At 39.0% G+C, this 123,762-nt stretch overlaps 3 protein-coding genes across 4 annotated transcripts; 1 reads left to right on the forward strand and 2 right to left on the reverse strand.

Moving 5' to 3' along the window:
* Nucleotides 1–23,509: 23,509 nt before the first annotated feature.
* Nucleotides 23,510–42,379, reverse strand: cth.L (cystathionine gamma-lyase L homeolog). 2 transcript variants are annotated; one of them, XM_018256847.2, is made up of 13 exons: nt 42,358–42,379; nt 39,761–39,829; nt 35,281–35,362; nt 34,531–34,626; nt 32,571–32,680; nt 31,300–31,431; nt 30,586–30,643; nt 30,064–30,141; nt 28,861–29,013; nt 28,011–28,132; nt 27,125–27,177; nt 25,302–25,440; nt 23,510–24,777 (listed from the first exon to the last, which is right to left on the reverse strand). In XM_018256847.2, exons 3-13 carry the CDS (start codon nt 35,318–35,320, stop codon nt 24,751–24,753), a joined length of 1,008 nt encoding a protein of 335 aa, XP_018112336.1. In that variant the 5' UTR covers nt 35,321–35,362; nt 39,761–39,829; nt 42,358–42,379; the 3' UTR covers nt 23,510–24,750.
* An 11,546-nt stretch (nt 42,380–53,925) lies between these two features.
* On the forward strand, nt 53,926–78,953 carry ankrd13c.L (ankyrin repeat domain 13C L homeolog). Its single transcript, NM_001091382.1, is given in 13 exon segments — nt 53,926–54,493; nt 65,547–65,588; nt 66,555–66,659; nt 68,478–68,563; nt 68,902–68,947; nt 70,891–70,957; nt 72,053–72,197; nt 74,455–74,586; nt 75,084–75,245; nt 75,827–75,906; nt 76,514–76,612; nt 77,523–77,623; nt 77,720–78,953. Coding segments are annotated over 13 exon segments (1,533 nt in total). The 5' UTR covers nt 53,926–54,156; the 3' UTR covers nt 77,851–78,953.
* A 7,185-nt stretch (nt 78,954–86,138) lies between these two features.
* Nucleotides 86,139–119,578, reverse strand: srsf11.L (serine/arginine-rich splicing factor 11 L homeolog). The gene is made up of 12 exons (XM_018258199.2): nt 119,223–119,578; nt 112,503–112,636; nt 104,987–105,096; nt 101,618–101,710; nt 101,085–101,134; nt 100,572–100,699; nt 96,683–96,767; nt 96,189–96,320; nt 95,745–95,834; nt 95,258–95,353; nt 87,380–87,518; nt 86,139–87,289 (listed from the first exon to the last, which is right to left on the reverse strand). Exons 1-12 carry the CDS (start codon nt 119,342–119,344, stop codon nt 87,083–87,085), a joined length of 1,386 nt encoding a protein of 461 aa, XP_018113688.1. The 5' UTR covers nt 119,345–119,578; the 3' UTR covers nt 86,139–87,082.
* Nucleotides 119,579–123,762: the final 4,184 nt, after the last annotated feature.

Genomic DNA, 123,762 nt, shown 5'->3' on the forward strand with positions numbered 1-123,762 from the left:
CTGCCCCAAGTCATGTGACTTGTGCTCTGATAAATTTCAATCACTCTTTACTGCTGTACTGCAAGTTGGAGTGATATCACCCCCTCCCTTTCCCCCCCCAGCAGCCAAACAAAAGAACAATGGGAAGGTAACCAGATAACAGCTCCCTAACACAAGATAACAGCTGCCTGGTAGATCTAAGAACAACACTCAATAGTAAAAACCCATGTCCCACTGAGACACATTCAGTTACATTGAGAAGGAAAAACAGCAGCCTGCCAGAAAGCATTTCTCTCCTAAAGTGCAGGCACAAGTCACATGACCAGGGGCAGCTGGGAAATTGACAAAATGTCTAGCCCCATGTCAGATTTCAAAATTGAATATAAAAAAATCTGTGTGCTCTTTTGAGAAATGGATTTCAGTGCAGAATACTGCTGGAGCAGCACTATTAACTGATTCATTTTGAAAAAAGTTTTTTTTCCCAAGACAGTATCCCTTTAAAATATACTTATTAAATGTTTTACTCAATCACCACCCTGATTAGGTATTGGTACCTGCTCCAGAATGCAACATATCATAATGGCTGTTCGCACATTCCATATAGTGTCATGGAACAGATAGAGACCCCTGTTTGCATTTAATTGATGACCTATGCTGGGAAAATTCTACAACATTCCTCCTACATAAAGGAGGCCATAAGGAATTTAAAGAAATATATTCCCAATGGAACATGTACCTTTCCTCTTGTGCAGGGATCAAAGGAACACCAAAAAAATAATATGTTCTATCTGCTTTTAAATATAATGTACTGTATGGTTACCCTGCACTGGTAAAAAAATGTGCTACTGCTACAAGCATGGGACCGATTGTTCAGAATGATTTGACCTGGGGCTTTCTAGATAAGGGTATTTCCATAATTTGGATCTCCAAACCTTAAGTCTATTAAACAAATCATTTAAACATCAACTAAAACCAATAATATTGTTTTGCCTCCAATAAGGATTAATTATATCAATGTCAAGATCAAGTAGAATGTACTGTTTTATTATAACAGAGAAAAGGAAACCATTTAAAAATAATTAAGAATTTGATTAAAATGTAGTGTATGGGAGATGGAATTTCCATAATTCAGAGCTTTCCCGAATTCCAGATAAATGATTCAATACTGGTACAGTTTATATAAATAAGATTATGTGTAGTCATGGGGCAGTGATGCAAGTTGAATATGGCATGAAACATTTCCATGGCATGATTACACAGCAGATAAACAATGGGGGGACTAGGGGAAGACCACATACACACCTGCCTAGGCACATTGCTCTGGGGGCACAGTTCAGAGTGCTAACGCGAGTTACTAATGGGAAGGGCGTGTTCAAGTGACACACAGGAGCATGGGGATGGGATTGAATGATCAGGGAGGTGTAGCAGCAGGGAGTGGGGAGCTTTCAGGTGCAAGCAGAGAGCAGGCAGGTTGGATGGTCACCAAGCTAAGTACTTTTGACTTTGGTGCCAATGCCACTTGACTCAACTCTGCATAACAGACAGACTTTGTAGAACGCAATGAGTTTAGTTCTAACACAGTACTCATTTGTTGCAAAGAAATATTTGTAGGCACTGAATTAATACATCCTAAATGCAAATAAAATCTGTTTTATATTGTTACTGGTCCTTTAAAGTGACTGTGTAGAGTGCTGAAAAGCATGCAACAGATTATTTACAAATCACAATTTTACCTGGTGATTCAAGTGGGAACAACTACTGAATGACTATTCCATAAAAGAACATATAAAACCACTTATATGCACTTCTCCTTCAATGTGCAAATTCCTTTTAATAAAATCCTCCTTTTGGAACAAAAACACACACTTATCAATGTATTATTTGTTTATTGTAATGGAATTGTTTAGTACAGCTAAGTGTATAGTTATCCAACAGATGCTAAGCAATGTTCTAATTTGTGATTCATTTTGCGCAGCTTTGCAGTATTTCCAGGAATATGGATTTTTTTCAGAGAGAAAATGAAGCCGTGTTGAAGATTTTTCATTACGTTTCTTTTTAGCAAAGCATTGTAATTGTCACATAGGAAATAATCAGTAATAATTGTTCTACAGCAAAGCATCTACTGTTATTGTATTGTAGAGGCAATCAAACAGTACACAGTTTTTCTTCTGAGACAGCAGGAACATTCTCCGTAATTGCATTTGTTGAATATATTTCATTGATCAGACAAGATTAAAAAAAGAAAAAAGTACAGCACTGTATTTTGATAGAATGGTCATTGCCCAGAATTCACTTGCAGCATGGCAGTATACATATATTGTAATATTGTGAACATGATCATATATCACTGGTCCGTTTCTGTAGTACAGATAAACACATGTAACCCTTTATTGACCCAGAACTAGGTTCTAGCTAGTGTAGACCATTAGTAACATTAGACCCTTTCTCTCAGCTGGGCCCTTACGATGTTGTGTGGAGTAAGCGAGTGGTGCTGTAGAACTACACCTCTCAGGATTCAGGGACCCAAGGAACAATTAACAGATGTCAGAAGTACTCACAAAGTGCAAGGTTGTTATGGAGGCTGAATAGTTACAGCAATATTTATTATAATCAGTATAGATGGCCATGAATGTGGAGATGGTCTGGTAGACTTAAAGGGGTTGTTCACCTTTAAACTAACTTTTAGTATAATGTAGAGAGTCATATTCTGAGACAACTTGCAATAGGTTTTCATTTTTTATTACATGTGGTTTTTGAGTTATCCAGCTTTTAATTCAGCAGCTCTCCAGTTTGCAGTTACAGCCAACCAGTTGCTAGGGTTCAAATTACCCTAGCAACCATGCATTGAGAAACTGGAATATGAATAGGAGAGGGTCTGAATAGGAAGGTGAGTAATAAAAAGAAGCATTAACAAATGTGTAGCCTCACAGAGCATTTGCTTTTTAGATGGGGTCAGTGACCCCCATTTGAAAGCTGGAAAGTCCACATCGCGACGTGATCCGATGTGACATGCTGAGAGGAAATGCAGGCGACCAGTCAGAGGAACCTTATATAATGTAAGTTTTAGAAACATCGCAGCTACAAACTACATGACTGTCGGATGCGAATGCTGCATGCTGTGTCTTCTTCCAGCAGTCGTGTTGTGTGTAGTTTGTAGCTGCAATGTTTCTATAACTTTCATATATTCGGTGCCACTGACTTATCTACTTTTCCTTTCGCGTGTCGCATCGGATCCGATTCTAAAATTTTACTTAAATGGTGAACCACCTCTTTAAGATATACATTTATGGAATACAGGCTAGTGGTCTGGATCTCATTCAGCAGAAACTGTTGGGAATAGTCTTTACCCGAATTTCTATCCAAACTTTAAGGGCAGTAATACCTTGGGAAAGCTACCTTAATCTATCAATGCCAAGTTGGAGTTTAGTGCTGCTCTTTCTAAATAATTCAGCCTAATTTAACACGGCCATACATGGGCATATGTAAGATGCGCACATGTGCATCACGATGCGTTCAGATTACCTTTTTGTATTCTCAAACTTTGAGGAAGTGGTTGTTCTTTTTCTCTTGCTGTCCCGCCAGTCTAACCCATGAGAGCTATTGGGACAAGTTATGGATTAAAGCAGGGGTGTAACTATAGAGGAAGCAGACCCTGCGGCTGCAGGGGGGCCCAGGAAGTATTCTGGCCCCATGAGGACCTAATTCATATACCATTTTAATAAATATTGTTAAAACTGGTCAACCTCTTAGCATTTTGGGGGCCTTAAAAATTATTTGCTGTCGGGCCCAGTAATATTTAGTTAAGACACTGGATAAAAGCACTGTGGCAGATATGATATCAGCTTCTAGTGTTTGAAATAAAAACATGCATAGATTACAGTAACGCATAAAATAATGAAGTATTTCCTGGGCAGAATGCCAGTAACCACGATGCTGCTTTATAATTGCAAGGATTTTCCATAAATTTTAGCAAAACGGGGATCCTTTACCACTCACCAAAGTCTAAAGGACAAGTAGGGGGTTCATATTGAGTCTGTATGTGTATTTATTTAAACTTTCATTTATATATAAAAATAGAAAGAAAATAGTTGAAAGATTGAAATATAAATTCCATATGTAGAAAAAAAATGCAATTTCAAAATGAAAAATTGCCATTAAAAGTCAAATTTACAGTATACAAGGCTTCTGTGATAAATAATAGTATAATAAATCAGTTTTCTAAAAGTGATCCACTAACTATCACAATATTATATTATTTTTTTTTTGGAGTGCCCCTAGGCATTTTGCATAACAAAAAATTAAAGCAAAATCATCCTATATGACCGCCCAGTCTAGCAATAATAGTAAACTTTTCCCCCTCTATTTAACCTCAACCATAGTCTTGCACTTTCCCAACCTATCCTAATTCAAGTGCAATCCTGCCATCTCCCTTCTCTCCTGATCTTTCCCTCTCTGTTCTAAATCAGTTACAAACTATCCCTGCCCCAACTTATCCAGCATCCTACTCTCCCAATGGCAATCTACAAGAAATGTGCAAAAGTGCACCTAAAAACTGCACATGTAAACTGTGTTCTAAAATGTCATGGAAACCTAGATTGATGAACAATAATCAATGTGTTGCTCATGGAAACCATGCCTTGGAAATGTCATCCATTTACATGTAATAGATGCTTCCTGCAAGACAAAAAGAGTGTATGTGCAGTTCTCTGAAACACTCAGCTCAGTCCTCAAAAAAAATATGGTCTAGGGGACATTTATTTATTCTCATCAGTAAGTATGAGAATGAGGCATTTACAGTATTCACACACATATTCGCTCCTGGAAGTTGTCAGGAAAGCAGCTTCTACCCTACAGTCCCTCTTCACTGAGGTCCTTGACTGGAGGCAACACACAGAGCCTCTGGGAAGCTACTCCCTTACTTCAAATCCTCATTGGAGCTTCAGCTGCTCTTTCTCTCTCACCTCTCTGCCTTTCTCTCCTAGAGAGACTATAACAAGTCTGCCCTAGTGTAACTATTCCTCATTCATGGGGTTTCCTGGTCCCCGACTTCTTCTCCAAAGCACATGGGCCTTTGTGGGCCTAGCTGTACCCAAGCTCCCCTGGGCACACCCAGCTGGATCACCATCCACAGGCCAAAGAGGAAGTGGCCACTCCCTACACACACTATATAGCAGTGTAGCAGGGGAGTGTCATTCTCTCCTGGCAGATCACTCTAAGAAAAAGGAGGGGGCCTTAAAGCTGCAGGGCAGATTAACCCGTAGGGGCCCCTACATTAAAATGTGTCACCCCCATGAAATTGGGCCCTGGAGATGATGAACTGATGGTTTAAAATATTTCTGTATCCAATTAAAGGGGTGGTACACATTTAAGTTAAATTTTAGTAGGTTATAGAATGGCCAATTCTAAGTAGCTTTTTAACTGGTCTTCATTATTTATTTTTAGTAGTTGTTTCATTATTTGCCTTCTTTTAAAGCTGGGGGTCACTGACCCATCTAAAAAAACAAAAGCTCTGTAAGACTACAAATGTATTGATTTTGCTACTTTTTAATTAATCATCTCTGTATTCAGGCCCTCTCCTATTGATATTCCAGTCTCTTATTCAAATATTATGTATGGTTGCTAGAGTAATTTGGACCCTAACAACCAGACTACAGAAATAACACAAATAAAAAATGAAACTCAATTACAAATTGTCTCCGAATATCACTCTCTACATCATACTAAAAATTAATTCAAAGGTAACAACCCCTTCAAGAACCCTACTTCTGGCCAGTCCCTTTTAGAAACACCTACAAAATATTAATATATATATACATATATATATATATATATATATATATATATATATATATATACACATATATCTTGAAAAAATATATATTTTTGCATGAAATGTGCAATCACAAAGTCTGTATGTTTATATATATATATATATATATATATATATATATATATATATATATATATATATATATATATATATATATATATATAATTTGCAAAAATGCTGTTGCACTCTAGGGACTTTTGCAGTAAAAAAACTTTATTAGAATCGATGTTTCGACACTCAATGGGGTCTTTATTAAGATATGCAACAGCATTTTTGCAAATTCTATATAATACTTTTGTTAGCACTAGGGCATTATCCCCTTCTAGGTGTGTGCAGCAGCCTTACGGACTATATATATATATATATATATATATATATATATATATATATATATATATATATATATATATAATATATATATATATATATATATATATATATATATATATATATATATATATATATATACACATATATACACATATATATACACACATACACACACACACATATATATGTGTGTGTGTGTGTGTGTGTGTATATATATATATATATATATATATATATATATATATATATATATATTATATTTTTTAAGATACAATGGCCATCAGCAAAACCAAACAAATATTTCAACCTAGATCCTCCTTCATTTAAATCTATTTGCAAAGATTGCTTTATTATATTCCATATTTTGAAACTAATGTTTATAAATATTTATGAAAATCATCATAGATTTAATTTACAGCTGTAAAATGAACACTTTTTAACACATTTGATTTTTGTATTTGTGGCTTGTAATTGTTAGCTGTAAATCCATTAACTGCTAAAGCATTAAGGTGAAGACTGAATACAGAAGGGATGATATATTTTTAACATTATTTGAAATCCCATTTTAACACTCGAGTAGTAAAGTCTTTATAGCCGTATTTCAAGCAGCAGGCATGGCAACTGAAAAGATTTCCCCTGATATCAGTTTAGCATATATATGTTGAAATTATAGAATCAGCAGGGTCCTCTGGTGGCAGAGGCAGAGACTTGGCTGGGTCTAATAAGGTGAAACTGCACTGTCCGAACCTGCTGGCCCCTATTTTTACTCAACCTACATTACCTGCAACCCTACCCACAACAGGGCAGTGGTAAAACCTTTGGTAGAAATGTGCTATTGTGCAACTTAATGGCACAAGATAAAATTAACCTATAAAATCTTGTTGTTCTGCTACCACAGAGGTGCCATAATTACCAATGACTTTAGAGCTGGGAACCTGTACAGCAAAGGCCCAGCAGTGTCCACAAACATTCCATTAGAATTAGATCAACTTTCTGAGAGCATCCTGTTATTGAGATTTAAAAGAAATGGCTTGGTAATTTAGTGGAATAACAAAGAGACATTTCCTTTCATAACTGTAACGTTGCTAGTAAATGAAAACTAATTGCTAATTGGCTGCTACAGTTGTGGCAGTGGGGAAAATTGACCTCAATATTGATAAAGGGGCCACATTGGAGACATGCAATGCAGAACTGACAAGTTATTATAGATATACTGAGGCCTAGAGAAGCAGAAGCTGGAGAAGCAGGAGACTATTATGAAGAGTTTTTGCTATTTTTGTGCCTCTCCCAGCAACAGTTTTAGTTGCTACAGGAACCTGCCTAAGGCTTATCACCTGCTATGTTTTTCACAGTATAAACATCATGAACAAATTCAGTTTGTATACTAGATATCAAAAAAACAAAGCAAATAGGTAAACCAGCCAAGCTAGTTGTCAATCTTCTGAGCAATAGTGGTGGACTCCGTGCTTGGTGGTAAAGAATGCTTAGTTGCAGCACTTAATTAGAATACAGGACCCACTAGTCCTTATGTAGAGTGAGAAAATAGGTGCGATTCTAAGACTTGAGGGATCCTTAAAAGAAAAAGGGTGTCAATAGTGTGCTACTTTTTAAGAAACTGCCCATGATCTAGGTCAGCCTACTCACATTTAGTAGGAGCGATAAACAGCGATTAAGATTAATAGGTTCTGTGGTTCCTGGGTACTGACAGGACCTGTTGGCGGATAAGCTGTAATAGTTAAGTATTGCCACGATTTCCCACCGATAGCCAGCATACAAATTGTACTTACCGGATGAAGATCGTAATGTGCATGTCAGAGGGCATACTGGATCCTTTCCGCAGGCGGTCTCTCTGAAACAGTGTCACCTTTTTTACTGAATCTGAATTAAAATGTTCTTTAAGAGGCCAAAGAATCACTGCTCAAACCACCTTGAGAGTTTTGAGTAGTTAAAACCATGCTCAATGATCTTACTTATAACAATGCCATGAGTGAGTGAGAGGCAGGGGTGACCCTCTGGCTGCTGCCACCTGAGGCAGCAGCTCTGATTCCGCCCCTCTTCCGATACGCACTTAAAACTTCAGCATCAAAGCAGGTCCGCATCGCTAGCTCAATGACCGCTCTCTGCACTAGCGGAGCTGAATTTCTGGCTTAAAAAATGTAAATTCGTCTCTTAAAGTTACAAGATGCACCTTTTTGCCACCCCTCGTAACTGGCTGTTCACTGCTGCCTGAGGCAAGGTTCTCGCATGCTCCTGGTGCACAAAGTTAGGGAAATTAACAAGCAGAAAATGAGGTTGGCCTGTAATATAAGCTGATACTACAAGGCTGATTATTAAATTCTGGTGCTAGTTGCACTGGTTTCTGTGCTTCCATGTAGTAATTATCTTTAATAATTACTAATCAGCCATATATTCTGACATTAAGGTTCAATGTGTACTGTATATTGTGAGTGGATCCCTAAGCTCAGTAAGTGACAGCAGCACAGAGCATGTGCAGTGAATCAGCAGAAAAGAAGATGGGGAGCCTTGGAGGGACAGATCTTTACTGCTGTAGGCTGTGGTTGCCTTTGGTAGGTACAGAAGACCAAAACATAATGTACAACATTTCTAGCCTTCTTTTGTTAAGATTTAGTTCTCCTTTAAGGGGGGTATGATGCCTATGTATAAATATATAAGGGGTTTGTACAATAATCTCTAGAATGCTTTATTTACCAATAGGACCTTCTAGCTGACAAGAAGGCACCCATTCTGATTAGAAAAAAGAAGATTCTGTCTAAATATTTGGAAGTATCAAATATAAGTAATTCAAAAAACAACTGGACTTGCTGAGTAATTATTAAAGACGTTTCACTACTCATCCGAGCAGCTTCTAGTGTGGGAAGTTCTTGGCATGTAAACTCTTCCACTAATCCAATCACAACAGTACATTGTAACTCTTCAGAGAGGTGACATCTGAAATTCACAGTGGTGAAGGCCTACTTATATTAGATATACCATGACCTGGATGAATGAAAATCTTCATAGTCAAATATTTGGAAGGTGTTTTTAACAGCGAGAGCTGTGAAGATGTGGAATTCTTTCCATTAATCTGTCACATTGGCTGATACATAAGATGAAAAGAGTGTATACAGGGTTGTGAAAGATAGCTCATACAACAAGCTGATCCAGGGACTAGTCCGATTGTCATCTTGGAGTCAGGAAGGATTTTTTCCCCCTCTGAAACAAATTGGAGAGACTTCAAATGGGGCTTTTTGCCTTCCCCTGGATTAACTATTATATATGAACTTGAAAGTTTGATCTTGAGGGATGTGTGTCTTTTTTTTTTTCAACCAAACTTACTATGTCACTAGAAAATCATGCAAACATTAAACCAAATAGGCTGGTTTTGTTTCCAATAAGAAATATTTGTATCAAGTACAATGTACAGTTCTAATTCTACTAGATAATGTATATCATCACCTAGATAAATGAGATTCTTCATAGACATATTGCTACTCATTTTGGAGAGACTACCCTGAAATTGGTACAGGAATATGAGAGGACGGCCAGAAAATGTGCAGGTTACAGAAACCATCTAGATTTTAACCTAAAATGCAGATATCAGGAATCACACCATGCACTCTATGCCAAATCGATCCTGCAGAAAGCCCATAAACAACTTTTAAATGAACGGGTGAGACAGACCAACTCTCAATTGAGGTCCTGAATCATAAGCTTGAGCATGTAAAGCAGAGTCTGTCAGCAAAACTACCAGCTACAGCTTTACAAGGAAAAGGTTATAGCCTGCCTGAAAAAGCTTGAGACGGATTAATGGAATTGTATGACTCAGATTGTCCATTAATGAATTCTGATATATTTAGAAGGTTGGTTCATCCTTAAAGGAATTGTTCAGTATAAAAATAAAAACTGGGTAAATAGATAGGCTGTGCAAAATAAAAAAAATTCTAATAGTTCGTTTGGCAAAAATGTAATGTATAAAGGCTGGAGTGACTGGATGTGTAACATAATAGCCAGAACACTATTTCCTGCTTTGCAGCTCTCTTGGTTTCCACTGATTGGTTACCAGGCAGTAACCAATCAGTGATGTGAGGGGGGGCACATGGGTCATAACTGTTTGCTTTTGAATCTGACCTGCATGCTAAGGATCAGTTGCAAATTTACTGAACAGTTATGTCCCATGTGTCCAAACCTAATAGTTGCTGACTAACTCAGAGTTAGAGAGCTAAAAAACAGGAAGTAGTGTTCTGGCTATTATGTTAGACATATAGTTTATACAGGAGCAGTGACCAGCTCCATGTTGTAGCTCCCACCCTTCCCAACTATAGTCAGGTGATCCCACTGGTGTCTAATAAAAGGGCAGCCAAGTATGGAGGTTTACTTTGAAAGCAGCAAGTTAAGTTGCAGGTAAAACCAAGTCCCTTTGTAAAATGTATAATGAAGCAATAGAATTCTTAATGAATCAGATAAAATTGAGCATAGGACTGGCCAGATATGGGATGACTTTGACGTAGTTGACCAGCTTAAATATATTGCAATATATGGACAAACAATCCCTGTTTTGTTTAAAGGGTAAGGCATTTTTTAGTAGCAGTATGCACAAAATGTCGCTGTCTTAAATATATTGATAATGGGTTGAGTGCAGAGGACTCTTGTATTTGACTATATGTATTTTGTGGTCACACCCTCATTGCACCCCCGCCTAATGGTTTTAAAAAATAGTGGTGAGCACAACTTTCCCTTGTTTGTTATATTATGTTAGACATCCAATCACTCCAGTCTTTATACATTACATTTTTGCCAAACTAACTATATTATAAACATTTTTTTTTGTACAACCTATTTTCCAAGTTTTTATTTTTACACTATGTTCCTTTAAGTTAACTTTAATTAGTTATGGAATGCCCTATTCTTAACACATTTGCAATTGGTCGTTTAAATAGTTTTTGAATTCTATGCCTTCCTCTTCTGCCTCTTTTCAGCTTTCCATGGAGGGGTCACTAACCCCGGCAGCCAAAAAACCCCCACCTCTGCTAAAAACTCAGTGCCAAAGCAGCACTGGTTGATTGTGCTTTAACTAATTCTGGAGAGTGATGGAAAGACAAGAGCCAGAAGTCCATCATCCACCTTCCATTTGGCAGTATCTTTTTCTTATTACGCAGACTACTAGAGTCAATGCCAACCTGAAGGATGTCTCTAACGGAGCCTTCCCCAATAGCAGAGTCCGTAGAGCACATGCACCCCAGTCTGGGAGGTCCACAAGATCATGGGTTTGATTCCTGCCTCTGCTGAAAACTCAGTGCCAAAGCAGCACTGGCTGATTGTGCTTTAACTAACTCTGGAGAGTGATGGAAAGATAGGTGCCAGAAGTCCATCATCCGCCTTCCATTTGGCTGTACCTTTTTTGTAAAGGAGTTGTCCTTCAAAGCTACCCAGGTACCTACTTCAGGCCAGGGGTTCCCCATCTAAAATTTTGCCAATACCTAATTGCCTATTTTCCCCCATACAGAACCCTTTTTGGGGTTTGCCTAGCATCAGTCTCAAGATGACCTTAGCAAATTGCTTAATGAGGATAGTGTTTTGTACAAAAATTTTTACGCGTTTATGTAGCCAGAGGAAAATGCAGCTTTGGCGCTTTACCCACGTGGTTGTAGGTTCGATTCCCACCTCTGCTGAAAACTCAGTGCCAAAGCAGCACTGGTTGATTGTGCTTTAACTAACTGGAGAGTAATGGAAAGATTTGTGCCAGATGTTCATCATTCACATTCCATTTAGCTGTGCCTTTTACTTAATACGCAGACTAATAGAGTTAATACCAACCAGAGGTACAGCTCTAAAAGAGCCTTCCCCAATAGCAGAGTCAGTAGAGTGCATGCCCCAGATCTGGGAGGCCCACAAGGTCATGGGTTCAATTCCCACCTCTGCTGAAAACTCAGTGCCAAAGCAGCGCTGGTTGATTGTGCTTTAACTAACTCCGGAGAGTGATGGAAAGACAACTGTTGAAAGTCCATTATCCGCCTTCCATTTGGCTGTACCTTTTTTGTAACGGGGTTGTTCTTCAAAGCTACCCAGTTACCTTCTTCAGGCCAGGGGATCCCCATCTAAAATTTGTGAAGCTGATTACGTGTTAGTGTAGTCTGAGGAAAATGCAGCTTTGGCGCTTTACCAAATCTTATGTTACAGTCACTCGATAATGTTGCCTGAGGAAGTTGCGACCTATGCCTTTGTATTCAACAGACACTTAGCAAAAAGGCCTGGAATTAGAGGCAGGCAATGGGCCACACCACCTAGTCTTGCTGGGAGCAGTTCTGGATGACTGTAATAACTGATTGTCCCCTTGTGACTCTGCATTGACTGGCAGTGCTGGAAGTCCATTTTCTGCCTAATAGAGTCAATACCAGCCTGAGGTACTTAACTAGAAGAGCCTTCCACAATAGCAGAATCGGTAGAGCAAATGCCCCCAATCTGAGAGGCCCACAAGGTCATGGGTTCTTTTCCCACCTCTGCTGAAAACTCAGTGCCAAAGCAGCACTGGTTGATTGTGCTTTAACTAACTCTGGAGAGTAATGGAAAGTCTTGTGCTGGATGTCCATCATCCACCTTCCATTTGGCTGCACCTTTTACTTAATATGCAGACTAATAGAGTTAATACCAACCAGAGGTACATCTCTAATAGAGTCTTCCCCAATAGAAGAGTCAGTAGAGTGCATGCCCCAGATCTGGGAGGCCCACAAGGTCATGGGATCGATTCCTAACTCTGCTGAAAACTCAGTGCCAAAGCAGCACTGGTTGATTGTGCTTTAATTAACTCTGGAGAGTGATGGAAAGACAACTGTTGAAAGTCCATTATCCGCCTTCCATTTTGCTGTACCTTTTTGTAAAGGGTTGTTCTTCAGAGCTACCCAGGTAACTTCTTCAGGCCAGGGGTTCCCCATCTAACATTTGTGAAGCTGATTACGTGTTAATGTAACCTGAGGAAAATGCAGATTTGGCGCTTTACCAAATCCTAGGTTTCTGTTACTCTATAATGTTGACTGAGGAAGTTGCGACCTATGCCTTTGTATTCAACAGACACTTAGCAAAAAGGACTGGAATTAGAGGCAGGCAATGGGCCACACCACCTAGTCTTGCTGGGAGCAGTTCCGGATGACTGTAATAACTGATTGTCCCCTTGTGACTCTGCATTGACTGGCAGTGCTGGAAGTCCATTTTCTGCCTAATAGAGTCAATACCAGCCTGAGGTACATATCTATAAGAGCCTTCCCCAATAGCAGAATCGGTAGAGCAAATGCCCCCGATCTAAGAGGCCCACAAGGTCATGGGTTCAATTCCCACCTCTGCTGAAAACTCAGTGCCAAAGCAGCACTGGTTGATTGTGCATTAATTAACTCCAGAGAGTGATGGAAAGACAAGTGTTGAAATTCCATTATCCACTTTCCATTTGGCTGTACATTTTTGTAAAGGGTTGTTCTTCAGAGTTACCCAGGTAACTTCTTCAGGCTAGGGGTTCCCCAACTAACATTTGTGAAGCTGATTACGTGTTAATGTAACCTGAGGAAAATGCAGATTTGGCGCTTTACCAAATCCTAGGTTTCTGTTACTCTATAATGTTGACTGAGGAAGTTGCAACCTATGCCTTTGTATTCAACAGGCATGTAGCAAAGAGGCCTGGAACTAGAGGCAGGCAATGGGCCACATGGCCTAGTCTTGCTGGGCTAGGAACAAAGCAGGATCCCGCACACCCAACAGATAACAGCAATATGCCTGGTGCTCACTGGCAGAGGTTCGGCAGCCCCACAACAGAGTACAGCAAAGGAATTCCAACGGCACACAGGGTCCTGTGTGCCGTTGGAATTCCTTTGCTCTAGTCTTGCTGGGAGCAGTTCCAGATGACTGTAATAACTGATTGTCCCCTAGTGACTCTGCATTGACTGGCAGTGCTGGAAGTCCATTTTCTGCCACATAGAGTCAATACCAACCTGAGGTACATATCTAAAAGAGCCTTCCCCAATAGCAGAATCGGTAGAGCAAATGCCTCAAATCTGGGAGACCCACAAGGTCATGGGTTCGATTCCCACCTCTGCTGAAAACATAAAATCCTAGGTTTCTGTCACTCTATAATGTTGCCTGAGGAAGTTGCGACCTATGCCTTTGTATTCAACAGGCATGTAGCAAAGAGGCCTGGAATTAGAGGCAGGCAATGGCCACACGGCCTACTCTTGCCGGGAGCAGTTCCAGATGACTGTAATAACTGATTGTCCCCTTGTGACTCTGCATTGACAGGCAGTGGTGGAAGTCCATTTTCTGCCTAATAGAGTCAATACCAACCATAGGTACAAAAAGAGGTATCTAAAAGAGCCTTCCCCAATAGCAGAATCGGTAGAGCAAATGCCCCCGATCTTGGAGGCCCAAGAGGTCCTGGGTTCGATTCCCACCTCTGCTGAAAACTCAGTGCCAAAGCAGCACTGGTTGATTGTGCTTTAACTAACTCTGGAGAGTAATGGAAAGACTTGTGCTGGATGTCCATCATCCACCTTCCATTTGGCTGTACCCTTTACTTAATATGCAGTCTAATAGAGTCAATACCAACCAGAGGTACATCCCTAAAAGAGGCTTCCCCAATAGCAGAGTCAGTAGAGCGCATGCCCCAGCTCTGGGAGGCCCACAAGGTCATGGGTTCGATTCCACCTCTTCTGAAAACTCAATGCCAAAGCAGCACTGGTTGATTGTGCTTTAATTAACTCCAGAGAGTGATGGAAAGACAAGTGTTGAAAGTCCATTATCCGCCTTCCATTTGGCTGTACCTTTTTGTAAAGGGTTGTTCTTCAGAGCTACCCAGGTAACTTCTTCAGGCCAGGGGTTCCCCATCTAAAATTTGTAAAGCTGATTACGTGTTAATGTAACCTGAGGAAAATGCAGATTTGGCGCTTTACCAAATCCTATGTTTCTGTCACTCTATAATGTTGCCTGAGGAAGTTTAGACCTATCCCTTTGTATTCGACAGGCATGTAGCAAAAAGGCCTGGAACTAGAGGCAGGCAATGGACCACATGGCCTAGTCATGCTGGGAGCAGTTCCGGGTGACTGTAATAACTGATTGTCCCCTAGAGACTCTGCATTGACTGGCAGTGCTGGAAGTCCATTTTCTGCATAATAGAGTCAATACTAGCCTGAGGTACATATCATCATCATCATTTATTTATATAGCGCTGTCAAGATACGCAGTGCTTTACTGCAGTTATAGCAAACAGGGAATAAATGGTGGATAACAGACAAGGATTACAGAGTAAGATAGGGTTTACAAACTAAAAGGTTAGGGTACAATTGAGACATTAGGATTGTATAAACACTTTGTCATTTTTGATACAGCAATGATTAATTAAGGTACATCGAATAGGCCTCTTTAAACAGATGGGTCTTTAAGGAGTGCTTGAAAGTTTGGAAGGAAGAAGAAAGTCTGACAGCTTGTGGCAGAGAGTTCCAGAGAAAAGCAGAAGCCCGAGAGAAGTCTTGTAGACGAGAATGGGCAGAAGTGACCAGAGGAGAAGTGAGGCGCAGATCAGAAGCAGGGCGTAGGTTTCGTGAAGGAGTGTATTTGGAGATTAGAGATGAAATATAGGGAGGGGTTTCATTATTAAGGGCCTTGAATGTGAGTGTAAGTAATTTGAATTTGATTCCAGAAGAGATTGGGAGCCAGTGAAGGGACATACATATGGGAGCAGCTGATGTTGAGCGGCGAGCTAGATGAATGAGTCTAGCGGCCGCGTTTAGAACAGATTGGAGTTGTGAAAGGTGACTTGTTGGAATACCTGTGAGGAGTAAGTTGCAGTAATCAAGGCGGGAGATGATGAGAGACTGAATCAGGGTCGTATTCGAGCAATGTTGCGCAGTTGAATACGGCAAGATTTTGCAAGTGTTTGAATGTGTGGTGAAAAAGACAGTTGAGAGTCTAAGATGACTCCTAGGCAGCGTGCCTGTGTGGTGGAATGAAAGGTGGTGTTGTTTACGGTGAGTGATATCTGAGGGACAGGGGAAGATCTTGGAGGAAATATAATGAGTTCTGTTTTAGAAAGGTTCAGTTTCAGGTGGCGCTGTGACATCCAGGAGGAAACAGCAGAGAGACAGTCTGTGACTTGGGAAAGGACAGAATTAGAAAGATCAGGAGTAGACAAGTAGAGTTGGGTGTCATCAGGATAAAGGTGATACTGAAGTCCAAATGACTGAATGAGTTTTCCTAGTGAAGTTGTATAGAGCGAGAACAGCAGGGGGCCAAGAACAGAGCCTTGAGGAACTCCAACAGAGAGTGGGAAAGTAGTAGAAGTAGAGTTAGAGAAGGAAACTTTAAAGGAACGATCAGACAGATAAGATGTAAACCATGAAAGAGCAGTGTCCCGAATGCCAGATGAGTGTAGAATGTCAAGGAGGAGTGTGTGGTCAACTGTGTCAAAGGCTGCAGAGAGATCTAGAAGGATTAGAATGGAATAATGACCTTTAGACTTTGCCAATAGAAGATCATTGGTTACTTTGGTGAGTGCAGTTTCAGTAGAGTGTGATGGGCGGAAGCCAGATTGCAAGGGGTCGAGGAGGGAGTTGTGAGTGAGATGCTGGATCAGGCGTTTGTAAACCAGCCTTTCTAGTAATTTGGATGCGAATGGAAGAAGGGAGGCCAGTCGATAGTAAGTGGGAGAGCTGGGATCAAGGGAAGGTTTTTTGAGGATAGGAGTGATTAGTGCTTGTTTGTATAATGATGGAAAGGTACCAGTAGAGAGTGAAAGATTGAATAGGTGGGTAAGTGCGGGAGAGAGTGTATCAGAGATTGGGTGGAGAAGGCGAGAGGGTATGGGGTCAAGGGAGCAGGTGGTGGGTTTTGAGCTGCCTAGAAGTTTGCTAACTTCATCTAGAGTTGCAGGGGTGAAGGAGTGCAAAGTAGATGTGAGTGGACTGCACGTTGGTCTGAGATTGTTGTCGGACGGTATGCTCAGCCTAATGAGATCGATTTTTTTCATTAAAGAAATGAGCAAGGTCTTGGGCGGTAACATTAATAGGTGGAGGAGGTGGGCATAGGAGTGAGTTAAATGTGGCAAACAGCTGCTGTGGTTTGGAGGACATAGTAGATATTAGATAAGAGAAGTATTGTTCTTTGGCTAATGATAGAGCTCGGTTATAGCAGGAGAGCATGAATTTGAAGTGGATGAAGTCAGGATCAGTTTGTGACTTTCTCCACCGTCGCTCAGCTGATCTACTACATCTTCTGAGGTACCGTGTTACACTAGTGTGCCAGGGTTGGGGTTTAGCTGGCCGGCTGTGACGGGTGGTAGAAGGTGCAAGGGAGTCAAGTGCTGTTGAAAGGGCATCATTGTAGAGAGAAGCTGCCATATTGGGACAGGAGAGAGTATTAATATGAGATATGGATTGTGCTGATACTGTTGATAATTGTTGTGGTTCAAAGGCATTAAGGTTTCTGTACGTGTGGGTAGAGAGAGATGGTTGTGAAGGTGCAAGCAGTATCTGAAAGGAGAGTAGATGATGGTCAGACAGAGGTTAGGGAGAGTTAATTAAGTTGGATGGGCAGCATGAGCATGACCCTCGATGTGGGTAGGTGAGTCGGTCCACTGAGAGAGACCAAATGAAGCTGTTAGAGAGAGAAGTTTAGAGGTGGCAGCAGAAGCAGAGTTGTCAATGGGGATGTTGAAGTCCCCTAAAATGAGAGCAGGTGTCTCACTGGAGAGAAAGTATGGAAGCCAGGCAGCAAAGTGATCCAAGAAGGTGGAGTAGGGACCTGGGGGTCGATATATGACAGCAACACGCAGAGAGATTGGAGAAAACAAACGTATGCTGTGGACTTCAAAAGAAGTGAAGGAGAGAGAAGTCGGTGTAGTTAGATTTTGAAACCTACATTTGGGGGAGAGAAGAAATCCCACCCCACCGCCATGATGGCCATCCGGTCTAGGAGTGTAAGTGAGAAGCCTCCATAGCAGAGGGCAGCAGGTGAAGCAGTGTCAGTGTGAGAGAGCCATGTTTCAGTGATTGCAAGAAGGTGAAGGGATTTAGCTATAAAGAGGTCATGGACTGCTGTTAGTTTATTGCAGATTGACCGTGCATTCCAGAGGGCACATGAGAAAGGCAGGGAGGGTGCTGGTTTTATGTGAATTAGGTTTGCAATATTAGAAGTGCGTAAAGTCTGAGAGACTGGAAAAGACCTTGTTGAATGCCTGAGAGTAGGAATAAGTGAGGGTACAAATGAGTGAGTTGGACCAGGGTTTGGGGAGATATCCCCAGCTGCAAGTAACAGTAATAATGAGAGTGAGACAAGGTGTGACCTAGATTTGACAGTGCGAGCAGTGTATTGTTTGATGGGATGAGAGGGGAGAGAAGATTATCAATGTAAGTGGCTGCTTCTGTAAGAGTGTTAAACATTGAAGCATGGACAACAGCACCTGTATCTAAGTATTGAAACTTATTTACAAAAGCTCTCACCATTTCTTCAGGCACTTGATCTTCTTTAATACCCATAACCAGCCTGTATGCTTGCTCAAATATACCCATAAACACAAAAGGGTCATCATCTATGGAGGTCTTAAGATCATTAAGCAGTGCAGTGTTAAAAAACTCTTCTCCATTAATTATATAATTAAGCTGCAAAAGCCTCTCCCTTCTAGAGCCATATATTAGATTCCCATCTATATCAATCTCTGACTGGTATTGATAACCTACTGGAAATCTGTATTGGCACCCAAAGTTTAAACACTTTGTTCTTTTGTTCCTCACTTAAATCATATTTCTCTATATGAGACTCAAATAAATCAGACATCATGAGGACATTTAACTTGGGGTTGAAATGTGGAATCTTTTCCACAATTTTAAACAACTGTTTATTCATTTTTAATTGCAGTTTTGCCCTGTCATAGTCTAATTCTGGATTATTGAGATCCGGAACAAACATCAATCAATCTGGAAAATGAAATATCTTTTTTCTCTACCAACATATTAGCATTCATACATTGAGTATACAGATCTCACCATATCTCTGCATCTGACATAACACTATGAGGGATATCAAACTTGAATTTACTCTTATTAGCCAAATTATCAAGAAAATCCATACTCACTGGAAAGCAGAATCTTTCTCACTGCGCCCGCAATTATGTCAACGCCTGTAATACTTACACAAAACACTTCTAGGTTCTTTTACTCATATGGACATCTGGAAGCTTTAGTTCAGCTACACCCTTCTGTCCCACTTTGAAGCTAACAGAATGTGTATATGTCTAGTGCCCAGGTCTATAATATGACTAGGCTCGTCATTTGTAGAAACTACCGTCTTTTTAAATAATTTGTATAAGTTCTATGGTCAACAAAAACCAAGGTGATATTTAAGTATATTTAATGTGTTAAAATGTGTTACAGAAGATACATACAAATTATCAGATATTTAGCCAATCAAATGCTCTATTGATAGCCTACCAAAATAATACAAAGATGTATGTATGTATCAATATGTTGTATAAAAGTTTTGTGTATGTCTTGAGTGTCTGTGTGTGTGTCCAGTGTGAGAGAGAGCAAACTGCTCTTTGTCCAGGGATATATTCAAAAACCTGTGAGATACACCTCCCCCAGCTAACCCATAAGACATTCCATATGTTTCCTGAAACCTGATCCCTCCAGACTTAAGGAACAAGTCATGAGTACACAAATGAAATATATTCAAACGTAATCAATACTGAAGTACAACATATTTTCCAATACCCAATATTTTACAACTGTTCCACAAGGTCGTGGGTTTGATTCCAACCTCTTCTGAAAACTCAGTGCCAAAGTTGCACTGGTTGATTGTGCTTCAACTAACTCTGCAGAGTGATGGAAAGACAAGTGCTGGAAGTCGATCATCCGCCTTCCATTTGGTTGTATCTTTTTCTTATTACGCAGACTAATAGAGTCAATACCAACATAAGGTACGCATTTAAAGAAGCCTTCCCCAATAGCAGAGTCTGTAGAGCGCATGCCCCACTGGTATGGGAGGTCCACAAGGTTCGATTCCCACCTCTGCTTAAAACTCAGTGCCAAAGCAGCACTGTTTGTGCTTTAACTCTGGAGAGTGATGGAAAGACAAGTGCCGGAAGTCCATCATCCACCTTCCATTTGGCTGTAACTTTTTCTTACAGGGGCTGGCCTTCAAAGCTACCCAGGTATCTACTTCAGGCCATGGGTTTCCCATCTAACATTTTGCCCTTACCTTTGCATCAACTTTGGTCTTTTTTTCACCATACAGAACTCTTTTTGGGGTTTGCCTAGCCGCAGTTGTCCTTCAAAGCTACCCAGGTATCTACTTCAGGCCAGGGGTTCCCCATCTAGAATTTTGCTTTTGCCTTTGCATCAACTTGGATCTTTTTTTCCCCATACAGAACCACAAGTTTGTGGGTTTGATTCCCACCTCTGCTGAAAACTCAATGCCAAAGCAGCACTGGTTGTGCTTTAACTAACTCTGGAGAGTGATGGAAAGACAAGTGCCAGAAGTCCATCATCCACCTTCCATTTGGCAGTACCTTTTTCTTAAAGGGGCTGTCCTTGAAAGCTACCCAGATATCTACTTCAGTTTTTCAGCATGATTCGGTTTCGACCGAATCCTTCGGCCAGGCCGAACCCGAATTTGCAGGATTCGGCCGAATCCAAAATAGTGGATTTGGTGCATCCCTACTTTAAATGCAAGAAGTTAACTTCCTTTATTATAATTAGAAGCAAAACCTATATCTCATTTCAATCATCTTTCCTAAAAAAAAAAAAACATTCTATGTATCCCTTTGAAGTATTACAGATTAACAGAACTGGCTCCCCATCGATCTTCCATTATTGGAGGTATTAAGCTCCTTCCAAAATAATTGTCGCATAGAATCAATCGAATGACAACTAAAAAAAAAAAAATATCTCTCATCCTGCTCCAAGAATTTCTTCAGCCTCACAAACTATACAACAGTCAATCACTGTATAATTTGATCAGCAATGAACATGCATTAAAGGGATGTGTGCCAATATTTTCAGATGTATTTTATATTTAGAAGTCACAATGACAAACATTATTTATTGGCCAAGGCTTTCCTCTTTTAAAAAAGCATATCATGATATGGATATACTACTACTTTTTTAAAATGTATTAACATGAGTAATGGTTTTAGAACAAATCATATACGGGTTTACAGGCAGTTTATTATGCTCCAGCCGCTTCTCGGTTTAATTGATTTGCAGAAAATATGCATGCCTCAATATTATTACAGCATAAATGTTTTTAGAATTATGAATTGAGATTTATAAGGAACATTTTTTATTTAAAGCCAGCAGCAAAACCACTTTCTGAATGAGCAGTCACCAGAATATATTACTAATCTTCTTCAACCTTAAATACAAGTTGTTCATGGTCAGGAACAAGATTACAACGATGATTTATAAAGAATTCATTTACAACCCTTTATATTCAACATGTTTTTTCCACCGCTTATAAAACCTTTTAGGTTCTCGGAATCATTTCCAGGCACTTTATTTATATATTACACTGCAAAATAAGGAAAAATTATTGTGACGAAACTTGCCCAATATACAAGTATACATGTAGCCCATCCAAGTTAAACACTACTGGGGATTTGCACCTCTGCATGTCTTATTCCGTGTCAGTTCTGTTCTTGCACACACCTTCACCACATTAGTGATTTCAGAACACCATTGTAGTCAAACTAAAAAACAAACAAAATATATGTATCCCTTTGAAGTATCCCAAAATAAAAAAAAAATCACTGCTTCACATTGCCACATTAATACATTTGCATAGATGGGGGTGGACCAGCACCCCATAGATGGGGGTGGATCAGCGTGCAGTACCCTTAAACTAGATATAATAATTGAACCAATGCTATTCAAAATGAAATCTTTTTTGTACTGAATTGGAATTGGTTTAACTTGCTCCAAGAATTCCCTTACAGCTTCAGAATCCTATAGAATGGGCAATCACTGCAATTAAAGGAGAAGGAAACCCCCTGGGCGCAAAACCCCTCCCCCGCTTCCCCTCCCTCCTCCCCCCTGGCCTACCTGTCCCGCTGGGCAAATGCCCCTAACTTGTTACTTACCCTTCTGCGCAGGTCCAGTTTACGAAGTTGACAGACGCCATCTTCTTCCTGCTTTGACCGGCGCATGCGCAGTAAGAGCATTTTGTACGGATCTACTGCACATGCGCCAAAAGTCACGAAGTGAAATTGGAAAACGTTGTGACTTTTGGCGCATGCGCAGTAGATCCGTACCGGCGAAATGCTCCTACTGTGCATGCGCCAAAACGCCGGCCAAAGCAGGAAGAAGATTGCGTGGAAGAAGATGGCGTCTTGTAAACTCCGTGGACTGGACCTGCGCAGAGGGGGTAAGTAACAAGTTAGGGGCATTTGCCCAGCGGGACAGGTAGGCCAGGGGGGAGGGTTTTTGCGCCCAGGGGATTTCCTTCTCCTTTAACATCTTCCTTTAACAAATGCATGCCAATATTTTCAGGTGTAGTTTATATTTTGACGCAAAGATACTTCTGAAATGGGGTTTATTGGAGTGACTGCTGATGACACCTTTAACAAATGCATGCCAATATTTTCAGGTGTAGTTTATATTTTGACGGCACAATGAAAAGCATAGTATTCATTGTCGAAGACTTTCCTCTTATAAAAGCATAACATAATATGGATGTACCAATATTTGTCTATCCTTATAGGATAGGACACAGATTCTGCTTTCAATAGCAATTATAATTACAAGTTGCCATTAAAATTCTGTAATAACATGTAATCAAGAGTTATATACAATGGTGGTTTCTTTCATTAGGCAAAATCAGAAAATTAGATTTGTGGAAATACAGCTACTCAAAATATAAGCATTTGAGCAGACATATATTTCAGTTTACCAACTCAAGACGGCAAATGTACTCATAAATAATGGTACAATGACTTTTAGAACAATATCCGCACATCCTTGATATTATAGAGGCGCAGAGGGCACTGACATCAAACATACATTAAACACAGTCAGAAAGGTAAAGTATTTCAGGTTTCTTATACAGTAGCTTGCAGGAAAAGCAATTTCCCATAAGCAATAAATCACCCTAATGTATATACACACGCACTGTATATAATTTTCTTTTTTAAATACCATTTTAAATTTTCAAGGCAGACTGTTATATAGTATTACAAACTATACCATCAAAGTCATGACCTAAGGATAGTCTCTTGAAAACAGCGTTCATACATTTTTTTCTATATCTGCCTTCATTTTTAAGATCTGCTTGGGCCAGCTTAATTGTATCACCATTTAAGATACGATTAATCAAAAAAAAAAAAAAAAAGGCAAAACTATACAGAGGAAAAAAAAGGATTATTATTTATTAGTGAGCACAATCGATTAGAAAGAACTAGTGTTATTTTAATTTCATAGGATATAGAACTGGGAAAAAAACAAGACACTTATGCGAGGCACGTGGCCATTTTGTATCCATTTTTTATTAGGGGAATGGCACATGATAAGATCTGTTAATTGATGTAAATTAATTCAGCGGTCACCCTGCAGAGGCAATCATAATGGCTAGTCTGTTGTACCATTACCTATGCAAAGCAACCTGCTGTGCTTCTCATTGCTGTCAGTTGGAAGGAGGTAGATATAAACTGCAACATTTAAAACGTGCAGGGTGCTATAGCCCTTAAAATTTGTTCCTGCAGTTTTGGTCACTCTGCTTTAAACACAAGCCTAGAAACTAGTTTCATAAAGTTCCCAGTAAAGGGAATTAAATGTACGATCAGAAATGCACTAACAACAGAAATTCCCTTTAACCCATAATAGCGGTCACCTTTGTGTTCATTTACAATGTATTAGTTAATCTAGATCCAAGCATATTTAACCCAAAAGAAATAAATATAACATTGTTGGCATTATCTTGTACAAAAAAAAAAATGCACCAAAACAGGTGGTCATAAAGAATTATCCATCAGTCTATATAAATGTCCGATGTATGCAGGTGCACACTGGGAGCCTTTGAAAGTTAAAAATCATTTAATTTATTAATTAATTTTAAAAGAACAGGCCCTATTCTTTTATAATGAATTAATAAATGCACCTGCTTACATTGGACATTTATTACTACAGCTTTTCACAGGCAGCACCTGGGTCATTCTGCAATGATTTGCGGAAGACTTTTATAGGGGTTCTTTTACGACCATCTGTTTTGGTGTATCAGAAAACATTCATGCTAGTTAATTTCACCCTGTTGCACACCAACCTATACTTTCACCTCTAGAGGCATTATAGGTGTGGGAGGTGCAATCAATTAAAAACTTTTCTAGGAGTTGAATAATTTTTATCTTCACTTTATACATGCGCACCTCTGAATTTAAAACCGAAAACATTTATGACAATGATCAAAGCATAAATGAATGCTATTAAAATTGCTGATTTACTATAAAATTCTATTAAATTCCCAAATTTTCTGTTTTCATCTTAAAATGATAACCGTGAGAAGAAAGATGTTGAATCATAATTATAAAGAGAGAAGAAAGATGTTGAATCATAATTATAAAGAAGAAATGGAGTTTCACTGATCCGCTGTTCGCTTTAGTTATGATTTTTAATATCAGGATGCTGAAAAGACAAAAAAGTAGATACATTTCTTTTAGTTTTGATAAACCCCGAATGTATCAAAATCAAGTTATGCTATCTGTCTTAAAAATGGCCAAAGACTTTGGGAGGAAACCGCACTGGATATTGTACCTATGCAAAGTAATGGCCAGGTTTTTTCCTATATTGGTTTTCTTTTACTATTACATTCTGATGTGTTGTCCAACCAACAGGATTATCCTGTAAAAACTAATAAAGATGTAAGGGGGTGGATGAGACAGTTCTTGCCATGCCAAGTCTGCTAGCAGTAGAGGCTTGCAAAAGAAAATGGCATTTTGGTCAACTACCCAATTTTAATGCATATCTGCTTCATGCACACCTAGACATCTGTGAATAAACATGTCGTCATGGATGCAAAGCAGTAATAGCGCGCCATATCAATAACTAATGACATGAACACTAAACTGAATATGTAGAAAAGCATTGGAGTTGCTATTCATTATACATTTAAGTAAGTCCAAAATGGAGGTGTACTAAATAATACTTACTGCACTCCCTAAGGCTTGATCTAAGTCTTCAATAAGATCTTCCACATCTTCTAAGCCAACAGAAAGGCGGATTAAAGTATCACTTATATTCAGTGCTGCTCTCTCCTCTTCTGGAACTGAAGCATGAGTCATGATAGCCCTAAATAGGTGAGAGTAGGGGAACAGTTAGTCAGAAGGAATGTACAATAGAAATACGATAAAATGTGAAATCAACTAAAGTCTTTGGTCAAATCTATATTCAACAGAAAGCAGCAATCTGTTGGTTCCATGTACATAGGAAAAAAATCAGATCTACTATTTAAACTTCTATTTGTGAACCAATAAATGATTTTCTTTTATTTGTAATATTGCTGTGTAGGCATCCATCTCAGGTTACTGTGCCTGATCCTGAGCTTTTAGAAAGAGCCAGTATTTGACAATGGAACAGTTTTCAGATATTCTATTTTTATTGCTTAGTGTGACTGGAGGAGTTGTGGTAGGGCCTGGGTGTTGTGATCTACCACTAATTGGGGCATGGGAGCATTTTTTTACCATCAAAATATCCTTTCTAAATAATTTCATAAGAAAATATATCTTAGATGTGCCCATTGCTCCACCTGCACATCACACAACAAGCCCATTAATCACTCACAGAAGGACTCAGAAAACTCTGAAGAATGCAGCAAATTAACTTCCGGATTAAACCGGAAGCCAGGAAGTCGCCATATTGCCTTTTCAAACAGTGGTAATGTATTTTATTAAAAAACACTTATCACTCTGCAATTTTTTAATGATACATATCCTAATTAAAGTATTTAGAAGTTATACTGTATAATTAAAGTAAAAAAAAAAAAAAAATTGTGTTACTGTCCCTTAAAGCACTGCGGGTGCCAGGGAGCTGTTGCAGTGGAGCAGTAAAGTGTGACTGAACCTGTACTTTAGAAGTGCACCTGGCACCTAAGAACATGTCTAGCACCATGTCAGATTTAAAAATGAATATAAAAAGAAAAAAACATCTTCTTTGCTCTTTTGAAAAATGTATTTCAGTGCAAAAGTATGCTGGAGCAGCATTATTCACCGATGCATTTTGTAAAAACGGTTTCCAGTGATAGAATCTCTTTAAAAGGTTGCATTTTGCCATCAAAGCAACTTTAGTTCTTCTGGTAGTGATGTAAACCTGTTTTGGCATATGTAATAGTTCCACCAGAAAAAAAAAAACAATTGGTGCTAGTTCTGCATAAAGGTTAACAGCTCATGAATAAAACAATATGAATTAAAAACAAAATTACCCAATCCATAACGGATTAGTACAGTTACACAGGTTAAACATAAGTATATTGCTACAAGTCATGGCCATGTGGTGGCCTTACGATACTGCAGCCCTACTGTGTACTTTTGCCAGTTAAGCAAAAACCCCACCTACTTTTAACACTACACACTTACTTTTAGAAGCTAGTTAATTTTTCACCTTGCAATTTAAACTATGTTGGTTTCTAGAGAGGTATTTTGAATATTCAGTATTGTACTGCTATAGTTTTCTGATCTGTTGGAAACATGTATATGATAATAAATAACGTACCCCCCAAATAAGAGGATAATATAAGTTACTACAAGGTCCCATGACCTGTATAAAACACTGATTTTGGCCTCGTGCCTTCATATGGTCATGTCATAGGAGTGTGAAAATAGAGCTATAGTTAAGAGGTAAATATTACAGCTTTCTGTACTTAAAAATAGTTTTAAAATTATAATTATTAATGGTTGAACTCTCATTTTGACAATTTTATAAATATGTCCCTAAAAATTCCTATGAAAGATAAGGTTTCTCTAAGAAGCAGACTTACGGATGCTCAGCCAAACTTTCATATCCTCCAAGACTCTCAGCCAATGCAAAAACCTTTAAAAAAATGTATAATAAATATTAAATACTTTAGACTTTAAGTTATTATTATTATTATTATTATAATACAGAGAAAATAAAAATGCTGCTTTACTTATTTTTCTCTAAATAAGCAACATATTCTCTTAAACCAACACTGCAGTAAAATCACAGTCGTAAAATGAATGGTGTAATTACAGGTGTGTAAAATATAAGAAATATAAGTATTTGCTAATGTGCCATTAATTTAACTGATCACAAGTCAACTAGATCTGAGAAAAGATGTGCAGGATGCCAAACAGACAGACTATCCATGCATGCAGAAGCACAAACTGCTGACAAAACAGAACTTTCCAAAACAAACATTTGCTATAAATGACAAAAGGCTAAAGCAGGCTATAGACATGCAGATATGATCGTACGAATCTCAGTTTCGTACGATTTTCAAGCTGTGTGTGGAGTGTCCCGACATTTTCCGTGCCATGGTGATCGTTTGTTCAGACGATTGGACAAGTTAGAAAATTTCTGTCTGCTACCGATAATATCTCTGCATGTATTGTCAATCTGACAATATCAGTGGGAGACTGTCACAAGCTTTTGTCGTACATAATTCTCGTACGATTGCTGTCAGGGCAGAACATTGTCTAACCTGTTCTTTTACTACTTTATTTGATCTGAATGGTTAGTAGGTCGGGAGATGGCACCAAACGATAGTTTGTCCGAGTTTAAGGACACAGAATTAGTAGAACAGAAATGCAAAAAGTAGTGACACTAAGCTGAATAGTATTTGGTCCTTTCAACCCACTTAATGAAAACCTTAGAATCTTCAAGCTATGATAGAAAATACCAACCTTTATGCTCTTAAGAAATGTCTTTGCATGTTCAAGAGTTCCTTTAATATAAAATGTAATCATGCCAGACACACCAGTGCACTGTCGTTTAGTGAGTTCATATTGTGGGTGAGATGGCAGTCCTAAAATAAAATAGCCAAATGAAAATATTTCTCAAAATACATGCTCATGTCTACAACTAGGCCTGCAAAAAAATAAAAAATACTGTCGTACCTAGAATGCTAAAATGTATCAATTTTTTTTGGACCCAAAATAATTAATTGATTTGTTTTTGTGGATGCTGCACCATTTTTAAAAAAACATTCTTGGTGCCTCCAAGGTGTATCTAGAAGCATTTCTTAAAAATGAGGTGGAATACGGTCACTCTGTTTTCAAGAAAAGTGGTTTAACCTGAAACCCACAGTTTTGTCAGGTTTGAGCCAAGAAAGTGAGCACTGGGTGCAAGTTTGGGTGGGTCATACTTCAAACATGGCCCCTCCCCATTGGTGATGTAATCACTGATCTCTACTTTATATTGGCTGATCACACCTATGGGAGCTGAGCAAGGTGTCCATTATCAAGTCGGCTAGGACTTTGGGCTGTTTTTTGGGTGTAGGTTTTTAACCCATTCATCACTCAAAAAGGAAAATAAATTAATAAAAGCCTCTGTTTCCAATTGTATGTATATACAAAAACACAATACAACTGAGTGCTCCTAAAAGTTTTGATCATTTTATCTCTGCCCCTTAAAAAAAAAAAAAAAATACCAGATCTGTTAATCATTAATTTAGCAATAGTAATACAGTATATACTGTATATATACAGGGTAGTATATAACCCTGCATCACACACTCAGGAATTTGAAACTTACCCGGGTATAAGACTTTATCTACACGAGGATCTGCTTCCAAAAACTTTGCTACAGTTAAAGCATTCTGAAAGTGTTGCTGCATCCGCAGATGCAGGGTCTTCAAACCCCGATTGCAAAGGTAACAATCAAAAGGTGATGGAATGGCTCCTAATGCTGAAAAATAAAAATATGTATAATTGTAAAACAAAAAGCAACACACTGTGCAGTTATTGCAATAAGCCTTCAGTAGCTCTATACTGAATGACGCATCATATTTTAAGTGTACGCTAAGAACTCTGCTAGATAGCCTTATACTATACAGAGGGCCAATGGTCTACAAGATTGTTATTTACCCTGTACAGTTTACCCAGGGGCTCCACTAACTTTTTTTCTATGTCATCATTTTATTAGGATCTGTTCCCACATTCAGGGATCGTAACCAAAGCTTTGCCAACTACATGAAAAAAGTGGACAGAACTGCCCTTGAAGTCAGTTGGACATTAAATAATAAACAGATGTAGACATTAGCAAATAAAATTGGTTCTCTATAATCAATGTGTCTTTATTTAAATTAAAAAGAACATTTAAAGGAATAGTTTAGCGTGAAAATAAAAACTGTGTAAATAGATAGGCTGTGCAAAATAAAAAATGTTTCTAATATAGTTAGATAGCCAAAAATGTAATGTATAAAGGCTGGAGTGACTGGATGTCAAACATAATAGCCAGAACATTACTTCCTGCTTTTCAGCTATATAACTCTGAGCTAGTCAGCAACTTGAATAGGGGCCACATGGTACATATCTGTTCAGTGAGTTTGCAATTGATCCTCAGCATTCAGCTCAGATTCAAAAGCAACAGATATGACCCATGTGGCCCCCCTTCAAGTCTCTGATTGGTTACTGCCTGGTAACCAGTCATTGGAAACCAAGAGAGTTGAAAAGCAGGAAGTTGGGCTATGTTCTGTTATGTTAGACACCCAGTCACTCCAGTCTTTATACATTTCATTTTTGGCTAACTATATTAGAAACATTTTTTTATTTTGCACAGCCTATTTACCCACTTTTTATTTTTACACTGAATAATTCCTTTAAATGAATGTAATCAAAATTATGTTTTACAGTAGTTTCTGTCGATTAAACGATAAAGAAAATATTAGGGACTTCATTTGCCCTGTATTAAGCTTTTGAATTGAAATAAAAGATTCCTGAACAGTTTCGCACTTACAATTCTGAAGAAATTTTAGCTTTTCATACAGCTTGTCACAATTTACAGACACCAACCCCATGACGACATCGCTATGGCCTAAAAAAAAAAAAGTGATTAATTCTCCTTTCTAGCCCATATCAAATGTTTGCTTCACAGTAGTTCGTTGAGCTGCACTACAGTGCACATCTGTAGAATTTAAAAGAGGTAGTTTAGCCTCCTTTTCAACTTTAGTTCAATGAAAATAGCTTGTGCTGAACATAGTTTTTGATTATTATAAGGAGAATAGAAGCGTAAATTAGACTATAAAGGATGTATTTTGAGATAACTTTTATTTAATAAATAGCTCTTTTATAAGTTATTCATATTAAAGCACATAATGTCCATTAATTAATTTCACCACAAAATATAATGTTACTCATTTACTATGGTCCGAATGAACAAACCCTTGTGATAAGAACTCCCACATATCGTATTAATAATTTTTTTTAATAAAAAAAAAAAAAAAACACAAGGCTTAACTACAAACATATTGTTCCTTACCATTCATGTATTTGGTTGCAGAATACATACAGATGTCTGCTCCTAGAGCCAAGGGACGCTAAAAACAAACAAATACACTGATGAAGTCCTGCAAATATTCATCAGAACTTATTATTAGATTAGCCTGAACACTTACAGCTCTAGAACAATGACTACAAGACACTAATCTTGTCAAGTCAGGCTCTGCACATAACCTCAGAGTGTTTACCAATGTAACACTTGCTATGAACTGTAGTAGAAATGATTTACAAAATGAAGTAGCATAGACTGACTGTGGTGCTATCACATAAAATGAAACTTGTAGGTTGATTTAGAAAAGTAACTCACCAAACATGGCCTTTTCTAGTATTCAGGGGGCACATGTGTACATTATATCCAACTGTGTTATGTGGCACAGTGAGAAAGATGTATACATTGGAGATGCTTTATAGTATATAAACAGAATTGTGAAATAAGCATTGTTATTAGATGGTTTGTGGCTCTGCATAAACAGGAAGGGTAAGTCTTTGTGGCTCAAATTACATTTTATTTACTGCATTTTTTAATGCCAAACCTTCTACTTGTCACAAAAGATTTGACAGCCTGCTTCTCCCCATTATACACATGGAGATACTAAGCAAATAGACTAGATACTGCATTCAAAGGAATAATTCAGGTTTCATTAAAAAAAAAAAAAAAAAGCACCGCCAAATTCAATGAAAAGTATTTTCCTACCTGGAAATAGGCAGACAGGAATGTGTTATCCACTGCTAGAATAATATCTTTATGTTTGTGAACAATATCCGCACAGCCCTTGATATCGATCACTGTTAAAGTTGGATTTGTTGGGGTTTCTATCCATACAAGCTACAACAAAAACATTTCAAAAGAAAAAAAAAATATTTAACAATTGAAGTTTCTAATATAGTTATTTAGCCAATAATGTAATGTATAAAAAGACAGGAGTGACTGGATGTCTAACATAATAGCCAGAATACAACTTCCTGCTTCACAGCTCTCTAACTCTTAGACAGCGACTTGAATGGGAGCCACATGGGACATAACTGTTCAGTGAGTTAGCAATTGATCCTTAGCATGCAGGTCACATTCAAAAGCAAACTGTTATGACCCATATGAGAGCTCCAGGGCAGGAAGTAGTATTCTGGCTATTAGGTTAGACATCTTTTTACTCCAGTCTTTACAAACAACATTTGCTTTTTGCCAACTATAGTGAAAACATTTTCTATTTTGCACAGCCTATTTATCCAGTTTCAATTTTTACACTAAACAATTCCTTTAAAGACTCCAAAACAAATTGTATAATGACAAATAGAGTGGAACAAATTGGAAACATGTTCTGAGAAACTAAAACATGTATTCAAAGACACTACAATTTGTAGGGTTGCTACCTTATTCCTTTTAAAAGGAAAAGGTTGTGCAAAAACTGGTTGCTACACAGTAATCAAGGCAAGCTGCATCTTACGTTATAATTTTAAGTGCACCCTTTTAATGTTAGCGTTTGTTGGCAACTCTTAAAATTCTGTGTGGTTTCCTTTTTGTATAAACAGCTCAAAGCGAAAAGATCTCCACCTTTATGAGTAATGACAGCCAGGACACCCCCTAGTAACTTTCACAGCACCGTCAAAGTGCTCAAAAATACCTTTTAATTCAGAACAAATGGAGATCACCACATATGAAACATATGTCGAAAAAAATGCCTTCTTCCTATTTTCCAGTGATCATGAAATGTAAAAATCACAGGAAAATGTGAAGAAGGTATTTACCTTACACTATCATTGCCCTAAATATGTAGCTGCAGGAGTCAGCCAGTGAGAATGTGCAACTTATAAAAACTTAAGGTTTCAAAAAAATTAATAAGAAATATGAAAAACGATTTTGAACTAAATTTGAATTAACATATTCAAATATAACACTTGGATTCTGTTAAATAATGTTTTGGCATATAAATAAATGTAAGTTTTGATATAATCCAACGTTATTTTTACCTTGGTGTCTGTAGTGATAGCAGCTTCCAAGCTTTTTAGGTCTGAACAATCAACAAAAGCCACTTTGAATCCCATTTCAGATGCAACCCTTCTAAAATATCTGTTAGTGCCTGTGGCATAAACAAACGACTATTTATTGGCTTTACTCACATTACTTTGAAAATAACAACATACCATTCTTAGAAGGCATAGAACATCTTGGGTTAAAAACAAAAAATATAAGAAAATTATATATTATATTATATATATATATATATATATATATATATATATATATATATATATATATATATATATATATATATATATATATATATATATATATTAGTGAAAAAGGATTGCGGCACTTACAGTGTTTTAGTGAAAAAACACAAAATGTTTTATTATTAAGCCTCAACGTTTCGATCCGACACAGGGATCTTCGTCAGGAGCAAAAACAAACAAACATGGCTCCTGACAAAGATCCCTGTGTGGGATCGAAACGTTGAGGCTTAATAATAAAACATTTTTTGTTTTTTCACTAAAACCGTGCCGCAATCCTTTTTCACTGCTTATTTCCCATGCTGGCACCCAGGTATTAATTTTGTCTACGGAGTGCACCATTCCTTTGGTTATATATATATATATATATATATATATATATATATATATATATATATATATATATATATATATATATATATATATATATATATATATATATATATATATATATATATATATATATATACATACACATACACATACACATACACATACACTATTTTGGATTCGGCCGAACCCCCGAATCCTTTGCGAAAGATGAGTTTGAATACCAAACCAAATCATAATTTGCACATGTACTTGTTTTATGACAAAAAAAAAAAAAAGTCACACGATTTAGGATTCCGATTCGGCCTGGCCGAAGGATTCCGCCGAATGCGAATCCTGCTGAAAAAGGCAGAATCCCGAACCGAATCCTGGATTCGGTGCATCCCTACCAAAAACGTGGTTACATTTTTGACTAATAAGCCTAAAGGGAAAACTCCAGACAATGTTTTGTGCATTTTCCCAGTTTCTGCATAAACAGCCATGGAACCTCTCGGTTTAAAGGAGAACTAAAGCTTAACTAAAGAAGTATGCTAGAAGTGTTGTACATTATGTTTTGGGCTTCTGTACCAGGGAAAGGCAACCATAGCCCTTTAGCAGGTTTCCAAAATGCCCCTGTAACTCTCCATCTTCTCTTCTGCCGATTCACTGTACATGCTCTGTGCTTCTGTCAGTTACTGAGCTTAGGGACTGACTCAAAATATACAGTTCACATAGAATATAAATGTCACAATATAAGGCTGATTAGTAATCAATAGAGATAATTACTACATGGCAGCTCAGAAATCAGTGCAACTAGCATCAGAATGTAATAATCAGCCCTGTAGCATCATCTTATATTACAGACCAACCTAATTTGCAACACCCCTAAGCTTAGCTTCTCAACAGCTGCTCAGAGCCCACTGAGCATGTAAGTGTTGCTGACACTTTCCAGGATGGGGACCCCCTGGGACAAGTTTGAAGTTTTGGATCATTGCTGCTATTGAGAAGCTTAAATTCTAGGCTGGTGCAATTAAGTTCAGTATATAAAATATGGAATTTTTAGGGTTTAGTTCTCCTTCAAATAGCAGCTGCCATATTAAGTTTGGTGTGACATAACTTCCCTGCATGCGTCTCTCTCCTCAGATTACTGCTGGGAGGGTAAGAAATGAGGTTTGAGGATGAGAGGTTTGAGCTCAGAAAAGGCAATCTGATTCCCGAAGCCCATATGTAAACAAGAGAAGCAAAGGAATGCAATGTTTCTTTGCAGAGGATTCTGAAGAAGACCTGCAGCACTGTGAGTGTAACTGGGTATATTTACATACAACTTTTTGGTAACGCCTACATGGTTTTAACCTTTCCTTCTTATTTAAGGGTGATTGGATTTCATTACCTCCATATACATCTTTAGTACAGATTATTTGGTCTCCACATTTCAGAAGATGGGTGATATTCAGTGTTGCAGCCAAACCAGACGCATAGGATAAACCTTTGAGTGAAACAATTCAAGAACATGTATATTTACTTTTGCAATAATGAACCAGTTAATACAGGCAATAAAATCAACCACTCTTTAATACATTTTTAATGTATTAAATGCATATAAACATAAAGGCACGTTAGAGGTACTGTTGACAAGCAAAACACTTTTTTATCATGTATCCTATGAATTCAGTGAAAACATTAGCATTGCCACAGAACCCGAAGCTCAGGAGTGTTTGGAAAATAGAAGGATACTGGTACTGTACAGCCTTCAGAGCATGTATACACTCATGGTGCCTAAACTGCAGAGATGAGAGTTGTTGCAAAAGTAAGTGTTCTGTATGCATGTACTGGTACTATGAATGGGTAAAAAAAAGCAGGGCTCATTTACTTACAGTAACGAACTCTGCAATATTCTACCACAATTGGTTTTTTCCCACAATTTTCCCCACAATTCTAGCATCATTGTGCTTACCACAGAAGCTGCGCCTAACACAACTGCGGATGATGCATTAAGATAAGCACAACTGTGTCTGCACTTTGCCGTTAAATCAGATTTTGGAATACTTTATAAATCTGGTCGAAGAATTAGTATGAAATGTTACAAAATCAAACAAAATAAGTTGGGTATGAATGGAGTAGTAAAGTTTAATTAACTTACAATATTTGGCACCATCCAAAGCAGCAACTGCTTTCTCCATAGAATTCCTTGTTGGATTTCCACTGCGACTATAATCATATCCCTGTTATTTAAAAAAAAAAAAAAAAAAAAAAAAAACATTTCAAATTGGTGTGTCTACTTAGCATAACCGGAAATACATCATGCAGACTTGCAAAGCCCTAACTAGAATTCCAACTCAAAACAAAGGTATTCTAGAATAGTTAAAAGGGTGGGTACACCTTTGAGATAAATTTTAGTATGATATAGAGAGTGATATTCGGAGACAATTTGCAATAGATTTTCATTTTTTATTATCTGTGGTTTTTGAGTTATTTAGCTTTTATTCAACAGCTCTTCAATTTGAATTTTACGGAATCTGGTGTCTAGGGTCCAAATTACACTAGCAAAGTACACTGAGTTGAATAAGAGACTGGAATATGAATAGGAGAGGAGATGAATAGAATGATCAGGAATATCAAGTAGCAATAGCAATACATTTGTAGCCTTACAAAGCATTTGTTTTTTAAAAAGTTGAAAGTTGCAAAGAGTCAGAAGAAAACTGCAAATAACTATAAAACTATACAAAATAAATAATGAAAAATTGCTTAGCATTGACCATTCTATAACATACTAAAAGTTGCCTGAAAGGTGAACCACCCCTTTAAGCGTTCAGTATTAGAACTGGTATTCAAAGGCTCCAAACTTGCCTCTCGACTCTTACTGAAGTTATGGTGTAGGGTGACTGACAGAAGGCCTCTGTGAAGAATCTGTGAACCGAGTGGCAAGTAAAGCACCTGTCACCAAAACATTTGCTATAGCAAGCGGGGTAAGGCAATTTCAGGAGTTTTGACATCTGTTTTCTGTCTGAGCACAGCGGCATTAAACACTCCCAATGTGCCGTATGTTTGGAAGGCATTTCCTTGTATTCCTCTCTCAAACACAATTTTTAACTATGTGTTTTTATTGTCTGGCTTTGCTATAGGAAGTCACTGGTAAATGTTTACTTTCAAATCTTTAACATATATAATGACTGATAAAAAAATGCAATTTAATTATACATAATGAACTTTTAATAATTGTTTTTTTTTTATGACAGGAAAATCAAATAACCCATATACCCTACAGCAATTTAAATGAAAGGTGAAATGTACTTTCCAATTTCCATGGTTTCCAGATTGTCTGTAAGTTACCATCCCATTTAAACTGTAAGCCCTACGGGGTAGGGTCCTTCATCCTTTTGTCTTCTTGACACTGAGCACTTAATCGGTAGTGTAATTATATTTTATATTTATGTGAATTGTATTTCTAATAATGCACTTGTTCCTTATTATTGCAGCGAACCTTTGTTTGTTACTACTTATTTATTGTTTTGCTGTACAGTGCTTTGCCCTCAAGGAGCGCTATACAAATAAAAATATACAGACAAATACATAAAGTGGAATTTCTGCCCCTTGGGGGAGCCAGTGACCATGTAATATATCCACTGTGTAACTGCTCATAATTACAGTGACTAAGCAAATCCCTGGGCTGAGCGGCTGCTAGATCATTGCATCACATGCCTTACTGTAGCACCTGGTTGGCAGTCAGGGGTATTGGAAACATCTGGCACCCAGTGAAACACTACAGGGGGCTCGTCCTACTGTTCAGGCTTCCCATGTGTATATTATGATCACAATTTTTTACACTGATTTATTACTAAGGACTTTCTGTAGGACTGTCCAAGAGGCGGGCACAAATGAAAGGAGCTTTTCTTAGGAACTGACAATCTAAAAAATGAGGCACGTGCGGTAGGTACTTCCCTGCCCTAGAACTTTCTATTAGTAATTATGGCTCACTCGTCAATAGACAGACAGACAGAAGTCTTTTCGTTACTGTAGCACTCCAATTCAACACACACATAATAACACCCTGATTATTAGCTGCCCAGCCGTAGCCAGTCAGACCTACCGCATGTTCGCCGGGTCCGAACTGTTTGAACGTTGTGGAAAGGCTTATGGGGGGTACGACTGCCATAGACTTCCATTGTTCCGGCTCCTGGCCCACGTGTATCGCCTCAGTGGCAAAGTGTTTAAACCCCTGCTGGAAGCCGTCCATTGAGCCGCAGACAAGCGTGCGAGTAGATCAGCTTGTTGTGCACCGGCAACTCACTGTTACAGAATCTTTTACTGCATTGTTGTGCTCAAGCTCCACCCCCTGATTTGCTATTGGCTAGCGCCAGAGGCGTTGTCAGTAGCGCAGAAGCGTGGTGCAGGCCTCTTTAAGGTCAACCGGAATAATCCGGCCGCTGATTGCACCATTCGCTTACATTGAAATTGTCTGGGGGGCTGCTAATCGCCTGCTTTTGTGGATTTCAATCAGCACGAGGCTTGTCCGTGTGTTTTCAGAAGAGTAATTTGTACGAGTCGTTAAGCCTGAGTATTCCAATCGCTAAAGAAGGTTGCATCATACGAGTTGTTGTGGCTATGAATTTATCAGCCCATTGCTGAGCTATCCTATTTGCGTCACTGTATCCCTTCTACACCATTTATTAGTGGCTGTTTGATATATAAATCTACAATATAGTTCCTTTAATCATTTGTGCATCCCATACATTTAAGGGGACCTAATGCATAAGAATCAAGCAAGTGCCACTAGGTTTTATTTTTAATGGTAGAAGCAATGTGCTGGTAAAAAAAAAAAAAAGAACATTTGTGATTTTTCCTTTACTGGTCAGCTCTATGTCATACTAGGGTTGCCACCTGTTCCGTTTTAAAAACCGTCAAAACTGCCTGCAGTGCCCAGTTTGGAATCCCTAAGGTTTACGTGTAGGGTTGCCACCTGGCCGGTAAAAGTAATGGTTGGTCCCGATGTTATTAATAGGGAAAAAAGATTAATATATAGGAAGGCTGGGTTTTTTTTCCCAGAAAAGGTGGCAACCCTGTTTACGTGGCTATTGGCCAAACGCCACATCATAGCTCTGCCCACCTCCACGCAGCTTTGAAACCCAAACGATGGTTACCACCTGTGTGGTATTTTAACTGTCCTAAAATGGTAAAACACTTTCTAAGGTGGGGCAGGTATAAGAAATTTAGACTCCACTCTGGAAATGTTAGACCAATGTTACAGCAATGAAGGGGTAATCTGAAACCGCTTCACTCTGTCCTTGACGGGCGAAACAGTACTGATCACTAAAGGGAGGCATGAATCTGCAGGTTAACTGTGTTTACTGAATAAGGTCCGCTATACAAGTGTCATAAATTACAGTAGCAAGGCCAAATCCCCAAATGGTAGGGTAACCGTTCCAAACAAGGCATTGTGAATCACAGAATGTAACCCCTTTTCCAGATAAAGCCCAAGCAGACGGATACCTCCACAGGTGAACATAGAAAGAAATCCCTGGTGCAAAACCTGCTTCTATTTCTGCAAAGGAAACATGGACTTGACCAAAAGTAGGGAAGAGAAAAGTACAAATAACCAGAGTAAGAATAAGGAATAGAGGCAAGGATCATATTTATTATGTTGTGTAAAACTAAGGGGCCGATTCACTAAGCTCGAGTGAAGGATTCGAATGAAAAATACTTCGAATTTCGAAGTATTTTTTGGGTACTTCAACCATCGAATGGGCTACTTCGACCTTCGACTTCGATTCGAACAAAAAATCGTTCGACTATTCGACCATTCGATAGTCAAAGTACTTTCCCTTTAAAAAAAACTTCGACCCCCTACTTCGGCAGATAAAACCTACCGAAGTCAATGTTAGCCTATGGGGAAGGTCCCCATAGGCTTGCTAAACTTTTTTTGATCGAAGGATTTTCCTTCGATCGTTGGATTAAAATCCTTCGAATCGTTCGATTCGAAGGATTTAATCGTTCGATCGAACGAAAAATCGATCGATCGAACGAACGTTTAGCGCTAAATCCTTCGACTTCGATATTCGAAGTCGAAGGATTTCAATTTGAGGGTCGAATTTCGAAGTATTTTTTACTTCGAAATTCGACCCTTAGTGAATCTGTCCCTAAATGTGGCAAATAAACTGTGTAAAAGCTGTGTAAAATAAATGGCTAATTTATCAGGGTGTGTTTTACTTTACACCATGTGAACTCCAGATTTGCTGCTATTTTACACTGCTTTCAACAGAAGTCACTAAGAAAAAATGTCAAAATTGTACGCTGTACTTTACATGGCGTAACTTGGTGATGTGTGGTGTATCTCGCTGTTGTTTTTTTACACCACATAATAAATATGCCTGAGTGTGAAACATCATGACACTCCCACCTAGGGTTGCCACCTGGCCGGTATTTTACCGGCCTGGCCGGTAAAAATGATGCTTGATGCCAATGTTATTAATAGGAAAAAACTGCAAGAATATAGGAAGGCCGGTATTTTTTTTTTACAGAAAAGGTGGCAACCCTACTCCCACCTGGAGGGAGGGAACTAATAACTCCACTGAAAGAGAGTGGACAGTAAAACAGAGTATAAAAGTCTTGATCCCACTACTTACCAGAAAACTTGTATTAAATGTGTGCCTCCTGAAAGAACACTATTGGAAATAGCTCAAGTAATGGAGAACCTGCAAGAGAAGACATAAAAGGAAAAAACAGTTAATAACAAAAGTAAAACAAAATTCACCAAAAATAGTGTAAAACCTGTGTAAAATAAATGGTGTGAATATCAAGGTTTGTTTTATTTTACGCCATGCAAATGCCAGATTTACCGCCGTTATTTTACACTGCTTTAGACCATTGTAAGTAAGTTCCAGTGGAAATTGTCGAAAGAAAGAGCGCATCATTTTTACACAGAACCTTGTTTGGAATCAGAATGAAAGGCCTACCTGGGAATAACATAGCATAGAAGACAGGGCAGAGAGTCATACAGCCAGTAAGTCCTGCATTCTCATGCTGAATTGCACCCTAAACACAAATCCTGCAGTGTGCTCAGTTGGATATGCACCACACCTTATATTGTAAATGAATTGTTTGCAGAGACTGACTCACAGAGAAAAAGCATATGATACATACCCTGTGAGGTGTCCAGGAGTATGAAGCAGCTTAGACCAAGCTTCACTCAAGTGCTAAAACTGGTTCTTGTTACCATATCCCCAGCCAAAACAGTTTGGATAGTGTTAAAGGATCTGTATGCCATATAGAAGGGGCACCCTAACAAAAATACATGCAGATTTTCCTAGCATTTGCAGGAATACAGTCCATTTGAACCTATGAGTATGTGACCTGGTCAGGAAAAACGTAGATTGAGTTTAGGACCTATTATCTATTTGGCATGCTCTAAAATGAGCATTCCAAACTAAAGAATCAAATCTAGGAAGGGGAATATAAGCTATCCACCTATAGCTTTTGAAGGGAAAAGACCCCTACTATCTATAACGCAATGCCATAGGCAGTCATGGTATAATCAGGACGTTCCTAAAAGCAAACACTAAAATCTTTGTTAAAAAAAAAAATACATATATTCTTTGTAAGACAGCTTTTTTGTTAGCACACCACCCTGAAAGTAACCTATAGCCTGCCAAACAACTAGCAGGGCAGTCCTCTAGCAGCAAGTGGCATAGACCCTAAAAACTTATGGTATGTTATAATTGCATGCCTTGTGTCAAATACCATTGTCAACAATAAGGCTTACAACCATATAAGTAAATACCTTATTGTTATAAGGAGAAAGCTGTAAGGCTAAGCCATTAAGAATGAAGGCAGTTTTTTCCCACATGTATCAGTGTCAATATAAAGAACCTTATTATTTAGGCTCTAATTCACTCTCCTGCCATATGGATAAACCATGGCTTATCGATAAAACATAGTAAGCTGCTGTGCACTTCAAGTTTTAAGGTAAGTTCTACATGTTTTTTTTTTTACGTGGGGGGGGCTGACAAACAATGTTTTTTTTTTTAAATTGTCTGGGGGTCCCTGCCCACCAATGTTTTTTTTTACTATTATTGGGGGCCCTGACCAGCAATGGCTTTTTCAACTTGTAGGGGGGACCCTGGCCACCAATGGTTTTAATTAACTTGTAGGGGGGAACCTGGCCATCAATGTTTTTTCTTTACTATTATTGGGGGCCCTGACCACCAATGGCTTTTGTTCTTGTTTTTTGTTGTCTTGTTTTGAACCATTATGGGGGCCCTGACTACCAATGATTTTTTTTTAACTTGTAGGTCTCCACCTTGGTCACCATTTTTTTTTTAACTTGGGGGGCTAACTACCGTTGGGTTTTTGAACTTGTAGAGGGGTTCCTGCCCACCATTTGTTTTAACTTATAGGGGGGGGGACACCAATGGATTTTTACCAAACATGTTTGTATGGATTTTACTGTGGTGTGGGAGGCAGGTGGGGCCTAGAAAATTTTAGCCCTGTGATTTCTGATGGCATATATATACATTTAAGCCAGAATTGGCCATTGCTCTCAGACTAGTGTATGCTACATATAAGCAGTTTGGCTGTTAGTCTTGGCCTCTGTACTGAAACAAGCGTATAATTCCTATATGGAGCATAACTGCTGCATTTAAACACATGCATGATACAAATATATGACTATACAAAGTAATCAATGATTTTAATTTGATCAATGATGTGTGTTACAAATACTTACACACCTAGAAGTTGCATAAACTAATATGACCCAAAATGGAATAACCATAACCACAGTTTGGATTTGCAAACACAAATCACACTCCAAAACACAAAACCACTGAGATGTCTTAGCATACACATTCAGTTTGGTTGTTACATTAACTAGCACCAGAACTAAAACAATAATTAATGGGAACATTTGGCTTGTTTGCAACTTAGGCAGCCCCAGAACCACAAAAATATTTTACCACTTTCATTTACATTGTACAAGTCTGAGAACACTCTGCTAAAGAGCCAAATGCTATACATTCTATCAGGCTGAAAATCCCAGGCTAGCCAGTATCCCAATACATACACTTGCTGATGAACAGTTATTAAAGATTGCAAAACACCAGCTCCCTAACTTCTTAAACTAGCCAAACTCTGGAGGAGAAAAATATACTTAAACAGTGTTTAGTTTAAAGCAATCTAGTCTGAACTGTGATCAACAGAGAAGAAGTATAACTCAGAATCTTACCTGATACTCCTAGAGCTTGATTCTAAACTGCTATGGGTAGGAGAGGGGAGGGGACTCAACCTGCCCATTACCTACAGCTGTATAGTAATAACTATACACTTGTAGCCTTACAGAGCATTTGTCTTTTAGATGGATTCAGTGACTTCCCATTTGGAATCTGGAAAGACTCCATATAATAAATAATGAAGTCCAATTGAAAAATTGCTGAAAATACTTAGGGGCAGATTTATCAAAGGTAGAAGTGATGGTTCGAAGTTAAAAACTTTGAATTTCTAAGTAAATATTTGGGTACTTCGACCATCGAATAGTCCAACTTCGATTCGAAGTTTAAAAAAACTTTGAAATTCGAATATCGAAATTTATCATGTACTGTCTCTTTAAAACTTCGACTTCAACCATTCGCCAACTAAAAGCTGCCAAAGTGCTGTTTTAGCCTATGGGGGACCTCCTAGAACCCGTATGGAGGCAATTGAGGGAGTTTGGGAATACGGACCACTTCGACTCCCAAAAACCTTCGACCTCTATTCGGTTGGTCTTTTTGAACCCGAAGTTCAAAGTTTTTATAACTTTGACCTTTGATAAATCTGCCCCTTAAAGTTCTCTTCCAGGTGAACCACCCCTTTAAGGTAACATTTAATATGATGTAGAGTGACATTTTGAGACAATTTGTAATTGGTTTTCATTTTTTATTATTTGTGGTTTTTGAGTTATTCAGCTTTTTACTCAGCAGCTCTCCAGAAAATCTTGTTGTTTGTATATTTCTCTTGGTATTTGGGGCTTTGGTGAACAAGAGATAGCGTACTATACAAGGTAGTAAGTATCAGGATGTTTTTGACTGGAGCTCAATGTTGAAAATTGACATATCATGCAGCTTACTATAATGACAGCAGGCATTGTCGTAGCAGTAATATTTGGGCACATTAGTGAAATGATCTGCCACTTGGACTATACTGCTGCCTGTGTACTGAAGGTGTTAGCAATAGACAAGTACTGGCACATAGTGATGCACTGCTCTCGCATACTTTTTTAGGGCTGAAGATATCAATAGATGTACTGATTTGCCCAAGTATTACTGCTACGGCCATTCGATTCCTTGTTTAAATGAGTTAAATGATGTTAATGGTTCAAAGAATGTCAGGCTGAATGGACATTTTCACCTCACCAAATCTGGCCCTCGTTGCAAAAAGTTTGGACACCCTTGTGCTAAACTCATTAGCTTATTGATTTAATTATAGGAATGGGAAGCCAAACCTGGTTAGGATGAGAAGGACTAAAATCAGCCAAAAAGCCCTTCACAAGCAATTACATGTAAAGTGAAGCCTGAAATCAGAAGGTATTTACTTGTCTCATGCATGTCTCCGACCCATGATGCCTTATGGGAGAATTAAAACTTTTATTTTTGGTATCTAGGCAGTGCTGTGTGTATGGCATGAGACTACTAAATACCTTGCATGTAATTGCTTGTGAAGGGCTTTTTGGCTCATTTTAGTCCTTCTCATCCTAACCAGTTTCGGTTTCCCATTTTGCTACTCTCCAAGTCTTACCTCCTCAGAAGCCATGTTCCAATATCTTGCACTGATGAGATCTAACAAGATTGAAACAGGCTGTCTGCAAGTTTGGATATAAGGCTCTGAACTATTAGGCTGTATCTGTGCTATAAAACCAGCGGTCCTGGATGCATATGAGGGACATAACGGAGTGATTTGCATGTCTCTGCCCATGATTCCTTATGGGAGAATTAAAACTCTCATTTTTTGTATTTAGACAGTGTGGTGTGTATGGCATGAGGCAAGTAAATACCTTCTGATTTCAGGCTTCACTTTGCATTTGATTTAATTATATTCTGCCTGTTTGTACTCATGTGCCTTCAGAACTATGTATTATTGCAGTCAAGCTTCATTTCATTTTCTTTTAAAAGCAATATGCTGCATTTTTTTGTACTTGACATCCAATCAAAGGACAATAGAACAGAGGGATGTGTTTGGAATTGGAACTCATAAAAACTCACATATTTGCCTTTAAAAGAAAAAGGTTTCAAAATGCAATATCTGTGCAAATAAACAAAATTGTGTAAGAGAACCCAAGTTCTAATTTAGAAAAAGCTTTATTAAAAAAAGTGAAAAAAGTGATCAAACAGAGAGACCAGTGTTCAACTACCTGTCCCATTAGTCCACAATGCAATTATAGCTTTACAGACACAAAAAACGAATTCAATAATCAATAGAATAACTTAACACACTGCACACACACTGCATAAAACATTTATATACTGCAATTATATACTGATTAAAAAAGCAAACTTTTATCCAACAAGTCTAACAGGGGAATGTAATAAAAGTCGCAAAGAGCAAAACAATTCGCACCAATAAGAATAAAAATCCATATCTCGCAATGTAATATTGTTCCTTAAACTGTTATTGCATTGCGAATTTTAATTGCGCATTGCGAATTTTAATTGCGCACTCATAAGAAGTGCTTGAAGGTGTCGTAATCTTTTGGAGCAAACGTAACGACTTTTTCAGTAAGAAGTTTTATTACATTGACTGCGCATTGGCGCAAACTATAAAATTCGCAAGTGGTCTTTCACTGTCGGAAGTGGTCGCTAAACAGTTTCCGGGCTCGCAAAAGCTATATTAAATTCGCACAAAGCAAAATTTGTTCGCGCAAAGGCATAACTTTTCGCATTGCGAATAGTTTTTCCGTTAGCGATTTTTATTACATTCCCCCGTAAGTCTTTTAGGCTCATATAGTGGTTTTAAAGGACCCTTTTGATTTCCAACATTGGATCTGTGACCCACTTAACTTTTAGACCTGTAACAAACTTTTATGAATATATATTATTTAAACTCTTCCCACAGTCTTTGGAAATTTGTCTTGGTGACTCAGTTGTCATTAGCCTTACGTATGTACTGCTCTAAAATATATGCTTTGCTTTTCTAACTTAGGTGTCTGTTCAAATATAATTGCTGATTGGTTGCTATTAGGGTTCCAACCTGACCGGTAAAAATTATGCTTGAGTTTTACCACTTCGAAATTCGACCCTTAGTAAATGTGGCCTTAAGTGTGCACACATTACTGAAGACTACAATTCAGTCGACGTGTCAGAAAGTTTAAACCTCTTTATTTCCCTGGGAGTTTTTAGTAAAAAGGTTAATGATAACAAATCTGATTATATATTAAGTAACCTAGTAGGAATCAAAGGTCTTTGCATATGACTTGGATTAGCTATTTACAAACATAAATGGGAATGGGATAGCATGATAGGCCATGTGCATTTTTTTACTATATATACTAAATTCAGAATGAATTTAGTATTTATACTAAGGCATTGTTCTAAGAGCTCTGTTTGCAAAAATGTTTGCTGAGCTGTGCAGCCTCAGTGTCATAGGAGCAACTCTTTAACCTTTCTACACTGTGAGGAGGGTCCTTTGTTTGATCATGCCTCCCAATATTTGAAAAATGGAAAGAGGTACACAAAACTTTGGTCACACCCAATTTCTAGCCCCCCCTCCAAATACCATGCCCAGTTACCAAAAACACAACCTTTTTTGAATGATTGGAATTGCAGCATTAGGAGAGAAGAAGCAATATATGCCCAAGCATATTAAAAAACACTATGTCCTCCACATTTAATGACATATTATGGCTCCAGCACTACTATGGCCCCCAAGTATTTCATTACACACAGAGGCAACACTGCCTCAAGCACTGCACTAATATTAGAAACAGCTCTCCACAGGTCGCTTGTCTCCAGGCAGTTTCAGAAGCACTTTATATAATCTGGGAAGTGCCTTCTCCCGAGAAAAAACTCAAATATTCTCCAGTTTCATTGACCAATAACATGATTCTAGCATCTTCTACTGAAAGAGGAAACCTTGATAATAACCAAAGACACCCAAAGATTATGTTTTCCACAAATTCTGGATATCTCTTTAATTAGTCTCCCTATTACTTTATCAAATTTGAAGTCTGATGAGAATACAAGTTTTTACATCTTGTGAGTTTAACACGTGGCAAGGAACACTAATCCACTAATAACAATGTACCCACTACTTTCAGTCTATACACAAAATTCTTGTTTTTAATAATAAAGCCATCTCTCTTTTGGTAAATGCTGAAATCCTGAGTGGACAACCAGTAAGTAGAAGAATCTATCAGCTATTTTTGTGCAAAATACCTGTTACATACTTGCTTGTAGCACAGGAAGCACTAAACTGGAACTTTCATTATGTGCTGGCTGGTTGATTTTGTAATTGTTTTATTGAAATGTTATTTTAGAAACAGTACAAACATCCCTTGGTGGAATGTAATAACAATTTTAAACAGAAAATTTATTATTACATTTAGAACAAAAATGTATAATTAAAATTAAAATTACTTTCAGTTTGCAATAAGATTTAAGCGCTTATGTTAAAAATAAAAAGCTGGAACAACCCAAATGAATGCTCTCCTTCTGAATTTGCCATTATTAATGCAAGCAAAATGTTCTTAACAATGACAAACAGATTAAAATAGTTGTAAATTGTTTTGACTGACTTGAGTCATTTAATAGTCCAAATACATTAAAATGACTCACAACAAAACCACCACATTTGTGAACTGGAATAAGGTTTTGGGGATTTTGATGTTCCTTTAATGACAATATAACTCAAATAATAGTTTTACTCCAAAGCAGTTGACAATTGAGTTACCCAAATCATAAGATAACTAAACTAGTTCTGGGGTAACAATTTACTGTGTGAATGCTACATTTAGCAATTTTTATATTTTGCTAAAAATATTGATGCCAATGGCTATTTTTTTTCTTGTATGAAAAATTAGTGCATGGCTTTAGATTTATTATAACGATCAGCTAGGAACATGTAAACAGGACACACTGTCCTAAAGCCAGACAAGAGGGGCAATCCTGGACTGTTTGCCAAATACTCTGTAGACAGATATGAATTAAGCTGTTCTTTTGTCAGGGAAATAAACAAATTCTGGGAACAGTGGTGCCAATGTCAGTGGGGGGTGGGGTGATGGACTGTGTAGTAGATTCCAATGAGTAATTTCCATTCAAAATCCTAGCTGGGACTGCAGTCCAACAACAACCATGCAGTTTCAAAAAATACTGCCTTTCACAACCTGCCATAAAAAGGTATATTAACATATTTCATATATAATAATAAAATTTAATTGGAGCTATGATTTATTTACTAAAATATATTCAATGCTCCTTATCTAAAGCTGAACTTATCCTAACATTTAACAGCATCAAACAGGCATTGTCATAATAATAATTAAAGACAACTGGGGAATGTACAAACATGGGTACAGGTTACCAGGTTTTTTTCACAATACATTGATTTTTCTCAGCACTTCAGTGTTTTTGAATATGGTGGTAAATTTTGCACCCACAGCAACACCAGAGCTTTCAACCTCCCAATTTTTTTCGAGAGTTACCCAAATTTGGCCCTCTCCCCCAGTCTCCCATCACCCTACCGCATTCTCCCGAATATTAGGCATATCCCCGATTTTTTCTGCACCTTCACTTTAAATGAATGGGTTGTCAAATGTTAGGATCCCCCAAGTGATTATATTTACTTACTTGACACCCTGAGCTGGTGCTCCTATCAGCAGAAAAATGCACCAGCCCGGGGATCTGCCAGCAAGCACCATGGAGCAATCCTCTTCTTTGCTTGTTTTTTCTTCTTGCGGCTGCGCATGCACAGTAGAGTGAAAAGCTGAACTTTAACAAAAAAAAGCCGGCTATTTCGTTCTACTGTGCATGCGTCTGCCCCAGAAAATTTGAAGAAAGAAGAAGATGGAAGAGGATTGCTCTGTGGTGCTCGCTGCTAGAACACCGGGCCGGTGCATTATTCTGCTGATAGGAGCAATGGCCCAGGGTGTCAGGTAAGTTAAAACAGTCACTTGGGGGTGCCTAACATTTGGCACCTCAAGTGGAAAATTACTTTCCTTCTCTTTTAAAATCTGGCTGCGTATGGGCAGTAAGTATCCAGATGTCTTTTGGAGAAAGTGTGCATGTATGGATAGAGATCTGCGGCTTCAGACGAGAGGTTTGCGTATGCACGTGATATCACTTCTGGGGTTGGGCCGGCGCAGTGACGGCACTTCCTATTTAGACTGTAGTCCCTACGGGGCAGGGACCTACATCCTTTTGTCTCCTTGACACTGAGCACTTAATCTGTGTTGTATCTATACTTTATATGTATGTGAATTGTCTTTAAATAATGTACTTATTGGTATTTATTATTTAATGACCCCGTTTGTTCTACTAATTTATTGTTCTGCTCTAGAGTGTTTTGCCCTCAAGGAGAGCTATAGAAATACAAATATACATACTTCCAGGCATCGTGGTACGTCTCCCAGGTAAGCGATACTAAAGGTTGACAACTCTGCAACACACACACTATCCCGAAAATAACAAAATTTGCATCCTAGCATAAATGGCATGCAAAATGCATGGATGTCAAAGTGATCCCAGTAGTGTATTTTGGTCTGGTGCTGCCCTAGATACCAGATCTGTAAATTCCCATCATGCAGATGTAATGTTATGGCATATCACAATGTCACTTCCACCTGCACACTGCCAAAGGATCCCCTACAGTACAGATATGGGATCCGTTTTCCAGAAATCCAATATCCAGAAAGCACTGCAATATAGGAAGGCACTTGCCATAGCCTCCATTTTAAAGCTGAATAGCCAAATTACGGAAAAAATCCTTTATCCGGAAAACCCAAGGTCCCAAGCATTCTACATATCAGGTCCCATACCTGTATCCAGCAACAGTGAAAGTGGCTTTTATTCCCCTGGCGCACTAGACACAGGCCCTTGGAAGCTTATACAGTAAATACATCTCCGGGTAATGCATTATCTTATATGACTTCAATTTGCATACCTACCAAAAGGTTTGATGAAGGTTCAAAAAGTTGCCCTGTTTTGGCATGCTTTTTAGCAAATAAATCCCTTATTGCACTTGCACAGTTATACAGTATCTGTTTTTTTTTTAAATTTACTATTAATGATTTTCAAGCAGGTGTGGGTATTCCTTAATAAGCACCTGATTTCACAAATAGAGTTTTGTTTTACAGAGGGTAGAGCTCTCTACATGTTCTGGCAGGGGCAATGAGTCAGAGAACTGAAAAATGTTTTGTGCTTGCTGAAACAGGATCTTTGATTCCTCCACCATAATTCTATTTGTATAGCATTACGATGAAACGCTTTGTACCTTATATATGTACAGTATATCAGCTCTTGGTCTTTCTGGAGTCCAGAAACTAGCTTGTTCACAACATTAAAGTGTACAAGATCACCTTCCATACACTTAGCAGAATAACTGGTAAATTCATATATGACAATATTTATCCCAGATAACAGTCCTCAAAAATCCCAATTTTCGCTTTTGGGTTCTAGGATGGTAAATTGTTACTAACTGGAGTTTCAAACAGAAACACAGAATCACAGAATCACTTGTAGTGCCAGTTCATATGGGGCAAGGAACTGTAAGTTTTTCCCTAACCACTACTCTTCTTCAGAAAAAAAATGTACCAACCTTTTGATGATCCTACCTAAGCATGAGGCCACACTATTCCCAGTGATCCAGGTAAGATGGTAGAACAGTAGTGATGGGCGAATTTATTCGGCAGGCGCGAATTCGCGGCGAATTTGTGCGTTTCGCCGCCAGCGAATAAATTCGCGAAACGCCCGCGAAAATTCGCCGGCCAAAAACGGGCGCCGGCGTCAAAAACATAATTCTGTCTTTTGCTTCCACACTTCTTCCTGTTCAGGTAGAGTTGTGTTATTTCTGGTCAGGTGATATCTGAGGCAGCACACAGACCATCACAAAATGGTGGTTCAAGACAAGAGATGTAAAAGGGCAGTTTTTACTTAAATATATATTCCAGTTTGGTAAGATTCTTTCATATGCCATTAATTTAATATAATCTGTTGCTTAAGTATTCATTTTGGGGGTATAGTTTTCCTTTAAGTATGTGAAAGCTCTATCCTGAAGGTCAACTACGGACCTTTGAACAGATCCAGTCAACTTTTGACATGAAACAAACAGCTCAATTTCGCTATTTGCAATTTTGACAAGCTGCACAGGCACAATTCTCCAACCCACAGATTACAATCATAGCTACTAGTTTGGAAACTGCTCTACAGCTATAGGAGATTCCTAAAGCACTCTCCACCATTTACCAGAAACTACTAATTCCTGGGGAAAACCAACGGCTTGCCTGCTACCACAAATGGGCCCAAGACATCTGTGTCTTAGATTAAGACCAATGAAAGGAGGTACTAATACACTTTCTACCTTCTAAAATTTCAGCCAGGCACAAACTAGTCCAGGTCAAATGTCTACACTGCTCCTACCTGACCCCAGAGTGTCTGAAATGAATGGACTTAACCAGAGCTACCTGTACTCGAGGCTGTGGACACCTGGGCACATGGTTCCATATGGTGTGCTCATGCCCCAAACTAACCAGCTATTGGACATAATTTTTTTCCGTTTATCACGAAGTTTATGGTGCTCACTATACAACCAGACCCAGTTGTGCATTATTGGGTCACGCAGGAGGCATTGCAACCTCTGTGGAAAGCAGAACTCTACTTCAATTTCTCATGTACTATGCCAAGAAACAAATCGTCCTTAAATGGAACAGACCTATAATGCCCACTCTGGAGGACTGGAAAGAGTTAATTAATAAGGCTTTGCCATACTACAAAGCCACTTATCTATCTTGAGGATGTAGGGATAAGTTTATAAATATATGGATCATGGTTACTTAATTCCAAAACAAACAGCCTGCATGTATTTTGAACTGTTACATAATACTGTACTAGACTAATAATTTAATGTATTCATATTTACATGATACGCCCCCCCCCACCACCACTGCTTCTCCTCTTTACTTATTCTCCCCTTTTCTTTCTTTCTCTTTCTATTTTCAGTTAATTTCTAATTCTTATGTTATGATTATTTTGTTAATGTAAAATCAATAAAAACATTAAAAAAACAACAATACAAAATGATCAAAACAAAAAACACAGCCCTTGTATTCTCTTCTGAAACCCCTTAGCAGAAACCTTAAGAGAACAGAGCTTAAACATGTAGAAAAAGAAAAATCTTCTAGCAAGTGAAAGTAATAAAAAAATCCTTCATTTTCCCACTCTACACAATTTGTATCCTCCTTTACTTTTTGCCTTTTTATTTTAAATAAACAATATAGAAATAAAAGAATTAACAATTATGAATGCCCCCTTTAAAGGCCATTGACTGTTTTTGTTCTCTAGTGAACTTGCATAATTTTGATTTGGTCTTTAGGGCAATGGCATGGGGCATTTTGTCATACACGTGTAATTGCTTCTCATGCTTCTCATGCTTCTCATGCTGGATAAAATGCTTGAAAATATAATTGCTTTACAAGTTACAGGAATCTCTGCACCGTGACTTTGGATTTCCCTAACCTGCAATACAAAGGTATTTTCAGGTGTTTTTAAGGAGAAAGAAACCAAATTCAACTATTTTTATGCATCCACTTTTTTATTCTTGAGCACTAACTTATCTAAGAAAAAACTTGGACAGAATAGTAGTGATAGTATTCAAAGTTTCAGAAAATATAAATATAAATCTGCCCCTTAAACTGTAATAATAGCCTATCCCAGGCACATCAGATCAGATAGAATGTCTACCAATTTTATAAACAGACACACGAGCAGGCAGTGTGGAGTGGGGTGTCAAGAAGTGTAAGGGCCAACTGGGCGCCTGACTGATAGAGACATACAATCAGATATCCCTAATCAGATGACACGACTCACACAAAGATAAAGAATTATGGAACCACAACATGTTTGCTTGTGTTCCCTCAAGGTACACCATTTTCCCCCCACACTCCAAAAAACACAAGTAGGCTTCTACCTGTCAGTATACACATGGGCTATATTTTGGCCCAATTAGATAGTAGGGGCTAATAGGAATGGATTGGCTAGCAGGATATTTGTTATTGGGCGTAAATAATTCTCCACTGGAGAATATGTCAGGGGCAGGGCTGTATTTAGGTTCGGTGCTGCCTTTGGCACTAGACCTCAACTCACATCCTTCTGAGGTCTCTGCATGTGCAGACGGCCCTGCTGTATTGCACTTGTGGCAATCACATCAGATCCTGCCATCACTCAATCCACTACGATGACAAATTCAGCTGCAAGAATCCAGTGCCGGCCTGGGGAGATTTTTTTTCTGTAATAAGAAATTAACTGTACACAATAATAACAGCCATAATAAGTTGAGTTGAGTATCTTAAGGGATACTGTCATGGGAAAACATTTTTTTTTCAAAATGAATCAGTTAACAGTGCTGCTCCAGTAGAATTCTGCACTGAAATCCATTTCTCAAAAGACCAAACAGATTTTTTTATATTGAATTTTGAAATCTGACATTGGACTAGACATTTTGTCAATTTCCCAGCTGCCCCAAGTCATGTGACTTGTGCTCTGATAAACTGCAATCACTCTTTACTGCTGTACTGCAGTACAGCAGTAAAAAAAAGTTGGAGTGATATAACCCCCCTCCCTTCCCCCCCCCAGCAGCCAAACAAAAGACCAATGGGAAGGTAACCAGATAGCAGCTCCCTAACACAAGATAACAGCTGCCTGGTAGATCTAAGAACAACACTCAGTAGTAAAAACCCATGTCTCACTGAGACACATTCAGGTACATTGAGAAGGAAAAACAGCAGCCTGCCAGAAAGCATTTCTCTCCTAAAGTGCAGGCACAAGTCACATGACCAGGGGCAGCTGGGAAATTGACAATATGTCTAGCCCCATGTCATATTTCAAAATTGAATATAAAAAAATCTGTTTGCTCTTTTAAGAAATGGATTTCAGTGCAGAATTCTGCTGGAGTAGCACTATTAACTGATGCGTTTTGAAAAAAACATGTTTTCCGATGACAGGATCCCTTTAGTATTTAAATGTTTTTTATTGGCCAGATTATTGTTTGGGTTTCATAAAGCTGAAAACCGAACAGAAAGTTGAGACGCGAACAGGCCTTAGAAAAACCGAACAGTTCAGGTCAAAACCGAACAGGTGGCAACCCTAACATGTACACATTTGTTCCACTTGAAAAAAAAAAAGACATTTTATGGGCAACGAGTCAGACTGAGGTCTCGCTCTAGAAATAAGGGATGGTTGCCAACAGGGCCGGACTGGCAATCTATGGGTTCTGGCAAATGCCATAGACAGTCACTATTTATTGGGCTGGTGGGGGGGCTGATTGGGCGCCTCTGTGTACTTGATTGCATTAATGTATGTGGCAGTTTGACGCCCAGGCACAATACCATTGTAGTTCACAACTTCAGCCTCACTACCCAACTGTTTCTTGCGCCTGCGCTGTAACTTCCGGCTGTAGGTCAGGTTGCGCTTCCCTGGCATTAGGGCGTTATCTCCGTCCCTCGCTTTCACAGCCACATCTGATATTTCTAACAACCAATGCCTCTCGCGAGAGGTGTAGCCAGGTTCCCGTTCTGGAAAGACAGTCTCGCGAGAGTTTGGCTGTAAGATGGCTCTAGGGTTGTCTTGCTAAGGCTAAGAGGAAGCACAGAGGTATGTACAGGGTGTCCGCTTCAGTTTCAGGTGTCAGCTCTCTGCACGCCTCCTATTGGATCTACCGGGGCTTAATCGGAGCCGTATGTTCAGGCTGAACCGGTTTGTGCCAGAGGGGGGCTCTTTGCTCTCCTGAATCTTTTGCTCCTCTTTCAAGCCCAGTCCGCAATAAGACACCCGACGGGGCTTCGCTGGCGATGACAGGGGAGAAGATCCGCTCTCTCCACAAGGACCAGAAGCCCAGCAAGGATGAGGATCTGCTGGAGCCCGACGAAGAAGCTACGGCCGGCGGGACCTTCACCCGGACGGGCAAATTGAAAAGCAGTAAGATGTTTAGTAATCACAAAGTGATCCGGTCCCCGTCCAACCCAGCTCTGCTTCAGAACCACCACCACCAGCAAATCAGCCCCATCACTCCCGGGGAGAGCAAGTCGGACGTGTACTTTCCGGTGCACGAGTGCGTCTTAAAGGGGGACATCCGCAGGCTCTCCTCCCTCATCAGAAGCCACAGCATCGGACAGAAGGACAGCCACGGTCAGTACACGGACACACACGCTCCATTCTCATCTCGGGGCAGCAAATATTGCTAGTTATGCTTTTAGCATCATTTCTAATAGTCAGGCTGCCGTGCCATGTGCAAGTTATGTTGAGAGCCAGAAAAGGTGTATATAGTGGCCATGGGACAGACGGGTACATAAGGGATGATTGCTTCACTTACACAAGGGGGAATGTATATGTATGGGGGGGGGGTCAGTACTGCAGGGGAACCTGGGGAAGTGATAACATTGCTGCTGCCCTCATGTCTATGCACTATCCCACCCCAAGGTTAAACTTAATGGACGTGTCTTTTTTTCAGCCTAACTTACTATGTGTCACCTGCAAAGATAAGCATAAACCGATAATTATGAATGAAACCATAGTGTTACCAGCACTTGATAAAGTTCATTGGTGTGCCTGGGTGCAAAATCATCATAACTTATCCATACCTCCAGAGAAAGATCCGCACTCGCAGGACTTAAAACGTCACTTTATTGTAGAGCAAAAGGATTGACGTTTCAACCCGCACTGGGTCTTTCTCAAAGTGCCAAATATACAATGAAAGTGCCTTATATCTACAATATATAACCCTTATTTACCTTTTAGTTTTCATTAGGGATGCACCAAATCCATTATTTTATTATTCGGCTGAATCCTTTGACCAAATACGGAATCAAATTTGAATCCGTAAATAAGGAGAAAGCGAACTGCGCGCTAAACTGGCTAAAAAATGTGACTTCCTTATTTGTATGACGAAAAGTCGTGTGAATTTTTGGATTCAGTTTGACCAGGCATTTGGATTAGATCGAATCCAAATCCAGCTAAAAGAGGCCGAATACAGTCATACAGTCTTTTTGTAGGGAACTTGAAAAGGAAATAATGGTGCCTCGTTTATTTGTCTTTGCACCTATTTTGTTAACAGAGGGTTAAAATATGAGGGAAATGTACCATCCAAATTCTGCCTCGTAGACAAATCTGTTTTTTTGTTTTCTCTTGGTGAAAAGCTAAGGTAACATTGGTCTTCCTGTTAAAAACTACACCTCATCAGCATATTTTATTTCAGCATTTTGTTACATAGGTTTATCTAAGCAGTGTCTGTGTAAAATCTATTTCTGTTTCTAGTTAAGTTCATCCTATTATACTTGTGTTTATGAAAGTGCTCTTTTGATAACTGTCTGTATCCATATTGTATACTGTTTGAGGTCTTCAATGTGAAACCATACCAAAAAGCCAGAATAAATGCAGCTCAGACGGTCTTCAAGAAGACATTGTGACCTGGTAGCTGATGTGATGTGGCAGGTGATAAAGCAATATATGTGTGTGTGTGTGTTCAGTGTGACTGAATTTGAAGTAGGGTGCTCAGTCAGGTGGTTTCTTACTGAAGTATGTTTAGCACAAACTTGTCTGTAGCTAATGTGTATATGAAGGTGTTGCATACATTGAAATGATGGTCACACATTATTCATTAGTAATTGTGTATATAAAGCCTTGGCTGTGTATATGCACAATGACAACATTGATGTAATAGCCAAGAACCATACCTCTTACACTGCACAAAGTATTTTTTATACAGCAATAAAATATATTTAATTTGTAGACAATTTTAATTCTAAGAAATGTATTTATTTTGTAGGCAATTGTAATTTAATAGATGATGAATAACATTTATTCCTTTATTTGGACTACAGACTTGGCTTGGATTTACCATGGTTCCTATTAAAAAATAGTTCTTGGGAATATTAAATAATACAAATATTCCATTAATTGTACCAGGAAATCCAGACTTTGTTTTACTTTATTAGCAGGGGGTTACAATCTTGAAATGGTAAAGAAGCAGGAACAGGCAGACTAGTTGCTTAGTGTTTTTATTAGCACAATTTATTTCGAGCACAAGACTCTTCATCAAGAGCCTTGTGCTCGAAACATGTCGTGCTAATAAAAACTCTAAGCAACTAGTCTGCCTGTTCCAGCTTCTTTGCCATTTCAAGATTGTAGCCTTTGCTTCATGAATGGGGTGCATTTAAGAAGTGCAGGACATTAGTTCCTCCAATGTTGGAATCCTTTTATTCTTTAAATGGTTGTTCACCTTCCAATAATATTTTCAGTTCGGACTGTTTTTCTAATATTTAAGTTTTACGTTTCATTTTTCACCTTCTTTCTAAAGGAGCTCTGGGTGGGGGGGTCGCTGACTCTGTAAACTGTTCTAAAATGATACATTTTGTTGATACATGTTTTATCTTTGTCTGTGCTGAGCAGGATCCCTGAATTTTATTAAAGGCAGCTGCTATAATTGATACAATAATATTTCCCAGCTACTGCTGTGAAATGTATCGACTAATGTAGCAAATTGTTAAAACTCTGAATCTGCACCTGAATTACTGAGCTGCCAAATTGAAATACCAGACAGCTTAAAATTGGCATTTGTTAAAATAGAATTAAAAAAAACGAGAAAAGCAGTTTTATTTTATATTTTTGTGCTGGAAGCAAAAAAAATTAAATCTCATCTCAACCTTTGATAAATTGTTCCTAAAGCACACAGTTAGTGGCCATACACATGCAGACCTTTCATACATGAGGGCCAACTAGCATGTCTGCTTGTTCAGTGTGCCAAAGTATATAGAAAGGGAGTTGTATCTCATCTTATTTTCACAACCACCGCACACATGCTAAAAAGTGGCAACAGCACATGGTATTTTCCATTTGGAAAGACAGGATTGGATAATGATTTGTAAGCCCCCTGCTTACCACGCAAATATTGCTAATATTGACTAAACTAAGAATGTACGGCCATGTTTAAACCATCTGCACATGTCACTGTAGCCTTGATGTAATGAAGGCATATACAATAAAAATGGCTAGTGAGTCATTTCACATGTGTTCGTGTATGAGAACTGTATACTGGCATGCACTCAGCATTTCAAGTGTGTGTCAAAAGGGATATTGTGGGAACATAGCACACCATAAATATACTGATTTCGACTTGGCTGTTGCAGCAAAAATAAAAATCGATAAATTAAAAATATTTTGTTTAATCTGTCACACTGATTAAAGGCCTCACAAGAATACATCAATGCCACACTGTAGCAGAAGAGCGTTAGAATAAAGCTGGCCATAGACGCACAGATCCTATCATACGAATCAAGGATTTGTAAGATTTTCATCCGGCTTTCGTCCGGCAGAGATCGGTCGTTTGTTCGATCGGACAGGTTTGATTTTGACCCGACCAATCCCGCCGGACCCATTGCGCATCGTAATTGGATCTTTCGGCCATACGGCCGAACGTTCAGATTACCCCCGATATAGCAAAGCTCGTTAATGGCATATCGGGGAAAGATCCGCTTGTTTGGCGATGTCGCCAAACGAGCGGATCTTTGCGTCTATGACCACCTTAAGCCTTCATATGAAAGCCTTTTGGAGATCTGAATCCTGTTATTATTTTTCAAATCTGCAACTTCAAATCTTTAAAAATACTGCAACAGTATTTTTAATTTCCTATTTTATAAAAAGAATTGCATATAATTTTATATTAGCATTAGAAGAGTTATTATAGAGTATTTTATATATGTGTGTGTGTGCTTTGTAAGTGTAAAAAAAAAACATTTCTAAAAGCTATTTTTAATGTCCACATATAGTGTTTAAAAGAGAAAAGTGATTTCTACCTTGATAAAGTTAGTAAGTATATAGTAGAATCAACTTTCTGTAGCCTCATCAGGGCAATTTTTGTTATCAAATTGGTTTTATTTAAAGGAGAACAAAAGGAACAATAGAGATTATCCCTAAACACAGTCCTCACATCACTCATTTACCTCTGAATTGGGCACCCGATTAGTTCCTCACTAAGAATAGTTAGTCAATGCCATTTTTATTGTGACGCTTCTTCCCCCTGAGCTTTACTGTTGTGCTTGCACAGTGCTTTTTTTCTGTGTTTCTTCATCCTAGACGTGTCACAGAAAACTGGTACTTTTAAAAGGGCATCGGGTATTTGAAACACGTCACCCACGTATGGGCTGGTCCCGGGCAAAGGGAGCCATAGATTAGTGGAACAGTGGTAAGATCCACCAAGGCTGCGATTAGGTGTAAATTGGGGAAAGATTACTCACTATCACCAATCCAGAAAGCTGCACAGTAAAGTTAAACAGGAGCCATTCACAGTAAGGATGATTTTTATCTTTTAATTCCTTTAACCCTTTGGAAGGCCAGTCTTTCCAGAATGCTGTGTTGCCAATAAATAACTGACCCAGGGTAGGTGGTTGTGTGTCTGAAAGGGGCATAATTTGTTAGCAGTGATGTAGTCAGAAAGCTGTGATCCACACCTGACCCTAACCCATCCTTAAAGAACCTGTGCCAAGCCCAAATCAGGCCACTCCTTTTATGACCTGAACACCCACGTGACATTCGTGAAGAAAACACCCCTTGTACACCTATCAACACTTAATTGAAGAGCAGTTGCAGGTAGACCTAGGATCTAATACCTGTGCTTGAGTGTTTTGGTGCTGAAGTCTGCCTGCTTTGTGTGCATTCAGCAGTACCTACACAGGTGGGTTTCTTCTGCTTAAAGGTTTACAATTAAACAAAGATCTAGAAATAAACAGGAATGATTCAGGTTAAGAGTTATGGCAGACTAGGCTAGGGGGGGAGATTAGTCACCCAGTGACATCACTTCTTCTTCAGGCGATTAATCTCCCCTAAATGCCTTCCCGCCAGCTAGAATGTAAATCGCTGGCGGGGTGGCACTCGGATTGCTTCAGCTTTCCGAAGTTGCCCGAAGTTTCCTTATGAGGCAACTTCGGGTGACTTTGGAAAACAAAGCGTTCCGAGTGCCATCCCACCGGCGGTTTACATTCTAGACAGCGGGAAGGCATTTAGTGAAGATTAGTTGCCTAAAGAAGAGGCCATGCGACTAATCTCCCCCAGTAGCATTGTGTGCCACCACTCTAAAGGGGTGGTTCATCTTTAAGTTAACTTTTAGTATGTTATAGAATGACACCTTTTCAATTGGTCTTCAGTTTTTCTTTTTATAGTTTTTGAATTATTTGCCTCCTTCCAGCTTTTAAAAGGGGATCACTGACATGCTCTGTAAAGCAACCCATTTATTGTTATTGCTACTTTTTATTAATCATCTTTCTATTCAGGCCCTCTCATAATCATTCCAGTCTATTATTCAAATTAATGCATGGTTGCTAGGGTAATTTGGACTTGATTTGCAAACTGGAGAGCTAATGCATAAAAATATAAATAACTAAAAAAACACAAATAAAAAATTTAAAAAACTATTGCAAGTTATCTCAGAATATCACTCTCTACATCAGGGGTCCCCAACCTTTTTTACCTGTGAGCCACATTCAAATGTAAAAAGAGTTGGGGAGCAACACAAGCAGGAAAAAGGTCCTTGGGGTGCCAAATAAGGGCTGTGATTGGCTATTTGGTAGCCCCTATATGTACTGGCAGCCTACAGGAGACTCTACTTGGCACTATACTTAGTTTTTATGCAATTAAAACTTGCTTCCAAGCCTGGAATTCAAAAATAAGCACCTGGTTTGAGGAGATGGAGAGCAACATCCAAGGGGTCGGAGAGCAACATGTTGCTCACGAGCTACTGGTTGGGGATCACTGCTCTACATCATACTAAAAGTTAATTTAAAGGTGAACAACCCATTTAAGCTTGTAGGCAATCTTGAGCAAAGTAACAAGATAGTTCAGTTTCTTTGGTATGTGGAGGGTAATCTGAGGAGGGAAGTCAGACAGGAATAGGAAAAGGAAAAAAATAAAAAGGCAGGTGGTGATGAATGGTGAAATGAGAGAAGAAAGAGACAAGCTTAAAAAGAAAGGAATAACACAAGATGAGATACAAGAAGTCTTTATTATTACCCATTAGAATAATAAAACCAAATCATTTCTGCAAGTGGTCAGCATATTCTGGTGTGATAGAGGACAGTTCCTTAAGCCAACAAATATCATTTGTTTAGCATTTGTTTTCCTGCTCTGTGGTATTAAGACGTTAGCTGTTATTAACAGCAGTAGTTTAATAGGGATTTTAAAAGCAGTAATTCATTAGAAATTGTAGTACGAAGGAGAGGTCTTCTGGGATTTCATATTGAAGAATGCATTTTATGATTTTCTTGGCCTCATTCCAATAAGGCTTGATCAGTGGACAATCCCAGAAAATGTACCTGGCTCCTCTCTCTGGAACCTCCAGCAATGATCTCTAGGGGTTTTAAATATATTGTCCTAAATTTGGTAGGAGTGTATTACCATCTGGAAACAATTCTGTAATTCATTTTATATGCAGCGGCATCTGGAGCTTTTAAAGAGTTTCATTAAAAAGTTGCAAACACAGTCTCTAGGTCTTTGGACCAGGCCATTCGATTCAAAGTTTTATTGTCCTATGTACAGAGTACAGCATACAGAGTACAATGAAATTCTTACGCGAATGCCTTCTTCGCAGACTAGACAATTAACGCAATAATAATAATAATAATAAAATAGTTACAATAAAGTTCTGTTTGCTCTAGCTATATAAAATAGTTACTAAAAGGTCTGTCTTCTTCGAAATACAGTAAAGTTACAATATCTACTCTAGCCAACATGTACAATGACCATAACCTTAAAGCACAAGTGTAAAATGTAGTGTTGAACAGTCTTTAGCATTTTCAATGTATATTATCAATATTGCACATACGTGTGTTGAAACCACTGCTTAGCAGAAATTGCAAATTATATTGTACATTGTATAAACATTTATTATTGCACATTGTAAACAGTCTCTATATGTCACTTGTTACATTGGGTGGTGTGCCAATGATCTTCGAGTCATTTCCACCACTCTTTGCAGGGCTTTCTTTTCTTGTGAGGAGTAGATGCCATACCAGGACGTTAAATAGCCTGTGAGGATGGACTCCACTGCGCACCTGTAAACTGGTGAGGGCTATGGTGGACATTCAGGATTTTCTCAGATGCTGGAGAAATTGATGGTGTTAGTGATCCTTGTTGATGACAGCTGCTTTGTGCTCTGTCCTCTTGAGGTTAGCACTGAGGGTGACCCAGAGGAACCAGAAGCTGCTGCTAACCCTCTCGACAGTGTCCCCTACGATGTAGAGGGGATAATGAGCTGTGTCATGTTTCCTAAAATGCATGACCAGCTCTTTAGTTTTACTGACATTGAAAGAGAGGTTATTCTCCTGATACCACTTTGCCAGGAGTCTCGTCTGCTCCCTGTAGGCCGTCTCATCATCATTGTTGGTGATTAGGCCCACAATGGTGGTGCCGTCGGCAAATCGATTGATGATATTATGTGTCTGGACACACAGTCATATGTGAACATGGAGCACCACAGCGGGCTCAAGACTCTTCCCTGTGGAGTGCCAGTGTTGAGGATAAAGGTGGAGGAAGTGACTTTGCCAATCCGTGCATGTTGTGGTCAGTTTGTGAGAAAGTCCTTGATCTAATTACACAGATTAGCACTGAGTCCCAGTCCGAGCCGTTTCTGGATCAGCTTTGTGGGAATGACTGTGAGCTAAGGTGGTGTGAATTGTGTGTGAAATAGCATCCTCAGTGGATCTATTATGTTAATATGCATACTTCAGGGTGTCTAAACTGTCTGGAATAAAGTCCTTGGCACCAGCCTCTCAAAGCACGTCATTGCGATGGGGTTTATATTTGGAAGGAATAATCCGTAATTACCCTGAGGAATCTATAGATCTGGGAGATCGAATGTCTAGGAGGAAGCTCCGTGACTACTGCGTGATGCATTATTTTACCGTAGTTCTGTTGTTGCTTAAATGTTGGTCTTAAGCTCATCACTCAATTTAGAGTTTTGTTAAATTAGATGAAAAATGGCAATATATGTAACCTGTACTTCGTTAAAGATAACTGCCTGTTAATAGTGGTTAGGAGTTCAAAAATCACAGCAAAGTTTTATATATTTAAATAGCTTTTTACAATGCAAACTTCATGTTTGATTTATTTCTTGCACAGAAAAAGGGCACGTTTATTTTCTCTTAAATAAATATTTCAGGTTGGAAAATTAAGTGCTGCTTAATGTTTTATAAGTAAAGTAATAACTTGCTAGTTTGCTGCCCTAGTTCTGTCATCTTCAATATGCTGTCAACCCTTTCCGGGAAACACATTGAGATTTTGTGGTTATTAAGAGCAGGTCACAATGCTTTGAGTGGAAGCTTTATTAATTAGGACAGGTGTTCTGGGCTCTTACATTGATGTCTGTTTTACTTTTTGCTGCTATTGGTAGCACTTTTTTTAACCACTAAAAACAGTAAGGAGTTTATTTGTCATGCTGTAAAAAGTGCAGATTTAAAAAAAAAACAAAAAAAAAACAATTACCAGAAAGGGATCTGCATGACCACCTTAGAATCAAAATCCCATTTCTATACTTGGTTACTAGCAGATTGATATGAAATCAGCAGAAATATTTGCGTTTAAATACATATCAAGATATCAATTGAAGCATTTCTGATTTGTTGACCTGTGCTTTTACCCATCCTGAGATTGAGGCATTTTTTAACCCAGTATTACACAAACTTGCTTTATATAACTGACTGCTGCCTGCTCTGGCAATAGTTTGTAAACTTTTTGGTTTCTTGGGTTAAACGGCAGAGTCTACAGTAGGCTGCACATTGTTATCTTGCAACACATACTATAGCTGGTGTAGTCAATGTTCCGTTTTGTGGCCCAACCTCCAAAAAAATATTCCACCAGCATTTGGCTTGCTATATCTTAAAATGTAAAATATTATTTTCATAGGTTGTTTCATCTCAAGTACATTACTTTAACAGAATCTGCTTTTTTTGTGAATGATGTTTATCATATCTGCTTTGTAGAATCAATCTACTGATGAATGCCTGGTCTCCTCCTATTTAAAAAAAAAAATCCCTGCTAAGGGCAAGACTTAAACCTTGACTTGCTGGGAAGATATTGCATTGTTGAGATTAGTAAGGTACAGTTTTGCAAGGCGATTGATTTAGGATATAGAAAAGTAATGAGTGTATGGTTTGGGGTCCAAATAAAGCAATTCTTAACAGAAATAATGATATCTGTACTATTATTTAGGAGCCAGAAATAGAGCTGAAACATATTGGGTAAACTAAACAGTCAAGAGCTTACACTATGTAACTGAATCAGTGAAGAAAACTCTTCATATAATTAAAGGAGAACTAAAAGCTTAAAGAAGAACTAAAGTAGGCTAGAAATGTTGTACATTAGGTTTTGGGCTTCTGTACCAGCCCAAGGCAACCATCGCCTTTTGGTAATTAATACAGATAATTACTACATGGCAGCACAGAAGAGTCAAGAGTGAGTTTATTGTCATTTCATCCATATACATTTGTACAGTACACAGTGAAACGAAACAACGTTCCTCTAGGACCATGGTGCTACACACAACATAGATGTACCGGACAACAGACAAAAAGTGCAAGTGCAAAAATATGCAACTCCTGCAAGACAGGACAGCATAGTGCAGGGACAGGACAAGACAGTGCACACTCAGCAGATGTAATATGTTAAGTAAATAATGCTAAATGTCAGACATGATTGGTGTATCATTGCACCAGTTCAATTAGCATAAGAATTTAATAATCATCCCTGTGGTATCAATTTATATTTCAGTCCAACCTCCTTTTCTGTTTGATAATTTGCAATGACCCCTAAGCTTAGCTTCTCAACAGCTGCTCAGAGCCCACTGAGCATGTGAGTGTTGCAAACACTTTCCAAGATGGTGACCCCCTGTGACAAGATTAAAATCCTGGATCATTGCTGCTATTGAGAAGCTGAAACTTTAGGCTGGTGCAATAAGTCCATCATATAAAATATGGCATTTTTTAGTTTAGTTCTCCTTTAACCACCTCTTCTCCAGTGTGAACAATCCCAACTTGGCCAGTCTTTCCTCATAGCTGAGATTTTCCATACCTTTTTACCAGCTTTGTTGCCATTCTCTGGACCCTCTGAAATTCAATAATGTCCTGTTTTAGCACTGGAAACCAGAACTGCATGGCATATAATAGATGGGACCTTACCACTGCTCTGTACATCTGTAGCATCATAATTTAGCATCAGCTCATATTACAGGCAAACTTAATTTTCTGCTTGATAATCTTTGACAGCCGCTAAGTTTAGCTTCTCAACAGCTGCTCAGAGCCCACTGTCGCAGACACTTTCCAAGATGGTGACCCCCTGTGATAGCTTTGAAGTCCTGCATTATTACTGCTATTGAGATTCTGAAACTTAAGGCTGGTGCAATAAGGTTGTTGTATAAAATATGGCATTTTTAGCCATATTCATATTTAGGGTTTAGTTCTCCTTTAAAAAAAGGTGTATATCAGAAATGTTTTACATTATGGGTTGTGGTTCTGTACCAAACCAACCACACCCCTTTAGCAGGGAAGATCCGTGCCCCAAAACATACCCCTGGCAGCTTCCCGTCTTCATCCTGATTCGGACAGGGCCAGAACTAGGAGTAGGCAGAAGAGGCAAGTGCCTAGGGCACAACGGTGGTGTGAGCGCTAGTCACATACCTTTTCTGTCACCTACCCTTAGTCCTAACCCTTGTCCTCCCACCGATTGATTTTACCTGTAGTGTCAGCTTCTGTGACAAGACAAACCCTTATTTTCTGCTTGATGATTTACAAGGATCCCTAAGCTTAACAGCTTCCCAGAGCTCACTGAGCATGTCACTGACACTCCTAACACAATCCAAGATAGAGAGCTTCTGTAACAACTTTGAAGGCCTGGATCATTACTGAGCCTTTAGGCTGGTGCATTAAGCTCAGAATTTAAAATATGGTATTTCTAACCATATTCATTTCTAGCCATATTCATTTTTAGGGTTAAGTTCTTTTTTTTACTGCAGAAGTGCCTCATGCTTTTTTTTTTTCTTTAAATTTAATGAGATGTTTTTATACTTGGGTATGTTCACACTTAAGTCATTCATTATGTATAATTAAATGGTAACATTATTTAGGTGAGTCAGAATAGCATGCACTTGCCTTGGTGTTATTAATAAAGCATTGATTATATTAATGAAGCTTTTCTATTTTAGGTAATACACCGTTACACCTTGCTGTGATGTTGGGCAACAAAGGTGAGCCATTCATTCATATCATTTACCTGTACTTTCGTCTGTATCAGCCTAAAATTAGGAGTTGACGGAATCTACTCTACTCTAAAAATCTTCAAAAAGTTTTCAGTAACATTTTGTAAGGCTACTTTTGTTATTATTTTTTTACCCTAAATGAATAATTGTATTTTGTCACCAAAAAGAATTATACCATATCAATATTACATGTGAGGTATCTGCATTGATAAATATGGCAGTGTAGCTTTGGGGGTATCCTTTAATCTGAAAAAGGAGAAAAGTCTCAGGTTATATAGAATAAAGCTCTGTAGAATACATGAGGTTTAGATTCCTGTATAAGAACTAAACCAGTTGTATTCTACAGAGCGTATCGTGTTATCTGTTATTTAACCTGTGCCATAAAGCCCTGTTTCAACTTGAATGGCTACACAGCAGTTTATATAAACTTTAGCAATCTTCCTAAAACAAACACACCAGTGCAGGACAACAGTACATTATATCTTAAGTCATTTAAAACCTTTTAACATTTTTGTTTTGTTACTGTTCCTTTTTTCCAGTGATAAATTCCCTAGGGCAATTATTGATAATTTTTAGAATAGTCTTTTTAGGGTCTGGCCACACGGGCAGATTTGGGGAGATTAGTCGCCAGTGACAAATCTCCTCTTCTTCGTGGTGACTAATGTCCCCCTGTAATTGCCTCACGAGGAAACTCGGGTGACTTTGGAAAACGAAGCAATCCGTGTGCCTGCCCCCAGGCGATTTTCATTTAGAAATCTGCCCGTGTGGCCAGACCCTTAGAAATAGCCAACCCGTGGCCTTCAGTTGCTAAAATTGAATTCATCGAGATGACTATGTAAATAAATGTGTTCCTTCAGCTAAGGTACCCTGGCAACAGGGGAAAGACACTCAAAAAAGAAAAAAATGTTGTGTACATGCACAGATATATTGTCATTATTTTATTGTATTTTCTAGAATGTGCCCACCTTCTTCTGGCTCACAATGCTCCAGTAAAAGTAAAAAATGCTCAGGGTTGGAGCCCTCTGGCAGAGGCCATCAGCTACGGAGACAGACAGATGAGTAAGCATTTTATAATAAGTCTGAATTCAACACACGCATCCGTCCCTTAGGGTAAGGACACACGAGGAGATTCAGGGAGATTTTGTCGCCTGGCTACTAATCGCCTGGTCTTTTGAGCAACTATCTCCCTGAACTGCCTCAGCGTTTTTCCCCATAGGCTACAATGAAAAGTTGCCTGCGTTAATGCACACACGGCGATGCGTTTTCAATAGTTGCCCAAAGTTGCCTCAGTGAGGCAATTTCAGGCAACTATTGAAAACGCATCGCCGTGTGTGCATTAACGCAGGCAACTTTTCATTGTTGCCTATGGGGAAAAACGCTGAGGCAGTTCAGGGAGATAGTTGCTCAAAAGACCAGGCGATTAGTAGCCAGGCTACAAAATCTCCCTGAATCTCCTCGTGTGTCCTTACCCTTAGTATTTATAAGAAAAGATGACAAACTTGCTTCTGACTTTTCCCATGCTGACATAGTGTATCTGTATTGGCAGCACAAATCTGTGATGGGTGTATACACAAATGTGCCTATTATTTGTCATTTTTGGAACTTAACCATTCATGTATAAGTAAAGTTATACATACATTATAAATAAGTATAAATTTACAGAGATTAAGTGCTATGTTCTAAAAGACACAGTAGGAAGGAGGGCCCTGCCTTATCATTTTTTGGAATTCTAATTCGATTATGAATAATGTATTGCCCTTGAAAAGACTTTCTCACCATGTGGCATTTTATTACCTTGTCTGGCCAAGAGTAGGAGACAGTCCTGTTGCTGAAGCCAAGTGAGGGATGGCTAATAGCTTCAGAGGAATTTAGGTTAGGGGGTTATCTATAAAGGAACGAGTTGTGTTTTCCACGGAAATTCAAGTTTTCCAGTTTATTTTTTTTGTATAAAATTCGGGTTAGAAAAAAACCTCGAATTTTTCCAAGACTACTTATACCCCGAAGATGTTAATAGCCTTCAAGATGCTCGATTTTATTACTTGGAGGGTTTTGACCGAAACCTCGTGAGGCAATTATGGGCGACTTCAGAAAATGAAACGCTTGGAGTGCCTGCCCCCAGGCGATTTTCATTTAAGGCAGAAGGCAGGGGAAGGCAGATCGGGGAGATTAGTCGCCTCGAAGAAGAGGAGATTTGTCGCCTGGCAACTAATATCCTTGAATCTGCCCGTGTGGCCAGACCCTTAAGTATCTCTATCCATCAGATTCTGTCTTATCATAACCAAGTTTTGCCAAATTTTAGATGCCCTAAAAAATGTTTTTCAAAAATGTGTTGAAAGGGCTGCAAAAGATTTGTATTTTTCTGCAGATCTGTACTTATTACTAAGGAGAAGCTATGCTGTTGTGATTTTTTTTTATAGCAAACTATATATATATTATCTCCATTTGTCCAGTTGATTACTCCCTCTCCACAACAACATTGGTTAACCTGAGCATATTTCAGCATCTGTTAACAGGCTAGGCCTCTATATTATGTCCATAATTCATATCAAACTAAAACGAATAGCCACATAGATTAAACTGCATTGTATGAGGGAGTGCCCCATTTATTGGCATGCAAATTTTTGCAATAGGGTAAATTATATAAACCCCACACAATCCAGCTAAGTGTACTGTATCCCTCTCTCATTGGTTACGTTGCAAATTCCCATGCTGCTCTTGGGAGGATTGCTGGGTCACAAATGCAGTCCCATGCTAATCTCTTGGTCTGCTCCTGTTGAAACCTAATTATCAATGGTTTTGTTTTGCAACATTTATCACTTGGGTGTAACACTGTACAACGTACTTTACATTTTGAATTTGACATTGTCCGTATATTAGTTACAGCATTACTACGAAAGCTTAAGCAGCAGTCCAGGGAAAGTGTTGAAGAAAAGAGACCTCGTCTTTTAAAGGCCCTAAAGGAGGTAATCTCGTGATTCTGCATTCTGCTAAAGTATACAAGCTTTTGGTGTTTTTTTGGTTAAATTTCATTGCCGTTGATAATTTTGTATCCCTGTTTCACATGAAAAAGCTGTGACAAGTACTACGTAGTAGTACAAATGACTAAGCCCAGACTCTTGCTGTTATTCTCCTTACTATAAAATGCATTCGTTCATTGTCTTTGTGATTTATCTTTGAACTTGTCCAAAGTAGTTTGTAGAAGTGATGTTCAGCTTTGCAATGCATTCCAATAATAAAAAAAAAACTACACTGAGATCAATTATTATATCTATAAATACTTTTTTTTTTTTTTACTTTGCAGTTAGGAGACTTTTATTTAGAACTCCACTGGGATTTTCAAAGTTGGGGTAAGCTTTCTTTTTAATATGATAACCCATTCCTGTGTTGCATAAATAATTATTTTATAAAGTATACCCTTATGTGCAGTGCTGTACAATAGGAATAGGGCATATGCACTAGCACTGACAGATATAAGAGCCATATTCCTTTTAAAGTAGGGACAATGGAAATATGCGGCCCGGTTTGTTCCCTGTGGTTAGCCTGGAATGTGAGATCTATGACATAATAAATGAGGTTTAGTTCATTGTGGCGGCTGAGGTTTATGGTTTGTTGTTGTTTGGAGAGCATAGATTGAAAGGTAGCTTCAATAATCAAGTGTAGGCTAAAGTGCCACTAAAACTAAAACCCTTTTTATTTTATTTAAACCACACATGAAATTCTGTGCCATTTCAAGAAAGCGTGGTGGGGTTTTTTTTTGGTTTTTTTTTTAAACTTGTTCTATTTGGTACTACTTTTATGGGCAGGACATTAAAAGGTATGATCTAGTGCTCTTTTAGCCCTTTTCCTGCCAGCAGTCTGGTAGTTAAGTTGTGTTTTGTGATGGATGGGTTTCTTAAAGGGTTGAGAACCTTTACTGTGTTACAGAATAGCTAATTTCAATCAAGTTTTCCCTTGGCCCTCGTTGTTTTTCTTTTTTTGCAGTTTTTGAATTATTTTCCTTCTTCTTCTGACTCTTTCCATCTTTCAAATGAGGGTCACTGACCCCATCTAAAAACAAATGTTCTGTAAGGCTACAAATGTATTGTTTTTGATACTTTTTATTACTCATTTAGGCCCTCTCCTACTCATAATCCAGTCTCTTAATCAAATCAGTGCATGGTTGCTAGGGTAATTTGATCCCTAGCAACTAGATCCCTAGCAACTAGATTGCCGAAACTGGAGAGCTGGTGAATAAAAAACTAAATAACCCAAAAACCACATAATAAACAGTGAAAACCGATAGCAAAGTATCTAAGAATATCACTGTCTAGATCATGCTAAAAATTAATTTAAAGGTAAACAACCCCTTTAATCTCAACATAAGTACAGTAGAACCCCCATTTTACATTTTTCAGGGGACCAGGAAAAAAATGGTATAAAATCCAGGAAAATGTAAAATCAGGGAACTGTATAATGCATAATATATAGGTGGGACCACAAAACAAAAATGTAAAATGAGGGAAAACTTAAAATCAGGGGATGTAAAATGGGGGTTCTACTGTATTACTTTACTGACAGTATGTCTTTCCCTGTGCAGATGACCCAGTAGCTACAATGTTGCAAGTAAAGTGGTTACACATTACACTACACTAACAGTAGGGCTTCTTTTTTTAAAGAAAAACTATTCTTACATGAACACGATAAAAACAACTGCTATTAAAGTGTTAATGTGTTACTTGTACCTATGGGATGCTTCAGGGCAAGGAGTTGCATTTGTTTAAACATGGAGTAACTATTTGGCAGTAAGTGTATTTGTAATGAAAGGAAAAGGCATTATTTATATAGGGCTTTTCTCCTGTGGGACTGAAAACACTTTAATCATAGGCACTCTAAAGAAATATGCAAGGACACTCAGTGACTGGGACTTGTTCAAGGGCACAGTTTGTCACAGGCATTCGTAGTTCATTCCTATTGGTTCTGTTTTTCTTAAAGCTGGTATTTGGGTTCCTGTATGAATAGGGAGGTAAGCTTTATAGTACAGAATCTAACCTTTACCATAAATCTGTTTTTCTGAGGTCACTGGCCCCAGCAACAGCATTTAATATTTAATATGAGATATCGCAGTAAAAAGGCAAATATTTAAAAATATGACAACAGGCTATTTTCTTACTTGGATGACTTTTTTTCTACAGGTTACTACATCTAATTTGTAACTTGCCTTTTATTTTTAGTTAGATGCACAATTTAGTAAAAGCATTAATATTATGTACCCATGTTACCCATTAACAGTGTGCTTTGTTTCACTGTGCAGTGCCTTTACTCTCCCGAATCCTGCCTTCTGATGCATGCAAGATCTATAAACAAGGTATAAATATCAGGTGTGTGTCCATTTTTCTTATTTATATTCCATGTAGAATTTGCTTGTTGTTGTAACAGACGATAACTTGGAATGCTAAATACCTCGGCCTTAATTTAGCAGAGAGTCTCTTTTGTGGATGTGGCTTTGCCTGTAAAATGACATGTCATTGAATTATTATATCATATATTAACATATATAAAAAGTAGTAGCTTGGGCTGGACCGAGGTGCAACATGGGGTGCCTGGGACCACAGAAAAATGTAAAATTTGGCAAACCCCAGGTAGTTTTGAACTTTCTTGTTCTTTAATTACCTCTTGGCAATCTACTGTAACACCACTGCCAAAAGCATGCCATTTACAGTCATTACACAGAGTGTATAGGAAAATAACTTAGCCCCCTGTTTTTTCTGATGCAACCAATACTTTTGGGAAGCTGTGACTGCAGTTGAACCATCATATCCTCCTGTGACCTCTAGAGGGCTGACTAAGGATTTTTCATTCATGCTATTGATTGCAAGGAAAGTGGTTACTATGCATATTAGTTAAATAATCCACATCCCCCAACCTCCAAGAGTGTATTTAGCATCTCGGTTTATGTGAGCAGACTAAAGGTGGCCATAGATGCTCAGATAATATCGTAAAAAACAAATTTTCGTACAATATTCGTGTGTGTATGGTGGGAGATGAGATGGCTGATAGCAGAAGACTTGGATATCGGTCTGCTCATCAATTGGGCCAGCCGTAAAATTATAATCAGACGCCTTTGAAGGCACCCGAACATCAGCCATCGTTAGTGCTGAATTGTCAGATACAGGTAGAATTCTATTGTTTCTACCTATAGTTCTGATGATTCAGCTCTTCACGTGTGTATTGAAACAAACAATTTTTCCTGGAAAGATTGTAATTGTAACGTCTATGACCACCTTTAAGGAGGGCCACAGGAAAGAATGTTCCCTTTTAACATCCTTTTTATTAAATGTTTTATTTATTTTAAAAAGGTGCCCCTGCATAATGTGCAAAAAAAAAAAATATATATAATAATAATAATAATAATAATGGCATACTCCCCATAGGGTTGATGTTTCACCTAACCTAATGGCCTATTATATTTGTAGGCTTGACACTACTCTTATAGACTTCACAGACATGAAGTGCCAACGAGGGGATCTAAGCTTCATTTTTAATGGAGATGCTGCACCCTCAGAATCATTTGTAGTTTTAGACAATGAACAAAAAGTTTACCAGCGAATACACCATGAGGTATGTATGTGGTACTGAAAAATGAATGTTAAATTTGTGAAAAATTGGAGAGGTTGTTATATGTAGAATGTGGAATCTTCAGTTAGTGTCCTTGATATTTAGAAAATAAGCACAGATTTTTCTTTTGAGCAACTTCCAACAGAATGTATGATCATCAATCTATGCATGTGTGGTCCCTTAACATGATCAAGTTTGGTTGATCAACCTCTAGGCAGAACTAAAAGTGATGCTTCATGGGTTACTTAATTTAGTGTGTGTGTATTGGCTCATCCACCTGCCTGAAAATGCATGTGCTACTGGGATATTTTAATAACATTCCCATCCAATGTATATAATTAAAAAGCCATTTTTGTCCAATAAAGGCTAATCGTGTACATTGGATAGAGCTGTCATTGGATAGTGATTCTGTGAGTGTGAATAGCTGGTATGTAATGCTCACTTGTCTCTGAGCATTACATTCTGCTGCTGTGCTATATCCACGTGATCTAATCAGCCCAAACCAGTGCAATCTGGCCATCCATTGGTAACCCATCCTCCTATGGGAAAACTAGATAATCCTCCCCTCATTCCATGTGTGGTCAGCTAATTACATTTAGATGGTTGTAAGCTCTACAGGGCAGCAACCTCCTTCATACTGCATTTTTGATTATTAACTCTTACCCCCATATGTAATAAAAAGCATTGTTTGTCCAGGAGCAGTAACCCATAGCAACCAATAGGATGCTTGCCTTTAAACAGGCAGCCAGTGAATTCTACCTAACCCTAATGTATTGATTATTGTATTTAACCCGTTTGTTCTATCGAGCTGCATACATAAGTAGCACTATATAAATATATACTTACAACCAAAGAAAAAAATACAACAGAATATAATGTAGGCCAGCGATTGTCAGACTTTATGGGTTTCAGGAACTCATTAGGTTCCCGTTAGCTCATAACAAACATCAATGTTTTAGATTATCTGTATGAGCAATTCAGCTGCAGGATATCTAGTGCAGCACCCAAAATCTCACTTTAAAGGAACAGTAACACCATAAAATATAAGTGTTTTAAAGTAATGAAAATATCATGTAGTGTTGCCCTGCACTGGTAAAACTGATCTGTTTGCTTCAGAAACACTACTATAGTTGATATAAACAAGCTGCTGTTGAGCAATGGCGGAAATTAAAAAATGGCTACATGGTACAGGTTAACTAATGGATAACAGATAACACCATTAGACAGACAGAGCTTATTTGCTATCTGCTGTGTAACCTGAGCCTTTTCTCCTTTGAATGGCTGCCCCCATTGCTACACAGCAGCTTATTTATATAAACAATAGTAGTGTTTCTGAAGCAAACACCGCAGTTTTACCAGTGCAGGGCAACACTGTATTGTATTTTATTACTTTAAAACATTCCTTTAACTGACAAAGGTGTATACAGGAGAGAACATCTCCCCAATTTACCATCATAATTGGCCTTTAGCCTGAGCTCCTACATCACTTCTCCAGTGGGGCAGCCATACACCAAGGAAGATGACGAGAGAAATATAGATGGTTTATTGGCTGTTTATCACAGATCTTGTTATTGGTTCTTGGGTATAATATGCGTGTCCTGCTTTCATAAGGCTTGCACGTTTTCTTCTTATGTTGAGTCTAATGTCCAACCGTCATCCCCACATTTTGTTAAGCTACACACATCAACACACTTGGAGTTCCTGTTGGCCAAATTTCTTCCCATTAAAGGTAAATTTATAATATGTATAATGTTAGCTATCTGGAATACCCTTTATCCTTTTTTTTTTTAATCCAAGTATTTGCTTTTGTTTGTTTTTTTGTCCTGGGTTGCCGCCATTTCCGGAAAAAAATACCAGCCTTCCTATATATTTATCATTTTTCTCTATTAACAACATTGGGATCAACCATCATTTTTACTTGCCAGACCGGTAAAACACCAGCCAGGTGGCAACCCTACTGAAATGGAAGATTGTACCTGCTGATAGCAGCTGGCATAACTAGGTTGTTTTCCTGTGGCAGGCCTTCTTGAAAATTACTTTTATAATTCATTAGCCAATGAGCAGTGATCAACAGTATTCTCCCCCCCCCACTGAGCAGTATTCAGAAGTTTGGCCGAATGTGCTAGTTCAGGGTGTTTAATGCAAGAGAAGCAAACAATTGATTGGTCTGCAACACTATATGAAAAAAACTGTGTAAAGCAGCTGTTATTAGGCAAAACCACACATGTTCTTTCTTTTAAATATTCTCTATCACCTACAGGAATCCGAAATGGAAACTGAAGAGGAGGTGGACATTTTAATGAGCAGTGATATTTATTCAGCCACCTTGTCTACAAAGTCCATTACTTTTACACGTGCGCAGACAGGATGGCTTTTCAGAGAGGATAAAACGGTATTTTGTTCTTCATGTATTACGTATTCTCTGTGCAAACAACATAGCCCATATTCAGTCTCTGATGTATCATACATAATGTGTGTGTGTGTATGTGTGTATATATATATATATATATATATATATATATATATATATATATATATATATATATATATATATATATATATATACATATATACATACATACATACATACATACATACATACATACATACATACATACATACATACATACATACATACATACATACATAAATGCTGTCCCCTCATCGTTTTCCTTCCTGCGCTGTTATCACTGGAAGCCTCCTTTTTCCTGATTCTTTGATTTATTTTTTTTCCCATGTAATTACATATTCATGGCCAGAACTTGTGATTAGACTGAACAGCAGCAATTTTATTGTCTTGGTATGTGACAGGAAATGTGAAATGCAATTTTCTCCCTTGTCTACCTACGACGCTGTAGAATAATATCTGCTTTTCAAATGCTTTTCTAGGAGCGAGTAGGAAATTTCCTAGCAGATTTTTATTTAGTTAATGGGCTCATTTTGGAATCCCGGAAAAGGAGAGAACATCTCACTGAAGAGGACATTCTCAGAAATAAAGCCATCATGGAAAGTTTGAGTAAAGGAGGAAACTTGATGGAACAAAACTTTGAGGTGGGTTGTATGTTTGATATATTCCATAATATTTTGTGAGTGTTGAATTTCACATGCAAATAAAATATGCTTTAATAGTAAGTAAAACAAATTGCTATCAAACAAAGAGAGGGAATTGGGAAAATATCTTGCATCTTTTATGCTTTATTTTTGTCTGTTAAAGTAAAGTGTATTCTTGCTTCATTGTCTGCTGACTATTGGATGATGTAAATCCATAGGGTTGTTTACATATCTAGATCACTGCTCTGCCTTAACAAGGGCAGGATAATATTTGTGCAGCATTTCCTTTTGTGTTCTGCTTCAGAAAATCAGCCAATAAAATACATATTATGTAGCAAAGACACAATCTTATTACATTCAGCCTTTCCAAAATCCTCCACAAGCTGCTGGATCTGTCATTTATAATTTTGCAAGCCACAGATAAATTTCACCAGGAATATGAAGAACTGTATAGAATATTTGGAATTTTCAAGAGCAAACTTTCTGTGATTGGCTAGATGCTCCAGTACTGTTAAAAAAGACAGAGATTAGTTTGTTTAAATATTGTTTGCATTAAAATGCATTGTTCTTCCATCTCACAGCCTGTGCGGAGACAGTCACTGACCCCACCACCGCCTAACACAATCACCTGGGAAGAATATATTTCTGCTGAAAATGGAAAGTATGTACTAAAGCCATTGGTTCTTCATAGCTGCTGCAGAATAACCATCTGTTTGCTCAGTACTACACATTTTTTGATTAAAACATGTTATGTGTACAGGTATGGGATCCGTTATCCGGAAACCCATTATCCAGAAAGTTTCAAATTACGGAAAGGCCGTCTCCTATAGACTTCATTATAATAAAATAATCCAAAATTTTTAAAGTGATATATATATATATATATCAGTTCAGGAACTTGGAGGCACTCACAGGTCGGTTTTAAAGGCGTTGATGTGGGGGAATATGTGATAACCCAATAAACTTCTCGTTTATGAAGACCTGTGAGTGCCTGAACTAATGAATATTTGATGGGAGTTTTCTTTTTGATTTAATTTTGTGATAAAATACAGGGCTTAGGCAAATGTTTACTCAAAAGGGGAGCTTGAACCCAATAAAGTAAACCAGCTGGTCATTCAGAAGAAGGGTCATTAGTAAAGGGCTGACATTCTTAAGGTGCTGGTCCTTCTGTCACCTTTTTAGTCGGTGGGATTAATGAATATTACATTTATAATGAATGTGCAAAATGAAATCTGAGCTCATAGTTTTCATGCCATTGCTTCTGACAGAGCTCCTCATCTTGGCAGAGAACTTGTCTGCAAAGAAAATAAGAAAACATTTAAAGCAACTATTGCTATGAGTCAGGATTTTCCTCTGGGCATTGAATCGTAAGTTGAATCGACTGATTGAATACTAATAAAAAAAAACGCATGTTTGTAACTAGTTTTCATCATGCATGACGCTTCCCTTTTGACTTCTGATCTACCTGTGTCTAAAGGACCAGTAAGCTCAAAAATGAATAGTTTTCATATTCAATTAGATATAATGTATTGCATTTCTGGTTATTGCCATGTGGGTGGCTAGATCTGGGCAAACATTACCTTACACTGGTACATATTTCTATTTAAAGGGATACTGTCATGGGAAAACATGTTTTTTTTCAAAACGCCTCAGTTAATAGTGTTGCTCCTGCAGAATTCTGCACTGAAATCCATTTTTCAAAAGAGCAAACTGATTTTTTGCATATTTAATTTTGAAATCTGACATTGGGCTGGACATATTGTCTGTTTCACAGTTACCCCCAGTCATGTGACTTGTGCTCTGATAAACTTCAGTGACTACCATTGCACTGCAAGTTGGAGTGATATGCCCCCCCATCAGCAGAACAGTGGGAAGGTAACTAGATAACAGCTGCCTTATAGATATAAGAACAGCACTCAATAGTAAAATCTAGGTCCCATTGCAACACATTCAGTTACATTGAGTAGGAGAAACAACAGCCTGTTTCCATCCTAAAGTGCTGGCTCTTTCTGAAAGCACATGACTAGGCAAAATGACTAAAATGGCTGCCTACACACAAGCATTACAACTAAAAAAAATATACTTGTTGGATTAGAAATGAAATTTTATATGGTGGAGTGAATTATTTACAATGTAAACAGTGTAATTTAGAAATAATAAGTACACAATAGAAATCATGACAGAATCCCTTTAAGAACTCTTACTTGACCTGTTTTTCTTCTTTAGAGCTTTAATGTATTTTACATGTATATAATTTATACATAACCTGCTTTTCAGACTCTTGAATGTTTTAGAAGTCATTGCACCTTTCAAGCACTTTAATAAACTCCGAGAATTTGTGCAGATGAAGCTTCCTCCTGGGTTTCCTGTAAAGCTTGGTAAATAATTCAAAGCATTATCAGCTTACCGCGTGTAATTTGATCGTACAAAAGGATTTCCCATTTCCTAAAATCCATCTCTTTCTGCTTTCTTAGATATCCCCGTTTTTCCAACAATCACAGCCACTGTAACGTTTCAAGAGTTTCGCTATGGAGAATTTGAAGACGCAATTTTTACAATACCCGATGACTACAAGGAGGACCCGAGCCGTTTCCCCGATTTATAACTGCTTACAACCGTTCAATGCAATGATTGAAAATGAATGTTTAATTAGTGTAAAGGAAGGTTTGGCATACTGGTGTAAGGTCCTGCATTTCACTGTGGAAACGATACATCAGCCTCCCCACGGATCCAAGGACTGGTCCAGCTTGTTCTTGGATTCCTGTCCCCACAATTGCTGCAAAACGGGCATCACGGCAAATCAGAGGAACTTCTGCTGAAGATTGATGCCCTTCCCTTTGTAATGACACCCCCCCTATAGTGCATTCCTCCTTCATATAGACCACCATGCATCCACGGACCACTGGTTAGTGTCCAGCGTAGGGCTTTCTCAAGAAATCATTTTCTCAGATTCCACCTCTTATTTTAGGGTGAACTTTTAAATCTCGTAAGAATTTTTTTTTTAAATTATAAATTATACACTGTGTAACATTTTGTATAGATCCTTGCTTGTTTGCAGAAAATGTATAAAAATTAGAAATAACCTTCTGTAGATAATGAACCAAATACTGAATTTCTATATTGTTGCCAACTCAACCTATTGCAATAGCTGTTCGAGAAAACGATCCAGTTGTGCAGGGACACTATGAATTCAGAGAGCACTGCAGAAACATGTCGTGCTGCTCCTTGAACTTTTTTTTTTTTTTTATAAAGGAAATTTTTAATTTTAAGCAAATCTTTCCGGTATATGTTTCAGTGTAATGTTGCAGTTTGTTTGCTCTTTGTAAACTAAATCTCCCATACTTAATATAGAGTTCTAGCGCCGCCCCCCCCACGTCTGTTTTAAATTGTGTGGGTCTTATCCTATTGACCACAGTGGGAGGTGCATCGGCTGCTCCCGTGAGTATAAAATGGGGATATGTGTGGGCACATTTTCAGGTGAAAAGGGATGACTTATAGCATTTGCCATTGCAGACTACTTGCAGTAATCCACAGTGTTTTGATCGCCAGTCTAACGGAGATCAATACATCTAGGATGCTTTGACCCTTTTTTTCTTAATTTCTTGCCTATGTTTTTTTGTTTTGTGCCTTCACCCAGAGGAATAGATTTTTTTTACTGCATCCCATACACAAATCTGGAGGTAGTTTATTTCTAAAAAAAAAAAAAAAAATCAGAGTATTACTAAGATTCTGCATATTAATATTGGAATGTGCCCTATGTTTACTAGCAAATGCATATAAGGAGTGGCACCTAGTATGGTATGCAGAAGGAGAGCTCCCCCCCCCATTTATTGTGACTCACTACTAGTAGGGTTGCCACCTTTCCTGGAAAAAAATACCGGCCTTCCTATATATTTATCTTTTTTCCCTATTAATAACATTGGGAACAACCATCATTTTTACCAGCCAGGTGGCAACCCTAACTACTAGGGATGCACTGAATCCACTATTTTGGATTCAGCTGAACCCCCGAATCCTTCGCGAAAGATACGGCTGAATACCGAACCAAATTTGCATATGCAAATTAGGGGTGGAAAGGGGAAAACATTTTTTAATTCCTTGTTTTGTGACAAAAGTCAGGTGATTTCCCTCTCGTCACCTAATTTGCATATGCAAATTTGGTTTGGCCGGCTGGAGGATTCGGCCAAATCCGAATCCTGCTGAAAAAGGCTGAATCCCAAACCAAATCCTGGATTCGGTGCATCTCTAATCACTACACAGTGGGTGCAACTCTTTCACGTGCCTTGCGTCGAGAGGAGCAAGCAGCACCTATTCACAGCTTGTTGAGGTGCAGGGTTATTTGAGGTTTCCCTTTCTTCAGATACTTGTCATTGCAAATTAGGGCATTTTTTTTAATATCAACATATACACGCTAGAAATGCTGCAGCCCACTTAACCCGTGTTAATAGGCTAATGAATAAAAATCGATCTTAGTATGCGAGAAGCATGACCGAAGGCAATGATCGCGCCATATGTATTAAAAAAAACCAAAACTTCTTACATTGGTTGTTGATCCTTTCATACATCTGATCCAATATCTTTTCTCAACACACAAGATGCCTGATTTAATCTTTCCTCATTCTGTTCCTGTATCTCCTGAGTCTCTCGCTTGGCGGATCTTCTGTTTTCAAGACGCATAACATTTTGCAAGTGCATTGGGATTTTGTACATAAGTGATATAAACCCATAAATGGTACTTTTTAAAGAACAGACTACATTTTTCCATGATATGTTTACCAAACACACTGCTTACCAGCAATCGGTACACCTTGTATAGCTCGTGATACCAAACTGTCATATTCCTGTTCCTTGCTGGCAGGACCTGCATTCATTTTCTGTAAGTTCTAAGACCTTACAGTGCTATAAATAAAAAAGGACACATGTAATATATGTAATTTTATTAAATATATATTAATTTGTTACATAATGCACCATGGGTAAATAGAAACTGATATTCAGGATGGGGAATTCAGTCTGGTCTTCCAATACACTTTTTTTTTTCTTAAAGGGAATATGGTTCTCCCTGCATTTAAAGAGCATATCGTTTCAGATCACAATTGTTGTATAGGTATTTTTACTGGACTGTGTAGATTCGGTCATTTTGTAACTAGTAAACAACCGTTAAAGACAATGTTTTTGTTGAAACCATGCCCAGTACTAACTTAATTAAGGTCTACTTGTTTTAATCTATGCTTTGAATGTTTTATTTCCGCAGCCGTGTTCAAATTGTGTGATTAAACTTTGTTTCAGTATTTTTGTAAAGAAACTACCCTTTCTTAAATTTATTTCAAAGTGTTGTTCCATAATGTCATACTCAATCACAAACACTGCTTATAAGGGCCTTTGTTGTTAAAGGGGTTGTTCACCTTTGTGTTAACTTTTAGTATGATGTAGAGCAGGGCTGTCCAACTGGCAGCCTGCCACCCCCCCCCCCTTGTGTGGACCTCCACATGAAAGTCTGCCTGCTGTGTCTGCTTACGATGTGTAAGCTTTAGGGAGGAACTCTATGGTGCGGCTCAAGCTGACATGTCGCCATGCGTCGAAACGCATGCAACGTGTCAGATGTTCTGAAGATCCAGGAGGTGAAGGAGAAATCGCAGGTAAGAACTACATTTATCTGACTGTCAAGATGAAAACTAGTCGCACCATGGAGTTCTTCCCTCAAAGGAGAAATCAACCTGTGGGGAAAAAAACCCTACCTCCCACCCCAGGTAGACCTCCCTCCCTCCTCCCCCCAGGCTAACTACCCCCCTGGGGAAATGCCCCATACTCACCCCTCGGCACAGATTCTTCCAGAGAAGTTCTACGTGTCCATCTTCTGCATCCTCGGTAAGTTGACTGAGAGATCGGTAATTTCGCGCATGCGCAGTTGCCGCAAACTGCTCCAAATGCGCATGCACATAAATACTGATCTCCCAGTCAGCCTACAGAAGACGTGGAAGATGGACGCGTGGAACTTTGCTGGAAAAATCTGCGCTGAGGGGTAAGTATGGGGCATTTCCCGGGGGGGGGAGGGAGGGTAGGGTTTTTTTTTTCCCCCCCACAGGTTGATTTCTCCTTTAAAAGGTATCACTACAGAGATGAACTGGCCCCTGCATTGTTTACACCTCAAATTCAGACTAACCCCCCTGCATTGTTCACACCCCTAAAGCCCTGTACTGTTCACACCTGAGAACCTGACTAAAACTGCCCACACTGATCACCTGTTCACAATTTATTGGGGCATCAGCACTGTGTCACTGGATGTAGCACATATTAGAGTGGTCCTGATAGGTTTCCCTGTCTCCTGTTCTGCCTGCCCTATGCTCCCTGTGTGTGTACGCCATACTCTGCCCTATTGTCCTTAGGTGTGCCATACTCTGTGTGTGCCATACACTGCCTTCCCTATGCTTCCTGTGTGTGCCATACTCTGTGTGTGCCTATGCTCCCTGTGTGTGTACGCCATACTCTGCCCTATTGTCCTTGGGTGTGCCATACTCTGTGTGTGCCATACACTGCCTTCCCTATGCTTCCTGTGTGTGCCATACTCTGTGTGTGCCTATGCTTCCTGTGTGCCATACTCTGCCTTTGGTCCAAATTACTGTAGTAACCAAGCACTGATTTGAATTACAGACTGGAATAAGAATAGGAGAGGGTCTGTGTAGAAAGCTGAGTAATAAAAAGTAGCCATAACAATAAATGTGTAGCATTGCAGAGCATTTGTTTACAGATGGGGTCACTGACCCCATTTGAAAGCTGAAAAGAATCAGAAAAAGACAAATCATTTCAATTGGCCTTCATTTTTTATTTACTATAGTTTTTTTTTTAAACATTGCTTACAATTAGTTATTCTATAACACAAAAAGTTAATGTAAAGGTGAACCACCCCTTTAAACTGGTCTGCTCCTGGTTCTTTTACCAGTTGCGACAAGCAAAATAAATAGAAAAACAGAAGTAGCTTATTTATTTTAAGAAAATAAAATGCGTATTGTGCTAGAATCGCTAGAAATTGATATTCAGTTTTGTATGAGTGCAGAAAAAGGGAAGGTTCAGCTGTGAAGTAGGGTGCAGCTTCCACTGAGCAGGTCACACACCCAGGATTGAGCTGCTTAGATTAAGGAGACATATGTAAAGGCATGCATGCCCATAAAAAGCCTATTAACAGAGAAAATAATAGGGAAATAATTGTAGTTTTCCTAGCGCTTCAAACGGCTTTATAGATATAATTTGAGAGAGAACGTTTTACTGCATATTTCTTTAAGGAAGACTAGAAATGTGAAATTTTTATTGCAATTCCACTCCGGCTTTAAAGGAACAGTTGTATGTAAAAAAAAAAAAAAAACTGGGTAAATAAACTGAGCAAAATAAAAACATTTTCAATATGGTTAGCTCAAACTGTAATCTATAAAGGCTGGAGTGAACGGATGTCTAATGTAATAGCCAGAGTTGGAGTGATATCACCCCCCAGCAGCCTAACAACAGAACAATGGGAAGGTAACCAGATAACAGCTGCCTGGTAGATCTTAATTACATTTTTGCGATAGTTCCCCTTTAATGTTGAAAACTGTCCTTTTAGATTCAGTTACTCAATGTCTTAAGGTGGCCATACACGGGCCGATAAAAGCTGCCGACAGACCGAGTCGGCAGCTTATTGGCCCGTGTATGGGGGCCCCCGACGGGCTTCCCCGATCGAGATCTGGCCGAAAGTCGGCCAGATCTCGATCGGATTGGGTTAAAAATCCCGTCGGATCGCGGCCGCATCTGTTCGTTGATGCGGTCCCGCGATCCGACAGCCCGTTTGGCGAACGCTAGGATCCGATCGTTGGGCCCTAGGGCCCACGATCGGATCAGCCCGATATTGCCCACCTCAAGGTGGGCATATCGGAGGGAGATCCGCTCGTTTGGCGACATCGCCAAACGAGCGGATCTATCCGTGTATGGCCACCTTTAGACAAGCCACACATTACATTGCACTTAAACCAGTAGCTTACTGTAGTAACTCATGTTAGTGTTGCAGTTCTTACATAAATGGAAACTGCCAGTTGCAGCTGGCAACATTCAACTTTCATTCATGACAATGACACGAGACATTGCACATCTCTGCTGTCTGACACATACAGGCAACTTTTAAAATGCAACATGACAGGGCAAAATGTTCAAACGCATTTAGCATTAAAGGAGAAGGAAATGTTCAATCTGGGGGGTGCCAAATGTCCCAATGATTGTAATGACTTACTTGATAACCTGGGCTGGTACTCCTATTGGCAGAAAACAGCACCAGCCCGGGGTACTTGCGAGCGATCCTCTTCCTCCCTTTTTGCTTCTTGCAGGCACGCATGTGCAGTACTGCTACAAGCATGACTAACAAAATAGCTGGCTTTTCTGTATACTGTGCATTTGCCGGTTGCTGGATTTTGAAGAAAGAAGGGAGGAACAGGATCACTCGCTCACAAGTACCCTGGGCTGGTCAGTTTTCTGCTAACAGGAGCAATGGCCTGGGCTATCAGGTAAGTTAGTGCTGTCCAATGGGCGGACTGTGGGCCCCCCACATGAAAATCTGCCCTGCTGTGACTGCTTACCTTGTGTAAGCATTAAAAGGTATCTGTTTATCTGTTCACACCTCTCTACTCTTCATGCCCTATGCTCCCTGCATGTGCCACACTCTGCCTGCCTTACCCTGCCTGTGTGTGTGTGTCATACTCTGCCTTCCCTATGCTCCTCCCTGTGTGTGACATACTCTGCCTGCCCTATGTTCTCTATGTGCGCGCGCCTTCCTCTGCATGCCCTATGCTCCGTGTGTGTACCATATTCTGCCTGCCCTATGCTCCATGTGTGCCATACTCTGCCTGCTCTATGTTCCCTGTGTGCCATACTCTGCTTGTTCTATGTTCCCTGTGTGCCATACTCTGCTTGTTCTATGCTTGTGTGCCATACTCTGCTTGCCCTATGTTCTCTGTCTGTGTGTGTGTGTGTGTGTGTCATACTCTGCATGCCCTATGCTCCGTGTGTGTCATATTCTGCCCGCCCTATGCTCCATGTGTGCCATACTCTGCCTGTCCTATGCTCTGTGTGCCATACTCTGCCTGCCCTATGCTCTGTGTGCCATACTCTGCCTGCCCTATGCTCTGTGTGTACCCTACTCTGCTTGTCCTATGCTCCGTGTACCCTACTCTGTTTCTCCTATTCTCCTTGTGTGCCATACTCTGCCTGCCATATGCCCCTTGTTTGTGCCATACTCTGCCTGCCGTACGGTATACTCCCGGTTTGTGCCATACTCTGCCTGCCCTATGTTCCCTGTGTGTGCACCATACTATGCCTGCCCTACTCTGCCTGTGGGAGGTGAGCCTGGTGGGGGTTTGTTAGCATTTGCAAATAGCGATTATAGGGTCCCCAAGATATTTAATCATGTACTGGGTGTTGCTGTGCTATCCGTAGGGGATGTGGAGCATATGGATTTAAGACCATGTCTAAATATGACAATTTTTTTTTTATGAGTGATGCGGGATATTCCTGCAGTGAACACCAACCATAAATGAGGATATATTCTTAAAAGGTCTTGGATGTGGTTTAAAAATTGGGGAGTGGTCAACACTGGTTTCCATAGAAGTTGCCCAGAAAAATTTCCAGCCCTCGATACCACAGAAGGTGGCCAGCACATAAAAACCATTTTAAATCACCCAAAATAATTGACACATCTGAGTGGCACTACTATAAAGCAGACATCTTTTGAAAAACAAACATATCAGTAGGTATGTCAGTCTGGTCACATTGGTTAAGAGATGCAAGATAAACCCAACTGGTATTGCTGAAGGATTTTGAGATCACTATGACCCATTAGTCGGATGATTCAGACACGAAAATGCTAGCCAGTGAAGGAAAACCCACAATTCGTGTATGTATGCAAGAGATGGGGACCGAAGCTGGCCTTAACCCCAAAGATATAGTCGTAGGAATCCAAGTTTTTCGAACCATGTGTGGATCGTCGCAACATTTTTTCGTACCATGGCGATTGGTCATTTAGTCAATCTGACAGGTTAAAAGATTTGTCGGGTAACGATAATTTCTCTGAATGTATCGCCTATCTGACAATATCAATGGGAGCTTGTCGCTAGAATTTGTCAGACATAACTTTCGTACGATTGCTGTCACAGGCAGAATATCGTCTGATTTGTTCTTTTTACTACTTTATTTAATCTGGATGGTTAGTGGTAGGTCGGAAAATTGGGAAGTCCGATTGTTTGATACAAAGGTAAAATCTGCACATCTATGGCCAGCTCAAGCACACATCCATTGTAATTTCTTCTTTGCCAAAATCTGTTCAGGCTGTTTTGGGCTATTACCTCCTCCCTTCCCCCTCTCCAGCAGCCTATCAACAGAACAATGGGAAGGTAACCAGATAACCGCTCCATAAGGGACACAATGGCAGATTCGGGGAGCTTTAGTCGGATGGTGACTAATCGCCTCTTCTGCGGGGCAACAATCTCCCCGAACTGCTTTCCCCCTGCTATAATGAGAAAACGCCAGTGTCCATGAACTCGCGGCGCTTCGATTTCCGAAGTCGCCCGAAGTTGGAAAGTGCCATTTTGATATTTTCCTGATAAAGTAGAACCCCCATTTTACGCTTTTTTAGGGGACCACAAAAAAATGGTGTAAAATCCAGGAAGCGTATTATGCATAATATATAGGTGGAACCACAAAACAACAATGTAAAATGAGGGGAAACTTAAAAATCAGGGGAAGTAAAATTGAGGTTCCACTGTAGTTCCCCTTTAAACCGTGCTTCTAAGAGAATCACCAAATATCATACCTCAAAAAAAAAATATATTGCAATGACAAACACTTCATTTGTTATCTTAAAACACAGTTTTCACAATATATTTTTAAAAGTTTTATTATCAAAGTTTCTTGTAAAACAAAATTTCAGGAACTGTACATCAACATGGCACAGATTGCAACCTACATTTTCTTATGGGAATCAACAAAACTGAAGCGTTCAAGATTCTGAAACAAACAAAAAAAAAAAAAACTCTCTCTCTACTAAGTGTATGACAGGATACAAGCACTATCAGATAGCTGCCACACTGATAGTGAACAAATCAAAACTGCTACCATAGCATATAAGCATCAGATTAAAAATGCACGGCCTGTTTAAGTTACAGACGGGCAAGAAGAACAAAAAAAAAAAAAAAAAAAAAAGGAGGACAGAGTGTAAAAACAGTCTACGTTACCAAAATGGGTGAATTTTTAACAAGGAGCATGGCATTCAGATCACTGGACATCCAAAAAAAATGTCTTGATAACAGCCTTCAGAAAAGGGTTAGTACATTTTATTTAAGCCAAAACCCACAACAGCTGTGGGGCTAATAATCTACTTACACCAGAAGGATGTGAACATACGATGTGGATCTTCCAATTCATTTGTTTTTCACAGCTAGGATGTTTTGCACACTGACGTATTCGGTTCATTTTCTATGTAGACCATGTATTCAATGAATCAGATTGTACATATGGTAAATGGGGAACTATATAGCAAACCAGATAACCCATGCGAGGTGTAGACGCATGCAGCATATTTGAAAAGTCACATCACACCAGAACGAACTGTTTGCTAACAACAATCCAGTTTGACCATACAGGACTTGTTATCCACTTCGACAAACTTATCAGCCAGAACGTTAATGTGTTAGGTTGGATACATTCACTTATAGCTCAGTTTTATATACGACAAAATTATAGGAAATATTTTAAATAGAAAATCAAAAGATATATATATGAATAACACCACCTCACATATTCACTAACATTCACATTTAAGACGCTCAGTCGCTCATATCCATATCCTCCTCGTGATGGTCATCCCCGTTAATTTTGGAGTCTTTCACCGAATCTGCTATTGGCCTTTCAGGTTCTTCACGCTGTGCTGGTGGGCTTGCTGGTGGGCTTGCTTCTGGGATCATGTATTCTTCCCGTCTTTCTTTCTCGCTGTCATATCCTTGTTCCTCTTCATCGTAGTCACGTGTTACCTGCTGTGTAGACAGAAGACAAGAGAGGTAAAGCATCTATCCATACAGCGCAAGACAGGTATGGAATCAAAATTTTCTCATTTTCAAACCTACTTTTACATCTTTCTCACTTTCAGATCTCCTCTCACGCTCCTTCTCCTTATCTTTACTCTTCTTTTTCTTACTGGTTGATCTTTCTCTTTCATCACGATTCCTCTCTCGATCCTTATCTTTCTTCTTTTCTTTTTTATGCCTGGAATTCAAAATATTTATTGTCCATAAGAGAGATACAAGGGCCCAATGCTACTAAAGTAAACCTCCACCCCAACCCCGTCAGGTCTTTATTACGGATACATGTTTTCCAGTGCTCGTCCATTTATATTTCAGTCTATAATTCTGTTGCTGCTTGTTTGCGATGACCCCATAAACCAAACTACTGAAATTCCATACAGGGGAGCAGAAAAAATATCTGATTGCTAATGCTGTTTTTCGTAAAATTCTCAGACAATTTTTTTAATATTGTAAATATTTGCGGTCAGTTTTTGGATGAAAAACTCTTAGCTTTTCAGTTCTTACAGGTAGCTACACACACAGCTGAAGACGCAGACTGGCAAAGTCTTTGTACTCCGACTATGGTTAAATATAATGCTATTCCATGATGAGGCATACAGCAGGAAAAATAAGTATTTAACACGTCAACGTTTTTTTCAGTAAATATATTTCTAATGGGGCTATTGACATGAAATTTACACCAGATGTCGGTAACAACCCAAGTAACATACCCAAACAACACATACAAAGAAATCAAAACAAATAGGTCCATAAATTAAGTTATGTGTAATAAAGTGGAATGACATAGGGAATCATTATTGAACGCATTTACTGGAATTTATTTAATGCTTCATAGAAAAGCCTTTGTTGGTAATGACCACCTCAAGACTCTTCCTGTATGGAGAAACTAGTCACATGCAACACTCAGGTGGGATTTTGGCCCATTCTTCCACACAGTCTTCAAATCTTAAAGGTGCTGGGGGCCTCTTCTATGAACTCTGATCTTCAGTTAGTTTTTCTTCAGCAGGAGTCTTACGCAGTGCATAAAGGCCATGACAGTTGAGTGCATTAACTGTACCTGCTAATTCAAGTTCTTTCTGAATATCTCTGCAAGTGATTCTTGGCTCTTGGGCAACTCTTCTGATTATTCTTTTGACTCCTCTGTCAGAAATCTTGTGAGGAGCACCTGGTCATGGCCGGTTTAAGGTGAAATTATGGATTATGGCCCCAACTGTGCTCAATGGAACATTCAGAAGCATAGAAAAATAGATTTTTGTACTTACCGTTAAATCCTTTTCTCTTGTCCTACATTGGGGGACACAGGCACCATGGGGATGAAGATCCTGTTGCTTGGAGAAAGGACACTAAAAGGTTAAAGTTGCTCCTCCTCCTCCGGGCTTCATCCCCGCCTACCTCCTCAATCCTCAGTTTTCTGACCGAAGAAGAGATGACGAGCCCTACCAATTGCCCATGTGAAGAGAAGGAGCTCCTCCCCAATGCAAGCTAAGCACGGTATGAACCACCTGCTGTTTGAAATCGTTGGTATTTGAACAACAAAAATTATATAAGATATTACCTGATCAATATTAACATGAACTAATACAGGGAGGGAAGGCCTGTGTCCCCCAATGTAGGACAAGAGAAAAGGATTTAACGGTAAGTACAAAAATCTATTTTTCTCTTGCCTAGATTGGGGGACACAGGCACCATGGGGACGTCCCAAAGCTACCCATGAGGGCGGGACTTTTTACCCCTAGTGTTCAGGGAATAACCACCTGCAACACTTTCCTGCCGAAGCTCGCTTCGGCTGAGGCGAATGTATGCACCTTGTAGAATTTGGAAAAGTTGTGTGTGGATGACCACACTGCAGCCCTACAGACCTGTTCTGCTGAAGCCTGGAGAGGAACCACCCAAGAAGTGCTGAGTGAAGAAGTAGAATGATCTGAACCCGGAAGGGTGTGGCCTTACCTCGTACCTCATAGGCCTTCAAGATTGTTGACCTAATCCATCTTGCATTGGTGGCCTTAGATGCCTTAAGGCTTTTCCGTGGTCCTTCTGGTAAGACAAAGAGGTTGTCTAGCTTCCTTCTACTCTTGGTAGCCCTGGTGTATGTTCTGAGAGAACGAACCACATCTACGTATGTAACTGTTCCAAATTTGTCTTTTGTTCAGGACAAAATGAAGGAACCAGCAGGTCCTGGTTAAGATGGAACTCCTTAGGAAGAAATCCAAGGTAGGTCTCAACACCGCCTTGTCCTTGTAAAAAATCAAAAAATGGTGGACAACAAGATAGAGCTGCTAGTTTTGAAACTAGTCTAGCCAAAGTGATGGCTAATAGAAAACTACCTGAAGAGTCAGCAGAGTTAATGGAATTGAGCCAATGGCTCGAACGGTTGCTCCTGCAATACAGAAGGTACCCTATTGAGATCCCAGGGAGGGATTGTATGACGGTATGGAGGTATCATCCGCAATGCTCCCTGTAGGAAGGTCTTGATGTTGGGCAGCATTGCAACCTGCTGCTGCTGAAAAAGGATAGATAAGGCTGATACCTGAACATTCAGTGAGCTGAGTGCCAGCCCTTATTTCTAAACCCTCCTGAAGGAACAACAATAGGCTACTTTCGTCCCAGGACTGTGGGTCTTTGGCTTTAGATTTACACCAGGATATGAATGTCCTCCATACCCTGTGGTAGATGCGTGCGAAGACGGCTTTCTGGCCCTTAGTAAGGTCGGTATGGCCTTTTTTGGAACTCCTGATCTGGCTAGGATTATGGCTGCAAGTGTCATGCTGTTAAATCCAGCCATGGTGAACTCAGGTGGAGGATCAGTCCCTGAGATAACAGATCTATTCTGTCTGGAAGGTAGAATGGTGCGTCCACTGATGAGCTCTTCGAACCAAGTGTGGTGTGGCCAGTAGGGTGCCACTACAACTGTTTCTACCCTTCTTGATTACCCTTGGCAGAAGTGCCAGTGGTGGGAAGACTAGAATATGCTAGATGAAACTGCCACGGAACCACCAGTGTGTCCATGCTAGGGCCAGAGGGTCATTGCTTCTTGTGAAGAACCTCGTAAGCTTGTTGTTGTACCTGGATGCCATTAAGTCTACTTCCGGAGTGCCCCGCCTTGCCAGAATCAGTTGACAAAACATCTGGGTGTAGGCTCCACTCTCCCTGATCTAAGGTCTCTCGGCTGAGAAAATCTGCTATCCAGTTGTCCACTCCAGGGATACTGCGGAGATAGCTGGTACCGTGTTTTACACCCACAGAAGAATTTGCTGTGCCTCTGCGAGGGCAGCTTGACTCCTTGTGCCTCCTTGGTGGTTGATGTAAGCCAACGCTGTCACATTGCCTGACTGTATTCTTACAGGTAGATCTTGAAGTCTGCCTGACCATTGGAGCAATGACAGGTAGATTGCTCTTAATTCCAGGATGTTGATGGGGAGTAGTTCTTTCTGTGACCAACGTCCCTGTACGGTTAGGTCTCCCAATACTTCTCCCCAACCTTGTAGACTGGTAACTGTTGTGATGACTGTCCACTGGTGATTGGGGAAGGGTTTTCCTGACGGAAGTGTTGTTGGTCAAAGCCACCAACTGATAGAGGTTCAAACTAGATCTGATAGGGGAATCCTGCAGTTTAGGTTCGCTCAGTTCCTCCTCTGGTGTTGGAGTAAGGCTCTGCATGGCTCTGGTGTGGAGCTGCGCATATGGAATCGCAGGATGACACTATAGTCCCTAGCACTCTCATGGCAACCTTAAAGGTACCTGATCCATTTTCTGCAGAGATGACAGGAGCCCCTGCATGGAGGTGATCTTGGATTGGGGAAGGAAGGCTCTTCCCAATGAAGAATTTAGATCAAGCCCTAAATATTCTGTCCTCTTGGGAAGGTATGAATCGAGATTTTTGGAAGTTTATCTGCCATCCTAACAGCATTAGTGTCTGGAGATGAGTTGTGGCCAGTGCCATGGAACTGGCCTTTACCAGTTGGTCGTCCAGGTATGGTATGACACTCACTCCCTGCAGTCGCAGGTCCTCTAGAGCCGCAGCCATGACCTTTGTGAATAGCCTTTGCGCGGAGGATAGTCTGAAGGGGAGTGCCAGGGATTGCCAATGTTCTCCTGCCACTGAAAAGTGAAGGACCCAGTGGTGGTTGGGATGTATGGGGACATGCAGGTATGCATCTTTGATGTCGATCACCGCCCTGAAATCCTCTATGTCCAGGGACATTAGGACTGACTGGATGGATTCCAACTTGAAGTGGTACTTCTTTACATGGTCGTTTAGTGCCTTTAGGTCTAGCACCAGGGAAAAGATCCATCCTTTTTGGGTACTATAAACAGGTTTAAGTAGAAACCGAAGCCCCCTTTTACCCTTGAGGGACCACCATTACTACCGCGGAGGTAGTCAGGGCGTGTAGAACCCCATGGAAAGCTGAGTGCCTGGGTTCTGTGGTAGGGAGCCTTGAGATGGAAAATCACCTCGGAGGTAGCTGAGCGAATTCTATGAGATAGAAATGATCTGTAGGACCCAGGGTTCCAGTACTCTATGCCGTCACACCTCCCGAAAGTGACTTAAGCGTCCGCCAAAGGGTTTAGCTTTCAGGGGTGGGCACCTCCTCATGCGGAGGCTGTTTGTCCCGTGCGGGCTTAGGTGCTGCTCTGCTTCCTGACCAAGAAGTGCTCTGCCTTGACTGGAATCTGGGGCGGGTCGGAGCTTGTTGCTTTTCATGTTGGGACCTCTGGCTCTGTAGCTTGAGAATTTTCCTTCTCTGTTCAGCACCAAAAAGTTTTTGTTTTTTTTTTGTTTTTCCGAGAATGGGGGACCAAGCAGAGACCACTTCAAGGTAAGATCTGTTGACCAGTTTTTTTTTTTGTTTTTTTTTTAGCCAAAGGAAACGTCTGGCTGCAATGGATTATGCCGAAGCCCTTGTGACGAGCTTAGCCGCGTCCAGGACTGCTACGCAAATTTATGTATTTGTGTCCGCTATCGGAGCTAGAAAGAGGTCTGTGGAGGGGTCTTCTGAGCCATGAGTTGGGCCACCTGTTCCACCCAAACTTCCATTGACCTGGATACCCATGGGGTGGCAATAATAGGTCGTAGAGTTCTGCCTGCTGCTGTAAAAATCGACTTGCAGAAACCCTCAAGACGTTTGTCGATAGGATCGTTAAAGGAAGCCGCATCGACTACTGGAATGCTGGTGGTCTTTGACAATTTAGAGACCGGTGGGTCCACTGCTAGGGGTGAAGACCAAGGTCTGTAAAGTAAAAGGATAAGTTTGAGTAAAGCAATGGAAAATTGGACTCTATGGTCTGGCGTTTTCCATTGTGCTTTAACAATGTCACCCAGCTGTTCATAGGCTGGAAAGACACAAGAAGACTTCTTTTGCCTCTTGAAAATGTTATTGGTTCGCTCTGCTAAAGGTGGGGTGTGCCTGAATCAGGCTCTCGACCTCTCATTGTGATCTAGGGGTATCCTGATCCTATTCATCTGCGGATAGGATCTATCCCTCTTCCCAATACCTCTTCCTGTTCATCAGGCAAAACAGGTGGGAAAAGGGGAGGTCGCTTTGTGGCCGACTGCTGAGTGACCGGTCTGTGAGGCTCTGTAGATAGATGCTGTAGGACCTTATCTAGAGTCTCTGGAATTCTGGCTAGGTTTTGTAGACCCACTAGAGATAGAGCGCACACCAATTCAGAATCCAAGCTCGTTTGATTAGCCGTAGCTGTCGCAGAGCTGGCTGGTAGGGCTGTGTGGGATTGTAATTGTGCAGGGACTGCTGCAGTCTTACAGGCTTCACATATTGGCTCAGCCAAAACACTAGCAAATTTAGGTCTGCAAGTAGCCCATGCCAAATACTAAATTGCATTGGTGGTACATGCAGTTGCCTGCTTGGGAAGGGACTGGTCATCTGCCCTGCCCGTCATGGCTATACTATGTAGTGCAACCCAGTAAGTAAGATATTGGGGAATATTAGGGGAGTCCAGAGGAGTGAACCACTTCTCCCTTAAAGTGCGATCTGTGGAGACAGAGGGAAGTAGTGAAAAACCCCACAGTAGGTCCCATAGAGAGAGGGAAGTGTTAATCCCCTAGAGAAAGAGTAAGGGAAGCGTAACTACCTATTCACCAAGGTAGGAAGGAATGGTGCCTTGTTCTTCTCTGTGAGAGACAGTGAGGCTGGAAACGCTCAGTACTGGAGAGAGAGATGCGGATCCAAAATGGCCGCCAGAGAGGTTTCCCGGTCTTTGGTATAGTACCTTAGTAAGATGGCACCCGTGAGGCGCGTGTGCAGCGACTTGTGCACAATGAAATAGACGCAGCGCCAGATGGTGGCGCGAAAGATCGCTGGGAATGGCACTGAGTTACCAATGCGGGGACTACTTTTAGTGCTGTTGTCCCATTATGATCTACATATATAAAAGCACTGTTAGAATTCTGTTCCATGGAAAATATTACTTACAATTGATTCATGAGAAAATGTATATTGTAACCTTAACATAAATATCAAATAAAAAGCATGAAACAGGAGGGTGATTTAGACAAACTGTGTGTTGACAGTGTCTTTATATCTACTGATGACCAGCTAAAAGTCTACTGGTAGATCCCATCTACCTTTTGGACATCCCTGGCCTAGGGAATTCTTTGTCAGAGAATAGCAGTGAAAGTGAAACTAAAAGCCTAGGAAAATCAGTGTGAGAGAATAGCAGTGAAAGTGAAACTAAATGCCTTTCTGCAGAGCTGACAGGCAGCATGTAATGGGGGAAGGGAGGAGGGAATTGACTTACCTCCTTGTGCCAGCCAGGAATGCTCAATAAAAGACATACCCTCCGTCGTGGCTACTGGTGCAGCCTCCGGAGAGCGGGAACCAGTGCCCAGGGTAGTGTGGGGGGGAGCTCCCCAGCCTGCAGCCTCCGTAGAGCGGGAAGGCTATAGAGCATCTTCAGATCAGAAGTCCTTGGCTGGAGAGGTTCTGGAAGAGAAACACTGACCCCTAGTAGTGGCATGATACTGAATAAATCTGTACCATTGCTCCCAGCCACGAAGTGTCCATCCTCCTTCTGAGGACACTAAAGAAAACTGGGGATTGAGGAGGTAGGCGGGGATGAAGCCCAGAGCAGGAGGAGGAGGAGCAACTTTAACCTTTTAGTGTCCTTTCTCCAAGCAACAGGATCTTCATCCCCATGGTGCCTGTGTCCCCCAATCTAGGCAAGAGAAATATGTCTGTAACCAATGGCCTCAAAGGTCTTGAGAGAACTTTTTGCTTTAACCCATCATGAGATGCTTCTTGTGCGATACCTTGGTAATGAGAAACCTTTTTATAGGCCATCAATTAGGACTAAACCAGCTGATATTAATTTGCACTGATGAGGGGCAGGATTGCTTTCTAAATGACAGATTTCAGAGGGTTTCTTGACTTTTCATGGCTTTTTGCACCTCTTTTTCTTCATGAGTTCAATAAGTATTCCCGGTGTCATTCCACATAACTTAATTTATGGACTTTTTTTGTTTTGATTTCTTTGTATGTGTGGATTACTTGGGTTGTTACCGACATCTGTTGTAAATTTCATGTCAATAGTCCCATTAGAAATATATTTATGGACAAAAACCTGACGTTGATTTTATGCATAGCACATAGCATCTTGTGGTTAGAAAAGTCCTAGCAGCATCATCATCTATTGCTCTGGTCATGAGGCAGACAGACCAACAAGCAACAGATCTAATCAGTGGGGATATTTGAATGTATACAGGGCACTCATGAACCTTGCTGTTGTCCCTGAACCTTCAAAATGCATTTTGATCAGTGGTCTATCCTATGGAACATGGAATACTATGAAAGTACACCATGTATGTCTGCCATTAAGGAATTTCATAAATAAAAATAATGAGCATAAATTAAAATAGTCTTAATGAGTAGTTTTTTAGTGTCAGTATCACTTTTATATGAATACCTTCGAGGAGATGGTGAACGAGAAGGCTTCCTCTTTGGTGATCTTATTTTTTTGGGAGACCGTGATCCACTGCGGCTCTTTCTGCGCTTCTTATCTCTATGAAGCAGAAGCAATACTTTCAGTTATTCTCTAAACCACAGAATATATTAGACTTATATAAAACAGTCCTTGTATATTCTTATCCCAACCTAATAGGACGGAGAGGGATGGAATACATGAATTGCACCTCCCAGAAAGGACAACAAAAATAAAGGAACTATAGGAAGTTGTTATAAAGAAGAAGTCAAACATTTTAACCAATACTGTTTCTAGTAGTAAGAAATTATTTTATGTTTCTGCACAGAGTGGATGGTCCATGATATCTCAAAAAACAAAGTTGAGGGCTGGCAAAATTATGAAGCAAACTTGCTTGTGCAAATAAGGTTTCAGTAACGAATGGAAAATAGTTTGACAATAGTTGAAGATTTTCTTGCAAATCAGTCTGTACCTGCTTGTGCTTCTAGATCGCCTGGTTGCGCTGTAGCTTTTAGGTGGGGTTTTAGAACGCTTTTTTTCTTTTTCTTCTTTTTTTTTCTCTCTGGAAAAAATTAACATATTTACTTTGAGAATACAAGTAAGCTAGAGACAAAAACAAAATATAAAATTAATCTTAGCAAAACAGAAAGAGAGCCTGTATGGATGCACAGAACCCAGGATTCAGTTCAGGATTTGGCTGAATCAGAGAAGGACTCCGAGTAATCCAAAGTGCCTGGTAAAACCAAACCCTTAACGTTGTACGTCACGCTTACACAAACAAGGGAAAAAAACATTTATGTACGCTACGTGTGCAGTTCTTTTCAACCCTTCCCTGCAAATTGGGGCTTGGATTGCGACGAAATCCCAAAATAGTGGATTCACCCATCCCTAGTTTGAAGAAAAAACCCCCAAAGACCTGGGTTTAGATGTGCTTCTAGAACGTCGGCTCCTCTCTCTTGAATGAGACCTTCTCCTCCTAGGGCTCTTGGACCGTCGCCTACTTCTAGACTTTGAGTGTGACCTCCTCCTTGATCTACTTCTGGAACGTCTATCAGTATGAAAAAGAGAACAAATCATTGCAATAGCATGAAAGAGATTGTATATGAACAATTTGTGCATTTAAACATCACAAAAAACATTACACAATTCGTAGTCCATTTATCTGTTAGCACATCTTGGGGTAAGATTACATGACAAATTAGATCATTACATAAAAAAAAAAAAAAAGTCGGTGGAGCCCAAAAGTATAAAGTTCCACCAAACACAGTCAAATTAACAGACATTATAATGTTATGGTATTACTACAACATAATAATATATTACTACTAACATATGCAAACACATTTAAGGAATTGCATAAAGAAGACAAACAAAATTTAATTTAAATTATAGCTCATTTTAATATCACACCTGTGTCTGGAAGATGAAGGTGTCCTCCTACGTCTGGAGTGGGATCGTGATCTTGAATGCTTCTTGCTTTTTTCATCCTTTTTATCTGGAAAAAAAAAATCCATGGATATATATATTTGGAGGAGCACCCATACAAAAATATATTGATTGCCTGGATGAGCAATGAAGTCCAACAAAGTATAGCACTCAACAGGTCTTGTGCACAGAAGAAGAAAAAAAATCTTACTTTTGTTTGCACAAGACCTGTTGAGTGCTGTGAACTACTCAAGAAGCCCCTTAAAGAATTCAGAATCCATTACAGTGTAGTAAGCAACCCAGGAGAACTACAAAGCCACTGTGTAAAACCCCCTAAGCCCCATGCAAACCTAACTCCTTCATGGAAATGATGTAGTCCATTTTACTGGTGATTTACTTAATTGTCGGTGGGAAAACACTTTCAGGAGATTTGTTGTCCATGGTAGCGCAAGTTTTACCCACAGGCAACAAATCTCCCCGTCTACCAGAACCATTATTGAAATGTGGCAGAAAATATCTTTTAACGCACTTAATACAGATTCTACAAGTGTCTACTGAACAGGTGTACTTTTAAAGGGATACTGTCATGGGAAAACATGTTTTTTTCAAAATGCATCAGTTAATAGTGCTGCTCCAGCAGAATTCTGCACTGCATTTTTCAAAAGAGCAAACAGATTTTTTTTATATTCAATTTTGAAATCTGACATGGGGCTAGACATACTGTCAGTTTCCAGCTGCCCCCAGTCATGTGACTTGTGCTCTGATAAACTTCAGTCACTCTTTACTGCAAGTTGGAGTGATATCACCCCCTCCCTTCCCCCTACCAGCAGCCTAACAAAAGAACAATGGGAAGGTAACCAGATAGCAGCTCCCTAAGGGCTAGGCCACACGGGAAGATTTCAGGGAGATTAGTCGCCTGGCGACTAATCGCCGCGTCTAATCTCCCTGAATGGCTTGCTGGTATCTTGCACCCGCTAGCACCTATTCACACGCGGCGACACGTTTTTCAAAGTCACTCGAACTTGGTTTGTCATGCAATTTCGAGCGACTTTGAAAAACATATCGCCGTGTGTGAATAGGCGCAGGCGACTTTAGCCCTAGCGGGTGCGAGATGCCAGCAAGCCATTCAAGGAGATTAGTCGGCTCAAAGACACGGCGATTAGTCGCTAGGCGACCAATCTCCCTGAATCTTCCCGTGTGGCCCTAGCCTAACACAAGATAACAGCTGCCTGGCAGATTTAAGAACAACACTCAATAGTAAAAGCCAAGTCCCACTTCGACGGATTCAGTTACATTAAGTAGAAGAAACAACAGCCTGCCAGAAAGTAGTTCCATCCTAAAGTGCAGGCACAAGTCCCATGATTGTGGGCAGCTGGGAAACTGACAATATGTCTAGCCCCATGTCAGATTTTAAAATTGAATGTAAAAAAATCTGTTTGCTCTTTTGAGAATTGGATTTCAGTGCAGCGGTCTGCTGGAGTAGCACTATTAACTGATGCGTTTTGAAAAAAAAACTTTTTTTCCCATGACAGTATCCCTTTAACTCATTTTCTCTTGCATGTCAAAAGAATGCTTCAATGTTTTGAAATGCATGCGCTTACTTCCACTATGGATTCTACATTATGTATTTTGCTTATGGCAAGACCCAATTACTACACCTCAAGCCATTAACAGTCACTAATATACTCATTTAGCATCGAAAGCTAAAATATTCAGCAATATGGTCTATCCTTGCTTCAAAGGGGTTGTTTGCATCCCAAACCCCTTTTACATAGTTACATAGTTAAATTGGGTTGAAAAAAGACAAAGTCCATCAAGTTCAACCCTCCAAATGAAAACCCAGCATCCATACACACACCTCCGTACTTTCACATAAATTATATATACCCATACCTATACTAACTATAGAGCTTAGTATCAGAATAGCCTTTGATATTATGTCTGTCCAAAAAATCATCCAAGCCATTCTTAAAGGCATTAAAGGACAAGGAAAGTCTAAAATAGAATAAGGCTAGAAATGCTGTATTTTGTATACTAAACATAAACTTACTGTACCACAAAGCTTAATCAAACAAATAATTTATGCTTTCAAAGTTGGCCACAGGGGGCTGTCATCTTGTAACTTTGTTAAACATCTTTGCCTGACCCTGCACATGCTCAGTGTGGTCTGAGCTACTTAGGGATCGTCATAAACAAAGCTGCTTGAATTCTGCTTGGTAAGGCGGGGGCTCCCCCTGCTGTTCATAAGTATTATTGTTTCCCTGCTCAGCAGTTAGGGACCATCTGACAATTCCTATCCACAGCAGTAAATGAAGGGAGAATATCACTGCATACAGTCAGGTTTCTTATAAAAATGGTACACATTTTTTAATTAAAGTATATTGGAGATAGGTTTATTTTTCATTAAAGAAAGTAAAAATACAGTATATTTTTTTGCCTTTCCTTGTCCTTTAACTGAATCAGCCATCACAACATAACCCGGCAGTGCATTCCACAACCTCACTGTCCTGACTGTGAAGAACCCCCTACGTTGCTTCAAATGAAAGTTCTTTTCTTCTAGTCTAAAGGGGTGGCCTCTGGTACGCTGATCCACTTTATGGGTAAAAAGGTCTCCTGCTATTTGTCTATAATGTCCTCTAATGTACTTGTAAAGTGTAATCATGTCCCCTCGCAAGCGCCTTTTTTCCAGAGAAAACAACCCCAACCTTGACAGTCTACCCTGATAATTTAAGTCTTCCGTCCCTCTAACCAAATTAGTTGCACGTCTCTGCACTCTCTCCAGCTCATTTATATCCCTCTTAAGGACTGGAGTCCAAAACTGAACTGCATACTCCAGATGAGGCCTTACCAAGGGCCTATAAAGAGGCATAATTATGTTTTCATCCCTTGAGTAAATGCCCTTTTTTACAGTTCAATTGTTTTCAGATTGCTCACCAGAAAGACTTTTTTTAAATTTCTTTCCATTTTTTACAGTTTTTCCAAAATATAAGTTTAAAGTTTATTGTCCCTGTCTCTGGTGTTTCAGTCTGGCAGCTCAGTAATTTAGACGCAGACTAAGCTGTTATAATTTTGCAACATTTAGTTGGTACATTTCTGAACAGCATCCCAGCATATTAGCAACTACTGTATCAATTCTAACAGCTGCCTTTAATGGAATTCAGGGATTCTGTTCAGCAGGGACAAAGATAAGAAAGGTATCAACTAAATGTATCAATTTAGATCAGTTACAGTGTTGGCGAAATAAATATGTGAAATAAAAAGTAATAGAAAGAGGTCTGCCTCATTGCCCTTTCATGGACATTAGTTACCTCTGTGTGTCTCTGAATTATGCCTACTATCTATATAGGGTATGTAAAGGCAAAAAAATAAAATCATTTTTACTTTCTTTAATGAAAATGAAACCTATCTCCAATATACTTTAATTAAAAAATGTGCACCGTTTTTATAAGAAACCTGACTGTATACAGTGAAATTCTCCCTTCATTTACTGCTGTGGATAGGAATTGTCAGATGGTCCCTAACTGCCAAGCACGAAAAAAAAAAATCATACTTATGACCAGCAGGGGGAGCCCCCGCCTTATTTCCCAGCCATGCAGAACTCAAGCAGCTTTGTTTATGACGATCCCTAAGCAGCCCAGACCACACTGAGCATGCGCACAGTCTTAGTCTTGCAAAGATGTTTAACAAAGTTACAAGATGGTGACCCCCTGTAGCCAACTTTGAAAGCATAAATTATTTGTTTGATTAGGCTTGTGGTGCAGTAGGTTCATGTTTATATTTAGTATACAAAATACAGCATTTCTAGCCTTATTCTATTTTAGACTTTACATGCCCTTTAAGCAAACTAAAAAAAATATTTTTTTTTTTAACTTACCCGGTTCAATAGCAGCAGAAATCAAGGACTGTGCCTCTCTGACCCGCTTCATAGCTTCCTCAATGTCTTTGCTGGAGGTATCAGATTTCATATTTGGAGACACAAGCCCTGCTGTTACATGATTTAATCTGCAAAACATTTCTTCTATTAGATTTTTTTTCATAATCACCAGACTACATTTAACCCCCCCATTAAAAGCTTGAGTGTGCAGCCTTAACAGATTTGGATACTGGGACACACGAATTAGCATGCTACAACAAATGTAAAGTTAATTCAGAAGTTAGAAAGTTATCTCAAGTCATACTAGGTCTTTGGCAAATTTGTAAGTGCTTATTCAAAAAGAGACGAAGTATTATTTGGTATAACAACAATGATACAAGGTTTAATGTGGCTACAGATATGCTAACTGAATATGGAAATACTTTAATCTCTTATTAGGGTGTAATACTAAAAAGCTGATAAGAGCAACACATAATAGGCTACATAATTATTAATATAATTAGGGAAACTTACTTTGGATCAACGGTGCTCATAAGCTTTAAAAGCTGATCTGCTGCAAGAGACTGAAAAAAAGCATATAAAAGCTTAGAAGGTTAGAACATTACACAGGTATGGGACCGGTTATCCAGAATGCTGGGGTCCTAGAGTTTTCCAAATAAAAGGTCTTTCAATAATTTGGATCACCATAGCTTACGCCTACTAAAAAAGCATTTAAAAGTTAAATAACCCCAGTAGGCTTGTTTTGCCTCTAATAACGATTAATTATACCATAATACAAGGTACAGTTTTGTTACTGCAGAGAAAAAGGAAAATTACATATTTGAATTGATTAAAATGGAATGTATGGGAGATTGCCTTCCCGTAATAGAGCTTTCTGGATAACAGGTTTCACAATAACGGATCCTATACTTGTACAAATAAAGTTTAGTGAACAACTTTATTAAATGTGGGGAGTTAATAGTTAATGGGTCTGTGTATGTAGGTAAATGCTCATCCTTTCAGAGTTTCAGCTACCAAATAATATGCAGATGGTAAACGGGAGGTACCTGTGAATTTAAGTTTGCTCCAGGAAGAGTAAGGGCTGCAAGAGTTGTATCAAGTGTAGGGGCTCCCAAAGCAGCAAGTGGAACAGCACCAATCTATAGGATGAACGAGTGAAAATATTCATCACACAGTTACAGAAAATATATTTCTCGCACAATCGCTAATATTGGCTTAACAAGATTTTGTGTAAAACAAATACTAAACCACAATATTTCCACAAGAGCAATATGCATTATTCAAACTGATCAAGCAGTTAGATTAAAAAAAAAATGGATATATGATTGCAATTAGGCAATTTTATCAAGTTTATAAACAATAAAATCCTGTTTTATTATATGTCTAAAATGCAATTTCAGAGGTTGCAAGGGCCATATGAGGCCTCTCCCAGTGGCAGGCCCACAACAGTACGACATTTGGCAGTGTGGAGGCTACCAAATTCTGCCAAGTTGTCCTCATTCACAGGGTAAGATACTTCTACAAATAATGGTGCTGCACACAAAACCACCAGCAACCATCACAAAAAAAAAATACAACAACATTTTTGCTTGAACACGTACAAGAGAACGTGCTTGCTTTACATTTTAAAAAGATCCCAACCCATGCCCCCTTTAGGACAGCCATTTAGTGATGTGCGAGCCGGCCCAAAACCTACGGATTTACCAGTGGGTCGGGCCGACTCCTGCACAAAATCTTCAGGTTGCGGGCGGGTCTAGCTCTATCAGTTCCAGCTCCCGAAGCCGGAATTTCAAGACTTCCGCCTGCCTCTGCCTCTTTTGTGACATCACTGATGGGGCAGGCGAGGATCCATAAATAGAGGGCAGCAGCATTAGGCCTGGTGCGGTTTGGAAGGGGGTGGGTTAGGGTTGGGTTGAGAAAATCTCAACCTGCACATCACTACAGCCATTTACATAAGATGCAACTTAGAAGCTGAATGTTGCATTAAACAAAAAGATACAAAATGTTTTTAGACCGGGTGACCGCATGCAGTATGTTTAAAATACTTAAATTCATTATGACTATTCGTTACAAACAAACTTTAATAACAGAACTCCTAGATAATGTGAGCACTGGAGATTCACATGTCCTTATATTCAAAGGTGTTTTCTGAAGTTTTGTTGCCCACAATGGTGTATATTTAGCGGCCGGGAAAACCATTCCCCCCCAATATGACATCAGTTAGCTAATGTTTCTACAAAGTCAAAAAAGGCCTGGTTGCCTAATGCAGTTATTTTCTTTTAGTGTTCGCAAGTTTAAAAGTTAGTCTGTCTGACTGATGAAGACTGTCTTATGAATAACAAATTGTTTGAATAACAAATCTTCCTGCAATTATCAAATATACACAAGTATGTATATTGTACAGATCTTTCATTAAAAGCAAGAATGACATCAATCAACATTTTGGTATCTCTCTCTCTCTGCTTTCTTTTTTTTTATACTTGTGTGCTTGCCCTGCCCATTTTGTGATGTCATTGGCAGAGCCGGGCTTTATAAATTAAGGGGAGGAGGCAAGCGCGGGTGGGTTCAAGTCGAATTTTTCTCAACCCACACATCCCTAATACACACATAGCAGAAAAATGTTAGGCATGTACAAGAATAAAAACTTTAAGGGCTCTTACTCACTGTTGTTCTGACCTGCGCTCCCCTGTGTTCCGTGTTTTGGTGTTCAGCCGCAGGGGAGCGCAGGAATAGACGCATGTCATTATTTCAAATGGGGCTGTACTCACTCAGGCGCGTGTAGGCGCCGAACGCAGTTTGAGACGCAACATGCTGCATTTTTCCTGCGTTCGGCGCCTACACGCGCCTGAGTGAGTACAGCCCCATTTGAAATAATGACATGCGTCTATTCCTGCGCTCCCCTGCGGCTGAACGCAGGGGAGCGCAGGTCAGAACGCCAAATACCTGTAGTAGAATCATAGCTATTTAATGAGTAGACTGCCAGTTAATCAAGGTTATATTAAGTGTTAAACTGTATTATCCATGTTTCTCTTATAACTTTTTTTTTTATATATAGGAATGGCATCTATTATCCAGAATGCTTGGGACATTGTCTTTTCCAGAGACAGGCTTTTTTTGTAATTTAGATCACCATAATGTAAATATACACAGATGATTTTCTACGAGATTCATTTTCTAAATCCAGCTCTTGGGCCATAAGCATGAATGCGTTTGTCTACATCTTAACTTAGTGGCTATTTTCGAAGCTTTTGCCTGGCAGAAAGGGCCATTTTGTAGCCCACGCTTAAAGGGGACCTGTGACCCCAAAAAAAATTCCAAATCCCATTTTATCAGAACAGTCAAGCAAAATAAACTTTAATTACACTATATAAATTATTTGAATCTGGTTTCCTTTGGTCTGGGCACTCATAATTATAGCAAGCAGTAATTTGTGGACACTGCTATTAAGGCAAGTCTTGCATCATCTCAAAAATTTGTTTGTGCACCAAAATGGGGGACCAGATAACCAAAATGGGGGACTGAATATCCATGCCCATGCATCCCATAGTCATCCTTGTGAGGCAACTTCGTGCTACCTCACAACATATTTTCCCACCGATATTTACATTAACGCTGGAACAAAAGATAATTTGCTGATGTTTTGCCGTCTTGAGCTAAATACGATAAAGGGCACCAATCGTAACTAAAATCATTTCCTAAGTAAATACACTATGTGAAAGTTCAAAAAATCAGCTTTTAAAAACAGAATTATTTGTATAATGTAAATCATCAGCTCACTATACCTTCTGCAAGATTTCCCATATCTCCACTGCAGTTCTAGCTGAGGCAGGCATCTTGGATTTCACTGTATCCTCCTACCTATATCTTCACAGCAAACTGTAGCTCTGAAATCTCGCACATGCTCAGTTGAAATTCCTTGGTTGCTTATCAACCCTTCTAAGCTATTTTCAAATCAGTCAAACCTGTGTTAGCTGCTGTTCAGTAGTGCTGCCACCTGCTGGAAGTTAGTGTGTGCCCTTCATTTGCATAATAACATCACCAGCAGGGGACAAGATAGGGAAATCTCTAGTGGAGTAGTTTACTTAAACAAGGCATTACTGGGTAGAATACTCAAGGCAGTGCTACAATCTGAGCATGCTCCTGAAATTTGCATGTTATAGTTTCAGTATGGACTCCCTCAGTTAAAGAACCCATTTGACAAAGTAAGGGATTTTTTTAAAACCTGCAGTTTTTTTCAAAAAACTATATATGTAGTTTGATTAAATTTGTTTAGGTTGGAATGGTCAGATTGCTAATATAATTTTGATTTTGGCTGTGATAGGTGCCCTTTAAGCACAGGCAACAAAACATCCCATCTGCCATCACCCTTAAAATCAATTTCAGCTGCAAAACTTGAAAAACTTGTAATAACGTACCTGACTGAGTGGATTAGGAGTGGGAAGAAGCGCTCCCCCAGGCAGTAAGCCTGCAACTGCATTAGCTGGCGCCACCAACGACAGGGCTTTGGCTTCATCAGGAATTATTCCTGCAGAAAAATCACAAAGTATTAGATACGCTGTTTTGTGACATTAAAACAAGTTTGCAGACACGGTCACCCTGCTCTATGATTCAAGCTTGCTGGAAGCACATATTTGGCTGCCGGCTTCTAGTACTAGAAATAGCTAACCATTAATGCTAAGTCAGTAAATCTGACTTATCCCTGTGTTTTCTTTTAAGAACAATTTGGTTAATGGATCTAGGGTAGAAAAAAAATTGCACAATACACACTACTTTTTGTGTTAACACTGCCGAGATTTTATCACCTGTACTCGAATTTTAAGTCATGAACCAAACGTAAGCAAGCACAGTCGGTTCTCCAGGGTTGTGCTCTCAACTTTCAAAAGCTGTTTTATGAACCAAGACTCGTGTCGGCTGCTTCACTATAAAGCACACAGAAAAATCAAGATACACAAGACAAAAAAAGTTTGATTTAGGGATTAATATGTTGGAACAGTTTTCTATCTTTCGAACACCTACCACAAAATCTTACAAGGTAGTTGTTAAAATAATTTCTGTTTGCATAGGCCTTTTTATGACATGTTGTTTGTAGCTTTCCTAACATGCCATTTTCCTTACCTTATCAGCAGACATTTTAAATTTGTGATGGGTCATAACACCACAACCAAGTAGATTACCACTGCAAACAGATCTGGCATGATCAGCTGCAGCCATTCAAGGTCAAATTAGGCATATGGCTACATGGCTTTACATAAAAAGCTAATTCAGAATCAAATATAAAATAAATTAAAAACTAAGGCAAAAACTATTGTATCTTTGTGTGCCCATACCCCCAAAATCAGAATGGAGAAATCGAGAAAGAAAACAAAAACAAACTATAGATTTTTTTTTTTTTTTTTTAAATACCAGTAATTTGCCTTGAATGCACACAAAGACACTGCATGTCATCATAAAACATACAAAATGTACAGGGCACTTAAGAGAAACTGGATAAGCTGCAGAAGAAAACTGTTGAGTGGTATTTTCAGCAGGGCCTGGTATATAGTTCAGGCTGAACCAGGGAAAAGAACTGTAAAACACAACAACAAAAAAGAAAAACCACTGTTAAATAAAGGTAATGTATCCTTCCACCTACTTTGATTGCTGCAGATATTAAACAAGTTTACATTATACTGCAGGGTTATCTTGTAAGAGATCAAGCTGTTGATTTTAGGGTGGAATATTTTAATTGAGGGCTTAATACATGTTTTACCAAACACTGCATATTACACCTTGGGTGTATGTATGATACTGCATGCATGTCTCTCAAGATATAAATAAACTGCAGAAAGTTCATTCCAGCAAATTTATGTATGTGAATCTTGAGACTGCTCATATTGTAAATCATGCATCCTATATGCAAAACTGAACTGTTCTTTATCTGTAAATAATCTTACAGTAAATACGATTAAGAAATAAAGACCAATGTGGACCCTCAAACAGATACATTTTCTATTTCCATGCATCATGTTCGTAAATTATCCACTTTACCAAAAAGAACGCATGAATGTGTTGAGTAATGAACCCATCTTATAAATTAGGCATACAACCCTATGCTTAAATAAACATTTTTGTCTACTCTTATGTAATGTCAGTATGAAATATAAACCACTTAATTTCTGAATAGAGAGGAAAAAACAGACTGACAAAAGGACCACCATAATAAGGGAGCAAAATGTAGGCTAGCACTCGAAACACGGGAAAGCAGTTAGCCTTTATATTAAATAGTGTAGTTGGAAAATCTCTTTAGGAGTTTTGTTGTGCACTTTGGGCTAACTCAGAAATGTTAAAACTGAGGCCCATAGACTAAATGTTGCACACCATCCCATTATTATAGCACTGACACTCCCTAAAGGTACACAAGCCAAAAAGATGGACAGCAATGGGTTACATAGAGCTGTGTGTCACCCTTGCCTCCGCCACACTTACTTAAAAGGGAACAAGAAAGTGATGAATTTCAGTCCAACGCAGTGGGTTGCTGCAAAATCAGTGCTTTATTCGACACAACATGTTTTGAGCTAGGCTCGCCTAGCTCGAAACATGTTGTGTCGAATAAAGCACTGATTTTGCAGCAACCCACTGCGTTGGACTGTGATGTTCTATTTGATATTGGCTTCATTGGACGGAGGCTTAGTGATTGAACAGTCTGGTCGAATCCACTCTATTCTGTCTTGAACTTACCTAAAAGGATTCTGTCATGATTTTTATGATGTCGTTTTTTATTTCTAAATTACACTGCAAATAATTCACTCTACAATATAAAATTCCCGAACCAGCAAATGTATTTCTTTAGTTGTAATATTGGTGTGTACGCAGCCATCTCAGGTAATTTTGTCTGGTCATGTGCTTTCAGAAAGAGCCAACACTTTAGGATGGAAATGCTTTCTGGCAGGCTGTTATTTCTCCTGCTCAATGTAATTGAATGTGTTGCAGTGGGACCTGGATTTTTTCTATTGAGTGCTCTGCTTAAATCTACCAGGGAGCTGTTATCTTGTATTAGGGAGCCGTTATTTTGTGTTAGGGAGCGATTATCTGGATACCTTCCCATTGTTCTGTTAGGCTGCTGGGGGGGGGGTGATATCACTCCAATTTGCAGTACAGCAGTAGAGTGACTGAAGTTTATCAGAGCATAAGTCAAATGACTTGGTGCAGCTGGGAAACTGACAATATGTCTAGCCTCATATCAGATTTCAAAATTAAATAAAAAAATGTGTATGCTCTTTTGAGAAATGGATTTCAGTGCAGAATTCTGCTGGAGCAGCACTATTAACTGATGCATGGGAAAAAAATAAAAACATTTTTTTCCCATGACAGTATCCCTTTAACAAATCACCAAAAACATGTCTATATTTATCAGGGGTACACTTAAAGGTTTGTTTCACCTTCACAGAAAAATAATTAAACATAATGCTGGGCACAAATCAAGCATTACATGCATAATCTCAACTCAACGGTTATAGAGATACTTAACTAGTAAAATCACACTGAACTGCATTAACTCCTCCTCAAGCTGTCTCGCACAGAAGGGATTGCGGACACTATGCAGGATTACTCCCCCCCTCTCTTCAGAACTTACTACGTCACTGGGGTCTGTTTAACCAATTACGAACAGTGAGGGAGGAAGGAAATGTCACACACAGAAGAGGAGTAAGAGGAAAAGAATTAGGGAGGGGCGTTGTGATGCTCAGCGTGCTGACCTCTGCTGTGGACTTAGAACACACGCCAACACACTTTGCAATGGGGAAAGGACAAGAGCAAACAAGCAGTATACCTGGTAATAAATAATTGTTTCAAAGGTGATTTTATTAAAACTATAAGGTTGAGAATGAGATAATGCCTGTTTTATTAAACAAAATATTATTTTAGAATAGTTTTTTATTGAAGGTGAACCACCCCTTTAATGACACAACTTTTTAATTTGGTTTACTATTAGCTGGCGAAATCTGAAACAGATGGTAGCCAAAGAGACAGTTCCAGGAAAATCAGGAATGCTGCAGAAATCACTATGTTTTGCTTGACAGTTGTAGCCACTACACAGATTGTAATGCTCTTGCTCCCCCATAAAATGTACCACTACATTTATTACTATAATCTTTCTGTAGAAATTGATAATATATATTGGCAACTCACTGAGCTGATCATTTTATCACTATAAAGGGACACAACTGATTTAGAGCAATTATTAGTTACACATGAAGAGCACGTTGTTTTATTAATTTATCACCTGATTAAACACTACATTCTCAGAAGAGACATATTTTGACCTCAGTAAACACAAACACACACAAATTAAGCACTTATTATTGCTTAATTACTGGAGCCAATTAGAAAAAGCATACATTCTTTTTTCTATATCTATACCATACCTCTGTACAGTAGATACAGACCCTCTGGCAAAGAAAACAAAAATGTCACAGAAAAAAATGTAAAAGAAAACAACCACACTTTGTAGATTAAATATGTTCATAGCATGTATTAGATTTAAAAAAATAAAAAAAAAATAAAAGTAAAATACAGGTATGGGACCCATTATCCATAAAGTTCCCAATTACGGAAAGGCTGTCTCCCATAGACTCCATTTTATTCAAATAATCCAAAGTTTTAAAAATGATTTCCTTTTTATCTGAAATAATGAAACATATTGCACTTGATCCAAATTAAGATATGATGAATCCTTATTGGAAGCAAAACCGCCTAATGGGTATATCTAATGTTTACACGATTTTCTAGTAGACTTAAGGTATGAAGATCCAAATTACAGAAATATCCATTATCCGGAAAACTCCAGTTCCCAAGCATTCTAGATAACAGGTCCCATATCTGTACTATTTATCTCCCTTCGTGTTCCTTGATATCTAACTGATAAAATACAAGTACCGTACTGCATGTGCAACTGGAGCATTAGAAAGATGCCCTTAATAAATGTATTATAGACATTGGAAAGGCTTTTCCAATGGCCCTAAAGAAAACTAAAAACGCACGTTTAAACAAAATAATATGAATAGAATAGAAGCTATTTTGAGTTCTCTCCTTAACCGCACCAAAATATTTCTTCGTCATTGATCAAGCTTATGTACTTAACATGTATGCAGTTTGTGGTTGCTCAAATAAATACATTCTCAATGGAAAATATTTTAATAGATCAGTTAAACTAGAGAGCGATTTTATTTTAAATTTAACCTTTGACTAGCAGCTACAAATAAACTATTTCCTGGAAATAAATAATATTTATATTAGGGATGCACCGAGTCTACTATTTCGGATTCGGGCAAATCCCAGAATCCTTTGTGAAAGATTCAGTCATATACTGAACCCTAATTTGCATATGCAAATAAGGGGCAGAAAAGGAAAAAGTGGAAATTGTTCTTTTGTGATGAAGTCAAGCGATTTCTGTACCGGCCCACTAATTTACATATGCAAATTAGGATTCGGCTTTGGTTCAGCCAGGTACAAGGATTTGGCTGAATTCGAAACCTGCTGAAAAAGGCCTGCAGTTTATATATATAAATGAATACATAATATTTCCTATGAGTATTTATTCTATAATCCTGCAGATGTTGAGAAACATGAATGGTATTTAACCAGTGTATCTGCCTGGTTAAATGTTAAAATTGTTGAATTATACAGCGTTTATCTGTTTTGTAAAAATGTGCCCTAATGGACAAATGTTTGCACATACAGTTTGTGCCAGTGAATTCATTTTAAATGCACAGAAATCCCTATCAGTTTTGGTGTTGCAAGTCCTTAAAAAGTTTAGATTTCAAGGCCACTCTAACAATGAGAGTTATTAAAAACAAAGAATGCAATTTTAACCATGAATTGTGATTTTATAGGAAATTAGTTCAGAAAAAAATGTTGTGCTTATATAGGCTGCAAGGTTTACAACTCACTGGCCACAGTTCCTAAAGGTGGATAGCCTTACACACTGCAATTTTAGCAGTAGTTAGAGGAGAGAAAGCTTTCCAGTTTTATTTGTACACCAATATTTTCTTAGTTCATTAAACTATGGTTGCTATGCATTTGCTAATCTACATGTACTAAAGGTGGACTTTCAGTTTCATTATAAAAAATAGCAAGAAGATGACTGCTACCTACTAGCACATACCAATGTTATACATGGTAAATAAGTCTAATCTTTTCATAAGATTAGTTGTAAGAATGAAGTACTGATATTAACAACTTTTTATAGAAAAGAATAATCATTATCATTATAGAAAAGAATAATCATTCTGATAGCATTTGTATTAAAAGAAAAGTCTACATAGAAAATTAAAAAAAAATTTTTAGAGGGGAAAATAAAACACTGTTGTTTTTTGAAAAAACAGAATGTTTACATTAAGGGGCAGATTTATCAAGGGTCGATTTGAAAATTAAAATTTTTTTTTTATGGTCAAAATTCTCAAATTCGAATTGTGGATTATCCAAACTCGATTAGACTTTTAATTAGAATTTCGAGATTTATCACACTCTGGCCCTTTAAAAACTCGAATTCAGCTAAAACCTGCCGAGTTCATGAAGAAGTCAATGGGAGAGGTTCAGTGACCCATTTGAAGATGTTAATAGCCTTCCTGAGATTCGAGTTTAGTCAAATTCGATTAGAGTTTTCGAGTCTGTAAAATTCGTGATTTTTTTTTTTATTAAATAACCCCCAAATCAAATTTCGAGTATATTCATATTTAAAAAAAACTCACATGAATTCGACCTTTGATAAATGTGCCTCTAAATGATTTATTTTCTTAACTGTGGCTTACACAACTAGTTCCCTGGCTGGACAGTTATGTTCACTCTAGTTAAATAGAAGGTTTGCATTGTTTTAGCCGCCTACCTTTTACCTGCTCTCAACATTACTAATAGCAGAAGTTGCCACATCCCGTGACTAAGATATGCAACAGGGATGTTGTCTTAACATTCCTGTTACACAAGGGAAAAATCTTAGCATACAGAGTAGTACACAAAACCGTACATTTAAGGAAAACTTTGTGGGCATAAGGTACATGTGAACATGTAAAAATGCCTAAAGATTATTTAAGAGATTGTGCCACTCTAAAAATGGCTATTGAAGAAAGTTGAAAGGCTTGAATCATATTTTTAAGTACAGGGCTAAATTTAAGAATTATAGCAATAACTGACTACACTCAAGGATGCAATTTTTCCTCTGCAACTTTGCACAGGCCTACTATGATGGAATAAAACTCCAAGAGCCACACAAACTTATATCTAAGGAAAGAAAATATTGTTAATAAGTAGTTACACCACGAATAACACTTGGGGATGCGAGAGCTTGCTGCCGTCTAGTTAATGTCTAGAATCCCCTGAAGCAGCAGAGGACCCAGTTTTTCTGTCATCAGGAAGGGCTTTGCAAATGCCTTCTCCACTACAAAAATCACACACACAAATAACAGAGAAAAGATTTCATTATTTAGCAAGTATTTTAAGGTACAGAAGGTTACAAATGTGAGAGGGAAAGAAAAAAACTTAAATGCCCAGCTCCCATCCAGACCCTTCTGAGAGTTTTTTGACAGACCACAATCAATCCATGGTATACTTAGCATTAGCAGAATGCTTAATTAGTTTGATCAAATGTCTTCCCACAAATACAATAAATGTGCAGAGGGGCAAGCTTTATTATTAAAACATGATATAAAACATGATATAGTAAATGTAACTAAAATAAAACACGCCGATGGACCAGCATAAAGTAAGATGAGCAGCAAAGATAAATCAAATACTTTTATCAAGCTTACAACAGAGAATGCTAAGTATACCAGGGATATTCCATACAAAAAAAACAAACAAAACAAAAACAGTAGCATGCAAACTGTGCTCACTGAAAGTATGGAATCAATAAAATCCCCCTCCACTGAAATGCTATAGTTAATGTAAGCAGGTACAAACCTTCTGCATATGGAACTACTATCAACGCTCTGTCAACGAACACCGTATTAGTCAGATGCTGTGCAACCACCGCAGAGTCTGGATCTTGGAACTTTACAAAACAGACACGAGATGTTACAGGCAAAGGAGAATCACTACAAAGGGAAAAGGAAAGAATCAGGTAAAACATCCATTTATTATAAAAATTAATTGGATGGATGGAGGATGTATATGCTTACCAACACAAACACATATCCATACCAGGCTACCCAGTTTGCCATTTTAAGGAATACATTTCTTTGTCAGGATTTTAATAGTTAATGCTTTAATGATAACCATGCTATTGGAATTAAACAGATGCAAGACAAAGAAACTTTAGTTCAGTACAATTTATGAAATAATCATATTGCTCTTTGCTGACCTTATATCAGTAACTGGGTTTTTTTCATGCAGGCTGTTAGTAATATTTTCTGAGGGACAGTAAGTTCTAATACATTATTGTCTGTACGCCCTCGCACTAAATAATGTATTTAAACTGTCTTGCATAAAGAACAACAGACACAAAGGTTGAGTGGAGAGACAATGCTCGGGGGAAGATTATATAAAACTGTATAGAAGTTTGAATTCATTAAGAAAGTTTCATATTTCAATGAGAAAAAGTTTACATTAAATATTTGTTTTCATGAGAGAAAAACGGTGAACACAAAACTAATTGCCGCAGAACTGTAAACAGAGTCAAACACTACGGTACCACTCTGCTTTTACATGCCCCAAAATATTTTCAGGACTCCCGTTCCTGCTTTGCAGAAGAGTAGGTTGACTGACTGGAAACACAACAGGATATTACAGGCCCTGTTTATATTTTAATATTTATAAATGTAAAATATAGAATTAACTTTTAAAGTACGGTATGGCAAAAGAATTTGCTGTAAAATATTTCTCCTGAAAGAAGTCATGTAGAGCTTTCTTTACGCTTAAAGGGATTCTGTCATGATTTTTATGATGTAGCTTTTTATTTCTAAATTACACTGTTTACACTGCAAATAATTCACTCTACAATATAGTAGTTAATTCCTGAACCAGCAAGTGTATTTTTTTTTAAGTTGTAATATTGTTGAGTAGGCAGCCATCTCAGGTCATTTTGCCTTTTCATGTGCTTTCATAAAGAGCCAGCGCTTTAGGATGGAACTGCTTTCTGGCTGGCTGTTGTTTCTCCTACTCAATGTAACTGAATGTGTTGAAGTGGGACCTTGATTTTACTATTGAGTGGTGTTCTTAGATCTACCAGGCAGCTGTTATCTTGTGTTAGGGAGCTGCTATCTTACCTTCCCATTGTTCTGTTGTTAGGCAAGGGGGATATCACTCAAACATGCAGTACAGCAGTAAAGAGTGAAAAGTTTATCAGAGCACAAGTCACATGACTTGGGGCAGCTGGGAAACGGACAATATGTCTAGCCGTATATCAGATTTCAAAATTAAATATAAACAAATCTGTTTGCTCTTTTGAGAAATTGATTTCAGTGCAGATTCTGCTGGAGCAGCGCTATTAACTGATGCGTTTTGAAAAAAAACGTTTTTTCCCATGACAGTATCCCTTTAAATTCCATTATAACAGAAAAGGGGTATAAAAAATGCTTAAATTAGTACTAGGAACAAAGTTTTTACATTGAAGCTTTTTTATACATGTATCTATGCACCCTAACTTTTACATTACAGTGTGTGTGTGATTCCATGAACAGCACACAGTGTGCCACTGCTGAAGTATAAAATCCAGTTTCCATCATGCCCTTTAATTTTTCTCCTTCATTGTCAGCTGTGCCAGCACTTGTGCAGGTTCACAGCCTTAATCTACCGCATCAGATAGGGAAGGAAACACAAAAACGAGTGAGGGTTTATTTACATTAACTGGACTGCTTAAAAGATTACCCAACATTTGGTAACTATATCATAATTAGGAAAGTGAGAAAAAGAAATTAGATAAAATAGTTTTACAATAATTTTCAATTAGTGTAGGTATTTCAAACAGATGCTGTTCACACTGTTGTTATTCAAGGTCTGCAGAAAGAGAAGGAAAGTCCTCCAAATTTATCATTGGCTTTGCAAATTCGGGGAAAGGCTTGGTCTTGGAAAGTATGCAACTTCAAGTGTAGGAATTGGAATTACCTACTGGAATCTGGTAACTTCCAGGTCAGAAGATTCGGAACCTGCTTGCTGGTGTATCATTGGAGAAGAGTGCCAGCTATGCAGTAAGCATATCATGTAGCAAAAATGTAACAGATTTTGTAACGTAACTTTATACATTTAGAATATAAATATCAGCTATCAAGCTCTTCAAAATAAAGAAGCTGTTAAAATAAAAATATCAAATTCGTATAGAAAAAGAGACTTTATCCTAAGAATTCCACAATATATGCATGTTATTCATGAGTCTGTCAACAGCAGGCTATATATGCTCATGTTAGCCAGCTTGACTCATTCTGACCATACTGCAAGACCATCTGGACATACATGCCTAGTTGTTTGCAGATGATCCGACATGATTCAAAAATGGTAAGTGTCAATCATTTCAGCTATTGGCCTGAATGAGCATAAGCATAGCAATCGGTCCATTTATTTATTTTTTAAAAAAACCTACTAAATATGTTTTATACTGCATGGAGTAAGATAAGAGGCACATTTATCAAGATTCGAATCTCAAATTCATGTGAGATTTTTTTTAATTCACATGAATTAGATTTTACTCGAAATTCGATTGGGGGAAATGTATTAAAAAAATCAAATATTTCAAACTCTGTCTAATTTTACTGACCAGAAAACTTGAATCGAATTCAACCAAACTCGATTCAGGTTTTTTCTCCGAAAAAAAAAACCTTGAATGTCAGGAAGGTGCCAAACATCTCCAAATTGGTCACTGCACCTCTCCCATTGACTTATATAGTAATTTGGCGGTTTTAGGTGGCGAATAGTCGAATTCTTAAAGGGCCAGAGTATGATAAAACTCAAAAATTTTATTAAAAAAAAAAAAAACTCTAATCGAGTTTGGATAATTACCTAGTCGAATGTGACAGTTTTGACCATAAAATTTTTTTTATTTTTTAATTCAACCCTTAATAAATCTACCCCCAAGTGTTTGAGATTTGTCTTCTGACTTTATAATTTTCTAGGCTAATGTCACATGCAGCAGTTCCTGTGTCGGTGGAGAAACTGCTGATCTGGGCTCCTACCAGCAGGATTATGTGTGCAGTGACAGGAATTCAATCCGCCTGCCATTACACACATGGAAAGAACTTTACCCACAAATGCTCATTTGCACTTTCTCCTTATACCCGAGTGCCTACTTTGGAAAAGACAAGTTAAAAATAACTATGGAAATTCTTAGATTTACAGGCTTGTGCATAAAGGCACGTAAAAATACCAAAAAACTGCAATACCTTCTAAAGAAAATCAATATAACTATGTATGTTTTTGCTAAGAGGAGACAACTCACTTAAGCATTTCCATAGCTATGGGGATACAGCCATATGCCCAACCATCTTGGTATGTATAGGGGATATGTTTTGTTAGACCATCCAGCAGAAATTTCATATACAACACAAATGGTGCATTGGCATTGAGGATGAAATATATGCAGGACCCCACGGGATTTATGGATGCTTGATGGTATTCATCTGTTTGGCTCACTGACCAATAGTTGTGTACCATGAAGGTTCAGCCAGTGTGCAGACAACTTTAGCAGCAGGATAGTCTACATTGTAAATTAGGCCTGAAGATGGTCCCTAGAGGATAAAATCTGTTTCCCTCCTATCTGCCTCATCTTTGCAAGGTCCACTGCTGAGAATAAACTATAACCAGCAATTTTCAAAGATTAAATTTAGAACTAGATTTGCTTAGTTTCAGTAGGTCACCATTACAAATATGAAAAAAAAATACAACTTTGCTACATTTGTCAAGTAGCACTATAATGCTCCTTGTTAAAGGGTGTAGTAGTAAGACAAAACAGAGGCGCCAAAAGGATAAAAATAGCTAAAAGCACTTAAAAACCCAATGGGTAATTCAGAGGAGGTAGTAATGAACTTACCTCCTCCAAGCAGACACCAACGAAAGTGGTAATTTTCAATAATAGTTTATTCACAAAACAGTATTGCAGTATTGGGTTTTTAAGTGCTTTTAGCTATTTTTATCCTTTTGGCGCCTCTGTTTTGTCTTACTACTATATCGAGTCCACCACGAGTGGAGGGGTATCATCCACTTTTTCTTTTTCTACAGAGAGCGACGTTTTATTCCTGAGTGGGGTCAGGATAATCTCCCCACCTGCCTATACAGTGGTTGCCTATCGGTAACCCTGGTTTGTGAGTATTAACTTGTTTACTCTACCATTACTCCCTGTAAAAACATATTACACTATTGGGGCTCTTGGTGTCCCTTTTTGTCTCCTTGTTAAAGGGTGGTTCACCTTTAAGTTAACTTTTAGTGTGTTATAGATTAGCCAATTCCAAGCAACTTTTCAATTGGTCTTCATTTATTCTTATTTATTTTCTATAGTTTTGAATTATTTGCCTTCTTCTTCTTCTGAATCTTTCTAGCTTTTAAAAGAGGATCACTGACCCTATCTAAAAACAAATGCTCCGTAAGGCTACAAATGTATTGTTATTGCTACTTCTTATTTTATTCCAGACTGGTTTGTGTGTGATTTTGCAGTTAGCTTTCAATAAAAGTTAAATATTTATGTTTTTTTCCTTCAACAGAAACTGATAAAGAAAACAAAAATAGGCGCAAAATATGTGATAATTCTGACCAGAATTATTTTCATGCATTTGAACTACAAACTATTACTGTTTTACCACTGATATTCAAACTAAGCCCCCATCAATTTCTGAATGATAATATCCATACATATGGCTACCAGTGGATGATTAAAAATAAAGGTGTGAATCCCTGTTGTACAGGCTACTGTGCCCATCATTTATAACATTTTAGTGCTTGTTCACATGAACATGTTCATGAAGTGAGCCATATATGGGGCAAATTTAGAGCTCAACACAGAGAAACTCACCTGCTTTATTTATTTCCTGTGGGATTTATAAGACCATAGTTATCAGTTAATGAAAGTTAGAGTTCAACATTTGATTAATACACTTCTAAAAATTCCACAGAAATGAAAAAAAGCTGTGCGAGTTTTTCTGTGGCGAGCTCTAATTTCACACTTTCATAGAACAGCTTGGTTCAACCTAATGAAATAGATGGAAAGTGCTTTAGAACAGGTTGTTCTGCAACTCATTCATTAGGTTTGTCATATTAGAAAATGCTGAACAAAGTGGCAGTTAAGGTATTGGACCTATTATCCAGAATGCTTTCCACAATTTAAATCTTTATACCTTAAAGGAGAAATCAACCAATTTGTAAAAAAACCACCCCACCCCAGGTAGACCCCCTCCCTCCTTACCCCAGGCTAACAACCCCCCGGGGAGATGCCCCATACTCCATACTTACCCCTCGGCGCAGATTCTTCCAGCAGAGTTGCACGCATCCATCTTCCGGCTCCTCTGTAAGTGGACTGGGAAATCTGCAAATTCCACGCGTGCGCAGTTGCCGTAAACCGGCAAACTGCTCCAATTGCGCATGCACAGAAATATCAGTCTCCCAGTCCGCTTACAGAGGAAGCGGGAGATGGATGCGCAGAACTTCGCTGGCAGAATCTGCGCCGAAGGGTAAGTATAAAGTATGGGGCATTTCCCAGGGGGGGGGGCATTTCCCAGGGGGGGGGGGCATTTCCCAGGGAGGGGGGGGCATTTCCAGGGGAGGGGGGGGCATTTCCAGGGGAGGGGGGGGGGCATTTCCAGGGGAGGGGGGGGGCATTTCCAGGGGAGGGGGGGCATTTCCAGGGGAGGGGGGGCATTTCCAGGGGAGGGGGGGGGGGCATTTCCAGGGGAGGGGGGGGCATTTCCCGGGGAGGGTCCATTCGTTAACCTGTGCCATATAGCCATTTTTCAATTTCCGCCATTGCTCCACAGCAGCTTGTTTATATGAACTATAGTAGTGTTTCTGAAGCAAACAGATCAGTTTTACCCATGCAGGGCAACACTACGTGATATTTTCATTACTTTAAAACACTTACATTTTTTGGTGTTACTGTTCCTTTAAGTCTACTAGAAAATGATTTAAACATTAAATAAACCCAAGTAGGCTGGTCAAGTCTATCAAGTACAAGCTACTGTTTTATTATAACAAAGAAAATTAATCGGAAAAGTTTGGATTATTCTGATAAAAAAGGAGTCTATCGGAGAATGACTTTCCATAATTCGGATCTTTCTTTTGGACCTTGCAACACAGCATTGCAATAGTGGTGCTGTTTGATGTGGCTTTGACTCAGCTGAACATGCCAAAAGAAACTAATTCCAACTCCCATCTCCACGTGTTACTTTAGGGGTGTAGGTTTTAGCGTTCTAAAAGAAAGACATTATGATCTCTCTAGTCAGTAGCATATGTTGGAGGTTGCTCGTGTGTAGCCGAGAATAAAAGAAAAGTGCTAGTGCTCTAAATAAGATGCCAACACTGCAGCACTTCATTTGTTCTGTTACAATTATAATAATAGCAAAAAATGGATGAAAAGCGTCATAATTTCCGATAGCTGCTGCGCTACTGGACTACGACGGAAACGAGGCCCGTCAAGGAAGGCCCGGCCGCCATCGCGCTCTACACTCGCTTTTCCACGCATTGCGTTTTCTCGCGCGCTGCACTTACTCAGGCGGAAAGAGTCGCAGCTCCTCGATTTTTCCCAGGAACCCGAACAGGGTTATCATTTGTTCAGATGAGGCGCTGGGAGAAACGTTCGTCACCTGGATCACATCGGTGCTGGAAGTCATTTCCGTGTCTCCTGCTTTAACACATTAAATACGGAAACAAAAAAAGTAACACAGAGGATTAGTAAGCTAACGTGTCAGGGCGGGCTGCCCCTGGTTATGGCTGAAGGCCGAGAAACAACAGCCGGCTATTGGAAGCTACAAAGAGTAGAAAACCCGCGGCCGCCGCCGTAAAACAACGAGTAACACAAGGTGCCTGGCTGGGCCGCAGTATCCCACAATGCACCGTTCGCGCAAGCGCGTTGTGACCGTAAAAAAAAAAAAGCAGTTTTGTACTTTTGCAAAAAAGGCTGGGGCTGCCGGAGTAATGGAAATGTGACTGTGCTGAAGGTTCAAGATTTACGAAAGCGACTCGAGGCAACAGGCCATTCCTTATAAATATTAAAATCATAGACAGTGTTCCACGTTTCAAAAATATTTCGTGTGTTTGTTTTAATTTCCCTCATCCACATTTATTCGTACTCATTTTTGCCTCTGATTGTTACTGCACGCAAGTATTTCCGTGACCCTAAATCCAGTATAGTGAATTCCAGTTCTACCATTTTCCACTTCTTTTTATCCAAGAATATCTCCTCACACCCAGTGACCCACTGACTTTAATGGGTAAGATAATAAGTAAGAAGAAATATACTAATAGATACATACCACATTTATCTTTACTTTTTTTGAGGTGAAAAACTTTTTTCACGCCTGTATCAATATGCTCTTTTTAGGGATGCACCAAATCCACTATTTTGGATTACGCCAAACCCCCGAATCCTTTGTGAAAGATTTGGCCGAATACAGAACCGAATCCAAACCATAAATTGTATGTGCAAATTAGGGGTGGGAAAGGGAAAACTTTTTTTTTCTTCCTTGTTTTGTGTAACGCAATTTCCCTCCCCGTCCCTAATTTGCATATGCAAATTAGGATTCGGTTCAGCCTTGCAGAAGGATTCGGCTGAATCAGAATCCTGCTGAAAAAGGCCGAATCCCGAACCGAATCCTGGATTCGGTGCATCCCTATTTTTTACTTTCGAGAGAGAGATGAAAAATACAAGAACTATATAAACACTTATATTAGATCTTAATCTGGCCTTCAAAACAAATAACAGAATAATGTAGAGTATAATAGTACAGTTATGCTCTTTCCTAGAACCATTGGTCGCAGAATGGAGTTTTCATAACAAACATTCAAGGGGTGGTTCATCTTTAAATTACCTTTTAGTATGTTATAGAATGGCCATTTCTAAGCAACTTTTCAATTGTTCTACATTATAAATTTTTTATAGCTTTTGATTTATTTGCCCTCTTCTGACTATTTACAGCTTTTCAAATCACTTACCCCATTTTAAAAAAAAAATTCTCCGTAAAGCTACAAATGTATGATTATTGCTACTTTTTATTACTCGTCTTTCTATTCAGGTCCTCTCCTATTCATATTCTAGTCTCATATTCAATGCATGGTTGCTAGGGTAATTTGGAACCTAGCAACCAGATTGCTGAAATTACAAACTGGAGAGCTGCTGAATAAAAAGCTGAATAACTTAGAAACCATAAATAATAAACATAAAAAACAATTACAAATTGTCTCAGAATATCATTCTCTATATCATACTAAGAGTCACAAATTGATTAATCAATCATAAGGAAAATACCCCCCTCAGTATTGACGCAAGTAGGCCCCCAACCCAATAAGCCACAACAGTTCCACCCACTGAGCTATATTTAGATGTCAATATGGAATGTTAAATATGTATAATTTTGTAAAACTGGTCAATGCACAACGTGATGGTTCACTTTTGTTGTTTCTATCAACTATTGTATGGTTAAAAGCATGAATAAAACCTTTTAAAAAAAAAAGTAAACTCAAAGGTGAACAACCCATTTAACAGCTAAATCGTCAGATATGCAGGTAGAAACAATAGAATTCTACCTATATCTGACAATTCAGCAGTACCTGCTCAAAACATTGTGCGTATCTGTGCGTGTATGGCTTTAAAGGAAAACTATACCCCTCAAACAATGCAGGTCTCTATAAAAGTATATTGCATAAAACAGCTCATATGTAAAACCCTGCTTCATGTAAATAAATTATTTCATAATAATATACTTTTTAGGGCTAGTCCACACGGGGAGATAGCGACGCGTTTGCGGTCGCGGCGACAAAGCGCCGCGACCGGCGCAGGCGACAGTTTTGTATGGGCGCCTATGTAAAAACGCCTGTGCTAACCACACGAGGCGATGCGCTTTTCAACAGTCGCCTGAAAAAGCCTGGCGAGGCATTTTCAGGCGACTGTTGAAAAGCGCATCGCCTCGTGTGGTTAGCACAGGCGTTTTTACATAGGCGCCCATACAAAACTGTCGCCTGCGGCGACTGTCGCGGCGCTTTGTTGCCGCGACCGCAAACGCGTCGCTATCTCCCCGTGTGGACTAGCCCTTAAGTAGTATGTGCCGTTGGGTAATCATAAATAGAAAATTGCCACTGGAAATAACGGCAGCCCTCTGGGATCGTATGATTCACGATGCACACAAACATACCAAACAAACCATACATGTTAGGTCACATGAGCCAATTAACAGAGTTCTTCCTGTTGCAGTTAGAGTTGTATTTCTGGTCAGGTGATCTCTGAGGCAGCTCAAGTATTCATTTTGGGGGGTATAATTTGTGCTTTCTTTCTACTGGTTAGAAAAAAAGTTAAGTATAAAGCAAGAACTAATCTCAAGACCATATAGCTTTAAAATGTGCCAGACTGGGAGGAAAAAGCAGCCCATGTATTCATGTGCATGATACATATTTTCAAACCCAAGGTTAACTAGAACAACTGTTTATTAATAAATAGAGCTATATTTCCTGGACCCAAGCAGGGGTCCATTAGCATAGAATCTCTTAGCATTATTATATACCCTATGTACTGAAAATGGCCCTTGCAACAAGTATCTCACCCCAGTTTCTATCATGGCTATTCTTTTAATTGGATTAGTGGCCCTATACTTACAGTATATTCCCTCCCTAGAGCACTTAGCAGGAACTCACCCCTTACAGCCTAGACCCCAAAAATAACGAGTACAATCTGCTCTTTTCCAATTGAGTGCTAAGGCTAAGGGGCGGGCAAAGTTGCACAGTTTGTTGGATTAGCCCTTGTGTGTGGAGATTGGGCAGATAGCAAAGTTGCTGGTTTCACCCCCATATCACGTGCACTAACAAATGCTATAGTCCAACCAATTGTATTCAAACCTGCATACCCTGGCCTTCAAAGTAAATGGAAGCCCAGTGCTCAATGATGGAGGGATCAGCACCCTCCCAATCCAACAGATAGAAGAATTCACTGGCACACGTGGCAGATGCACGCAGGGCCAAGCTCTTGCAGTTTATTAGGTAGAAAGCAATGTTTCGGGGTAACACCCCTATACGTTGCTTTCTCACTAACAAACTGCAAGGGCTTGACCCTGCTTTAGGGTTGCCATCTGTTCTGTTTTCACCCAAACAGTTCGGTTTTTGTAAGGCCTGTTGGGGTCTGAACTTTCTGTATGGTTTTCAGCCTTATGAAACTGAACAATAATCTGGCCAATACATGAAAAACATTTAAACACTAAGATATTCACCTCAACATGGCTTGGTTACTATCAAGTGCAGTTAATTTCATATTATTACAGATACAAAAAAAAAGCAAATCAATCAAAAATAAGAATTTTTCTTTTTTGAGCTTTCTGGATAAATGATTTCTGTATAATAGATCTCATACCTGTAATTGAAGGATTGGGCTTAGTCATCAAGCAGACTATAGCTAGAGATAGGGTTGCCACCTGTGTGGTTTTGAACTGGGCATCAACACTTTAAAACATTGTGAAAACTGGATAGAATCCAGCCAGTTGCATCTAAGTGATGCAATAGCCTTGCCCCGGTGTCATAACTCCACCAACATCATTGTGCCCACCTCTGATGTCATCATGTCTGTTCCTACATCACTGCGCCACCCACAATGTTATCTGTCTGCCCCCGGTGGTTGGGTTTAGCCATCAGCAAAAGTGGTAACGCTACCTTGCTTGCATCTGACACATGTGCTAGTGAATTACGGACAACTCATTTACATTTCTAAAGCCAGCTCCTCATTTACACATCTAAGACGGACCTCATTTGCACTTTTAAAGCAAGTGGCCCAAGGGGCATTTGCCGGAACCCACAGATGACCAGTCCGGGCCTGACCCTGGCCCTATAAAGTAATCAACTATTTGCAAGCTGTCTACCACACAGTTTGCTGAGTAATTGTTCCTTTGCTGCTGCAAATATCCAGTGGCATAACTATGGCCACAGAGGTCACCCCTATTTTTTTTTTTGGTGGGTCATACAATTTTATTTTTACATGACCCGCGTGATACAGATTATATCGCTATGCACCATTTATAAAGATATTTACAGTATTTTCATGGTGTAATTCATG

This window comes from Xenopus laevis, chromosome 4L, assembly GCF_017654675.1.
Source record: "Xenopus laevis strain J_2021 chromosome 4L, Xenopus_laevis_v10.1, whole genome shotgun sequence".
Lineage (NCBI taxonomy): Eukaryota > Metazoa > Chordata > Amphibia > Anura > Pipidae > Xenopus > Xenopus laevis.

What these genes read in the sequence shown, in the direction of transcription:
- srsf11.L (XM_018258199.2), bottom strand. Translation starts at nt 119,344, where the DNA reads ATGACTTCCAGCACCGATGTGATCCAGGTGACGAACGTTTCTCCCAGC. An exon ending in GAGCAAACTTAAATTCACAG is followed by an intron (nt 101,135 to 101,617) that starts GTACCTCCCGTT and finishes GCTTTTTTTCAG; the next exon opens with TCTCTTGCAGCAGATCAGCT. An exon ending in ATGAGCACCGTTGATCCAAA is followed by an intron (nt 100,700 to 101,084) that starts GTAAGTTTCCCT and finishes AATGTTTTGCAG; the next exon opens with ATTAAATCATGTAACAGCAG.
- cth.L (XM_018256847.2), bottom strand. Translation starts at nt 35,320, where the DNA reads ATGGAGAAAGCAGTTGCTGCTTTGGATGGTGCCAAATATT. An exon ending in TGCAACCAAATACATGAATG is followed by an intron (nt 30,142 to 30,585) that starts GTAAGGAACAAT and finishes TTTTTTTTTTAG; the next exon opens with GCCATAGCGATGTCGTCATG. An exon ending in ATCAAGCCTTAGGGAGTGCA is followed by an intron (nt 24,778 to 25,301) that starts GTAAGTATTATT and finishes TTGTCTTTTCAG; the next exon opens with CATCCTGATATTAAAAATCA.